This window comes from Vigna angularis, chromosome 9 (genome assembly GCF_016808095.1).
Source record: "Vigna angularis cultivar LongXiaoDou No.4 chromosome 9, ASM1680809v1, whole genome shotgun sequence".
In the NCBI taxonomy this organism is placed as follows: domain Eukaryota; kingdom Viridiplantae; phylum Streptophyta; class Magnoliopsida; order Fabales; family Fabaceae; genus Vigna; species Vigna angularis.
In genome coordinates, this window is record NC_068978.1 from 26,951,281 (window position 1) to 27,095,459 (window position 144,179).

The window sequence follows — 144,179 nt, forward strand, 5'->3', positions numbered from 1 at the left end:
AGTCCGTGTGCTTCCGTGGTGTTCCAAGCCAAGACACCCATTTCTACCTAAGCCATCATCATCCAGCTGCTGCCCCATCTCCTACACTTCCATCTACTCTACTTCTCCTTTCATAAAAAAGTAATATTTCCAAGTGGAAGAAAGGAAGAAAATGAATCTCATGCTGAACCAATTGCCTTGGATAGGTGTTGCTACTGCTGGACAAACATCTCCCCTAGCTGGATGTGCAGGACGTGAGACCTCCCAAGCTCCAACCAAGGTGACGCTGCAGGTGACGGCCTCCATGTGGTGTCCGTGAGCTTCCTCTAAGCTGCTTGCTTCTACTGGACCATGGAAATGCAGGTTGTGATTGAAAGCTAGAACGTGAAGCTTTTCAAGGGTGCTGCGGTGTGCTTCTTCTCCAAGCTCTGGACATGGCAACTGCTGGGTGATGCTACTTTTGGAAGTGCATGATTTGCTGGATGTAACACCTTTCATTTCATGTTATTCTCTCTTCTTCACGTGACATTGTTGGACATTAAAATGAAACACCTCTCCCTAATTTAAAGAAAACTAACTCCAACCGTGTGCCAACTTCCAGCAAACTAAAATACATTTTGCCTAAAGGAATTTAAATGAGCTGCTCTATATCAGGACATGACAACACTTGTGCATGAATGTGGTCCACGTGAATTCTTCACTCTTAGGTGGTGGCCCCCACTTTGATTCCTAAAATGTGGTTTGCTAGATGCTTTGACAAAATGAATTCTCCATGGGTCGAAAGCTTCTGTGTTGGATACTTGTATCTCTCATTCAATTTCCAATTACAAATTCAAGCTTCTTACGTGTGCAAAGTGAAAATAAATTTTCACTTTTCTTTCTCATTTTAGTTTAAAATGTAATTTATGAGAAATTTTTCTTTCAGTCCCAAAATATTATCCAATAATTTCCCTGCACTCAATAATGTAAATAATTAGTCTCAGATAATTCAAATTAATTAAAATAAGAATTTCTGGTCAAATTAAGCACAGTTAGCGAAAACGGAAAAATACCGGATATTTAAGCACAATTCCCTGATTAATTCTAGCACAATAAACTAGGTGAAGTGAAGAAAATATTGACTCATCAGACGCCGTTGAAAACGTCCTTCTCTATATCCACGCCAAGAGCAAGAGGATCCTGGACGCCCGCCAAAAGTGTCACTTGCCGAAGGGCTTTGTTGAAGCCCTCCTCATGTTCAAAGAGGATGGTGGACTCCAACTCAGCAATCTGCTTCTTGGCCTTAGTCACTTCAAGAGTGAGCTCCTCGTTGGCCTTTGCACGGCACGATTCGGCCTCCTTTATGCGGGTTACCTCCGCGTCCAACAGCTCGATCTTCTGGCGACTCTCATCCGCCAAGCGTTCCTGCTCGATCCGGGCGGCGGCCAACCGTTCGGCGGACTCCCTTTTGGCTTTCTCTAGGTCGGCCTCCAGCTGTTCGATCCTCTTGTCATATTCGTCTTGGTTTAGGACCATCTCTTCTAAAGTCACCTGAAGGGAGGCTGCGTTTTTCTTCTCCCTGTCAAGCTCCGCCCGGACCTCCGCCACACCAGGGCGGTCAGCAAAGTTCCTCAGATACCACGCTAGAGCGGACGTCCGGGTAGACATCTCTAGCATGGCGTTTGTTAACTCCAGCTCGGAGAGGGGTTCGATGAGCGCCCGTTGAGAGGAGCTCATGTGGAATCTCGCCCGGTCGCTCATGCTGAAATCCGGGCTGAAAACGCCACCGGGAAGGGGAATGGCCAACACCCTCTCCTGATCCTTCTCTTTGCCCTTGTCCTTCCGGGCCTTCTTTGAAGCGGACCGAGACGAAGAACCCTCTTTGTCTTTGCGTCCTTCAGCAGTAGAATCTTTTCTCTTTCGAGTAGGATCCGCGGAAGTCATGCCCGCCCCAGAGGTTGGATCTACCTGAACGGTCGCCCGTTCGGGGGGGAGGTTAGAACCCGAAACTATCGCGCCTGAACCCCCGGCCTTATCAATAGGAGGGACCCGTCCAGACGAAGCGCCGGCAGGAGGCGGGCGCGACACTTTTGGAATACTGGTTGGCCGGGCGGTCGACGAGCTTGCACCGGACTTCTTTTTGATTGTGAGGAAGTTGGATTTACGGGGGCCCGGAATCGTCATCAGCTCTGCAAAAAACAAAGAAATTCAGAAAAATTAAAGTCAATATGCGAAAAACGAGCACACCTAATGTGACAAGACCATACCGAACGCCTTTGGTCCACAATCCTCAAGACTAAGGCATTCAACTAGGTGACGGGCGGAGATCCGGCGGGGGAGGGTGTTAATGGTACGCACGGCCTTTAGGTCGCATGCTGTCAAGTCCCCGATAGAATTCGGCCCTATGCGCCGAGGGTCCCTCGTCCAATAGAAGGGGAACAACGGCCTCCCTTCACCGTCGAAAAATTCGCGGAGGCCGGCTTTGTCAACGATTATCTTAAAATAATGTTGCTTGAAATTTTTGAAGGAGTCGGAGAAGGGGCGAAAGAGGGTCCTGTCCCGCACCGACCTAAACGATACCCAACCGCCAGAAGAAGAAGGGCGGACCGCGAAATAATAAAAGAAGACCGGGATGGTGGGAGTGACACCTACTGCCGAACACATCGCAATGAACGCTTGCACAGCCGCCCATGAGTTGGGATGCAGCTGCGTGGGAGCCACATTAACTTCTCGAAGAATGGCCGTTTGAAATTCAGTAAAGGGCACCCGGATAAAAAGATGGGTGAAGAAGGTCACGTACATGAAGAAGAAATCATATGGACTAGACCGCCCATCATGAAAGACCCTTTCGTTTAATAAAGTCACCCCGGCACGAATTAACTTCGAATCCTCCACATCCTGGACGATATGGGTATGGCGGACTCTCCATTCTAACTCCTTTCGATAAGCGTAGCAGGAAGCATACCGGCTGGGAACGACAGGTGCCAACTCAGATACCACTGTCCCTTGACCATCCGGCTCGAAGGGCGACCCGACTACGCGAATACCGCCCTTAAGTAAGAACAGTGCCACGCCGTGGAAGATACGGTCGTTGGTTAGGACCGGTGACTCAGGACCCCCCCCGGAAGACCCAACCGCCTCCTCCAAAAAATAAGAAGAAACCGAGCTAGGAGAATCGCCACTGTCTCCTCGCGCAGACCCCTCCCGGACTCCGCCCGACGACCCAGAACCTGACTCGATGGACACAAATGCCATTTATTACCTGAGGGAAAAAGAATCTTGAGCTCTTGAGTAATGAAGAAAAGTGAAAATGACATCGTCTGATCCGCTATTTATAGGAGATAATTAGTAACCGTTGGGTTCATCCTGGCCGTCTAGATTTAGCACGACCAACGCTCCAGATTCGGTGACTCTTGACCTCCCACCAATGGGAACGCGCCACGCGTGTTCCCGCCTAAGATTCAAATTCAAAAAGCCCACTGGATAAAGCCCAATTGCGGGTTCCTGACCCAAAACGCGCCGTATCCAAAATCCTACGTTCACTACATGCACTAGGACTTGGGGGGCTTGTGTACCAGCGAGGACCGGGCGCTGTACGAAGGACGCCCATGAGGAGACGGGCGCCGCCCAAAGGACGCCCATGTCACACCCGCCACAGACGGTACCAGCGAGGACCGGGCGCCGTACGAAGGACGCCCATGAGGAGACGGGCGCCGCCCAAAGGACGCCCATGTCACACCCGCCACAGACGAACGTTCGGTATCAACGAAGTGCCGAGCGACCGCATAGAAGATCGTCCGCCCAACCAAGGGCCGGGCGACCGCATAGAAGTTCGTCCGCCCAACGAAGGGCCGGGCGACCGCATAGAAGTTCGTCCGGCCAACGAAATGTCTGGGGACCGCGTAGAGGATCGTCCGCCCAATGTAGTGACCGAGTCGTCCATAGGAAGGACGAACGCCCGTTTCATTTGGGCGGACGCCCGTATCACACTGATCGGCCAAATCGCTAATCACTGTAGTTCAAGTAAATTAACCTGGTTTAGAGGTAAGTGGAAATTAGGGGCTATTGGGCTGATTGGGCCGTGATTAACTTTTCACTAATCCCAAGCCCATAGCGAAAACTATAAATACAGGTTCACGGTGAGTGGTGAGGGAGGTTACATTGCATGCACATTTATTGCTATCCCTTGATGAAAGCCATTGCTCTGAAACTGACTTTGGCATCAGAGAATCTTTTGTAGGTCTCCACCCCTCCGGAACAAGAGGAAAGTCAAAGCTTAAAGACGAAGATCCACCGCTGAGACAAGATCGAAGGAGAGCTGGAGAGTTGAGAACCGCACAGCCCTACACATCCGAAACACTTTACTTTCATTAACAAAAATATATGTGTAGCCACAGTAGCATGCGATCAAAGGATGAGATAACAAATGATTATAAAGTCAAATCCAGAATGACTAAAATAGAAAAAACCTACAACAGCAGAATAAGTTGAAAGGGTCAATAAGTTTATATATATATATATATATATATATATATATATATATATATATATATATATATATATATATATATATATATAAAAGAATAAACATATAAGATAAAAATTATATTATAAAATTACTCAACGTGACTTATTTTAGCAAAACTATTGAAGAAAAAATCTTCTATCCATTTGCACTTTTCTTAAGCAAGCATTTCACCTACCTTTTCTTTGATGTTTGAGTCTCTGATTATTTGAGCTCTAAAATGCTTATGACTCGGGTTTTGATGCCAAGTGAAATGCCTTGAATTTGGCCACCTCATAATTTAGTGCCTGTTGAGTGAAGGGGCATCAAAATCTGAGAATTGAGAAGTAATTAGAAAATGGTGGAATATTTTATTTTGCACTTTGTTTCTATGCAAAGTTAATGATATAAATAACTTACCTTAATGCAGACTTCAGTCTTGAGAAGCTCATCATCCTTCCCTACAAGCAGTTCCCTAAGCCCCCCATCTTTGTCTTGCAAGCCACCAGCCCTGACTCAGTACAGAAAGTGTGAAAAAATTGGAAAGTAAAAAAAGAGAAATTGAAAGATAAAAATTCAGTATGTAATATATAAATTTTAGACTTAAAGACTAAAAGAATTATCACATTTTGATACTTGCGTGTAAGCCTGACTTAACTATCATGAGAGGGATTTTATCTCCAGTCATACCCTGCAAGAAGATTTTCCTTGCTTCCAATTCATTTGGAATTTTAAATTCGTTTGTTTGGTGTTTATGCTTTAGGTCCTGTGTTCACACCTAAGTTATTTTTTTGATTATTAATCCGTTTTAATGTTATTTAATTAAATTTCAAAATATGAGAGTTTTTAAGTATATAAACGATTATTTTAGTGACCATTTTAAAACCTATTTTGTGATAATCGAATAACTTTCTGACTAATCGATTATTAATCTTGCTAATCAATTGTTCCAAATCTTTATGAATCCAAAGAGAAATTTAAAATATAAGATACATGGAATAAAAATTACTTCTAGTCTAAGTCTTATACAACATCCTACACTTATTACAAAAGCTTTTCAAAACAATACAAGTCATTATATGATCTTCTTGCATTTGTGAGTTCTTTGTGATTTGATTTTGGATATCATCAAAACTTTATTACTTCATGATTTTGCTTACACAAGATGTTGCACAACATATGAACAATTTGGGGATACAAGTCATATACGAGTTGATTGAAAAAAAATAGTAATAACCTATACAACTATTAATTACAAATGTTGTTGTGCTGGTTTTTGTAGGAACAAGTTAGAGTGGCACATTCAGAACACAAAAGAAAGATTCAAAAAATTAATGGAAGGTCTTGATAATTTTTCCATTAACACATAACAACAACGTTGGCCTCAATTTTAAAACCCTATGAAATCAGATTTCACAACCAAATGCTAATGCCTATCATTGCAAAGATTTAATGGCTTAATTTGTATAGTTCATTCTTAAAACATAGAACTTACCTCGATTGTAGGGCCTTTCAACAACCTCTCTCGACGCGACATCCTCCATAGACAACAATAACAACAAAAAATGCAACAAGGACCCTCAACCAATATTCCTCAACCAACATCCCTCAAACGCAACACAACCCTCGACAAAGAGCCCTCAATGCAGTAACAGTCTCATGTCATGACAGCGACTTCCGCATAGTATCATCAACGCAATAGGCAGTGTAAGACCTAGGGAAAATGAGGAATATTTTTATTATAGTTTGGTCATGTGAGCATAATGCATTTAATAATCCATATATATGTATGTTTTCTTGTATATTTGTTTTGGAGCCAAAGGGTTTAAACAAGGTTTATATAGTTGCTTTTGTGCCTTTGCGCCATATACTAGTTTGGAATGTGCTGGCTAAGTGTTGGAGGAGTTGGTCTAGTTGTCTTACACGTGGAGACCCCTCTTCAAACCTTGGTAGTGAGACTTTGGGGAATTTATTTTCCAACTGCACGTTGTTGGGCCTTGTGTGGTGCATGACTTGGGATGGGAAACTAGTTTCAACCCTAAACCCTTCCCATACTTCCAATAATCCTTTGAATATCCAAGCCTATAATCCTTAAATGAGCCGCAAAACGTAGTAAAATAAAAACGAAACCTAAAAGGAACACTGCCTCTGGACGGATGACATCCTTCAACGGATGTCAACATCCGTTTAAGGAGAAACGGATGTCGACATCCGTTTTGCCTTAAACGATGTCGACATCCGTTTTGCCTTAAACGGATGTTGACATCCGTTGAAGGATGTCATCCGTCCAGAGGCAGTGTTCCTTTTACGTTTCGTTTTTATTTTATTTGTTTATTTTATTTACAGTAATTTATATTTAAATTTATAATTTTAAATGTTATATATGGTAAGAAGAAAGAAATGGAGAAATAGAAGTGAAAGGTTGATGAGGCTTGAAGAGAAAATGATAAACGGAAATGGAGAAATGGAGAAGAAGCTTGACGGAAGAGAGAAAGGTAAACGGAAATGGAAGAGAGGAAGAGGTGCAGAGGGAAGTAAATTAGAAGTTTTAAATAAATTAAAATATTAAAATAATAAAAATAAAAAATTTTAACTTTTGAGGATATAATTGTCATTTTAGAAGGATATAATTGGCATTTTAGAAAATTGGGGAGGTGGAGGAAGAGACGTGTGGGGGTGGAGGGAGCAACTCCCAAGAAGTTTTTCTCTCTCTTTTTGCTTTTCCTTAATTTTATTAAAAGCCCAAAATGGTGAGTAAGTGCAGTTATTTTTTTACACAAAGGCAGAGGGGCTATAGCCTATTAGAGGTTATAAATATTAAGTTTAGGGGGGTGGGAAAAAAACCCTAACTACTGAACAGGAATTTGAGAAAAATAGATTCAAGGTGCCAAAGCCAAGGTTTTGAGTGGAAGTAGAGTATAATAAGAGTTATTTTGCCTGGTTGTGAGGTAAGGGTTTTATATGTATGATTGTCTTGGTTGCATGAAATCACTTGTTCCCCTCCCTCCTTAATGTTCATGTGTGAATGCATGGTTAGGTATATACATGTGCAACATGGGTTTCTTGGTTGGTGCAATGGACTTTTTGATGTTCACTTATGAATGCATGGTTGGGTTATGCATGTGTAACATGATTGTCTTGGTTTGGTGTAATGGGTTTCTTGATGTTCATATGTAAATTCATGAGGTCGATTATGTTTTGGATTTTGGTAGATTCTTGGCATGAGGTTTTTTACATTTCCAAATGTCTTGCATGGTGCATGGGTTCTAAGGGTTACTTAAACAATAAGGGGTTTGGATTTCTTGTTATGGTGTAGGGGCATATGGTTGGGTTGAGTTTATGTTAAAGGGATTATGCATGTGTAGGTTTAGTTCATGGGTTTAATTTTTAGATAGTTTTGTAATTTGAACATGCAGAGTTGAGTTGCATAATGGTATATATAGTTACGGGTATCATATAAATGAAAGGGTGCTTGGGAGTTTCTTTGTTTTTCACGGTTATGGTGCAGGTACGGGTACAAGGTAATGGGTTTTGGTGGTTTAATGAGTTTTTATGGTTTAAGGTGTTTTTGTGTTCCAATATGGTGGTAATTACGTGAACTTCCGTAGAGTATGTGAGTGGTTGTGCTGGTTTTAAGTTTAATTTTGGTTTGGTTTTGGGCATATGCTATGTGGTGGCCATGGAAATAAGTTAAGGGGCTTAGTTTTACATCTTGCATGTTTCATTCAAGGTTTGCATCTTCCTTTACATGAATGGACAATGACATCTGGGTTTTAAACCTTGATGCATGTGAAATTTACATTAGGTGGGCCATGCATGTAGTGTAAATGGAAATGTATTGTATGACAAAGTTGTGGATTTGAATGGATTGTGGTGTTTCTGTGATGAAACAAAGTTGTGGATTTGAATGGATTAGTGAACATGCCCTGTTTTGCTAAACAAAATAAACTTTTTAAGTCTCATTATTTAATTGTGTTTTCACCAGACTTAATAAATATATACGATGACACTTTTGTAAATAAAAATCTATATTTTAAGTCTTTTAATTTGGTAACAAACTCAAATTTTGATGAAATCTTTTAAAATAAAAATAGACTTAATTTTTGTATTTGATAAGTGTTTTTACTAGACTTTAATTAATTTTTTAAGTCTTTTCAAATAAAACAAGACTTTAATTTTATGAGTTAAAACTAAATCCATGTTTAATCTAATTTTTCATCATAGTGCACATAACACTTCTTTCTCCACTTTCTTTTTCTCCATTTTCTCTCCTCTCGCACTTCCTCTCGCACCTCCTCTCGCACCTCCTCCACACCTACTCACATCCAGTACCTTCATCTTCGTGCCAAATCTATTTGCATGTGCATCCTAGGGCACACATGTTATAGTCGTCGCCTCGTAAATCTTGTCTTCCCTCCCGTGTTGTTGTCGCTATCATCGTTCCCATTGCATCTGTCGCCTCTCGCGTAACTTTTGCTTTCCGCTACTCGCTTCTCGCATCGATGTTGGTTGCATCGCACTATCGTTTGCATCGCGTCGGGTCGTCGCTCATGTTACATCACCGCTCGCGCCGCTGCTTTTGTTGTTGCTACCTCTCGCTTTGTTGTTGCCTCTCGCGTTGCCGCTGCCTCTCGCATTGTCACTGCCTCTCTTGCCTTGCCGCAGATGCATTATGTTGTGTTGTCGCTGTACAAATGAAAAAAAAATTGTTCTTGGTTTGTAAGGATTAAGAATTATGATCTTTTTTTTATTTTAGGGTTTTAGATTTTCATCTTGATGTTATAGTTATTTTTAGGATTAAGAATTTTTAGGGTTTTTTTTGGGAGTGATTACTAACCACTCTAATTTCTTTTCCCGGTTTCTGATTTGTATTATGTTATGTAAATAATGTGATTGGATTAATGAATTCTTGAAGTATTTCTTTGGTTGTGAAGAAAAATTAAATTGAAGGAATGATTGCTTGTATTATGTTCCAATTACATCTTTATTATGTATGAGAACTTATATAAGAAAGATGAAATTTGTAGTGATTGACTGAGGTGGTGCCAATGAAATATATGATTGGATTTTCAATTTTGGGTAAAAATTTGAAGTTACTAATAGAGTTAAATTTTAGTCTGCCGATCAATAACAAACTTAAAATTTTTAAGTGAGCTGAATTTAATTATGTCGTAAAACAGAGTTAGAAAACCCAAAGCAAACTTAAAAAACATATTTTGTATTAGTGATTTTAACTTAACTAATAACATAACTCATTAACTTGTTCGTTGTAAACTAACAAAAAAAGACTATAAATACATTTACAATAATTTTATATCCACTTTTACTCACACATTCACTCAAAATATCTCGTATTGATATAAGCATAATAATCTTTACGATGGACTTTTCTCTTTGTAACGATTCAAAACTCAATTATTCACTATCACTAGTAGAAAAATAGCTTTAGAACGCGTCTAATATGCCTCGGTTTTGGCATACCCGGTGCCTATACGTGATACTACCTCGGTTATGAAAGAACCCGAGGCATAAAACTCTCTGCAACTCACCTGCTCTCGCTGCTGCTCTTTGCTGCTCTCTGACCAAGGGATACTACCTCGGTCCTTTGCAGAACCGGTGTCTAAAGGGTATACGACTTCGGTCTACAAGGAAACCGAGGCATAAAAGTCTTTGATACGACCTCGGTTAGTTTAGAGCTGGTGCGGAAATACGATACGACCTCGGGTTTGTGTAGAACCGCTTTAGTAGCTCGCATACGCCTTCGGTTTTCTATGAAACCGAGGTAATATCCTTTGCTTTATTTTTACCAAAGCCATTTACAGTTCTTTGTCTTCCACCCTCGTTTCTAAGAGTTTCTCTTCCACCAGCCCTTCTTTCTCTTCGATCCCGCTGCCATCCAACCTCTACTCGCGCTTCCCCGCTACTGCTCCCTCACCGCCGCGGCCTCCCCGTTGATGCCTCGACGTCGCGTGGTCAACCACTGCCTCGTCGTCGATCCACTACAGATTCGCTCCAGATCTGCTTCGTCCAGATCCACCGCCAGCTTCGTCCAACCCTCACCGCCAGCTTCGTCCAGATCTGCTCCAGATCCACTACAGATCCGCTCCAGATCCGCTCCAGATCCGCTCTCAGATGCAACGGCTGAGTTCGCCACGCCGATATTTTTGTTTTTCCGGCAGCCGCCGCCGATGGGAACGTTGCAAAGAGCGCCACCTTTGGTCCAGTAGCGGCGGCACGTCTTGCAAAAGTGGAGGGGCTGAGTGAGGTTGTAGTTGTTGCAGTAGCAGAACTTGGTGTTGGATGAATCGCATCGCGGGCACCTGAGGTTTTCATTTTCCGATGTGGGAGTAGTGGTGGTGGTGGTAAGAGTAGTTGTTGTGGTGGTGGATGTGAGGGTAACATTATTAGTTGAGGAAGAAGGAAGAGAAGAGGGAGATAGTGGTGTTTGGCGGCGGGTGGTCTGTGAGAAAGACGGTGATGTTTGGCGGCATGTGGTGTTGGCGATCGTATGGTGTTTGACAGCTTGAGAAAGACGAGACGACGGCGACTTGATGGGGAAACCAGGAAGAGGATACTGCCTTGGTTCAAAGGAACCGAGTTCTAATCGTATATTGTTTTGCCTCGGTTCACAGCAACCGAGGCATAAAAGTGCAGATCTTTAACCTCGTTCGGATATGCTTCGAGTCAATAACCGGTGTCTATAAGCTAAAAGAACCGGTGCCATAACGTCTGACTGCACTAGTGCATCAACATATGTGTCCACCTCGACAACAACTTTACCAATTTGGTAAGAACACATATGATAAACTTTTCACTGTTTTGTAGTAAACTTATACAATAATAATTTTTTAAATTGTCAACAAAATTATTAAATACCTTTAATATATTAACAATTTTTTTTATCGATGATCATAAAACTATCATTCATAAAATTTAATCATATTTCTTTTTATTGGTAAGAAGTATTTATTAACTCTATCACTTAATATGTATATATAATATATTGTGGGGAACACTTTCTGTGTAACATCCCAGATTATATAGAAGCATATAACATAGTAAGTCTACATTTAAATAAAAGAGAACAGTTAGAGTAGACTGTAAATAAAGTATTAAAGTTACAGTCATCCCAAAATGAGTCATAATTAAAACCTAAACATACTAGAGTATTTTAAAATAATAAGGACAACCATGTGTCCTAACCAAACTAAACAGCAACATTGTCTTCCTCCAAAGCTTGCTCCAGAGGCACCTCATACGTCTCTGCTCACATCCAAGTAGATGATCATTGCAAAAGAAAAGCATACCCAAGCAAAACACAAACACAAAAGCAAGGGTGAGCTAGATATAAAAATCATGTTATAACATCCACACAATATGCAAATAAAGACAAATACACTACACTTCACACACACGACTTGTTGCACTTAAACTTGACTTGTCCGGACTTAGAATGATTGCCAAGCTATGGCGGGTCGTGCACTCGTGGTAGCCTCTACTGCTTTGCAAAGTCATTGCCAATGGGTTTCACCCTACCACACTCACGAGGTTAGTCCATTATCACTCACCTTGGGCCATACTGGAAGCACCCAAGACTAGGACCTCCTACTACTACTCACGACATGGTTCAATCCTCTCTACTTGATAATGATCGACCATTGTAGTTCCAAGATAACCCCCAAGACTAAACATCTTGCAAATCATTCTAAACACTAAGGGCACCACCATGAATCTTCTCCTTGAAGATCATGGAATTACGTCCAACACTATAGGCACCACCATGTAACCTCCTTAGAGATCCATGGAATTACGTCCATCAACCATACTTGTTATATTCAACCACCAAACATGTTTCATACTATCACATACTATTAGTTCAATAACATTACTACCATCATGCTATGCATTTCAATCATTCCACACACTTGGTTCACCCAAAGCAAGAGCAAAAGAGAACTCTGAACTCAGAGGATTTGCACAGCGCACCCCAATTCGCCATGCGAATTAACTCGCAGCAGGCACCAATATTCACACCTCTCGCATAGCACACCCAAGTCGATATGCGAGAGCCTAGACAGAGACCAACCCCCCTAAAACTCTCGTTATGCGTCCCATTCGCCTTTCGAATTAAAAGGGCAATGGTCCCAGACCACCACGAGTCGCATAGCGACAGGTTTCGCTAGACGAATCCACAAACAAAGAGCAACACCCTTTGGTCATTCGCACAACGCACCAGCTTGCACAGCGAATGACTCAGACAATGAGCACTCTCTACAGGGTCTCGTTATGCGAGACAGCTTGCATAGCGAGTCTGCATAATCTGCAAAACACAAATTCTGCAGAATTGTGCAACTCACACACCCATTACCATTTCTAATTATTTTCCCCAACTTCTAACACTCCTAATTCCTATATTACACCTAATTAAACTTGTCTAGATGATTATAAACGTTCCTATTACAACTCTAAAGTGATTTAGACTCAATTTCTACTCTAGATCACCAAAATCAATAACTTAGGGACCCAAATCCAATTCTAATACTTGTAACTCGTTTTAGTCCAGTTTTATGATCCTAACAAGTCACAATTGACTTGCCTAAGATGTCCCAACAATCCAAATGTGCCCAGAACCCCTACTTCCCAAAATCACTACCTCACTTCCTCTCAAGTGACCCCAAAACACTACCAGTTTACTCAAAATAGTGCATACTTTCCTTACCTTCCACTTGATCACCCCTCCAACAGAATACAAACATCAAACATATCAATCTCAAATATCACCTCAGCCCAACCAAATCCACAGTCACAAATTTCCAGCATACAATTCATACATTCCAACTCAAATGCACCCAAATATTTCCAAATCAAAACACAATTCCAATCAGTACATCAATACAAAACTCAGTATACATACATCACATGCAATCAATATAAAAAGGTATCCTAGCTCCCCTTACCTTGGAGTAAAACCGCACAGCTCACTGGAATGCGCTAACGATACCTCTCACAACAAGGACCCAAACAATGCCCTACAATCATCGAAATGGTGAGGGAAACAACTCTTAGAGCTTGGACTGAGTAGAAATGGAAGAAACAAAAACAAAAAGGCACATGCAACCAACAAGAACAAACGTCCCCATTCAAGATCAATAAAGAGGAGGTTGCATGGAGGGACTTACCAGCATAGAATCCGAAACTAATCGGATGGTTCCGAAGCTCTCTATGCTACGAAAATTTTGGCACCACCTACACAGAAATCCAGTGGCTCAAAGGGAAGAAATGGAAGAGAGAAGTAGGAGATGTTGTAGAGAGAAGGCAGAGGAAAATCTGAAGTTAGTGAGAGAGAGTAGTGTGCTTGAGCAAATGGACCAGAGTGTTTTTAAAAGTTCAATTAAGGTCCGGTCCTACTAACTTAAGCACCCTTTGCCCTATCTTCAGGTTCTCACATTCTATACTTCAGTCATCCATAATAAAGATTTTATATGGCAGTTCAATTCATATTCAATATAAATATAAATTTTTCCATACTTATAAAATTGTTTCAAATATTTATTATGATAATTAAAATTTCATAATATATATCTATACGTATATATAAAAAAATTTCCTCTTTTTGTGTTGATATTTTTTTTCAAGTTATCGTTTCATTTAAAATTGATTTTCTAAATTTAACTGTTTATTAAATTTAACTATTTTTTAAAATTAAATAAATAAAAATCATCTATAGAATAAATAAAAACTATATGTAATTAAATTGTAAAAATTATTTATTATTTATTTTTATAATTATAATTTTATCTTTTTTGTTATAAAAAATGAATACATATGTGCACATATATTTTGACTAATAGTTATAAAATGTATTTTTTTTCTATTAATTTTCAATATTGTTTTATGTCCCAAATCCTTTTTCTTAAAATGAGATTTATTTTCAAGAGACTAAGTTAAATAGCACTCATTTTAACATGTTGATGTTTTATTAATTCTTTTAATTTCGATAAACTAATTTTGGAATAGGATATTACAAATATTAAAACAAAAAATAAAACTGATGACACTCGTTTTCAAAATATATTATACTTATTTAAGAAAAAAATATTTTAATACAGAATTACATTTTGATATGTATACATGCTATTTCTTCACTACTTCATTATTTATATATTATTGTAGTGATGTACTATAAACTTAATGAAATATTGTACTGATGTACTATAAACTTAATTAAAAAATCACACTGTGTTAAAATGTACTAAAAAAAAGTCTATGTGAACGTATCATTTTCAGTATTATTACTTATTTAATGACACCCGAAACACAGTCTCATCATATAGGACTGTAATATCATAGCATACTATTTTTAGGTTTTCACACACATCACTCAAAGGCTTTCATAAAGCCCCAATGGAAGACGAGGTTGGAGAATAAGTCGAAGTTCTTGTTCCTTAGGCAAAGCCACTCCTAACCCTTCAGTCATATCAACGTCAGCACCATCCTTTGTGAAAATATGAAACCCTTGAAGCAAGCGAGCCAAGGTCAAGTGCGTCACCTGCAGCCCAAAGGTCATGCCAGGGCACGACCTTCTTCCAATGCTAAATGGAATCAACTCAAAGTCCTGACTCATAAAATCAATGTCTCTGTGAGTGGTGAGGAACCTCTCTGGCTGAAACTCATCAGGGTTAGGCCATACTTCTGGATCCCTTTGCAAGTTCCACAGATTAATAAGCAATCGTGTTCCCTTTGGGACATGGTACCCTACCAAAGAGCAATCTTCCGTCGCCTCCCTGATTCCTGTTAAGGGTGCTGGCGGGTACAGACGAAGGGTCTCTTTGATAATGGCATGGAGATAATTGAGGTTTTTGATGTCAGATTCTTCGACCCATCTTTCTTTTCCTACGTGGGTGTCCAACTCTTGTAGGGCTGCCTTTAGAACCTTGGGGTGGTTGAGGAGTAAGGAGAGTGCCCATGTTAGGGTTATGGCCGTGCTTCCAGAGCCAGTAAGGACAAGGATCTGTACGAAAAATTTATGAACATTCATTATCTCTTTTACTGTTTGAATGCCAAAGGAGGGAAACACAAAATTATTATTTTTTCGTTTTTTTTTATTGAAAAGTGCAATGAAAAATATTAAAAAAAAAGTTAGATATTTTCAATACTTTACGTAAATGGATAAAAAAATTCATCAAATCTTATTTTTATTTTCTCTTCTTAATTTGAGGAATCCACAAAAACCCTTATATTAACCAAACATTTGTCATTATATTTTCTTTTGCATCATAAGTTACAAGAATATACATGAGTATGGAGAAAGATTATTTTTGGAAGTCCCACGTCCACTAGAGATAAGGTCAATTCTTAGTTTATAAGTGGATGTAAACCTCACTCTACAAGCCGGTTTTATAGGGTTGAGTTAGGTTTAAAGTCCACTACTAACATGGTCTCAGAGTCATGGTTAGAACCTATCCTAGCGAGTAGTCCTGCTCGGCGTGAAGGGGGTGTGTAATTCAATTCTTAGTTTATAAGGGGATGCAAACCTTGTATTTTGTAGAAGAAAAATATTTCTTTTTTTTTATAATTTTTTAACAATAACCTATGTGATAGTTTATGGATCCGTTTTAAATATATGAATCAATAAAATAGTGATTTGTTATAAAAAATTATTAAAAAAAATTGTTAAAATATGACGTTCTATTTACGTATTACAAACTAAAGTTTGTGACAATAAAACTTTGACATATTTTTGTGGAATATATAACTCGGGATTGTGCCTTAAAATTAATAGAAGGGAAGAAATTAAAATTGAATTTTAGATAAATGTATCTATAAATTAATCAACTACAAAAGTTGACGTGTGACCTAGTTGTATTGTTGGAATTTATTGGTTGTGGGGCAAAATCACGTGGGAGTCTGGTTGATTTATCATTTTCAGGGAATTTGTATTAAAGCCAAAAATAGTTCAATTTTTCAGCTAAAGAATATGGATAAATCAGGTCCTGGTTAGATAAGTATTGCACCGATTATTGACCATGGAAAGAAACGTACCAATGATGTTGCTTTGATAACGATGTCCCGCTTATAGCCACAAATATTTTCTTCTTCAAAAGATGATAACATCACATCCATGAAGTCCCTTTCACATCCACCATTCTTCATCTCTCCTCTCGTTTTCACGTGTTCTTGCAGCCATCTCTCAAGAATACTGTCTAGTTTCATAGCTGTTCTTTTCATGAAACTTAAATGTCCTTGGAAATCAAACCAACTGAGCGATGGAATTGCATCAGCCACCACAAAAACACCAGACAGATATGTGGCATCTTTTATGGCCTTTCTCAGCTTCCATGCTTCATTATCTTCATCGTTGGAAGTGTCCCCTCCAAATCTCTTCCCAGCAATCATCCTCACAATTATGTTGAAGGTCATGTGCTCTAACAGATTGCTTATAGCCACTTCAGTTGAGCCCTTCACGTTCTTTGCAGAGGACACTGTCATTGATGAGTACAAGTTCTTCACAAGAGACAGTGTTTCACTGTCTCTCACATGCTTCAGCTTCTCAAGCCTGTGGCTTGACAAAATCTCGAGAACAGCCATTTTTCTGATCTCACGCCAGTAATTTCCATAAGGGGCAAGGGCAAAGACTGCATTGTTGTAACCCATGAGTCTGCCCGCAGAAGTGTTTGGCCTTGAGGCAAAAATTCTGTCATTTGTTGTGAGGCACTCTTTGGCAATTTCCCTGTTGTTCACCACTATGGTGGGGTGGCAACCCAGTTTGACACAGAAAACTGGACCATATTTCTCAGCCATGGCTGAGAATGTCCTGAAATAGGGTATTCTACCATTGAGAAGGTAGAGGTGCCCTATCAAAGGTAAAGCACCGTGAGGTTCGGGTACTTTGGTTCCTTTTCTTTGTTTAGGAGATCTGATGAACCTAACCACTTTGTATGCAATTAGCAAAGCTAAGATTCCTGCGAAAGTTGGAAAGTAGGAAGCAGAATCCATGGGAATTGTATAGTCACTATATCTGCACATCTACCTATATATAGGATCCAAAATCTGGAACAGTTGAATAGGAAAATTGGAAGCATTAAAGTTAGGTTAACATTAATTAAATTTTTTAAAATATAATATAAATCCAAATGATTGAATTTGAATATATTTTCAACTTAAGTTTTTTTATCTTCTTATTACTAGTTGATTTGATAATATCAATTACTATACTTTCAAATTATATCGATAGTTTTATTTTTAAAATATTCTAAAAATAAGTTGAAAAAAAATTACTATAAAACTCGAGAAAATAATATTTCAGAAGTGATTATAGTTAAAAATAGTGAGACTTGGTTATTTTAATATTAAATGGTTCAGTTACAAATAGTTTTGTTATAAACGAGTTTCATTATTTTAAAACGTATCGTTTCTATAAAAAAATATTTTTTCCGAGTTTTCTATATTCTCTCTAAGAGTTTTAACTCCTAAGTTAACTCTTTGACAATCAGGAGGTGCTTAATCGACCACGGCGACAAGGTCTACATTCTTATCCGATTAGTTTCAAGAATAGAGCAAGTAGGTTTCAACTCCTTTTTCCCTTCCGTTCCAAATCTGTTTTGAAAGAATATGGTACTGTTGCATGTGTAATCATTCTCTCCTACTCGTTCTTGGTTCATCTATTGTTCTAAAAACTTTATCCATTTTCAATTTGGTGTTCCGCAGGTTCGTTTAGGTATTCCTTGCGGTTCATTGGTCACGCGTTCAATGCCCAACCACTGAATAGCCAACATTAAAAATGACCGGTGACATTTTTGTAAATAAATGCAATTATTAGACTTCGTTTACAATTGTCATTCGACGTCAATTTGTTATATTGGATAAATTTTGCGAAAATGCTTGGTGCGAAGGTGAAAAACGTATGACGTCGAATTCCCTAGAATTTGACGTCAAAAGGATATAAACGTCGAATGCCCCAGCGTTAAACGTTAAAAGGTTAGTGAATTCAATAAAAATTTGAGCGGGAGATTGAAATTCATTCACTTTATCTTAGCTCACAATACCCTCTTCTCTGCTCAAACTTTTTTGGAACGAAGTTTGACGATCATCACATGTAATCTTTCTTTCATTTGTTACAAATGCATGTTAATTAACTACTTTAGGAATGATTTTTGTTTGTTTTGACCAATTATTTTTGTGTTCTTGTCATTCATAGGCGTATTATGCTTTCTCTCTCACTAGTGGCAACACTTTATTTCGACAAATCCGCATTTTGAAGGTTAGTTTTCGTTTTCGTTTTGAAGAATTTATTTGTTGAACTTGTTCGTTGTTTTTTTTAACTTGTTTGTTGTTGTTGTTTTGTTGAACTTGTTTGTTGTTGTTGTTTGATTGAACTTGTTTGTTGTTTGTTATTGTTGTTTGTTGTTAATACTACACTATACGTTCATAGTTCATGCTTTATAAAATATAAAAAACTGAAATTTGTTGTTTTTCTGCTTTTCAGGTCTCGTAGAGTTGTAAAAAAGGATTACAATTAATTAAAAAAAACAAAAAAAAAATTGATTAACGTCAAATATTGACAAAAAAATTCGTCGTTAATTTGCTTTACTGTGAATGTTGAATTGTTCTATGTTCGATGTCAATTTAACGTCTCCTGATATGAGGTCGACGTCGAATTCGACGTGAAAGGCCGAAAAACACAAACGTTATACGGTGTTTTTATACTAGTGGTTAGCTGGTTGAAAATTGATATGGAGCAAAGATTGAGGTTCATTATTGAAGTTTTGAAGTCTTTTAGTGGGAAAATGAAGGGTTTTGAGTAGTGAGATTTAGAAGTAAGAGGTGTTGACTGTTTCTGATAGTTGGGAGTGTAGATTTGAGTTTGGGTAGCTTATAGGAGTGAATTTGGGTTTTCGTAGGTCAATTTGGGTTTGAAGTGATCAATTCAAGTTAGAGATCTCTTTTTAGATGTTTCTCAATGGTTAAGAGTGTTTAGGAATCATTTAAACTTGTGTGGAGGGTCACCAAATTAAAACTAAGTGATTTTTAGAACCTGTTGCAGCACTGGGCGCCCTCCAAGGAGATTGTGGGCATCTTTTTTTCTAGAAGAACTCGCCTGAGCGCCCCTTAAGTACCTTCCAGGGGTCTAGCGCCCGGGTGCCCCTTTTGGAGTGCTGAGCGCCACTCAACAACGTTTGTTTTCTTTTTTCAATTTTCGGGATCTCAAATTTGGGGTTCTGATTATCTGTTTTGGACGTTTTTTAGGTCACTTTGGGGGTTTTGGACCCTTCCGGAGCTGTTGGTGAGGGTCTCAAAGTTTTTTTTTCTTACCTAAATGTGAGTATCAAGATGCCATAAAGAAAATTGTGTTATTATGTGACTTATGATGACTTGTAAGGGTTTTTCTAGTTATTTAATGTATAATCAAAGGTTTCATGTGATAGTATGCAATGTTTGTGTGAAGTATATGTATATGTATATATGATTATGAAAGGAACATGATGATGATGAATATGTGGTTGATTAAGTAAATGGTTGATGGATGTAATTCCATGATTCTCGTGGAGAGAATACATGGTAATGCCTTGTGTTGTTGTATGAATGTATGGAGCATTGTATTGGTGGTTTATCTTGACATCCCAAAACGTCTATTCGAAGAGCACCTGTGCACAAAATCAATCAGTCAAAATGAAATAAAATCATTCATAAGCACTTAATCAATGAAAAATGAAAGAAAAATTGGAAGAAATGTTGAAGATGGTGGTCACAAAATCAAAGACGAGAGAAAGCAACGGTGCAGAAGATGACTCTGTCTAAAAATGCCTATGTTCGTGAAATTTAAACATAAACGCATGTTATTACCTTAGTTATTTTTTAACCGAGGCAATAAGCCTCTATCGCCTCGGTCCTATAAAGAACCGCGGCCTATAGTCTATAAAAAAAATTCAGTTATTTTATGCCTTGGTTCTCTAAACAACCGAGTTCGTAGAAATCTTTAGGCATCAGTTCTTTTTGAACCGAGGCATATACGTTTGCGATAATTACAAAAATGTCACCGCGTCATTTTATGTTTCGGTTGCGACAAAACCAATGTCAAATAGGCGAGTTAAAATCCTTATTTTTTTACTAGTGATCTCTCTATATATTAGTAGTAGATATATTAATAAATTTGTACGTGAATATTTATTTTATGTGATTTAACTTTTAAGATAATTATGTTTATAATAGTTTTTTATGACTAGTATTTTAATGACTTAAGGTTATATTTTTAGCAATGTTTAATTAATTTAGCCTATATTTTTGAGCAATTTGTAATGCCTCAAACTAACAACGCATCAAATTATATATTATATAATTTATCTAATAAAAGATTTTTATGACTAAAGTTTTTAAAACTAACATAAATGTGAAATATATATTGCACACTTTTTATATTCATCAAAAATTAGTCTTTAAACATGTAGACAAACCTTTGTATGCCTAAAAAAGTTTTTTATGTAGACAGTATAAAATTTACCAATTATTCTAAAATTGTTATAACTTCCTTAACTTAGGGAAAAGATTTATTCTTCTCCATTACAAACTCCTTTCTTGTTGTCTTCGCCAAATGTGATCGGAGCAACAACTTAATCTGACATCATCGTCATTCGTCACACCATCGGAGGAGGACTCTTTGTCGATGTCAAAACGTTTCTTCATCTGCGACGACCACTCTTCCACATTGTAACCACGCTCACCTCCACCACTGGCATCGTTGTTGCACGATCAATAGGGGCGTTAACTGGTTACGAGCTACTATCGCTCAACCTCGCCAGAATTGGTGACTCATTGGAGTCACTAGGGTCGAGTTTCTCCCTCCTCACATAATGGTTTACTTCTTCTTATTCTCCAAACACCCCAAATCTCCACCACCGCCAGTGACCATTGCGCACCAACACCGCCATTCATCACTCCTACAGCCAGAGCACCATCGCACACTCGCCTTCGCCCAAGGTCATCTCTAATGACACATATCCCCCTTGCTCAAATTTTTGCAACTTGCGACAAAGAGAACCCTAACCACAACTCAGACAAAGAGTTTGGAGAAGATTAAGAAGAAGAGAGTTTAGAAAACATAATAGTGAGAAAAACAATAGTAGGAAAAGGGTTGTGGGTATACTATGTCGGTTACATTGATGAACTAACATAGAAAGTCTTCTAATATATTACAAATATGTCACCTTTCCACTTTCAACTTTTTTATGTTCGGGTTTAGGTATAACCAAGGTAGAAAGTCTTCTAATTTATTAGGAAAATGCCCTCAACATCCACTTTTATACTAGGTCTAGTGATAACCAACATAGAAAGTCTTACCATAAATACAACTTTGTCACCCCATGACTTATTATGTTCCTGTTTTTGCACTAATGAAACTTGTAATGTCATCTTTAAAAAATGGTTATAAAGTAATGTTTAAGCACATTTTGAAAGATTTATATGGAGTATATCCCATCAAAAGCTAACATTTCACTTAATGTTAGTTGTCTATGTCTATAAACCTTGACTCTATTAGGAACAAGACAATAAAATAAGAAAGAGAAGAATAAACGACATAAGAATTTAACGTGGTTCAGCTTACAAATGTCTACGTATATAGCTATATTAGGAAGTATATTTATTTTGGTGTATCTTTCAAGCTTACAAATGGTTACGTATATAGCTAAACAGATAACAACATCTCACAGTATAAAGTAAGGTGAGACTAAATTAAGCTCCACAATACTAATAATTATGTTACTTAGAGCTTGATTTACATTATCACCTAGTATAGTTGTCTTCATCATGAATTATTCTTGAAGGCCAATTGCGACAATACAAAGCCTCAAATTATTTGTTGTGATAATCTTGGACAACATATCAGCTGGATTCTCTACACATGGAATCTTCGATAAAGACAAGTCTTCATCATTTATCAATTTTTTTATAAAATGATACTTCACTTTAATGTGGTTGCATCTAGAGTAAAGAATTGTATTTTTAGCAATGAAGGATTGTACTTTTAGCAAGATATATAGAACTATGATAATCACTGAACAATGAAGGGTCATCTTGCTCTTTCCCTAATTCTTTTAGAAGGTTCTTCAATCATATCATCTCCTTTGTTGCTTTTGAGATACCGACATACTCAACTTCAGTGGTTGAGAGAGAGACTTTTTCTTGAATTTTAGACTTCCAACTGATAGTTGTACCACCCAACATAAAAATGTAACCTATTGTGCTCTTTGTACCATCCAAATCTCCTCCCAAGTCTCCATCAAAAAATCCTTGTAAAGTTAGATTACTTCTTCTAAAAGACAAATGCATTTTGAAAGTGCCCTTCAAATATGTTAATATCCACTTCACACCTTCCCAATTCTTCTTTTCGAAATTTGATAGAAACCTACTCACAACTCCCCTACATGTGTTATGTCAAGTTTAATGTAACTCATAGCATATATCAAGCTCCCTACTGTAGATGCATATGAAACTTTTATCATGTAACTTTCTTCTTCATGTGTCTTAGAAGATTGCCCTTTTGAAAACTGTAAAGGAGTTTCCAAAGTTGTATTCCTAGTTTTAGCATTTCCAACATTGAATCTACTAATAAATTTTTCTATATATTTCTCTTGATATAAGTTCAAAATACTTTCAGGTTTATCCCTGAAGATTCTTAAACCAAGAATTAATTTGGCTTGACTAAGATCCTTCATTTAAAAAAATTTTGACAATTTTTTTTGGACCTGTTAATTTCTACCATATTAGCTCCAACAATCAACATGTCAATAACATATAAAGCAAGAATGATATAACTACATGAGAAATTGTTTGTATCATCACCATTACTTTACTTGGTTGCCCATGGGAAATTGCAAAATTTTAAGAGCAATACATTACATGGTAGACGTCTACCTAATAGACATGTAAAAGTTAGTGTAATATTGCTCTAGAGCCAAATGTATTCTTGTCTATACCTAATGTTGATGATGACATGATGACAGTAGGACAAGAAATAGGTACCTTTGTGGCATGGCTAATCAATCTCATGCAGGTTGTTGATGAGGTATGTTTATACAACTATATTCATTCATATTTTGAACATGTTTGATCTATTAGCTATCTTATTTAATTAATGAAGTTTTAGGATTCCAATCTATCTAAAAGGAAAAAGATGAATAATACAAATGAATTTGTCGCACCTAAAAAGAAATGTCAAGGGAAAATTGTCATTCAATATACTCCTCCAAAATTGTTTCATCCCAATCTTCATGAATGGTGCAACTACCTCTCTTCATACCTAAAACTAAAGTCATCAGAGTCATTTTTCCCAATAGAAATGAAGAAAGACATATTTAGACTAAATGATATAGAGAAATTGTTAATGCATAATTTATTGGAGAAGTTATTCACTATGCATGGCTAGGTGCAACTACAATTTCTATATATATTAGGTACACCATACTACTTTTTTTATGAACTTCATTCTTTGACACCTCTTATCATATTACTAATATATTCTTATTTTTTTTATAAGATACCTATATCAAAATTTTATTAAGCTAAATCATATGGCGTTCTTTCTTTTATCACCCTAAAGCACAACATATGAACTACCAATTAAAGACAAAATACAAAAAATAGTTTCCCTTTTTGGTCTCTCAAAATTTGGCTATAGGAGTTGCCAATTTTCACTCTTTTGCTTGTTGGACAATCACTTCTTTGTTCCAAATTCAGGTTCCTCTCCACTTTCTTAGATGCTACCTTAGTAGGAGGAGGTTTCTGCCACTTGAATACTTCAAAAGGACTTCATACCTCCATTGAAATCATCCAACAAATCACCAAACATATTAGTTAGCTGCACCAGATTTTGCACCAAAAATTGGTTCTAAAATTAACACTTAAGAAGCCAAAGATCTTAAAAGCAATGAAAAAGGAAATACTCCAATTATATTGTCTTAACTTGTAAGAAAAATAGCTTTGAATGAATCCCAAGGTTATTCCCCATCCTCTCTCGAGTTAATCATGCCTCTGAAACATCTGTAACATTATCTACTCACGTATAACGCATTATACGATCATCGCCGATAATTTCATACCCAAACACACAAACACAAACATGTATGGGGTAAGCTACCGATAAAACAATCATAACACCAAGAAACATACACATTGATTATATTAACCATAATCAAACACAGAACAAGATCCATACCTTCTAATTATACCAACCATAATCAAACAATCAACAAGATACATACCTTCTGATTATATCAACCATAATCAAACACCTCATACATAGTAGTAACAATAATAGGATTCCTAATCCTCTAACATAAATAATTCAATTATACTGAATTACTCGATCCTCGATCTCTGATCCTTGAACTTCAATAATTGATCCTTGATCTTTAATCCTTGATGTCATCACTAACATCTCACGCATAGACCCTTAGTCTATCCACTCATTACAACTCATGCTAACTACTTACTATAACCATTATAGTAACACCACTATCAACATAACATAACTTGGAGCATCTCAAGTATCATGATCATTATAGTAGATACACCATCATCATGACTATCCCAGTCATGAACAACACCATGAGTATCACCGTACCACAATACCATAGTGCAAAGAGTTCATCTCACACATGTACCCTACCTCACCAATTGTAGTCGCTCCTACAACCCACATATAGCCTCCCCTACAGGATATTTGTAGCCTCCCGTATATAGATCATCTTCTTCCAATGCACACAAGGCAAAAGGAAGCACCTATGTTGAGATTGTTGATAGGGGAGCACTTGTTTAACTGAACCTACAATCTCAAAGCTTCTGGTTTTTGATGATGACAACATAATTAATAACACATGTGTTGTTTATGTGTTACATGTTCTATTGCTTACATGTTATATGTTTTAATCAATGTGTAAATTTGTTTAAAGCATTGAGAACATGATTGTGTTGATACATTGCATTTCATTGTGCTATATAAAATTGATTTTATTAGTGAATGCATGTCTGATGTTTTATAGAAGGAAAACCACAAGCACTTATGTTTAACTTTTAATTGTGTGGCAAAACAACAATTTTAAGTCGACTTCATTATGGGGTGAGTCGATTAAAACTCGTGGCTTTGCACAAACCATTTTCAAAGTGTGTTGTGAGGATTTTCAAAGTGAAAGTTTTTCAAAACTTTGTTTAACTGTGTTATATAGTCGATTACATGCAACATGTATTCGACTAAGTCTGTTACAGTTTTGAAATTCTATTAATGTTTGAGTTAAATGTTACAACGACTATTTTTTAAATATGTTGACCAAGCATTTATTGTGATTCGACTGCATTAATTGTTCATTCAATTAACTGCATTGATTGATGCTAACTACTATAACAGAATTGCTATATTCGACTGCATTAGTAGCTAAGTCGATTAAAATGCGTCTGAATTGTGAAAATCTATAAATTGACGCAAATTTGATTTCTGTAAGAACTTTTGTGAATCTAACAGTTTGTGATATCTTTTGCAGAAAGTGAATTCTTACAGAAAGAAAGAAAGAGCTCCAAGAAACAAGAAGTGACAGTGGTGATCATCTACTTGTGGATTCTTGAAGATCAAGTTAACTGCACATACAAAAGCTGATCAAATCTGCACGTTGGGTGTAACTGAGAGATCAGAGGCTACAATCTTGTAAAGATTGGATTGAGGTTCCCTGTTGTGATTACAGGAAGAAGAGCGTGTTGCGTTATTGACTTTGAGGGTGGCTCAAAGGGTTTTGACTGCAGGAGAGGGGATTCTTGCTGCTAGTCTGTTTGTATATGCCTATATTTTGATTAGAGGGTTAGAGAGGTGTTTTATATTTTTGACGTGAGATCGCTATAAAAACCTTGTTGTAAAAACCTTGATCATTATAGTGCATTGGCTTCCTGTGGTTGGAAGGACACTGGATGTAGGCTTGGCCGAACCAATATAAAAACTCAGTGTTTGATCTTTCTATCCCTACACTCTTTTATTCAGTCGACTTCTTACTGTATTCAATCGATTTAATTTCCGTTGCATAAACAAATCTTCTTCCTTGCGTTTCAAGAAAGCTTTTAAAGGCATCCACTTTGCAAAATTTTTTTAAAGAAAACATTGTTTTGTATTTCACCAATTCACCCCCCCTCTCTTGGTGTGAGAAATTAAGCCATTCTATTTTCAACAACATATCTGCCAATTTAAGGCAGCTCGTGCCTATTCAACCATCATTATAAATGTTTGTCAAATTCCATACTTCACCGTATCATTCATGTTTATCAAAACAATATGATTCTAGTGGTCATCCACCATAGCTTTGGACCTGTCTTCCCTGTTCCCAATTGTTCACCCTAGCACTAAACTCAACACGAGTTGAAACCCTTCGCAAGAGAAAAGAGCAGCACTCGAATCCCAGTCCCTTCCACTACCCCTCCCGGACAAAGAGACTCATATCTTCCACTGTCACTTAAAGACGAAGAAATTCACCTTTCTACCCTCCCGCAAGAGGCAAGGTGACTACCTTTCTACCCTCTCAAAAGAGGAAAGAGCAACACTTGAATCCTAGTACCTTCAACCGCCTATCATGGACGAAGAGACCCATCTCTTCCATCGCCTTTTAAAGACAAAGAGATCCATCATTTTACCCTCCTGCAAGAGCAAATGTGACTACCTTTCTACTCCCTCGAAAGAGGAAAGAGCAGCACTTGAATCCTAGTCCCTTTCACTGCCCATCATGAACGAAGAGACCCATCTCTTCCACTACTCTCATGGACAAAGAGACTCATCTCTTCCACCGGCTTTTAAAGACGAAGAGATACACTTTTCTACCCCCTCGAAAGAGGAAAGGTCACTACCTTTCTACCCCCTCAAAAGGGGAAAGGGGACTACCTTATACCTCCTCGAAAGAGGAAGGTTACAACCCCGGATTAACTAAGTATAGCAAGAAAACCATACTTAAAACATACCCACCATCACACCACATAGTTGGTTCAACACTGTGACTCTCTCACTAAGCTAACCAATGATCATAGAAAACCATTACTGCTCTTCTCGTAACCCATCCTCTTTCCCTGCCACACACTGGTGAAAGAGAGACCCTAACTTTAAGGGTATCACCGCCACCACATTGGATTACTTCCTACTCTTGAACAACATCACGCAGGAAGGGACAATCGATTATCATCCCAGATAATCGATTATTCTTGAAACTACACTCAAAACCAATGTATAGATAATCAATTATAACTAATGATAATAGATTATTGTTGTATCGAAACACATCCTAGACATGATTCAAGCATTCAAAAATACATACATCAACCTTAGATCACGTGAAAACATAGTTAACACATCATATATGCATTCAAGCATCACATACCCATGTAAACATACTGAAACATATAATACATCACTTGAATCATCCAGATCCAATCATTGACATGTTATACCCCCAATAATAGGGTGAAAAAGAGTCTCCACCAAAATAAGGTTTTCGATCAGCCAAACTAACTAAGCATAATGCTTACAAATGAGAACCAAGAAGATGAAAATTCTCCAAAATATAACTGCTAATGTGAGACTGTTTCCTCCTAAACTAGACCTCTATTTGACGATCAGAGTGGTCAGAATGAAGAACCGTATGTCTGGAACTCACTGTCCAATATTCAGTCCGATCCAATAGTGAATGACAACACAACGACGAAAACACCAATGCACATTTTAGGAAATTCTCCAAAGCAGAGTTGTTGACGCGAGGTTGTTTTCTACCAAACTAGACCTCTAATTGACGATCCGAATGGTCAGAATGAAGAACCATACGTCTGGAACCCACTGTCCAAAAATCAACTCGATCAAGCGGTGAACAACTTCTCAACAACGAAAACACTAGTGCAGGTTACATGTTATGCAGAAATTACTTCTTCTCTTCCTTTCTTTCTCACTTAACTTTTTCCTCTCTTCAAACGACTTTAATATGCCCTACTAATTTAACCCAAATCCACTAAAACGAAGTGAAACATAATAGTCCACATTATTTGGCCTATTCTCCACATAGGAAGGGATCTCAATAACCCAACACTTAAAACATATATTTGCATGGAAACAAACATCATAACTTTGTTCTCCCTTAGCATCAAACCCTCTATTGGGATAACCCAACAAGTCATACATAGATTCATAGGAAAAACCCAACACAAATATTACGTAAACCATATGCCTATGCATACAGAAACTCTTTCCCAACAATATCAACATATAATCATAATCATAATCATATAAACATGCATCAACAAGTATTATCAATCCAAAATAACCAAAAACACATATAACATACAACCATAAACAAACAAAGGTAAGTTTCCCCATACCTTGGTCAATCATAAGGCTTTATCTACAACCTTAAAACACCACAAATCTTTCTTTACACTAAGAGTTTTTCGTTGCTCTTTCTCTTCTTCTCCCAAAACGCCCATCTCCTTTCTTCCTTTGTTTTCTTTCTTTGATTTAGAGTTTCTAGGGTTTTTCAACACCAAACTACCCCTTTCTCTATATCTTAATATTTATGAATCCACCCAACTCTATCTCTAATATTTTCTCACTTATAATAATACAGTTTATTCTAATTTATTATGAGTCTATCAATAATATATATTATTATTATCTAGCCATAATATCTAATTATATATAAAATCTATATATATAATTTAAAATATCTAGAATAACTAATAATAATAATATCTAATTCCACCAAAATTATATCTCCTATTTTCTTTCAACTACTTTATTTTTAAAACCCTTATTTTTGCGGATCTTACATTCAAAAATGTTTGATAAAAATAGAAGGTGTTTGATGAAATGCCTCAAAGAAAACCAGTTTTGGTGTTTTTGGTTTTTGACTAGGCTGCACGGTTCAAAATTCTTTTTATCATTTTGCTTTACTTCCTTTTATTATTTAGTTCCATTTTAAATCACTGAACCAAGTGTTGTTGCAAGCCAAATTGAAATTTCAAAGCCAATTCATCAAAACAGCACCTAATGTTCAACTCTACACTAAGAAAATGACTCAAAATTGGTGGTTTTGAAAGTGATTTCATGCACAAGTGATTCTGACACTTTGGTAACACTTTGAACAATTTGAATTCATCAATTTAAACTTGTTTGAACTCTAATTAGGTTCAAAACCAAACTATACAATAGATTCACCTTTCTATTGTAGAATGAGGATGTTGTGTCCGAAGATATCGATACATGGCTTCCAATACTACTACTGCTATCAGACCCCGACATACCTTTTAAAGATGAGACAATTATCTGCACTTCAACAACACACTTTTCTGGAAGGCACAAACCATGACAAACAACTCGAGTAACTTGGTGATGAGGTATGTCCTACCCATTTCTATTTATAACATGGTGATGATGGTTGAATTTCCAAACCTAATGGGCCAGACCCATCCCAATCAATCCCTTGAACCCTTCGTTCCTCCATAATGTAACCACTTTTTCTCGAACCCTCGCAACCATTGCCAAATCGTCGCTTGAACTTTTGTGCCACACTTGCGGGGCAACTATACCCGTAAGGTTATGACCAGAGATAACAAATTTTCTTTGTAAAATTGTTTTTGCAAATTCAAGTATTCTGACTACCGAACACCGACACCAACACCACACTTCGAATACAGGTAGAGTAATTGCACTCTTTGCATACCTTCAAGGCCTAAAAAGACTGTGAGACTGGTGTAATGTATATGGCAGAATACCCCTTGACTCTGCTAACCAAGGCCTACAACTCAAATATACATGATGTCAGTTATCAATGAGTCCATAATTGTGGCCCATTCGAATGGGGTCTATGGTTAACGAGATACACCTATAAATATTATTTTAATGATAGTTTGACTTTACTTTTGCATTTAGTTCACATTTTGATTGGAATTTCTTACCAAGTACTTACTTGAGTGTGGATAAATCTTTTATAAACATCTCCCCTTCCATCATAGAATAAGGAAACTGAGCGGACGGATACCAAATAATGAAGAAGTTGTGAAGAGAAAATAATTTTTATAGGGTTTGTTTGTTCCGTAAGAACATAACCATGGAAGAATTTGTTGCAACAACCAAGAATTTGGCTTCACTCGGTTTATGGCCTGACACTAAAATCTTTGGTTTCTTACGTTCATAACATCGCGTCAAAGTCTATTTCTTTATGTTGACATTTTGAAATATAAAACGGTTTCAGTTTCCTGATTTAATTTTTGGACAAATTTTTAGAATAGACCTTTTGTCTTAATCATAACAGTTAATACAAAAAAGAAATGACAAACGATATTTATTTTTGACAAATTAAATAGGTTTAGAAGTATAGGGTATCTATTTTATTAGTTAAATCGTTTTAATTAAATAAAAATTTAGAAGCATAAACTTAACTAAAAGTATAATAAATCTCTTACATTATTTTTCAATTAAAATATAACTTCATAAATAAATCATTAAAATTTTCTCTTCTAACTTTTTTTATCTTCTTTCCATTTTCTAGGGACAGAGTATAATGAATGAAATTCTATATTGTCATACCTAACTTCTTGAACACCAAACTACTTAGAATAATTTCCAACCTAACCTTTTGACTCGTCTAAAATGAATAACACAACCTAACCTTTTGTCCGGAAAGAATATAAGCTCATAAACAGGCATATTAGTTTTTTTATATAATTCTTTTATTATATATATATATATATAGTTTGTTAACTTTTCTAATATCTTAAAGTATATCAAATTTTAATTGATAAAAATATTTTATTCATAAAAAAAAATACTTTAAATATAGAGTATTTTAATAATTTTTATTTTTAATTTAAATAAAAAAAATTATTCAAATATTTTAAGTGTACACTAGTAAAAAAAGGGATTAGAAATCGCAATATACGCTTCGGTTTAAGCGAAACCGAAGCGTATAAAAGCGCGGTGGCAGTTTCGTAAATATTTATAAAAAATATGCTTCGGTTGCCATAAGTCCGGTGCCTAAAGCCAGATACTAACTCGGTTCTTATTCAAACTGAGGCATAAAACGTTTACGACACCGGTTAATGAAAGACCGAGACATAAGGATCTGATACTACTTCGGTTGATGCAGGACCGAGGCACAAAATCCTACACGTTTTCTAGTAAAGCAGGGTAGAAAGAGCTACGGCCTCAGTTAATAACAGAACCGAGGCGTAATGTGTTGCACCTTTTTAGTGAGCCACTTCTACTCTAAATGTTTCATTTCACATTTCACGTTTCACTTTCCCTCATCCCCTCCCTCCTCTCCTGCAACCCCTCCCATTCTACAGTTCCCTCTCCCTCAACTCCATCATTCTCTCACCAGATGACTTCTCCCTCTGCATCCCTAGGACGGTGCGGTGAGGCGAGACGAGACGAGATCTGACTAGACGAGGCGGTGACGGTGACGAGACGAGACGGTGCGGCGACGGTGCGGCGAGGCGAGACGAGACGAGATCTGACGAGACGAGGCGTTGACGGTGACGAGACGAGACGCTGCGACGAGGACAGATCTCGCGACGGTGCAGCGAGGCGAGACGGGGGCCAAGCGAGACGGCTCGCGACGGTGCGGCGAGGCGAGAGAGCTCCGACAGCGCGGCGAGGCGAGAGAGATCTCGACGGCGCGGCGAGGGAGCTCGCGACGGTGCGGCGAGAGCCCGCGTGGTGCGGCGGGAGCCCGCGACGGGTGGCGAGACAGCCCGCGACGGCGGCTGCAATGGCGGAAACCCTTTTCTGCGTTTTTTGGTTTTTGATTTTTGGTTTTTGGTTCTGTTTCTTTGCAGGTGGATGTCAAAATGGATCTCTGATTTTTTATTTTTGGTTTGAATCTCTGATTTTGGTTTGGATCTCCCGTCTGCTCTCTCTGCTTCCTGTTCTCCCTTCTTAGACATCTGAGTTGAGTTTGTTTGTGAAAGTAATTTTGTCCAAAGACATGGATGAAGAAAATTGCAGAAAAGAGAAAGAAGTTTAACCACAAAGAGAATAAACAAACATAACAACACTGATCTCGGTTGAAAATAAAAAAAATTAAAAAACTTTACTACCTCGGTTGTGTGTGAACCGAATTAGAATCTGAATCCTTTTGATTCGGTTTAGAACAGAGTCAAAAAATTCATTCTTTTTACTTCGTTTGAATATGCACCGGTCGTAGAATCGGTGTCTATAAGTGAAAATGACCGAGGCAGTATACCTTTATTGTACTAGTGGTAGATTAGTGGTTGCATTTTTTTGTTTTTGAATTTTCATACATTCAAATGCTCTATCCGAAATGTCCTTACTATCTTTCTTGATTAACGCAAATATCACTCATTAAATATTCTTATTATCTTTCTTAATTTAGAAAATGTCACCCATTAAATATTTCTACTATCTTTCATATTCAATGTATAATTTTTTTTTTTAAAAAAAAACACTCAACCCATGCGTACGTATCACATACATCTCTTATCCCTCCATGAATGGAAGAGTCACATGAAAAATGTATAATTTCAAAATCTTGAAAACTAAGAACAATTTGTGATTTATAACCGTCCTTGTAAGTTATTGTCTATAGATTTAAGTATTTTAAGAATCCATCCATTTATAAATATGACTATAAAATTTTACAACTTTAGAAATATAAAAAAATAATAATAATTAAAAATTATTGTCTTAATATATTGATTAATAAGTTTATAGATTATTTTAAAAATATTTCCAATTATCACCCAAAACAAAATAAAGAGGTCGGTACAGGCAGGTCTCCTACTAGTTTTGAAGAAAATAATTTGTGGGCTACTCTTACAAATTTGCTTTGACTCCAATAATAAAAAGGATACAGTGTTTAAAAGACAGATTTTAGTATCAGAGAAGTAATATTTAACTAACATTTAAAGTAAATAATTGTTATATTTTATATTTTTCATTAAATTTACCTGTTTAAATTAATATATAAAATAAATAATTTGTTTTCCATTTTGATGGCGACTAATCATCAATCGAGTTCACCCCTTATTGAGAGATCAATATTTATAGGGTGTTTCATCTTGCACTTCCAAGCACTTCATCCTACACTTCCAAATATTTTCAAAATGACAATTTTACCTATACTTGGTTAACATTTAATAAATTAAATGGTTAAACATTCTTTAGGATGTCAGTTATTATTCAGAAGATATTTTCCTTCACCCGTATCTCTGCACATTTCGAAATATCTCGCATCTCACTTTCTCTCTTCTTCTTTTTGTCCTTCCCGCTCCTTGGTTGCACTAAGCACACTCCACCCACACACAGAAGGGATCTTTGAGGGTTTAGGAACTCCCGAAGCAGCCTGTGCAAGAAAAGGAAGATCGTGCACTCTCTACAATCACCATTCAGAATCAATTTCACAAAATAGTACAATAAAATGAAAGAAAACAATAAGAAAGAAGATGGACACCTAAAAAAAAGAGGAGGGTTGGCCACCAAAGACACAATTATAAGTATGAATTTTGGAGAGAATCTGAGCAACTTCAGGATCACGACACTGGCTGAGAGAGTGTTCGGTGGGGATTAAGAGAGTGATGGGTCGGCGACAGAGAGGGCATTTGCAAGAACTTGTTCCTGATGTGTGCTGTCACATGAGCATGATGCAATTTGCTGCAAATGAAAAGGTTGCAAATTGATGGATGAAAGATTGAAGTGTGAAAAGAGAAAGCGAATGAGAGAGTTTTGATACACAAAAACCAGTGAGAGCAATTGGCTTGACAAGGAATGTGAAAGTTGGCATGGAATATTGAACATAGATCGTTGGGAAGAGGACCAAACTCCATTTCCACTCCCTCATTCGCTGTGTTTCTCACTCTCCACCTCTTCTTATGTTCTTACTTTGTTTTCCAGATACCTCTATCACAATAAATATATACTTAGCACACAACATAAACGTGTCGGATCTCCATATCCGATCCCTCCTCTATCGAATCTCCATATCTGATCCCTCCTTTATCGGATCCCTCCTTTATCAGATATTAATATTCGATACCTCCCTTCTCGGATATGTATATCCGACTCTTCGTTTTAGAATTTTTTTTTCTAAAATATTTATTAAATCTAATAATTTATACAAATTATTTTTTAACATTTAAAAATTTTGGAACTAAATTATAAATACATAAATTTAAAAATAATTATAAATAAATAAAATAATTAAATAACTAATATAATTAAATTTTATATAACATATCATGACTCGAATGTGGACACCCAAAAATTAAAACATCGAATGTCCAATGTCCACATATAGGTAGAATCAGATTTTCATATCCGATAAATACAGGTTAAGTTTTTTTTATTCTAAAATAGTTTTATTAATTTTAATAAATTTATTCAAATTAATTTATAACAATTAAAAGTTATATAACTACATAAACTCATACAAATTTATACATAAATTTAAAAATATTAAGGAAGATAAGAGATTATCACAACTGCAATTTAAATGGAGTGCAATGGAGTGTAGGGTTTCATTTTAATACATGAGTGAATGGCAGGACTACATGTTTCATAGGGAGAAAATGGGGTGTAGTTAATGCTTGGAACAGAAATTGTCAACAAACATAAAATTAATAAATAAACAATTTATTAATTAAAGGTATTTTAAGAAATTAGAGGTGTAGGATGAAGTGCTTGGAGGTGCAGGATGAAACATCTATTTTAAAAGGTGTTTTCTTCCTGCAGCTCATTATTGCTAACTGCACCCTCTTACAAAACATCCTTACTACACCAACGCCACTGTTGCTGCACCATTACCACTGCTGGGAAGAAGAGAATGCTGGGCAAAAGAAAAACAAAACAAACTTGTTCCACAAAATTCATTTTGAAATGCATTTTATGCGTTCTTGAAATCCTGTTTTGGAAGATTTTAAATTTTATTCAAGAAAGCTCAAGTGTTTAGAAAAACTTGTTTCAGAAATTTCGTTTCTATTTCAAAATTTGTTTTGAAAAATCTGTTCTGAAAATCATGTTCCAAAATATCTAGAAAGTTTATTCCAGAAAATCTCCGGTACATATAAACCAGAATAAAATATTATTTAAAAAATTATGGGGGTGGAACTAAAAATTATAGGGGTGCGGGAATAAAAAGCATTTCAAATAGCAGTCGATGTCTATCTATTATTGACGGACCAATGATACACCCAGATACCTCATACCAACTCGTTTTATCATTCTTTTATCTTGAAAAAAAACACACCCTACTATATTAATGGCAATATACCATTTTAGTTTCCTTATAAAAAACTAACAAAAATAAAAGTAAAAATTTGACATTACATCAGTTCGGCCTACAAATTTCAAGTCGAAAAACATAATTCAGCATTTCTAGTTTTAGAGAATGTTGAAATGATTTATATAAACACACAATTACTTGGGAAATTCGAACAAATTCTTTACATGTCGGACATTAGTTGATGAAATTTAGAAAGTGACACCATCTTACAAAGCAAGAACTGAACTACAAATATAAGAGCACTGCATAAGCAAAATTCCTTCTCTACATCAACTCCACAACCACTTGACCACCACCAAACAGTATTGTTAGCAAACATTTCTCTCCATATTTACTTCTTTCCCTTCTTGCTCTGCTTCTTTTTCTCTGCATGACATGCATAAAAAAAAATCTTAGAAACTATTTCCATTACTGAATTTATTAATAATTGCTAAGCATGATGATAGGGCCTTCGGTATTAAGTCTCATTTTAGTAATATGATATATTCGGAATATTTAATTGTCATAAATACTAATGAGATATAAGTTCAACCATATAAGGAATTGACAACACTCTCTACCCAAAACCTTAAGACAATGAGTTAATGAGTCTTTTATTTTTATATAGTGCTCTACATTTTCATTTTTATCCAATGTAGGACTTAAACTCACACTTGGATTCCCAACAAGTACTTGGGTGCCTTATCAATTCAGTCTCTCTTAGTGAGAGTTACCTATGGAAGATTTTGACCAGTAGTAGGTTCCGACCAACAAAAATATTCAGTGAAGTGTCATCAAACAAAGTGTTGTGGGGTTGAAATAGTTAAGATGTCAACTCTTAAGAAGGTTACCATGATAGAAACTTGGATATTATGGATGCCTAAATCCTATAATGTGTGGTACATTTCTTTATATATTGGCTCTATGATGTGTGGTCATATCCCAACATCAAGGTTCTGATAAGTTATTTTGTTCTAATCGTCTTATCGGGCTTAATTATACTGGGTTTTATCACACTAATTATGTAGACCCGACTTGATCTTCGAGTTTGAGGGAAATTTTAATTGGAAAAAATAAAATTGAATCCAAAGAATCAAACGAATTTGACACGCTCAACTCTCGGGGTCAGTTTGGTGAAAGAGAGAGGGAGAGGAAGCAAAAGAGTGGAAAATGGTTATTTGAGAGAGTAAAAGGTAAAGAAAGATTTAAAAAAAATGGTGGGATCTAAAAGGCTTTTCCTTTCCTGCACAATATATCAAAGAAAAACATGAAAAGTTATCATCCACCAGAATATAAAGAATTATGCTGCTTAAAATACAAACCACAACATTTTTTTATACTGTCATAATCTTTATGGACACCCATAATTGATTATAGAAGTTTGTAAATATACCTTTGGCTTTTCTAATCATAGTAACAATAAATAAATGAATAAAACAATACTAATAATTAATTAAACAATCTCAAACTATTAATCTTCATATTATTTACCTTCTGTCTGTTCCATCAAACAACCTTTATTTTCATTATATTTTTCACCTATATCTCTTCCCTCCTTTTCTTCTTCACTTACTTTCTTTTCCTCCATTTCTTTCCTCTCACCCAACGATACCATTAAATAGCAAGTTCAGTTGAGAAAAGAACAGACACTTAGACACATTAGCCGACATAAACTACATTTCAAATGCATATACATTTAGGAGAAAGAGCAAGGATAGATTAGCTACCCAATTTTCTCCTAGCTTCAGATTTTGCAAAGAACTCCCTCCATTCATCGGTTAGAACAAAAACTGGATCATCATCCTCTTCCTCACCATCATGATCTATATGCTCCAGCTCTTGTGGAATCCTGATACAATCAAAAGTATCAAATCGATTACCCGACCTTGATAAAAAAAAAGGATAAATAGAATACTTGAAGTAGTCATACTCAAAACCTAGGATTCAATGTGTTCATTGTTTCCTATCTATAAAAAGTCTATAACAAGAAAACAGATGCAACGACAAATCAAACAGTGCAGAAACAAAAATGTACAGTTATATTTCTCAGGTTAATCATGACTGCATAACAACTACAATCTAATAAAAATTAACAAGAGACAGTGTCAGTTATTGTTATTGTGCTCTTTCAGGGCAAGAAAGAATAATGGAATATGCAAACTAATCATGGTAGTTATATATCAAGAATAAACTGGTACATTTAACAGAATGGTGATATATAGTTCATTTGAGATCTCAAGGGAAAATTCTCATTGGAGAGACATAGCTCAATTACGGAATTGATTTACATAACCGTTCACAGATTTGTCAGTAATTCAACGCAGAGGAGTTTCTTCCATAATAATTCAAACTATTGTTGTTCCTTTATTTTATTCTGGAAATCTATTAGAATCTAGATGCAAGGTATGAGACTTGATTCTCACGTTGGAAATATGTGATTCTGGTGTCAGTTTTATATGACCCATAGACTCTCCAACTACAAAAACTACCTTTTGTGGCATGGTTCTTCCGAAGATTTTATCAAATTGTAGGAAGCATAATTTTCATCTCGCCTCAGTACAAACAAATAGATTGGGCACCAGGGCTAGTCAAAAGACTTATGCACAACCAGTCATTGTCCATTCCATAGTATTACTAATTAATCCTGTAAATTTTCTGCATTTCTAGAACTTCAACCCTCTACTTTTTGATCAATAAGCTCTACTGAAACAATATTTTTTTCACTCAAAACATAATTGACTGCGGACTGCACATCTTAACTCGGCATGTTATCCGATTTGTGCTGTCCACAAAAACACAAACCATGATGAAGCACTCCTTCAACCTCGCTTTCAATCTTAAAAACTTTGTTCACCAATTATAGCTTCATCATCTCAAGGCTTTCATAACCATGATTTTCAAAAACAATCCACAACCACAACAATGTGTTTCCAAGCTCTCTGCAACCACATTAAGGCCGCAATTGCAGTCCCTATATACCCCAAATTTCAGTAATTTCCATGCAACTACAACCACATCACAACCCTTCCTGTACCCTCATAAAAATTGAACAAGTCATTGACCTAATCTAAAATATTAAAAGAAAATTACATTCTTCAATTTCAAAACTCATCAAGCTCCTCCAATTTTCACAATCTCCAAAGGATGTTCCGCGGCGGTTTTATTTTCTGTTTTCACCTTTTGATTATAAAGATGCCAGTACTTTCACTCCATTTCTTGTTTTCAAAGATTTACACAGGAAACACTGAACATAACTATTTTGTTGTTTGTTTTCATTATTTCCCGTACAAATATTTAAAACAAATACATTTTCTAATTTAAAGAAAGATTAAAACAAGAAATAAATGAACGCAAAAGTTCCAAACTTCTTCTCCAATTTACTTAAGAACAACCCCTTCCGCTCCCCCGAACTTCCATCAAAGAGTGGCCAAGTATACGGAGAAAGCTAAGAATAGAAGAACTTACGGAGAATCAGAAGAAATGGGCTGTTGTTGTTGTTGATGATGATGATGATTATGCAGAGGCTCAAAATTGGGATGCGTTTTCTGAAAGGGAGCGAAACATGGTTGAAATTGAGGTTTGAGTAAGTTGAAAGCGTGAAAGTGGGGATTGTGGAGAGGGCAGTGGTGGCAGTGACGGCGGAGGGGGCAGTGGAGGCAGTGCTGCTGCGGCTGAAGATGGGTAGTGTGCTGAGGGCATCGCTTGCATCCTTGTGAAGCCATCGCAACTGCGATAACACTGCAATGTTACGGGTGGGCAAAATGCAGAATTCTTGGTAAAACATGAGGATTAAGAAGAAAATAGTGTTGGAAATTTATACTTTTTAACATTTAGTTGTATTTTATTTTGGTTTTCAAAATATGTTGGTGTGATTTTGGATTCTATTAAAAAATAAATGGTTTTGTTTTTTTCTATTTTACTTTAATTCGTATAAAATATTTGTTGTTTATTTGTTTTGTATCATGCAAAACATTTGTTCTTTTTTTATTTCTTTGAAATATTTTTCAAAGGTTGTAATTCAAAATGAAAGTAAGAAAAAATAATACACATTAAAAACATTCTAAGAAAATAATATATGAATTAAAAAAATTATAGTGATCTAAAATTAAGAAAAGTAACTTACCAACTGAAAATTAACTATATTTTAAGAATAATAATATATTTAAGCTTTATAATTTTTATACTAATATATAGAGTTCAATAATTAATTTTGAAATATACAATTTTGTTATAATTTATAATATTTTCTATTATAATAATAATTTTTTAAAATGGCATCATTTATTTATCATGTTCTCATATCTCACGTAAAAAAATGTTTCTCTTTACCTTTCTTTTAATTTCTTTTTCCCGATTTTCATATTTTTTATAACCTAATCACATCTTATACTAATTAGGGACTTAGGGATTATTTTAAATTGATCAAACTCTTAAACAAAATAAGTTTTCGTTTATCTTGACTTTTCTTTATCTTCTAGTTTTTCTTTTGGATTTATCATTAATAGTTGTAGGATTAGTTGAAAAAAAGTTATTCTCTCAAATTGGTTAAGCTTATACTAATTTTTTTTTTGTTTAAATATATTGCTCTATGTCATTAATTTTTTTTTTATTAATTTTCTTGTTTGAATTGAAGATAGTTTGAAATAATGAATTAAAGGTAAGAGAAGTTACTTTTTTTATACAGTATTAGAATAAATTAAATGATTGTGATAGTAACTCGGGCACAAGATTTTGGTTTCTATACATGAATTATGTTTTATTTGAAAACATATTAGATGTATAAAATTGAGTATTATTTGAATTTTGGTTAATAGATGATTGTTTCAAAAAAAAATTAAATTGGATACTCTAATTGAGAAGATTATATAATGACTAAATTATGCATAAGGTATATAGTATCTTAAAAGTGAGTTTTGAATAAGGTTTAAATTACTAGAGTTAGTTCCTATGGCTTTTCAATGTTTTTTTTTATGTGGATGTGTGTGTATTGAGTTGAACGATTAGTGTAAAATTGAAAAGGAACAAATGATGATATCTGAACAAATTGTGATTGTACTAATTATTTTCAAAGTTGTATTTGTTAAATGAATTTTGGGTAAACTTTGAAAACAAATTTAGATCTGTTGCATGAAGTTAATTTTCTGTAATTTTTGCTTAATTGAAGCATTTTCAATCAAAGGTAGGATGCTCAATTAAAAACCAACATTCTTTTCAATCCTACTTTCATTCAAGGAATCTTTCTAAAGAAAACATGTAGTTTCTCTCAACCTTTACTCTCAACAAGATTTTTGCTTAAGTAAATAATCTTTTACTCACACAAGACATTTTTCGCTGAAGCTATTTTTCTTTTTCTTTTTATTTTTTTTAGTCTCTTTAGTAGATTGTATGTGAAACTTTATTATAAATATAAAATGAATATTAATTTGTATATTTTATCTATTTGTGATTTTGGTACACAGGGTGGTCAAGTCACAATATTAAACTTCAAAAGAAAACGAGGTATGTAGTTTCTTGGACTTTTAGGAGATGGACTTCTTGGAGATGAATTTCTTGGAGATAAGAGAAGATCCAAGAAAGATGCAATATCTAGGGTATAATGCGAACTATTAGGACATGAGGTCGGATTTGAATACACTAGTGCAGAATTGATTTTTAACGTCACCCCATAGACGTCCGTTCACGAAAACTCCAACGTAAATAATTGACCGGTGGCATAAACGTAAATAATTGAGTAAGAAGACGTCCGTCCTAGAGGGAGTCGGACGTCTATAATATAGTAGACGACAGACCCCTCTAACGGACGTTCAAAAGCCTGATATGAGAGTTGAAGATTCAGCCTCTTGAACGTCTGTCCTGGAGGGGGACGGACGTCTACTATATATGGACGTCCGTCCCCCTCCAGGACGGACGTTCAAGAGGCTGATGGGTTCACTACCCTGTCAGCCTCTTGAACGTCCGTCCTGGAGGGGGACGGTCGTCTATTATATATGGACGTCCGTCCCCCTCCAGGACGGACGTTCAAGAGGCTAACAGGGTAGTTGAACCCATCAGCCTCTTGAACGTCCGTCCTGGAGGGGGATGGTCGTCTATTATATATGGACGTCCGTCCCCCTCCAGGACGGACGTTCAAGAGACTGACGGGTTGTACTACGCTGTCAGTCTCTTGAACGTCCGTCCTGGAGGGGGACGGACGTCCATATATAATAGACGACCGTCCCCCTCCAGGACGGACGTTCAAGAGGCTGATGGGTTCAACTACCCTGTCAGCCTCTTGAACGTCCGTCCTGGAGGGGGACGGTCGTCTATTATATATGGACGTCCGTCCCCCTCCAGGACGGACGTTCAAGAGACTGACAGCGTAGTACAACCCGTCAGTCTCTTGAACGTCCGTCTTGGAGGGGGACGGACGTCCATATATAATAGACGACCGTCCCCCTCCAGGACGGACGTTCAAGAGGCTGATGGGTTCAACTACCCTGTCAGCCTCTTGAACGTCCGTCCTGAAGGGGGACGGTCGTTTATTATATATGGACGTCCGTCCCCCTTCAGGACGGACGTTCAGGAGGCTGACAGGGTAGTTGGCTGTCAGCCCTTGAACGTCCGTTCTAGAGGGGGCCGGACGTCTACTATATTATAGACGTCCGGCCCCCGCCACAACTGACGTTCAAAAGACGTTTAAAATAAAGATACACACTCCAAAACGCGAACCCGCGAGGAGTTATGCGAACCTTTCCCTCTGCGCCTTGCATTTCCAGGTTGGTTTTTATGTGTTTTGGGTCATTTAATCTTACTTTTGTTCCGATTAAATTGTTCAGTGATGACATATCTTTCATTTGGACCGATTAAAAATTGTTTTCGGTGCATTTTGGTGCAGTTTGTTGCGTGTTCTTGGGCGGCGTTTTTTGGCCTACATTTTTAGGTCGTTTACTCCTCCATCTTCTTCCATTTTCGTTCTGAATCTGTTCTTCAGACGTGTTGCAGTGCACAAACAAACGTTCAAACCCGTAATCCTAAATAACCCTAACCCGTAATCCTAAATAACCCTAAATAAGCCGTCTAATAAAGCCCTTTCTGCAGTAGTATATAGACGTCCGAGAGGTCACAGCGGACGTCTATATAGACATCCGGCCTGACACAGCAGACGTCCATATAGACGTCCGGCCGGACACAGCGGACGTCCATATAGACGTCCGGCCTGACACAGCGGACGTCTATATAGACGTCCGGGCTGACACAACGGACGTCTACATAGACGTCACCCGCATAGACGTCCGTTGGAGGTCGGACGTTAAAAGGCCTAAAGAACGGACGTCTATGCCCCTTTCTGCACTAGTGATAGTTAAACTTTTCAATTTGAATAGTGAAATTAAATGGGAAGAATAATCCTTGTTCAGGAGTAGATTTGATTTATCTAAGAATTTGTTGAGCAACTTTGTGGTAATGAATGGTGAGATTCTACAAAAATTGATTCACGAATTTTACAACAAAGAAAATATTAAGACATTTGTTAGTGAGATAAAGCTCCAATCAGTCTTTTATAACAATCAACAAGGGCAGAAGCATTATGAAAAATAAAAAGTTTTATGTTTCTTTTCCTAAGTGTTGTGAAAAGACTTAATATGGGTATTAACAGTAAGTAATGACGATACCCAATAATGTTATCGAAAAAGTTTAAAAATGGATATTAACCGTCAGTAATGACGAGATCCAATATGGGACATTACTAACGAATATTCTATAGTAAAGTTTGTCGATAAATTGGTTGATAAATTTAAGTGTAATGGATAATTTTTATTTCTCCACCACAATGAATCAATGAATCTGAACATAAAACCACGCAAATAAACTAGAAAATCTAGACAATTAATTGACAATCAAATCTATAACATTAAAACCATGTTTATAGTGTCATTAATACAAACATAAAAGTTTTAAAGTAAATGTTTATATACTAACAAAAGTTCTAATAATCAACATAATCATTTGAATCATTTTCTTGTTCTTCATATTTTGTTGTTGTTTTTGTTGTTGAGGTGATTGGACTGAGCATCATTGTTGGGACGATGTTGGGGTGAAGTGAGGCTATTGCACCATAGTTTATGCTTTTGGAGGCAAAGACCAGATTTTGGAGATTCACAAATTGTTGTTCTAGATCATCATAAGCCTAGTCACTAGCTTGTAATTGCTAGGTAAGCTGAACAACAACCTCGTTATCACTACTAGATATAGATGGTTGGTGCTTCAATGTACCTCTTCTAGCAGTGTATTGCCTATAATTTGATTAGAAGGTTAGAGAAGTGTTTTACATTTTTGACATGAGGTCTTCTGTAGAAATCTTGTTGTAAAAACATTGATCATTACCGTGCATTTGCTTCCCGTGATTGGAAGGACACTAGATGTAGGCAGGTTGACCGAACCAGTATAAAAACGCATTGTTTGAATTTTATGATTCCTACTCTCTTTTATTCAATCGATTACTTTTTGTACTTATTCGATTAAGTTTCTGCTGCATTGAAAATCTTTTACCTTGCGATTCAAGAAAAGTATAAAGACATCATTTTTTGTGGAAAAGATTTTAAAAGCTTTTGTTTTTTTACACTTCACCAATTCACCCCCCCCCCCCACCCCCCTCTTGGTGTGAGAAATTGAGTCATTCTATTTTAGCAATTGGCACCAGAGCTGGTTTTCATAAAATATTTGAAAAACTAATCGATTACTATTTCTGATTAATCGATTGATCCTGAAAAATGGCTTTCAATTCTCAAACCTTTGGTGAAGGTGCATCCACAAATAAACCATCATTTATTTGCTGGAGAAAACTATGCCATTTGGAAAATAAGGATTCAAATCTTTCTTGAATCTATGGATAAAGGAGTTTGGGATGCAACTCTAAACGGTCCATATGAGCCCACTTATGTTATAAATGGAAAATATGTTTTGAAAATTTTCTCAGAGTGGACTCAGGATGAAAACCGTAAAGCGCAGTATGATGTAAAGGCAAGACATGTTATTGCGTCTGCACTAACCATGGATGAATTTTTCAGGATTTCCCAACGTAGAACGACCAAAGAAATGTGGGAGGTTCTTGAAGTGACGCATGAAGGAACAGAAGAGGTGAAAAGGGCCAAAAAGAACTCTCTTGTACAAGAATATGAACTATTCAGGACGAAAGCTAGTGAGACGATTTATGAAGTGCAAAAAAGATTTACACATATAGTAAATCATCTAATGGCTCTCGACAAGGTTTTTGACAAAGAGGAGATCAACATCAAGATCCTGAAAAGTCTCAACAGAAGTTGGCAGCCATATCAGAATCAAGAGACTTAACCAACATGAATATGGCAACTCTGTTTGGAAAGCTCAGGGAGCATGAATTGGAACTTGGAAGGCTAAAAGAGGAAGAAGTGTAAGACCCGTATTTTTTTGGACATGGTGGGGACATGGTGGTCACCCACCTCTTTGACTATCAAGATGCAATTATTGGGGGTGCATTTTACGGGAAGCTTTGCAAGGTGTGGGATTCATTTTTGGCAGGAGAGGGAGAGAGAGATGGAGAGCAACCAAAGGGAGGGAACCCTTTCTCCCATTTTCACCCGTCCAAAGAGCACCCATGGGAAGCTGTTCCAACCTTGGAAGGGGCTTAGAGGAGGACCTGAGTTGGGCATCTGGTGATGATGGAGTTCTTGCATCAAGAGTTGGAAAAGGAAGTGAAGAGCTGCTGAAGTTCCTGGAAGATCTTGATCTGCACGTCTGGGAGGAGATTGATCCCAAAACTTACATGGAAGTCTTCAAGAGGTAAGGGGAGCTTGAATTATTTCCTTGATTTTTGAGTTATTAGTGTTTGATGAAAAACTGGGTAAAATCTGGGAAGAAGGAATGAAAATGGAGGTTTTCTGGGCTTTCTGGATTCTGGTGCGATTCTGCAGAATTTCTGCAGAATGCGCGTTCGTCCAATTTTGGGAAGTCAAAATTGGACGTTCGTCCTAACAGTGCTCGACCAAATAGTGGTCGGTCAACTTCTGAACGTTCGTCCAATTCTGGTGAAATTGGACGTTCGTCCAAATTGTTGAGCGTTCGGTTCTGAACGAACGTCCGCGTTCGTTCGTCATAATATATGGGACGCTCGTCCAAGTGGTATTTAAACAGTGAATTATGAGCGTTCGTCCGTAACTTAGTATCTTCGTGGAGTAATCTTGAACGTTCGGCCTTGGTCTCAAGACGAACGTCCGTAGGTTATGTAGAGCGTTCGGTCTTTGAGGATGTTTGATCTTATGCGCTCGTCCAAAGCGTCCAATGATTTAGCGTTCGGCCTAAATGATGGATCCTAGCGTTCGGCTCAGTAATTGAGCGTTCGGCCTTGTGATAATTATGAGCGTTCGGCTTTTGGGGTATAACGAGCGTTCGGTTTTTGAGTATAAGTGAACGTTCGGTTTTTGGATATAAGGGAGCGTTCGGTTTTAAGTGTTCGGTGTGGATCTTGGACGTTCGTCCTTGGTTTCAGTGAGCGTTCGTCCTTGTTTTCTAGGAGCGTTCGTCCTTGTTTTCTGGGAGCGTTCGTCCTTTGTTTTGGGAGCGTTCGTCCTTGGTTTTATGAGCGTTCGTCCTTGGAGCTCGGCAGCGTTCGGTTTTGATGAGGATTGATTTCAGGACGTTCGTTCAGACAGCATCAGAGTTGGAAATAGCGTTCGGTAATAATGCATGAATCCGTGGGAGTATTTTGAAGCAATTATTGAGAATTGTTGGTTATTTTCCTTGATCCAATATTGGTTTAGTTATACATATTATTGAGAATATGTATGACTTCGTGATTGAGCACGTATATTCTAGTTATACATATTATTGAGAATATGTATGACTTCGTGATTGAGCACGTTTATTCTAGTTATACATATTATTGAGAATATGTATGACTTCGTGATTGAGCACGTTTATTCGGTTGGAGGTGGTACATACACTATGTTATTTACTTGTAACTTCGTCGGTCTTTTTAGCATTTTTGCTAGTCTCACGCGTGAGACGGAGATTCGAGTGTCACCTTCTTCTGCACGAGGAGGTGAATGTCTCGCCCACTGACTTCGGCTCGTGTTGAGTATAGTGCATCGTTACGCGTAGTATCGATGTTTTTACTCGTTAGTCCTTGAGGAGTCGGGGAGATAGGTCTGAAGTCGCGATGGATGACGGCTCGGGTCGCCTGTTATTGAGAGCAGGTTATGACGACGAATTACAAGTAAACGACATCAGTTTATGAAAGACTAGTATGCAGTGTCATGTGAGTCGATTTATCATGGGAATTATTATAGTATATGTAGTGGGTTTATAATGTGATAATTCTGGTTATTCATTCTTGCATGTTGTGGCTGTGGTTTCTAACCGTGATGGTCGTACGGATACAGGAGAGATGGTAGTGCAGATAAAGTTGGATTTGGAATACTTCGAGAGAGAGACGGGAAGTAAACTTGTTGGATCTATAGGTAGTAACGAGCGTTCTTACTAGTGACGTTCGGTCTTGGTGTTATTTATTTCCAGGTAGCGAGTGTTATTAGGTAACAGTTGATCTTGATGTTAGTGGATCTGAGGTAGCTAGCGTCCGATCTTAATTTGGTAACCTGAGGTTTAGTTTGATTACGTTCGGTCAGTACTGAGGTGTTCAGTAGAGTACTCTAGGCGTTTAACCCAGACTCAAGCGTTCTTTATTATAGTGTTCTGTCTCGTAGCGATGGTTCATAGGGAATGATCTTTATTGGTGATGTTGCTCTGAGGTTGTAATCATTTATAGGGAGTGACCAGCCTTGATAGTCGTTGAGGTAACGATTGATTAATAAATAGTGATTAGTTGTGATGATGCATGATTCAGGAAGTGATCATTCATAGGTAATGCTCGGGTCGGATGATGATTGTCTCAGGTAGGGATCATTAATAGTTAGTGGTTGTACGTAGGGAACATCCGGTCTCGATGAGGTTACCCTCAGATAGAATTACATCCAGTAAAGTGATCAATAAAGTGTTCGTCTGAATGGTACTTAATCTGTGGTGTGCGAGATTTAATCTTTGAGCAATCGTTCGAATAGTGTTTGAAATAATAGTAATTGTTCTAGCAGAGTACACTGTTTTAACGTGAAGTCTAAGTACTTGATCTTAATCAGCGTTTGATCTTTTGGTATTCGACCTAATGGTAATCGGTATAATAGCGGTTGATGTTTAGTTTCGAGCTTAAGTGATCAATCTTAATGTTCGTGTAAACAGTATCCGATGTAATATAAGTTCGTTGTTTTATCGTTTGATTCAGTAATGATATGATATCTGGGTATGTATTGAGGTTGAGGGTACTGTAGTAGGATGTCTTGATTTGTGGTTGATTGTGGACATATTGAGGGGACTAAGAATGAAATTACAAGTGGGGCACTTTCCGTTGATTTGTTCATCAACGTATCGTCCGGATGAGAGTTTATTGTGTACTGGGTTGATTATTAGGTACTATGGAATGAGTGTCCAACAGGAATTGTGGTACGTTGGCTTGAGGATGTCTGATTTAATTATTATATGATATTTGTATTGAAATAACTATGCACGTTTTATAAATGATGTGTTTCAGGTTAGCTCACCCTTACTTTGCTTGTTTGTGCATGTGAATGCGATGATCGTATAATGTGTGATGTTATACGGGAGCAGTTGAAGGATTGTCACGTGATCCTGTGCAAATGGAGGAAGAGATGGAAGATCGATTTAGAAGGATTCAAGGTTATCTTTGCAGTTGCGTCTGAGCTTAAAACTGATGTATAGATTTTAGTTTATGTTCGGGATGTTATGTATTATTACAACATTTAAGTTTTGAATATAAATTTTAATTTTTAGGGTGAATTTTTGGGATGTTACAGTAATGGTATCAGAGCAGTTCATCCTTAGGATGACCTCTGTGTTGTGGGTTTACCGTGTCTTCGCTGTGAAGAATTTAGTGTAAATGGTTTGATTTACCACTTCCTCCGTGTCTATATAGTAAGATGTGTATCTAGCTAGATGTTTTGAGAACAGAAAACGTCTTGATAAGAGTAATGAGGGTGCACACTCATGACTTTTACCATAGACGATTTTCCTTTCTTGATTCTGAAGGTTAGAGTTAAGAAAAGGTTAGAGTTTTAGTGGTGTTTCCTGTAGTAATTCGTGTCTTGTTCTTGCTTTTGTGGTAGTCTTTTGTGCTCGATAGTAGTAGAGGAATGCATATTCAAGGACAACTTGAGTTGTATACCTTTATTAGAATTGGTTTAAGCCTTTGAGACAAGATCTTGCCGCGAAGATAGGAGTTAGAAGACTAAAAGTTAAGCTTCGGAGGGCGAGTGAAGATATTGGAGTTTAGGAGTAAGGTTATGAGTGATGAAAATTTCCAGAAATCAAGTCATAAGGTCATATGTTGTACGTTCGCAAGAAGTTCAGAGGCTAGATTAAGAGAAGCTTTGGATAAATATGGTTGTAACAAGGTTGGAGAAATGAGTTGGGTTTAGAATATCAGTAACGTTAACAGTCAGAAGAAAAGGACGTGTTGGCGAGAAACGGGGTGACGCTGTGAGAGTTTGGTAACATGAACCTATGTATTAGTGATGGTTGGAATCTGAATAAGAAAATGGTGGATGACCTAAAATTTAGGTTAAGAAAGGAATAGGAAATTCTATAGCAGACTAGGGGAAATAAGTATCAAGAAAGGAAGTAGAAGGAGAAAATTTCGAGAGGTAGTCAGATAAGGCAGGACATGAGGTATTTGAAAGAGAATGAAGTATTGTTAGGATCTTAAGTTAAGTGGGAAAATTTGAAGGAGATGATCAAGTTGTATCAGCAAGTGGATGATTCAGAGTCAAGTTTAGTTGGATGTTTCAAGATTAGTAGTTCACACAGAAGAAAGGTTTGATCATAGGCTAAGATGAAAGGTTTCAAACGATGAAGACAAAGGTATGTTTTTGTCGATCAGTGTTTTAAGGCAAGACCTCCTAGAAAATGATAGTTGCTTCTTAGTGTTATCACCCATGGAAGCGACTCAAGCTGCAGATCTTGCGGTGCAGGAGAACTCGAAGTGTAAACTTTGCGGTCGTGAATGACTTCTTAGATGTTTTCCTGAAGAAGTTTCTGGTTTCCTCCTTCACGAAAGCATGAAGATCATTTTAGGTAAGTGTTTAAGGTTGAGAGTATGCAAGCCAGAAAGGATTTGTCATTTGAAGTGCAACCAGTAGGGATCGAGGACGAACTGTTAAACGATTTAAGGTCATCTGGAATGGTATCACAGGCAACCCTACCTGGAGGTTAGGGGATGAGATGAGAGAAACTTACCTCGACTAGTTCCGATAAGCTTAATTTTCGAGGACGAAAATTTTTGTTGTTGGGGAGAATGTAAGACCCGTATTTTTTTGGACATGGTGGGGACATGGTGGTCACCCACCTCTTTGACTATCAAGATGCAATTATTGGGGGTGCATTTTACGGGAAGCTTTGCAAGGTGTGGGATTCATTTTTGGCAGGAGAGGGAGAGAGAGATGGAGAGCAACCAAAGGGAGGGAACCCTTTCTCCCATTTTCACCCGTCCAAAGAGCACCCATGGGAAGCTGTTCCAACCTTGGAAGGGGCTTAGAGGAGGACCTGAGTTGGGCATCTGGTGATGATGGAGTTCTTGCATCAAGAGCTGGAAAAGGAAGTGAAGAGCTGCTGAAGTTCCTGGAAGATCTTGATCTGCACGTCTGGGAGGAGATTGATCCCAAAACTTACATGGAAGTCTTCAAGAGGTAAGGGGAGCTTGAATTATTTCCTTGATTTTTGAGTTATTAGTGTTTGATGAAAAACTGGGTAAAATCTGGGAAGAAGGAATGAAAATGGAGGTTTTCTGGGCTTTCTGGATTCTGGTGCGATTCTGCAGAATTTCTGCAGAATGCGCGTTCGTCCAATTTTGGGAAGTCAAAATTGGACGTTCGTCCTAACAGTGCTCGACCAAATAGTGGTCGGTCAACTTCTGAACGTTCGTCCAATTCTGGTGAAATTGGACGTTCGTCCAAATTGTTGAGCGTTCGGTTCTGAACGAACGTCCGCGTTCGTTCGTCATAATATATGGGACGCTCGTCCAAGTGGTATTTAAACAGTGAATTATGAGCGTTCGTCCGTAACTTAGTATCTTCGTGGAGTAATCTTGAACGTTCGGCCTTGGTCTCAAGACGAACGTCCGTAGGTTATGTAGAGCGTTCGGTCTTTGAGGATGTTTGATCTTATGCGCTCGTCCAAAGCGTCCAATGATTTAGCGTTCGGCCTAAATGATGGATCCTAGCGTTCGGCTCAGTAATTGAGCGTTCGGCCTTGTGATAATTATGAGCGTTCGGCTTTTGGGGTATAACGAGCGTTCGGTTTTTGAGTATAAGTGAACGTTCGGTTTTTGGATATAAGGGAGCGTTCGGTTTTAAGTGTTCGGTGTGGATCTTGGACGTTCGTCCTTGTTTTCTGGGAGCGTTCGTCCTTGTTTTCTGGGAGCGTTCGTCCTTTGTTTTGGGAGCGTTCGTCCTTGATTTTGAGAGCGTTCGTCCTTGGTTTTATGAGCGTTCGTCCTTGGAGCTCGGCAGCGTTCGGTTTTGATGAGGATTGATTTCAGGACGTTCGTTCAGACAGCATCAGAGTTGGAAATAGCGTTCGGTAATAATGCATGAATCCGTGGGAGTATTTTGAAGCAATTATTGAGAATTGTTGGTTATTTTCCTTGATCCAATATTGGTTTAGTTATACATATTATTGAGAATATGTATGACTTCGTGATTGAGCACGTATATTCTAGTTATACATATTATTGAGAATATGTATGACTTCGTGATTGAGCACGTTTATTCTAGTTATACATGTTATTGAGAATATGTATGACTTCGTGATTGAGCACGTTTATTCGGTTGGAGGTGGTACATACACTATGTTATTTACTTGTAACTTCGTCGGTCTTTTTAGCATTTTTGCTAGTCTCACGCGTGAGACGGAGATTCGAGTGTCACCTTCTTCTGCACGAGGAGGTGAATGTCTCGCCCACTAACTTCGGCTCGTGTTGAGTATAGTGCATCGTTACGCGTAGTATCGATGTTTTTACTCGTTAGTCCTTGAGGAGTCGGGGAGATAGGTCTGAAGTCGCGATGGATGACGGCTCGGGTCGCCTGTTATTGAGAGCAGGTTATGACGACGAATTACAAGTAAACGACATCAGTTTATGAAAGACTAGTATGCAGTGTCATGTGAGTCGATTTATCATGGGAATTATTATAGTATATGTAGTGGGTTTATAATGTGATAATTCTGGTTATTCATTCTTGCATGTTGTGGCTGTGGTTTCTAACCGTGATGGTCGTACGGATACAGGAGAGATGGTAGTGCAGATAAAGTTGGATTTGGAATACTTCGAGAGAGAGACGGGAAGTAAACTTGTTGGATCTATAGGTAGTAACGAGCGTTCTTACTAGTGACGTTCGGTCTTGGTGTTATTTATTTCCAGGTAGCGAGTGTTATTAGGTAACAGTTGATCTTGATGTTAGTGGATCTGAGGTAGCTAGCGTCCGATCTTAATTTGGTAACCTGAGGTTTAGTTTGATTACGTTCGGTTAGTACTGAGGTGTTCAGTAGAGTACTCTAGGCGTTTAACCCAGACTCAAGCATTCTTTATTATAGTGTTCTGTCTCGTAGCGATGGTTCATAGGGAATGATCTTTATTGGTGATGTTGCTCTGAGGTTGTAATCATTTATAGGGAGTGACCAGCCTTGATAGTCGTTGAGGTAACGATTGATTAATAAATAGTGATTAGTTGTGATGATGCATGATTCAGGAAGTGATCATTCATAGGTAATGCTCGGGTCGGATGATGATTGTCTCAGGTAGGGATCATTAATAGTTAGTGGTTGTACGTAGGGAACATCCGGTCTCGATGAGGTTACCCTCAGATAGAATTACATCCAGTAAAGTGATCAATAAAGTGTTCGTCTGAATGGTACTTAATCTGTGGTGTGCGAGATTTAATCTTTGAGCAATCGTTCGAATAGTGTTTGAAATAATAGTAATTGTTCTAGCAGAGTACACTGTTTTAACGTGAAGTCTAAGTACTTGATCTTAATCAGCGTTTGATCTTTTGGTATTCGACCTAATGGTAATCGGTATAATAGCGGTTGATGTTTAGTTTCGAGCTTAAGTGATCAATCTTAATGTTCGTGTAAACAGTATCCGATGTAATATAAGTTCGTTGTTTTATCGTTTGATTCAGTAATGATATGATATCTGGGTATGTATTGAGGTTGAGGGTACTGTAGTAGGATGTCTTGATTTGTGGTTGATTGTGGACATATTGAGGGGACTAAGAATGAAATTACAAGTGGGGCACTTTCCGTTGATTTGTTCATCAACGTATCGTCCGGATGAGAGTTTATTGTGTACTGGGTTGATTATTAGGTACTATGGAATGAGTGTCCAACAAGAATTGTGGTACGTTGGCTTGAGGATGTCTGATTTAATTATTATATGATATTTGTATTGAAATAACTATGCACGTTTTATAAATGATGTGTTTCAGGTTAGCTCACCCTTACTTTGCTTGTTTGTGCATGTGAATGCGATGATCGTATAATGTGTGATGTTATACGGGAGCAGTTGAAGGATTGTCACGTGATCCTGTGCAAATGGAGGAAGAGATGGAAGATCGATTTAGAAGGATTCAAGGTTATCTTTGCAGTTGCGTCTGAGCTTAAAACTGATGTATAGATTTTAGTTTATGTTCGGGATGTTATGTATTATTACAACATTTAAGTTTTGAATATAAATTTTAATTTTTAGGGTGAATTTTTGGGATGTTACAAGAAGAAATTGAGGAAAAGAAGTCAATTGCCCTCAAGGCCACAAGCAAGAAAGCCTCAAAGAAACTTGAGCTGGAAACTGATTCAGAAGCATAACTACAGGACAAAGAAATCATGAACATGGTGGTAAGAAAATTTAATCGATTTATGAAAAATAGAAGTTCTATCACTGAAAATGCAGGTCCTTCAAGAGGAAGAAAGAATTCAAAAAAATGTTGTACAGTGCTATGAGTATGGAAAAGAAGGTCATATCAAGCCTGAATGTCCAGAATTGAAGAATAAGCAGAAAGCAATCACAAAGTATCCTCAGGACAAGAGTAGAAAGCAAAGGAAAACATACATATCCTAGGAGAACAGTGATACTGAATCTTCAAGTGGTGATGAATGCAGCGTTGAAGAGGAGTTAAAATTGTGTTTTATGGAAGGCTCTGCACATTCATACTATGATAGTGATGAAGAGTTCGAAAATGAGCCAATAGAGGTCAAGTACCACATGTTGTTGGATGATTTCAGGAGATTCATGCAGAAGTCATGCGACTCCAGTATAAGGTAAATCGATTATCCTTTGAGAGAAGAGACTATGAATATAAAATTGATAATCTAGTAAAGGATAATGAAAAGCTAGAAAAAGAACTTGAAATTGCTTTAAAATCTGCAAAGACAGTTAAAATTGAAATACAATTTGTTGATAAAAACTGTGATAACTGTCCAGTACATATTGAGAAAATTGATTACTTAACTAGCACACTAGCAAAATTTATACAAGGTAAAAAAAATTTAGATGTTGTGCTAAGAGCTTCTGGAAGAGCAACAATAGACAGGGTATTGGTTATAAGGCTAAAAGTAATAGGATAAACTGAAAGAAATTTATTGATCTGAGTAAACCTACTACTAATGCCTGTTTTTACTACAACAACATTGGTCACAATGTTAGAAACTACTATTACAGAAAGGTTGGAGTTCCCAGAGGAAAATACAAATGGATTCCTAAGGAACTGCCTCCTACAATTGACAAGACAGGACCCAAGTTCAAATGGGTACCAGCGTCAAAATCGTTTGATTGTTTTGCAAGAAAGTAGTTGCAACTGAAGTAGTATGGAACTCAAGGATGAACTACAATGTAGTATTCATAAGTTCTTGAAATTCAAAAAGTGGTAACTATTGTAATTCTCTTAATGCATTATGCATCAAAATTGTTTGTATGATTGATTGTTAAATGAATGTTTGTTGTATTCCTGTTTGAGTGAATGTTTTCTGTGAAAATTAAGTTGCTTGATTTTTAATTGATTCTATTAAGTGTTAAGTCGAATATGTTCTGGGTATGTGTTTCTCTATTTTTGAGATCACGCTGTTAAACATGAAGTCGACTTTGGATTTAATGAAATCGATTAATAGTCTTTGTTATGGGCCTTATGTGTTTTTGAAAATTTAAATTGGGCTTTATACTGAATATGATATTGCACGCCCTTATAATCATCTGATGTGATAGACTTGTATACACCGTGATAGTCTCAAAACTATGAAACACAAAACCCTTATTTGAACCAAGAAGTCTCTGCAAATTCTTCAATATCTGTCATGGTCACTTCATCTTCTCGTCCTGAAAAGCGCCATGCCTTTTTGGTTAGAGAAGCAAATCCATTTGGTTGGTTTAGTGATGACGAACAACGAACCAACTTCATCTGTTAGTGGGGATTCAAAGAAGTGATCAGACACAAATACTTAAGCATTTTGTTCTTTCGCACAAAGGGTTTCCTGTTTCAAGAATGACTAGTTAACTCTGGTTTAACAAAATTTTTTGAACTCCAAGGAGACTGTTATCCTAGTCTTGTGAAAGTATTTTATGCCAACTTAAAGAGAGAGATGAACTATCTCATTTCCAGAGTAAAGGGTGTGACTATCCGCATTGATGATTCCATATGGAAATATGTTGCTAGATTTAAGCCTGGAGGACTGAAAGCACATCATGGCATACTGGGGTTCAACAAAGTTGATATCTATAACCACTTTTTGAAGGATCAGGATATGATAGTGAAATATGACTCCTTGAGTATTGATCATCTAAGCAAAGAAGAAAGAATATGCGCATATGTGATCACATGGATTTTACTTCCAAGAGGTGAAGATCAGTCATTGCTGAATGCAGAAGATGTGTACCTGTTGTATGCATTGCAAACAAGAACACAAACAGACTAGGAATCTGTAATCGGTGATTATATGATGAAGGTTGCAAAGTAGAATGAATATCATTTACCATATGTTGTCTTCATTAGTAGAATTATGAGATTACAAAATGTGGACACCACAAATGATATTATCATTAGCTGTAAAGAAGGATGGATTTTCAAGGATGAGTATTGTCCTAGTACTGATGAAGTTAATCCTATAAATATTTACACATCAAGATATAAGTTTAGACCTCAAACAAGATTTGAAGAGTTTGTAGATGAAAGATTTAAAAGACTTGATGAGAAAATGTCAATGCTTCAAAGATCCTTTACTGAGCTGCATAGGAAAATAGACTATGCATTGAGGATAAATGCATTTGGTGACACCTCTGTAGATGATTCTGAAAGCGAGAAGAATAGTGCAGATGAGAAGATTGTAGAGTCATCTGAAACAGGATAAGGGTCTTGTGGTTACAGTTTAGAGTTTTTGGTTGATGTGTTTTGATTGTAGTGTTCTCTTTGTTTTGTTATTGCTAGCTTTATATGCCACTTTTGTTTTGTTTTTATCTGATTGTAATTCATGGTTAAATTTCAATGAAATAAGAGTTTATGGTTAACTCAATCTGTGAATGAAAAATTATATATGCGATTGAGTAAAACTAATAGCATTAAATCGATTTCACCATGCTTGTATGCAAATGAGTTATTTCTTACTGTTACATTCATATCTTTGCATACTCACACATTATTTGTGATAATTCCTGTATTATATTAATTCTAAAATGCTTGATCTAGAAAGACCATGAAAGGTTTTGCAGGAACATTACTTGCTGGCTGGATGAAACTGAAAAATCAACAATATGCTACAACAAGAAATCGATTCTGACTGGATTCAAATTGATTGAGTATCAATAGGGATTTAAAGATTCCAAACTTGGAATATCTGATATCTTTTAATCTTGCTTTATATACTATTGAATGTTTATTCTTCTTATATCTCTTTACTCAACTGATATACATATTTTGAGATGATAAGAGATTAAATTGTTTTTGCTGATTGAAAATGTATCAACTTTTGATATGATACTACTGTTACATATATGCTCTGATACATTACTTGGAATATGCTTTTACATGCTTTGATATATACTCTGATTACTGCATTGTACATCTGTGTTTTGAGATTGAAACATGCATGACAAGGGGGAGCATTGCATATTATTGATTTGTTTTACATGTCTTCATTTAAGGGGGAGAATATCCTCAATCATGTGAATAATACTGTCAGGGGGAGCATCATAATATGTTTATATCTGATGCATCTCTATTGTGCTTGATTATTAGTATATCAATTATAATGTGCTTACCTTTTTTCCTAATGCCCAAAGGGGGAGAATTATGATGTTTCTGTAATTGGTTGATAATCTGTATTGATTTGTGCAACATGGTTGATTATTAATCATGGTTGTGCATCATCAAAAAAGAGGGAGATCGTTGAGATTGTTGATAGGAGGAGCATAGGTTTAGGTTAACCCACAATCTCAGTGATATCTGATTTTTTGATGATGACAACACATAATTAATAACACATGTGTATTTTGTGTTACATGTTCTATGTTTACATGTTATATGTTTTTCTTTAATGTGTTAAATCTGTTAAAGCATATCTGAGAACATGTTTGTGTTGTTCATTGCATATCACTCTGTTAAATATGTGATTTTATATGTGTATGCATGACATATGTTTTTGGAAAAGGAAAATCACAAGCACTATGGTTGAACTTTAAAATGTGTGACAAAACAACAATTTTAAGTCGATTACATTATGGGGTGAATCGATTAAAACTCATGTGTTTGCACAAACTCTTTTGAAGTATGTTGTGAGATATTTCAAAGAGAAAAGTTTTCAAAACTGTGCAAAAAGATTTCACTTAATTGAATGCATGCTCTCTGTATTCGAATAAGTTAGTTGATGTTTTGAAAATCTGTTAAATGCTTGTAACAACTAACATAACGGTCATATTTTAAATATGTTGATCAAGCATTAAATGATAGTCAATTACATTAATTGAACACTCAATTATTTGTTTGACTGTTGCTAAATTTGTTATAACTGATTGTTATATTCGATTACGTTAGTAGCTCAATCGATTAAAATGCGTCTAATATGTGTTATACTATAAATTGACGCAGATTTGAATTCTGTAAGAACTTTTGTGATTCTAACAATTTCATATCCTTTACAGAAAGTTGTGATCTTACAGAAAGCTGTGATCTTACAGAAAGAGAGGAAAAATTCCAAGAAATAAGATTGACTGTGGTGATCAACAACTTGTGATTTCTTGAAGAGTTGAAGAGCAAGATTGTTGTGTTTCAAAGACTGATCAATATGCACATTTGGGTGTTACTGCGTGATCAAATTCTGCAATCTCTTGAAGATTGGTTTGAGTTTCCTGTTGTGACTACAGAAAAACATGTGTATTCTTGACTTTGAGGGTGCCTCAAAGGGGTTAGAGGGCAAGAGAGGGGATTCTTGCTGCTGGTCTTGTTGTATATTGCCTATATTTTGATTAGATGGTTAGAGAGGTATTTTAAATTTTTGATGTGAGGTCTTCTGTAGAAACTTTATTGTAAAAACCTTGATCATTATAATGCATTTGCTTCCCGTGGTTGGAAGGAAATATAATTAAATTGAAAAAAAAAGATCAAAATTATATTGAATTCTTTTAAGTATATAAAAAGCAAAAATACACATACTTTAAAATTAAAGGTAATTCATGAGTTCGCAGGTACTCATTCTGCCAGAGGCATCTCAAAAAATGTAATATCACTCACCCAAACTTTTAGTTTGTGTAATTTTTAAATTTTTGTTATTTTAATTTTAATTTTTTTAATTTTTATTAATTTATTTTAAAAAAAATTGTTCACGTGTCAGGTCAATGTTTGTCATACAACTATGTTAATGTCATATGTCAAGGTCAATGTTTGTCATACAACTATGTTAATGTCATATGTCAAGTCAACGTCAGTATCTTATATTCAATTCAATTTAATTCTACTTTTATATTTTAGAAGGTTAAATTCTTTATCATTTTTAAAATTAGGTGATTTTTTTTCATTCTTTTTAGAATTAAAAGAATTTGTTTCATTAATTTTAAAATTAAAAAGATAATTCTTCATTATTTTTAAAAATAGAAGTATAATTCTTCATTATTTTTTAAATTAAAAGAAAAATTCATTATTATTTTTAAAATTATTAAGAAAATTCTTCATTGTTTTTAATGTTGGAAGAAAAATTTTTAATTTATTTCTAAAATTGGAAGAATTTTTTAAATTTTTTAAAATTAAAAGAAACATTTTTCATTATTTTTAAACCAACTCTAACCCTATTTTTTACATATAAAAAATTAAACATAAATATAATAATTATATTTCAATAATGTAGTTAGAATTAGTTTACAAATAACTAAATGAAATATTTAATAAAAATTAAATTTAGTCCTAGAGAAAAAAATTGATAATTTAACAAAATTAACAAAAATTAAAATTAAATTGAATAAATTTTATATTGAATTAAATATCCTACACATGACACTAATATTAATACATGATATTGATTTTGATTTGATATCTAACTTTGACAATTACTTTCCATATAACATTAACATTATATTATCATATCACATAATATCAATACAACATGTGATTTTTTTTTTAAATTAAAAGAAATTAAAAATGTAAAAGGTATTAAAAATTAAAATAAAAATCACAAGACACGTAATACATATTATTCATTTTCATCAACAATTTAAATAACACTGTAAAAAAGACTTAAACAAAATTTATTAAAATAAAAACTACATTAAACAATAAAATAAATAAATATAACATTAAACAAAATAAACAAAAATAAAAATAAAGTTATTTAAGTCAATAAATTACCATTATCATTCCCATTTACATAATCATGAAAAAACATAACTTTTATCATTTTTCTTTGCACCCCATCCTTTGATATATATATATATATATATATATATATATATATATATATATATATATATATATTAATCATCCATATCCATAGCAATATATATCCCACCACACCACATATATATCCCACCACAAAGCCACGTTTCTGAAAACAAACAGCAATCCTCTTTCATTTTTCATTACCTTGGTTGGTTGGTGGGTCCTCCTTTGCTTTCTTATAAGATTACACTGCCTTACTCCCAACCCAGGATCCACACATTCTAACATGCAACGTTAACCCCACGAACAAATTATCATTTTCTTTATGCTTTCTTTCTATTTTCCTTGCCAACTTTTTCTCTTTTACCTCTCTGCTTTCATCGCTTTTTGCGAGATCTTAATACCCTTTTGAATCCAGTTTTTGATTGGCGTGTTTTCTCTTGGTCTGGTCTTGTTCTGAAGCTTCTTGGTTCATTTGGGGTGGTTATTCTCTTCGACCCTTTGAGTTTCTAATTGGGTTGGTATTGAAAAGTTGGGAACTTCTGCATTTCTTGTTGAATCCTAGTTTTGCAAGTTGTGTTTTTTTTTTCTTGATACCTTGTATCATTTGCTGGGTTTTGGCCTATTGGGGTGGTGATCGTTTGTTGTGGGATTTGTGATTTCTCAATGGGCTGTTTGGATGAAGGAAATGGGGACATTGAAAATGGAGTGAATATAGGGTGTGGTGAAGTTGGTTTTGAGGAAGAAGCAAAGCCAGATATTGCTGCCATTGAGGAGGCTGTAAAGGTGCTGTTGCTAGGTCTTGGGGAAGATATCAACAGGGAAGGGCTTAGGAAGACACCACTTCGGGTTGCCAAAGCCTTTCGTGAGGGAACCAGAGGTGACCATGTCTATGAATGTTTTGGACTTATGATTTTCATTCTAGACATGTTTAGACAAACTGAAGAACTTACTAAAAAAGAAAATAAGGAAGGGAAAATGGATTGAACTTCTTCTTAAAATTCATTGTACAGTCTGGAAAATCTAGATGATAAAATTTTAGCTTATCAGATAAATTCAATTAATCTTGCGTTTTTTGTTTTCTTTTCCTTTAAGTGTTTGGTGGAGTCTTACTTTAGCCTGATGAAGGATGATGATTTGATTAATGTCACTCATGGTTGTTTCGTTGGTGTTCCTTTTATTGTTTCACGAGTCATGTTCTTGAAAGATATTTTTGTCCCTTCTTTAGATTAAGATTGAATCTGGTGTTGAGAGTTATAATTTTTTTTTTCATCTATGATGTTTGATCTTTGTTGAGGAATAAAATTCTGTCGGGCTCAGTAATACTTTTCTGTTTTTTAGCGGTTTTGGGGAAGTTGGGTATTTTACTTTAGAGGAAATTTAATTGGTTACACCCATGGTAATTGATCTGTTTTCTATGGGATAAAATCTATGTATATGATTGTTGCTAAGTAGCTTCTTTATACAGTCCAAAAATTAGGTGAACTGCGTCATGGAGTAGAAGTTATGGAGCTAAATGTAATTCATAGAGAAAATCTTGACACATACACAAGCAAAAAAAAGAGAGACAGAGGACTTCTATTATGATGAAAATAGCCATCTGTTTTTCTGTTTTGAGCAAAACAGGTCAAAATGGCAGTTCAATCTTGTAAAGGCAATTGTCTTAGAATTTCGGCTCGGAGTCTAATTTATTTCTACAAAACGGATTTGTGATGTGAGGAATGTTAACCTTTGAGATAACATATATGCTATGGTTAAAATAAGTATAGATATAGCAATTACTTTGTTCTTCTCTCTGTACCTGCTTAATTTCTTCAGCATTACATTAAACACTGTTTGTCTTCCTCCTTTTTTGGTTTCTTTTCTTGTACTTCAGTGTACACATATCCACTTTCCTGACATAGAATCAATCTTTCTTGAATCGAGTCAGCAAGCATGGTTGAAGACCCTTGTTTTGTCAGGTTTTGGAATTTTTGATGACAGAAAGGCAGATGTGTGGTCTGATTTCTTTTGCCTTCTTAAATTTAGAGGTATTGAAATAGAAAAAGTACATCTAAGAGGATCATCTGACCAATGGTGGTGTCCATCTCTGTCTGCTCTTTCTGCTAAAGTTTCATCCAAAACTGTACCAGTCAATCCTGCCATGGTCACCGCAGTATCTTCAATCCTTAAATCTTTGGGAGAAGATTCATTGAGGAAGGAACTCACAGGGACACCTGGTCGATTTGTGAAATGGCTAATGAACTTCCAAAGCATTGACATGGATTTGAAGCTAAATGGTTCCCTTTCTGGTGGTGTCGATACTTTTGACCCTGATAGGGAGGTAAACTTCAAGGACCGACAAATACACTGTGAGTTGAACTTGCCATTTTGGTCGCAATGTGAGCATCATATACTTCCATTTCATGGTGTAGTTCACATAGGATACTTCATTTCAGAAGGTTTTGATCCCATTGCAAAATCCCTTGTACAGTCTATAGTACATTTTTATGGTTTCAAACTACAGGTTCAGGAAAGGCTTACAAGACAAATAGCAGAAACCATTGCACCACTTTTATTAGGTGGGCATGTAATAGTAGTTGTGGAGGCAAGCCACACATGTATGATTTCTAGGGGAATTGAGAAGTTTGGAAGTAGTACAGCTACCATTGCTGTATTAGGTCACTTTTCAACTGACCTTGCTGCAAAGGCCATGTTCTTTCAGAGTGTTGCTAGTGCTACAACTTCTCGGGGGCAATAGTTCCTGTTGGTGCTGACTTGAATTCATTCTCTTCACTTTTCAAGGTTTTGCTACTAGCATTTGATAAATGCAGAAGACCTCCTTTCATGAATAGTTTCACTACATTTCAAAATCACACAAATTTTGTTCCGGTGGCAAAGGCTTACTACCATCATAAGAAGATAGATAGTAGATCTTAATATTTTTTCTTCCCCCCTTTATGTGATTACATTCTACACACGTATGTATGTATATGCATAAATGTATGTATGTATATATATATATATATATATATATATATATATATATATATATATATATGTACCTTAATAATAATTCAAGGTATTAGGAATCAAGTTTGATTCCTTACTGTCAAAAGAAGACAGTAACCTTGTATTTAATGTTTTCTGTTATGTTAGTTTTTAGCTTTTAATGGTTTGTTAACAGAGCTCTTCATCTCTGATCAGTGTAAGAAACAATATACAGCTTTACAGATTCAATATACCAGAAAAACACCAAATAAGAAAAGAGAACGTTTTTCTTACCTGTCGTATTGTGCTCTTCATTTTTCCCTTCTCCGTCGTCGTCAACCACCGTCTCCTCCGCCGTCGATCTGCACTGGAAGTCCCGGAGCTTCATCGCCTGGAGTATTCTCTCTTTTCGCTCTGTTCTCTCTCATCACACACCTTTCAGACTTTGCTTGCGTGGCTGAAGGACTATCCATACGTTTACAACGTATGAGACATAATGGGCTGGGCCGTGTACGTGTTTACACAGTGCTGGGCCAATCCTAAAATGGTATCAGAGCAGGTCTAGTGCCTGCTCTGTTTCCGTTGCCTCTGATTCATTTCTTGGTATCTTCTTGGCCAGTCTCTTCCCTCTGATTCATCTCTTGGTATCTTCTTGGCCAGTTTCTTGCAAATATTCCTTATGGAACGAATTACTGATCAGTCTTGTAACCCGTCCAGCCCATACTACCTACATCCAGGTGAGAACCCGGGTCTCAATCTCATTACACAAACTCTAAATGAGAACAATTACTCCTCATGGAGCAGAAGCATGAGAAGAGCCTTACTCTCCAAGAATAAGACTAAATTCATTGATGGGTCCATAAAGAAACCCCTAAAAACAGATGCATTGTTTGATGCATGAGAAAGATGTAATGTGATGATACTTTCCTGGATAACCAAGACTCTCTCTCCACAGATTGCTGAGAGCGTCATATACATTGAAGATGCCAAAGAATTGTGGGATGAACTAAAAGAACGGTTCTCCAAAGGAGACTATTTCAAGATCTCTGACTTACTACAAGACATACATTCTATTAAACAGGGAGAGAGAGGGGTAAGTCAGTTTTTCACTGACCTTAAAATTCTATGGGAAGAGCTGGAGTTTCTAAGACCCATACCCACTTGCACATGTAAGGTTCAGTGCAGCTGTGAACTCTCTAAAATCTTCTTAAAGTACAGGGAAATGGAGCATGTGATATGCTTCTTGAAAGGGCTAAATGATTCCTACAACACTGTAAGGACACAAATTCTTTTAATGGATCCTCTACCCAATGTCAATCGTGTCTTTTCTCTCATTATGCAACAAGAGAGACAAGAGAAAAATAGCTCTCCCGAAGTCAAGGTTCTAGCCAATGCTAGTGATAAAAACAACCAATGGAAGGGACAGGGAAGAGGCTCTGGTTCTCGTGCCCAAGGGAGAGGAAGGGGTAGAAATCCTAACTATGGAAAGCAATGCTCCTTTTGCAACAAGATGAACCATACCGTGGATGAGTGTTACTCTAAACACGGATACCCTCCTTGGTATAAGAAAGGGGACAACAATCAGGACAAGAGGACTGACTGGGGCACTGCAAATGCCTGCCAGAACAGCACCGAGACAGAAGGGACTCAAAGCACACAACAGACCAATAATGGAAATGTTTTCAGCTCATTCACAGCTGAGCAGATGCAAAAGCTCCTCAGGATGATGGACAAGATTGATGAACCTTCTCACAAAGTCAATCAAGTTCAAAGGGGAGACACTGAACAAAAACAAGGTAATTTTTCATGGATAATAGACACTGGTGCCACAGTTCATGTCACACATGATAGGGCAAATTTTGTAACCTTTTATAAAATTAAACCTATCTCTGTGAAACTACCAAATAATACAGTTCTAACTGCTGAGCATGTTGGAACCGTATGTTTTTCAAAAGATTTTGTTATTTTTAATGTTCTTTACATCCCTGAATTCTGTTTTAATCTGATATCTGTTCAAAGCCTCACTAAGGACTTGGACTGCAGTCTAATTTTTTCCTCTAAGACTTGTCAGATAAAGGAGAACCATACATTGAAGATGATTGGATGTGCTAATTCTTGGAAAGGTCTCTACTATCTACAAGCTCTTCCTAAATTTGATCAAAGATACACTGCTAAAACTGTTTTTTCTTTTAAGAACCTTAATGTAAACCTGTGGCACTGTAGACTGGGTCATCCAGGTGACAAGGTTATGAAACATATATGTGACATTTTTCCTTATGTTAAAGATGATGCTAATACTGTTTGTGAGACTTGCCACTATGCTAAGCAGCGAAAATTACCCTTCTCTAAAAGTGTTTCTGCTACTAATGATTGCTTTGAAATTGTACATTGTGATATATGGGGTCCTCTTAGTACTATTTCTGTCCATGGTCATAAGTACTTTCTAACCATAGTTGATGATTACAGTAGACACACTTGGGTTTTTCTCATGAATAATAAGGGCCAAACTAGAGAACTGTTGCAGAATTTTGTTATTAAAATCAAAAATCAATTTAACAAACTAATTAAAACTATAAGATCTGATAATGGCCCTGAATTTAATTGTGTGGATTTTTATAATGTGCATGGGATTAACCACCAAAGAAGTTGTGTTGAAACCCCAGAACAGAATTCTGTTGTTGAAAGGAAGCACCAACATATTCTGAATGTAACCCGTGGCCTTCTCTTCCAATCCAATATTCCTAATGCTTACTGGTCCTATGCCGTTGGCCATGCTGTTTATCTGATAAACAGATTGCCTACTATCACTCTCAATCACAAAACACCTCACGAAATTCTCCACAAACTACCTCCCACCTTTTTAGATCTCAAAACCTTTGGTTGTCTATGTTTTGCCTCCACTCTAGAGAATAACAGAAGCAAGCTTGACCCCAGAGCTAGAAAAGGAATTTTTCTAGGATACAAATATGGTGTGAAAGGATATATTGTACTTGATCTACACAGTAAGGAATTGTTTATCAGCAGAAATGTCCTCTTTCATGAGGACATCTTCCCATACAAAGAGCCACATGACAACAATCATGACAGCAGAACCCACTGTGATGTTGGGAAGGACAGAGTTGAAACCTTGACTGATCTCCTACAAGATCAGTACTCTACCAGCAATGGTAACCATGGTGAAGTTACTGACCAGGCAGCAGCAGGGGAACAGAAGAATAGCCCTCAGATAATGAAGAAAACAAAGCTGGCACCAACAGTAGTCCCAACAGCCAGGAAAATAGAAGGTCTAACAGACCGAGAAGGACTCCCACATACTTGAAGGACTATATCCACCAGGTGCATCAATCCTCAACTACTAAAAATAACCTGAAAACTCCCTATCCCATCTCTGATTTACTGTGCTGTGATAACCTTTCAGAGAAACACTTCAAGTACACTATGACTGTCACTGGGAACAAGGAACCCAGATCTTACAGTGAAGCAAAAGAAATGACTGAATGGGTGGAGGCCATGCAGAGAGAAATCCAAGCTTTACAGGCCAATAACACATGGGTTATGACACCATTGCCTCCAGGGAAGTCCGCAATAGGATGTAAATGGGTATACAAAACCAAATATAGGGCTGATGGTACCATTGAAAGATACAAAGCCCGTTTAGTGGCAAAGGGTTATACACAGCAGGAGGGCATAGACTATCTAGACACCTTCTCCCCTGTAGCTAAACTTACTACAGTCAGATTACTTATTGCACTTGCTGCCTCCAACAGCTGGTTCCTACACCAATTGGATGTTGACAACGCTTTCCTACATGGAGACCTCAATGAAGAGGTCTACATGGAACCACCTCCAGGTCTGGATGGGTGTAATAAAGAACAGGTTTGCAAGTTAACAAAATCATTGTATGGCCTAAAACAAGCCAGTAGACAGTGGTTTGAAAAGCTCTCCTCTTTTCTAATTACTGCTAATTTTACCCAGTCTAAATCTGATCACTCTTTGTTTATTAAGAAAACATCTACAAGCTTTACTGCTTTACTTGTGTATGTAGATGATATTGTGTTGACAGGAGACTCTATGATGGAGATTAACTACATAAAGGAACTACTCCACAATAGGTTCCGAATAAAGAACCTAGGAGAACTTAAATACTTCCTAGGGCTGGAAGTGGCCAGATCCAGAAAGGGCATCCACCTCTGCCAGAGAAAATATGCCTTAGACATACTAGAAGAAACGGGAATGTTGGGGCTCTTAGAGGTGGCACCGGAGGTGGTGTTGGAGGTGACGCCGGAGGTGGCATTAGAGGTGGATGTGATAGAGTCAGAGGGAGAGGAAGAGAGAGGGACGGAGAGGAGTTGGGAAAGATTGAACAGTGTCAGAAAAAAAAATGACGTGACATACCATTCTTAGCTATCTCAACATATTTTTACCATCCTTAGTTTTAGAGTACGAAAAATTATGGTTTCCGAATAATCAAAATGTAGCTTAATTTGAAAGAAGGACTAAAAACAAATTCCCTTAATAATTTAGATACTAAATATACATTTAACAGAGAGACTAAAAATAAATTCCCTTTAGAGACTAAAGATACATTTAACGCTAATATCATCATTAGGTGCAACTGAAACATCATTCAACTGAAACATCATTTAAAATTCTGATTCGGTAAAAGTAGGTGTTTAAGTTATCTATACAACTTATCATTGGTTAATAAAATGCTTTTTCTAATTATAACTTTTATGCTTTTTATCTGTTGCTTAATATTTTCATGTAAAAATAAAGAATATAATATTTTTTCATTTTGAAATATAAGGCATTGCTAACTACCTTTAACTATAATACTTTTTTTTTTCTAAATTTATCCTTAAATCATTAATGTACATGAAAAATTTAATGAAGTTTTAGATTTTAAAACTAAACTCTTTCATTCTTCAACTTTATAAAGGAAAAAGGTGACCATGTATAGTATTTATTGTATATCAACTAGAATAATTAAAATTATTTTGATAAAAATTAATTAATATAATAAACATTTAAAAAGAGTATTATGAAAAGAAAAATAAGTGTTTTAGAACAATCCTTATAATTAGAGTCAAAAGAGTACCTTTTATTGTAACAAAATAATTATAAAATTATATTTTAGTTTTAATGTTTGCATTATAATTAATATACATAAATTAATTTTAAACTATGCAAAAAAAAGTAAGATATAATTTTAAAAAGAGTAAATAATAGATAAAGCTACTCAGTCAAGTTTTCTAAAAATAAATTTGTTACCGGTTAAGTACGTGAATGACACTACTAATGACAAATAAAAACATTTTTTAATAAACTAACTGCAGAAAAACAATTGAGAGGGTAGCTGTTAATTTTTTATATTTTAAATTTATTATGAAATTTATTAAAGTGATAAATGTTTTTGTAAATTATTCATTTATTTGTTAACAATGTACATCACATTCATAAATGAAAATAAAAACAAGATTACGTTTAATAATGCAATTAAATATGAAAATAGAAATAATTCAATCCTGTAAGAATGATTAGAAATCAAAATTAAATTTGTGATATTATTCATTAAAATTAATAAACTTAAATATTTCTATATTTAAATAAATTAACTATTTTTTTACTTAAAAGACGCAGAAAGCATAATTTAGCTAAGTCATAAAATAAATTTCATTATGCAACCTATGAGTCATCTGGTGGTTGATTTCTTTTATTAAGGTTAATGAGATTTAGCCAAATAAATAGATATTTATTAACTCTTTTTGAGAGCCAATTTTTTTTTTATCAAGTTAAAAATTAACTTCACAAAGTGTTAAAACATATAGCATACGAACGCTTGTGCATTGACAAAAGTTTTTGATCAAGTTAAAAATTAACTTCACTTTCTATTTTGAAAAGATAGCACTGTAAAAAAAGAGAAAAGTCAGTTGCGATGCAGAAGAACAGAGGAGGGAGAAAACAAAATTAACATACGTATTTAATGGAAAGGATGACATTGACGCAAAGTTTACTAAGTGATAACCAATTTGATACACTTTTAAATAGAGGGATCTAATTGACAAAATTCAATAAAACTGAAGACAAAATAAGCTATTAAACTTAAAAATAACTTCTCATGCAATCTAAAAATTAGTTAAGTGTGATTTATATATATTTTGTTTAAAAAATTAGTACAATAGTTTAGTTATAGAAAAAATAATAATTTATATCCAATTAGTTATTTAAATAGTTTTTAATGTGTAAATTTTATGATATTATATTAACAAATAATATTTAATATTCTTTTAAAAGAAAAAGTAATTACAAACATTTTTTTGTAGATTTATTTGTATTATCTGTATGTAATTACAAATTTGTATGTAATTACAAATCTGTATGTAATTACACACGGATTTATCCATATGCAATTATATATAGATTTTACACATGAATTTTTTTTATGTAATTACATACGAAAAAATTTGTATGTAACATTATCTACGACCATTTTATATATAAATTTTTGTCCGTATGTAATTCGTATGTAACACTATTTTACATACAAATTTTTAAGTTTACATATGGATTTGATACTATGTAACTGCATTTTTTCTTGTAATGTATACATGTACACAAATTACCCTGTGATAATCGATTATAACTTAAGATAATCGACTATCTCAATGGTTCTACACAATAAATCATCATAATTCATCACATATGAAGGGATAATTGATTATCATCCCAAATAATCGATTATTCTTGAGAATAATCACGTTCTTGGATCAAAAACTAAGGTCCAACCCCTATGTATCAATCCCAAATCACATAAAAACATGCTTAAGACATCATACATACACTCCATCATCACATACTATTGTAAACACATTCAAACACATACTTTACATTCTTTGATTCATCCAGTCCCATCACTACACATATTATATCTCCAACAAAACCCAAAAATACTGCACATGTTTATCATGCTTACATCATGGGTTTGCATGGTAAAACCCCAATACTAACCCAATTAAACCATGCATACATTTATAGGAAAAACCATTCACAATATGACATAAATCCTTTCTCTATGCATACACAAATTCATTTCCAACAACAACCATAGATAATCATATCCTTAATTATGCAGACATGCAACAAAACTAAAATTAACCAATCAAAATGACATGACATACAACAAACAAACACAGGTAAGTTTCCTCAAATCTTGGACAATATTAGGACTTTATCTACAATTCTAAAACACCATTAATCTTCTCTTTGCTCTAAGGGTTAATGTTGTTGATATTATGTGTTAAGTAAATTTAAAAAGAGAGAAAAAAAATTATTTTAAAGCATAAGAAATCAATTCACCTTGTCATTTTTATTTTTTTAAAACATTTCGTTAACGCTCTTACAAAAGTTGATAGGAAATCTTAATGGTGATGTACAAATAAAAGATACATTTATTTAATTATTATCAAATTTCTATATTAATTGTTTTCATTAATACATGGGTATATGTAATGTAATTAATACAAGTACAAAAGTTAATTTTATATTATGAATATAATAAATATAAACAATTATCTCTAAATAAGGTGATATTAGACATTTACATTAACTTTGACATTTTAATTATAATGACTATTTAAAGTCCATCAATAATTTTTCATCATATAAAATTTATTAGAAAAATAAAATAAAAATACAAAGTATGAAAAATCTTACCAAATCCATGAAAATTACATTTCACCAAACATAGACAAATTATGTCTATTATAAAAAAAGAACTAAATAAATATACGGAGATAAAATATTAAGTAAATAGCTATTTCAGTATAATAAATATTTATATATTTTACTTTTAGAATAATAAGAAAAAATTTATAGTCTTAATATAAAAATTTTGATTCTGTAAATTGTGTATAAACTCCAATAATAATTAATATAACACTGAATACATGTTTAGTTTTTATTAATTATAAAACGTATTTGTAAAGAAAAAACAAATATTAATATATAATTATCATGGGAGTAACCAAAATCTTAAACTAACGAAAACAGGAAAGATGTTTTGTTCAATTACCTTAATCATTAAAGAAATTAAAAATATAAAAAAATTGAAGTTTTTGTATAAAAAATGTAATTCATTCACGTATTAAAATGAAATATATTAGTACTTTTTGTTTTGAATATTATTTACCCTAAATAATTCGCTTAAAGCATTTCCTTTGTTGGTTTATTGTGTAAGAATATTTTCATTTGCAAGGATCATACTCAAGTAAGTTTAATATCTTGAATTTTGTAAGACCTTTCCATTAAAACATGTTAAAAACATACATTTATGCCAAAAACTAAATAAAAATTATAAGAAAAGAAATGTCTTATATCTCAAAGGTAAGAAGGAATGAATTGGATTAACCCTTTTAAAATGATCTTTTGAAAATCTTAATAAGTTCTTTAACTTTCTTGAAATCAATAAACAAAAGTGATGAATCAACAAGATAGAAGAGATAGAGAAAGATAAACACAAACAATCTATACCGGGTCAACTAATCCCAAGTCTACATCTATCCTTCTTCAACAACCTAAGTTGAAAGAATTCCACTATAAATGATTGAGTTTACAAGAATACAGAAATACCCCTCTCAATACACTTCTCTTCACACACAAAATAAATATAGCTACCAAAGAGATGAACAATCTTCAATTTCTTAATTTAAGAGCACTCATAATCCTTTAAACCCTAGCAAACTTGCACAGGAACACAATACAAAGATTGTCAATGAAGAACCTGATCTCTAAGATACACTCCTCGTGTGTAGATCAAATCAGAACAACTTTAGCACACTTTCTTGAATGAATCTTGATGTCTAAGCAACCAATGTAGTCTTGATTCTCCAATATCACTTCTTGAATGCTCTTGTAATCAAAACTTAGTGAAAACGTTAGTATTTGAAAATGTTATGTATTCTTGTTTTGAAACTGGTCTCAAGACGCGCATATATATAGGATTTTTCAAATTCTGACGCATTATAGTTGATTAAGGTTTTTATGTAATCTGTTAAGCTTTTGCTTCTTTTTTAACAAATTAATCTTTCAACGCGTCATTGATATTCTTCGGTTCTGTTTGGGATACAAAGGCCACATTCATGCAGAATTGAAAGAAAGATTACATTGATATTCTTCGGTTCTGTTTTTATGTGATGAATTTGTATCAAATGAAAGAAAGATTACATATGATGCTCGTCAAACTTCGTTTGAGAAAAATTTGAGAAGAGAAGAAGGTATCGCGTGCTAAGATAAAGTGAATGAATTTTCAATCTCCCGCTCAAATTTTTATTTAATTCACTAACCTTTTGACGTTGAATTTAAAGGGCATTCGGTGTTTTATATCATTTTACGTCGAATTACAATTCTAAATGACATTTAATAATTACATTTATTTACAAAAATGTCATCGCTTATTTTTAACATTGGCTATTCAGTGGTTGGACGTTGAAAATGTGACTTTATACGCTATTTTTGTACTAGTGATAAAGTTTATTCAAGTTAGGCATGTGAATGTGTGCAAGTCTTTTGTGCCACAACCAAGGCTCATCTTTCTTAGACAACAAACATATAACAGATTTGGAAGATGTCATTTTGAAATCAATCATATATACATATATATATATATATATATATATATATATATATATATATATATATATATATATATATATATATATATATATATATATATATATATATATATATATATATATTGTCATATCTCTTGCCTAATAGCACAAGTTCAATTGACGAAGCATGACAAATTAAGCAATGATTTGATTCAAATGAAACCTTTAATCCCTTATCACATAATTGGTTAATGCTAAGCAAGTTATGTTTCGGCCATCAACAAGTAAGACATTTTCAATAATGTATGAGGAGGGAGTTTAGATTTTACTGATACCAACAATTTTACCCTTATTATTATCCTCATATATGACGTGTCCACTTGTTTTTTGAGACAAGCTACTGAACCTTGATGGATCTTCAGTCATGTGTCTAGACCCCTTTTTAATATTTCTCTTCATTGTTTTCAACTTGGGCAAATCTGACCATCATGCTTAAATCTGTTTGTTGTTTAGGGTGCTTGCTGAATTAACTTCTGCCTTCATTTTCTTCTTGTAGATCTTGCTTTCTAGAGTGCTCTTTATTCCCTGCACCATTCAAGTTAGTTCTTCTTTTGCATATACAAAATTTAGAAAACCTTTCTGCCATCAGATTTGTCTCTTCATTCCTTGAACTTTCAGCAGATTCCGTAGTAGTTTCAGTAGTAGACTTCAAGGTGTTGATATATCCTTTCTCCTCTTGATTTAGCCTTCTTGATCTAGAGAAATATTTGACCTTGACCTTCTCAATTATTGTCTTGATTGGTTCCTGAGGATGGTTGATCACAACATCTTATACACCTTTGCCTATTGAATTCAAAAATATATTATTTTTCATCATCAATTACACCTTCTCCAAAGGTCTCAAATATATTGGCCATCAGGATCGATTTAATCGATTAAGCAATGAAGGTAATCAATTAGAATTCGTGTAAGAAAAGAAATACTTTATATCTCAAGTCAAGAGGGGCAGAATTAAATTAGCCCTTTTAAAATGATCTTTTGAAAATCTTGATGAGTTCTTTAACATTCTTGAAATTTATAAACAAAAGTGATGAATCAACAAAGAAATAAGAGATAGAGAAAGATGAACACAAACAATCTATACTGATTCAGCTAATCCCAAGCCTACATCTAGTCCTCCTTCAACCCTAAGTTGAAGAGATTCCATTATAAATGATTGAGTTTACAGAAATACAGAGATACCTCTCTCAATGCACTTCTCTTAACACTCAAAATAAATATAGCTACCAAAGAGATGAACAATCCTCAATCTCTTAATACAAGAGCACTCACAACCCTTTAACCCCTGGCAAACCCGCACAGGAACACAATACAAAGATTGTCAATGAAGAACCTGATCTCTAAGATACACTCCTCTAGTGTAGATTAAATAAGAAAAACTTTAGCATATTCTCCAAGATCACTTCTTGAATGCTCTTGTAATCAAAACTCAGTGAAAACGTTAGTATTTGAAAATGATATCTATTCTTGTTTTGAAACAGATCTCAAGACACACATATATATAGGATTTTTCAAATCCTAATGCATTATAATCAATTAAGGTTTTGTGTAATTTGTTAAGTTTTTGCTTCTGTTTTAACAAATTATCTTGAGCATCTAATCAATTATATAAGCACATAAGCCAATTATTGATTTAATTGACATTTATAACAGATCACACTTATTAAATGATTTGGATGAAACAAGATAAATTGATTTAATCGATTAGACAACTTATGTAATCAAATAATCTTATTAAGCAAATTTTTCGATCCAATTTCAATTTTAAACAGATAAACTCATTTATGAAATAGATTATGGCATAACATTATGTTTTAATCGATTAAATAACTTATGTAATCGATTATTATAGAGCAGTTTGTCCTAATTAAGCATATTAAGTGATTTGGTGAAATCTAACAGATTATATAAAATGTTAAATCGATTAATTCATCCATAAATGAGATATTCAATCTGTTTTAAGCATGATTCATTTACCAATAATGAATTCTTATATCAAACACAAATAATATACAAATAAAACAATTATTATGTCATTTATTGTGCAAAAAATATAAACCATTCTCTTATTCATCATAAAAACCAAGATATACAAGGAGGTTAAAGCTCCCTATCAACGAAAAAATATCTAACTATGAATTTAAAAAAAAAAATTGTATTGGATTTAAAATGGTTAGGGAACACACTGGAATTCACAAAATGAAAAGTAAAATTTTGTGTGACAACTATAAAAAAGAACTGGTCTTAGAAACAATTGCTTCATAAAAAAACACGAATTGTCAAGCAACACCAAGCAAATACATATGTAAAATATATTTAAAACATAATTAAATAAAAATAAATCTATATGTAATGTTATCTATGATATTTTACCTATAATTTTTTGTTTGTATGTAATTCACAGGTAATATTGTTTTACCAACAAATTTTAAACCTTACATACAGATTTTAGTCTCAAGTTTAAAACTTTAATCTTATAAGATATTCACATATAAGTATCATCACTAGTAAAAAAACTGTTTTTTAACTCGCGTTATAGGCCTCGGTTTAGGTGCAACCGAAGTCTATCAAACTTATACGCCTCGGTTCAAAATCAACCGAAGCATATAAGTCATATTACCTCGGTTAAAGTAATGACCGAAGCCTAAAAGCTCACCTACCCCCTGACAGTCTCTGAAATTTCTGAAATTTGAAATAAGTGCAGAGCCTATGGCTTCGGTTCGTTCAGAACCAGTGTAGAATAGTGTTTATGCCTCGGTTTAAACGCAAACCGAGGTATATAATCATTTCATTTTTTTTTTCTAAGAACTATAGGCCTCGGTCAGGTGTAGAACCGAGACCTATACGTATGTATGGCTTCGGGCTAGCAGAGAACCGAGACCTATTCATTTTCCAGATCTCCCTCGCTCTCGCTACCTCAGTCTCCCTCCCTCTCACTCGTTCTCCCTCACTCTCCCTCCCTCTCACTCTTTCTGCCTCACTCTCCCTCCCTCTCCCTCCTCGGTTGCTCTCTCCCTCCATCAATCTCTCACTCCCCTGGCTCTCGCCTCGCCATCCCTCCCCTGGCTCTCGCCTCCCTCCCCAGGCGCTTCTTCCTTACCCCCACGAACCTCCCACAACTAAACCACACCACACCGCCCAGATCTGCCACCGTTTCCGTAAAGAGCACCCGATGAAGAGGAAGGAGAGGCATCGCGCAATCGGCGGCGGCGGAGGAAGAATATCGGAGAAGAACGGTGCGAGGATGGGGGCCTTGTGGCGGAGGCAGATGTGGAGGCTGCGGGGGTGAATGCGGAGGGCGCGGAGGGCGCGGAGGCCACGGAGGGCGCGGAGGCGAATGCAGAGGATGTGGCGGAGGAGGAGGAGAAGCGACAGAGGCAGCGGTGATGGCAGAGGCGGAGGCGGATGCGGCGATTGAGGTTGCGGAGGCGAATCCAGAAGCGTTTTTCTCCAGATTTCTTTTATTTTTGTTTTGAATTGAATCTGAGATTGAATTTGACTTTACTTGTTAAATTGATTGCTTGAATTGAATCTGAGATTGAGATTGATTTGTTGAATTGAATCTGAGATTGATTTGTTGAATTGAATCTGAGAAGCTTGAGGCACCAAAATGATTTTTGTCAAGAAGCTTGAGCAATACAGAAGCTTGAGGCGTGATACGAGTGGCTAAAGAAGAAAAAAAAAATAAAAAATGGACCATACTGCCTCGGTTCAGGCTCCAACCGAGGCAGTAAAGGGAGTGAAACGATTTCGGTTGTTAGAACCGAGGCCTAATCGTATCATTATATGTCCCGTTTCAAAAACCGAGGCATAAAGTCCACCGCTTTTTACCTCGCCCGAATATGCCTCGGTTCAGGAACCGAGGCCTATTAGCGAAAATAACCGTTGTCGTATCCCTTAACTGTACTAGTGCATAAATCTTAAATAAGAATTGTCTATGAAAGTTATAGAAGTGAAATTTATGACACTTGCATTAAAGTAAAAGTTGATAGGAAATCTTAATGGTGATGTACAAACAAAAGGTAAATTATTTAATTATTATCAAATTGATTAATTAAGTGTTTTCATTAATACATGTGTATATATGTAATGTAATTAATACAAGTACAAAAGTTAATTTTATATTATGTCTGATGAATATAATAAATAGTATAAATAGTTATCTCTAAATAAGATGATATTAGACTTTTTTATTTATGAATTTTGACATTTTAATTATTCAAAGTGTATCAATAATTTGTCATTATATAAAAATTTATTTAAAAAATAAAATAAAAATACAAAGTGTGAGAAACCATACAAAATCTATGATAAAAATCTCACTTTATGAAACATTAGACAAATTATTTCTATTATAAAGAAAGAACTAAACAAATAAAATAGTAAGTAAATAATTATTTCAGTATAATAAATATTTCTTTATTTTTAATAATAAGTAAAAATTTATAGTCTTAATATAAAAATTTTAATTCTGTCAATTTTGTATAAACTCCAATAATAATTAATATAACTGAATACATGTTTAGTTTTTATTTATTATAATATTTCTTTGTTAAGAAAAAACAAATATTAATATATAATTATCATTAGAGTAACTAAGATCTTAAACTAACAAAAACAAAAGAATAAAGGGTAAAATGTTTTGTTCAATTACCTAAATCAATAAAGGAGTGATGATCCCTCTATCACCCCATCTTCTCCCTACACCTTTACAATTTTTTTTAAAATTCTAAATGTGCCCTTTTTACTTTTTATCTTTTAAAACCTTAATTTCAATTCTCTCTCACTTTCATTTTTCTTTTCACTCTACAAGTCCCCACCCTCTACTGTCACTTTCTCTTTTTCTTTTAATTTCTACTTCTGGTAACACAAAATTTGATAGAAAAAACAAAATTTGCATGGTATTAGACAGAAAAAATTTGATAGATATTTTTTCTTTTATTTACTTTTTGTTTTGTACTCAACAAACATATTTTTATTTCATTGCACCATTGTAAGCACAAATGTAATTTTAAGCATATATTTTCAAGTTTGGTTATTTAAAGATAAGGAAGTGGGGAAGAAATTTTTAACAGATTATATTATGGAATCATGATACTTCAAAACTCATCAAAGTTATAAATTTTTTAAATTATACCATGCAAAATTTGTTTTCTCTATCAAATTTTGTATTAAGGGAAGTGAAAATTAAGGAAAAGAGAGAAAGTGACAATAGAAGATGTGGACTTGCTACTGAGAGTAAAAGGAAGAGTGAAAGCCAGAGAGGATTGGAATTAGGATTTTAAAAAATAAAAAGTAAAAAGTAAAAAGATTAAATTTAGAATTTAAAAAAAAATTTGGGAAGGTATAGAGAGAAGATGGAAGTGGTGGAAGGAGCATCACTCTCATTAAAGAAATTAAAGATATATCAAAATTAAAGTTTTTTGTATAAAAAAGGCATTTCTTTCACGTACTAAAACGAAATATGTTAGTACTTTTTGTTTTGAATATTATTTACCGTAAATGATTGGCTTAAAGCATTGCCTTTGTTGGTTTATAGTGTAAGAATATTTTGATTTGGAAGGATCATACTCAAGTACGTTTAATATCTTGAATTTTGTAAGATCTTTCCATCAAAAACATACATTTATTCCAGAAACTAAAAAATATCTAACTATGAATTTAAAAAAAAACTTTTTTATTGGATTTAAAATGGTTAGCAAGTCTTAAAAAAGATGTAACACCTTGAATTCACAAAATATAAAGTAGAATTTTGAGTGATAACTCTTAAAAACAACTGGTCTTAGAAACAATTTCTTCATAATTAAGAAACACAAATTGTGAAGCAAAATAAATACTTACGTAAAATATATTTAAGACATAATTAAATAAAAGTAAAAAATATAATGGTAAGAGAGGAAACAATTGAATAAAACATGTATATTTATAACCTATGCTTATATTAAATATTAATGATACAAATAATTAATGTATTAATGATAAAATTAATTACCTTGAAATTTACGTTATATTTGATAATTAATGTATTAATGAAAAAATTAATTACTTTAATATATGCCAACACATCATGCATTTATAAATAGGGAGCATAGCACAAAAGAAAGATGAGCAAGAGAAAGTGTGTTTCAATGGGGCATTTGGATGAAGATAGTTTAATTTGTGATGTTGGAAATGGAGTGAGCATGAGTGATGATGAAGAGTGTTTGGAGAAAAGGGCCAATACATCTTCCATTCAAGATGCTGTCAAAGTTCTCTTGACTGCTCTAGGGGAAGATATCAACAGGGAAGGCATTATAAAGACGCCACTTCGTGTTGCCAAGGCCCTTTCCGAAGGAACAAGAGGTCATTATATTCCTTTCTTATTACTGAGATATAAAAAAAAATCATTTTCTAGAATTGCTTTATGAAATAAAAATTGTAGTATGTTACCAAAATTATTGATTAGAAGGGTCTTATGATCTAACAGGTTATGTTAAAAGTGTTGAGGAAATTGTGGAAGGTGCATTATTCCCTGAAGGCGGAGTAGAAGACAACAAAGTTGGTGATGCAGGAGGAGTAGGTGGACTTGTGATTGTGAGAGACCTTGACTTTTACTCCTACTGTGAGTCTTGCATGCTACCATTCTATTTCAAGTGTCATGTGGGCTATGTCCCTTCTGCTCAAAGAGTTCTCGGTTTAAGCAAACTCTCTCGTGTCACCAATGTCTTTGCAAAACGTCTCCAAGAGCCTCAGCGTCTTGCAAATCAGGTCTGTTTCGCTTTGCATGAAGGAATACAACCCACAGGCGTTGCTGTTCTGCTTCAATGCAAACACATTCCCTTTCCAGACATGGAATCAAATTCTCTTCACTCAAACCACAAAGGGGTCCTGGGAATACTCGTTTCTTCAGGCTCTGGTGTTTTTCAAAACAAAGATGCAAACTTGTGGACTGACTTTTTCGGTCTCCTTAACTTTAGGGGCATTGACAAGGACAAAATTATTGATAAGGGGTCATTGGACCAGTGTTGGTGTCCTTCTTTGTCTTCTAAAGTTTCACCAAAGAATGAAGAAATGAACCCTGCTATGGTCACTGCAGTAGCTTCAATTCTCAAGTCTTTAGGTGAGGATCCAACTAGGAAGGAATTACAAGGGACTCCTGCTAGATATACCAAGTGGCTGATGAACTTCCAATGTAGTAGCATTGAGAGCGCGCTGAATGGTTCGCTTGGGAATGGTGCTTTGAACACTAATGGGGTTGTAGGTTTTGATGAAAACATACACTCAGAGCTGAACTTGCCTTTCTTGTCACAGTGTGAGCATCATTTGCTTCCATTTTATGGTGTTGTTCACATAGGATACTACATTTCCAAAGGGTTTCATCCCATTGAGAAAAGGCTCTTGCAGTCAATAGTTCACTTTTATGGTATTAAGCTGCAGGTTCAAGAAAGGGTGACCAAGCAGATCGCAGAAATGGTTTCTGCACTGATAGGTGAAAATGTGATAGTAGTGGTGGAAGCAAGTCACACCTGCATGATCTCTCGAGGAATTGAAAAGTTCGGTAGTAATACTGCTACCATTGCTGCATTGGGACGCTTTTCGACTGACCTTGCTGCAAGGGCTGTGTTCCTCAACAGTATTCCGAAGGCCATATATCTTTCAGAACATTGATGATTTTCAAAGGATTATGTTCGAAGAATAGGAATTTCAACAGTTCAGATTGCTGTCAAAAATAAAATGCCTTCTCTTAATAAGCATTGTTGTTTTAATGATCCAATACAACCGAGCTGAGCCAGAGCAGCGAGGATTCAATGACAAAAATAATTTTCTTGGTTTCTCAAACTTCACTTTAAAGTTATTTTTTAATTAATTAAGTTATACTGCAAGTTAATTATATTTATTTCATAAGGAGTTCATATCCTATATTTTAGTCCTTCGGCATCACTCTTCCGAAAATAAGATCCATTAGTCATGAATTAGAATTTTTAAATCTAAAAATATTAAAATAAAGCCTTAAAATGCCTAGTTTTATCTTCGATATAATTTCTTGTTGACTGGGATATATATACCTGTAAGAAAATAATATTCTTAACATGTAAGAATTAATTTCTTCTTTTGTACAAAATTACTTGCATTTTATAAGTTTTTTTTGTATGTCAATGCAAAAAAGCAGAAGTGCGAGACACTTAAGATCTGCTAAGAAAAAAAAGGATTAATGAGCACTGAATCAGAAAGATAAAAAAACATTAATCCACTTAGCAAAATAGTAAAATAGTAAAATAGTCTATTTCTTTAACGTATGTTAAGAGGATACTACTAGCAAGGGATCATATAAAAAAAAAACATGTTGAGATAAACTTAATTTTTTCTTATTTTATTAATTTTGAGTGTGATTATAAGATCAGCAAATCTTTTATTTGAGTGATATATTTAGAGACATGCTTGACTTAATAACTTACGTAAATTCTTAACTTTTTTTGTTAGACAATTTTGGCATGGCATATATGTTCTTTATAATTTCCATTCTTGTAATCATGTTTATTGTCTTCTGCATTGTTACATTTATTGCATGTCATTTGCTAGTGTCTATTGGTTTGAGTGCTTATACCCTTTGTTTTTCAATTTTATTTGGTCAATCTAGTTGTGACTCTATTGTTCTCATTGTTCATAAACTGTGGAGGAGCTGAGAAGGAATTGTTCTTATGCACCTTTCACCATTTAAAATATTAATTAAATTATTTTTTTATAAAAAATAAAACTTAGTTATCGATTCTTCTTGAAAGAAACCATTGATTGAAACTCAACTGCCATTGATTGATGAAAAACTATATTTTAGTTAAGTTAGTGTATTGCATCATGTTTCATGTTAATCTTTATTTGTTGTTGCAGGTACAAGATGCTCCCATATCTATTTTGCATATTCAGTATCATGAATGGCCTATATATCTATTAAGCTTGATTTTGATTATAGTCTACATGATGGACATTATTGTCATGTTTTTATAAACATACAAGTTGTAAAGGAAACAATTGATTCCACTAATAGAATGCAAGTCAAACACTATTGATGTTTATTCTTTTACATTTTTTAAGTAGTTTATGATTGATTCATGTAATGCATCAACCGTAAAAGATAATCGGTTCGTATTATTTGATAAATTAATACTATTTTTTTTGGCAATTTGGTAGTTGTGTTTGAAAGTTCTAGTCATTAGATGCAGACGACGTGGGATCATTTAATTTTTTTTTATAAAACCATAAAATTACATATGGATTCTTCCGTATGTAATTATATATGGATTTATCCGTATCTAATTACATACCGATTTTTTTGTATGTAATTACATACAGATATATCCGTATATAACATACCTACAACCCTTTTACATACAAATTTTTATCCATATGTAATTTGTATGTAATACTATTTTATATACAGATTTTGAAGGTTACATGTGAATTTTGGTCGTATGTAACTGCGATTTTTCTTGTAGTGATTATTAATGAAGTGTAACACATGATTTGTATGTTGATAATTGAGTGATTGATGTGTGTGTGATATTATCAATATGGTGTGTTGGTTTGTTGGTAGCAGTATTGTTTAAGATGGAATGGATGTGAATTCAATTCTTAGGGAGAAGAGTTTCAGAGAAACTTAGATTTTAATTGTATTTTTGGCCCAAGGGCAAAATGATCTTTCACCTTTATTAATTGGTGTAGAAATTAATATAAGGGATATAGAAAATAAAAGAATAAAATTAAAATTTGAAAGTTAAGAGATTATGTGAATCTTTTTGGAAGAGCTAGTTGTTGATGTATTTTAAAAAGTAGTTGAGATAAAATATGAGAGAAAATTTTGGTGGTTTTATAGATTATGTAACGATGTGGATGAATGTTTTGTTGTTATGTTGAGTTTATTTGTCATTCATATAGTGTGTTATTATTGGTTGTTTTAGTAGTAGCTTATCCATACTTGTCTGTTTTTGTTTTTGAGTCTTGCGATGATCGGTATGACCTGTGGTTATATAGGAACAGAGGATATTGCAGATGTTCAGTATGCATGATAGAGACGAGAAAGTGTGGGAAAGACTCATACTTATTTAAAGTGTTTATGTTCTAAACTTTAGAAACAATATGTTACTGGGTTTATTTTACTATATTGTTTATTTCATTTCTTTCGGTACTATGCAATTGCATAATCTTTATGCAACATCTAGGACTTTGTTTTAATTCTACACGTTTTAAATAACAGTTTTTATGAATATTGTTTCCCATGCTATAAAAATTTTGGAATATCTTAATTTTAATTATTATTCATAACATCCCAAAATGTGGGATGTTACACTAAGCGTTGAACTTAAAGGTGGCACCCTACACTCCTCCTTCTAACCCAACTGTTGTTAGAACTCCGTTTCCAACAACAAATTTGGAACAACCTACCTCTCTACAAATTAATGGGTAGAACAGTTGTCACAATCGGGATCGTGACAGGACGATGAACCAAAAATAAACAGATTTAAGAAAAAGATTTTGAGAGTTGTCACCATAATTTATTCTAGTAAAACTATAGAAAACCGTAAAATAAAAGCGTGGTCTACAAAAACTAGATTTTAGGTTCGAGAATCGGTTACGCATAAGAAAGGTTTTAGCACTCTACTACGATTGCCCAAAAGCAGTACCATTAATTAAATGTATAAAATTGACGTGGTTTTCCAAAATATTTAATTTTCCCTAAAAATAATAATACAAATAAACTATTAAGAAAAAAAAATATTTTTGAAAAGTGAACCAAACAAAGATTGACCTTGCTTATTCATGATCACATAGTTATGTTAAAAAAGAGTGGTTTAACAATATTGACATTTTTTTGTTTTAAAGATTTTTATAGTTTTTATTTATTTTAAGAATGGTGGAAATAAAAAAGAAAGAAACTGGTCATAGGTCAACGCGTACTTATATCCTTTATTTTATGATTTGTTATTACTTTTTGAAAAGAAAATACGTGATAAGACAATACTTTATTTTTGAAATTTTTTATTTATTATGATTTTTTTTCATAAAATTTAAAATAAATGTCACGTGATGCGAGGATGTAACCAATACATAAAGAAACGAGGAAAGATATTCTTTTTATGATTTAAAAAGAAATGTTATTTGTGTGTAGTAAAAAAAATACCTTTAGAAAAAAACTTCAAAGTACAATCAGAAGAGAAAGAAAAAGGTGTAGTGGTGACATACCTTTTTAGCTTTTCACTAGTGCAATCAAGAGAAACGACAGTGGTTATTTTCGCTGATAGGCACCGATTTTTCAACCGAGACATATTCAGACGAGGTAAAAAGTAATAGATTTTATGCCTCGGTTCAGAACCAAAGCATAAAATGGTAGGATTATGCTTCGGTTCAAAATTAACTGAAGCAGTAACATTTTTTATTTTTTTAAATTTTATGCCACTGTTCCAGATGAACCGAGGTTGTTTCTCCCCCTCCCCTGTACCTCCATTTCATCTCTCCTACATCTCCCATGCCAACAATCAGTTCTCCGGCCCAATCCCCGCCTCCTTCTCCCCACTCTCCGGCCCAATCGGTCCCCTTCCCCTCGCCATCGCCGCCATGCCCATTCTCCGTCATCTCCACCTGGCGGCAACTTTTTCTCCAGCTAGATCCCTCCCGAGTATGGCACCTGGCAACACCTAACGAGCTCATGGGAAACATCCCCGGAGCTTGGAAACCTCACCGCGCTTGGAAACATCCTCCGTCAACTCCACCTCAGCGGCATCCTGTCGGAGATTGGAAACCTGTCCCAGCTTGTCCGTTTCGACGCTGCGTATTGCGGACTCTCCGGCGATATTCCGGCTGACCTCGGAAGGCTTCAGAATATGGACACGCTCTTTCTTCAGGTGAATGCGCTCTCCGGCTCGCTCACTCCTAAGCTGGGGAACCTGAAGAGTCTCACATCGATGGATCTGTCCAACAACGTTCTCTCCGGCGAGGTTCCGACGAGCTGTGTGGAGCTCAAGAATCTAACTCTGCTATACCTTAACCGTGTAAGAGTCAGCCGTCAGCTCCAACTCCTCCTTCTTAGTTTCTGAAACTGAAGTATATTAGTGAGATTATTATTAATGAGTGAAGCACGTGCTTGGTGAAGTAGCATTGTTATTTTTTAAGGTTAGGAGTGGAAGAAGGAAAAGTTGGAGGAAAGGAAGAAGGTGGGGATGTGACACGATGTGACAAGGAAAAATGGGATGGGATGGGATGTGACACAATTGCACAGATTCATGCCATTAATGGCCTCAGTTCTGTAAGGACCGAGGCATAAACTTATTTCGACACCAATTCTGTATAGAATCGAAGCACTAGATTACGTGTCAGGCCAAAACTCGGTTTTGTAGAGGCGCAAGTGACTTTTTCAGAAAGTATCAGACACCAGTTATGATTTGAACCGAGGTAAGATGTCCTATATGCTTCGGATATTCTTAAACCGGTGCATATAAGTTTGTGAAAATTACAAGATTGCCATCGTTTTCAGATAGGCTTCGGTTTTTCTTTGACCAAAGCCTATTAGGCGAATTCAAAAGCATATTTTTTACTAGTGTTTGGTACTCCCCTAATTCTTCCTTGGTAGTTTTTGTTGACAAAGCTCCTCTTGCGTGGGAACTTATTTTCCTCTATACTTATTTCTTCTCTTTCTACCTCTATTATTTCTAGGTATCTCTCTCTATTATTTTTTTTTTCGTCCCTCTTTTCTATGACAGGGTGCATATTTATATACACATATTGTGATATTATGGTAATCTTGCCTTAATTTTGAATTAATTGAAAATGAACAAAATAGGGAAAGAAAACGTCTTGGTTACAAAGAAACAAATCAAACAATAATATTCACGACATTGATTATAGTTATTCTTAGAAAATTTATCCACTTTTAAAATCATATTTTTCTCTTTAAAAAGAAACTGACGCAACAAATTATAATATAATATCAATATATTATTTCTAATTATCATTAGGAATATTGCTTATAATTATTGGCATAATATTGAATCAAATTATTATCATATTAAAACATTTCTTTATTTAGAAACAAATATTTCAAAAATATTTTCTAGTGATGTATCTTATATTAAATTCTTAGGCTCAATTAAAGTTTGAAAATTATGCATACATATCTTTTTTTAAGGAATTTTTTTTTCGTTTCTTTCTTTACCCACCACTAATTATTATTCTTTTATTTTTATTTATTTACTTACCTAGATGAAATTGGATGTTGACAATAGTGTTTTGACTCGAATGACGATTTCTTTGACCTCAACCAAGATGTCAGGCTCCTTGAGGACAATCAACCTTCATTTGATGAGAAAAAGACGATTTTCCCACTAGGGATCAAGCCAACCCAAGTCGCAAAGGTCGACAACTGCATAGGCAAATCAATCTTGGATCATATACTGTAGGTCCTGTAGTGAAATGCAAACCTGTTTATTGGACATCATGCTTAACATTGACTTTGGTTTCCTATACCACATCCTCCCACAAGTCAAGCCCATGGCATAAAAAAAGGAAGCTCGAGGTGGGCACCGAGCTATAATAATGAAGAAGGTAGTTGCAATTCCCAATCCTAAGTAGTCCTCGACGAAACACACTATTGGTGTTGTACCTTGTTATGTGTACACTCAGGAATCAACTCAAAAGGAAGACCTAGTCTAGAAGCAGAAAAAGCATTCATTATCAATATAAGTTCATTACAAATGCAAGTTAGAATTATAAATTCATTTACAGGTAGCAACTCTAGACCTAGACATCATCTACAAGGACATTATCAACCACGTCCTTATCCATGTCAAATCGTTCCATGTCCAAGCAAAAGTGAAGAAAGCCACATATTTCTTAGCTTACTCGCAGCCTTCAACATAAGCATCAAGCCTAGTAGCACCAAGCTTGGCCTTCTTAGCACCAAGCTTGGCCTTCTTAGCATTCAACTTCTTGAAGGTCAAATGAGTAACCCCTTCCTCAAGGGTGTTGGTACTCATTTCATCCTTCTTGGCCTAATCCACTTGGCCATTGTTTTGGTTGAAAGAGACCGAGGGTCGGTCATCCTTCCTTCTCTGCTCTATACCTCGATCATCCAACCCACTTCAATAATGTAATTCACATTGATCGGTCTTTGACCTGTAGAAGACAGTCTAACACTCAAGTCAGATATGTTTCTCAAAGAGGTCTCAATTTGATTTAGGATAAAAAGTGTCTTTACCTGGACATCAATCGTATATTTATAGGACTTATAACAATCAAACCCATTAATCAATCATTAATACCATATATTCATATTTAATATGGCAATCAAACCATTAATGTCGTATATTCATATTTGATATGACAATCAAACCATTAATGTCATATATTCATATTTCATATGGCAATCAAACCATTAATTAATAATTAATACCTGCTAACTGCCCACAAATGACCGTTGTAGTCTTAATTAGACTTTAATTATCTAAAACGGCTGCCTCGACCGATCAATTATGCCTATCGATAAGTTGATTCTCGTTGTATCGCGAAACTGGTATATTTCATATAATACACAAGTCTCCCAAGCCCAAGCAAGCTCTTTATTGGAAGAGGTACACATAGATTATTATGAGCTTAAGAGAGGCCGCTCAAGTTGTATTAGGGAGTCTATTTTTGATGTGTAAGTCTTCATTCCACTCTGCATCAAGCGGCAAACTCTAGGAGTTCACTTAGACCGTTTCCTACGTCGAAGAAGCTTTAGTGAGAGTTTACAAAGAACGTTCCTCACCGAGGGGCGGATGCTAGGAGTTCACTTGGAATCGTTCCCTAGGTCGAATAGGCTTCGATGAGAGTTCACAAAGAACATTCCTCACCAAGTAGAGGACACCAGGAGTTCACTTGGAATCATTCCCTTTGTTGAAGAGGCTTCGGTGAGAATTCACGAAGAAAGTTATTCACCAGAGTTCACTTTGAATCGTTCCCTAGGTCGAAGAGGTTTCAGTGAGAGTTCACGAAGAACGTTCCCCATCGAGGAACAGACGCTAGGAGTTCACTTGGAATCGTTCCCTAGGTCGAAGAGGCTTTGGTGAGAGTTCTCGAAGAACGTTCTTCACCAAGCGGCGGACGCTAGGAGTTAACTTGGAATCGGTTCCTAGGTCGAAGAGGGTTCGGTGAGAATTCACGTAGAATGTTCCTCACCGAGTGGCGGAGGCTAGGAGTTGGAATCGTTCCCTAGGTCGAAAAAGCTCAAGTGAGAGTTCACGAGGAATCGTTCCCTAGGTCAAAGAGGCTCGAGTGAGAGTTCACGAGGAATCATTCCGTAGCAAGGGGCGGACGCTAGAAGTTCACTTGGAATCGTTCCCTAGGTTGACGAGGCTCAGGTGAGAGTTCATGAGGAAACGTTCCTCATCGAGCAGCGGACGCAAGGAGTTCACTTGGAATCGTTCCTTATGTCGAAGAGGCTCAAGTGAGAGTTCACGAGGAATTGTTCGTCACCGAGTTGTAGACGCTAGGAGTTCACTTCGAATCGTTCCCTAGGTCGAAGAGGCTCAGGTAAGAGTTCACGAGGAATTGTTCCTCACCGAGGTTTGCACGCTAGGAGTTCACTTTGAATCGTTTCCTAGGTCGAAGAGGCTCACATGAGAGTGCACGAGGAATCGTTCCTTACCAAGCGATGGATGCAAGGAGTTCACTTGGAATCGTTCCCTAGGTCGAGGAGGCTCAAGTGAGAGTTCACGAGGAATTGTTCATCACCGAGTTGTGGACGCTAGGAGTTCACTTCGAATTGTTCCCTAGGTCGAAGAGACTTAGGTGAGAGTTCACGAGGAATCGTTCCTCACCGAGGTTTGCACACTAGCAGTTCACTTTGAATCGTTTCCTAGGTCGAAGAGGCTCACGTGAGAGTTCATGAGGAGTCGTTCCTTATTGAGCAATGGACGCTAGGAGTTCACTTAGAATCGTTCCCTAGATCGAAGAGGCTCAAGTGAGAGTTCATGAGGAATCGTTCCTCACCAAGCGACGGGCACTAGGAGTTCACTTGGAATCGTTCCCTAAGTCGAAGAGACTTCGATGAGAGTTCACGAAGAACGTTCTTGACCGAGCAGTAAGCTCTAGGTTGGCCAAGTGGTTTGTATGCAGGCCTTTGTCACTTGCTCTGCTCTATACCTCGATCGTTCAATCCACTTCAAGAACGTAATCCACACCGATCGGTTGTTGACCTGCAGAAGACACTTTGGCGCTCAAGTCTAATATGTTTCTCAAAGAGATCTCAATTTGATTTAGGATAAAAGGTGTGTTTAATTGGACATCAATTGCATATTTATAGGACTTATAACAATCAAGCCTATTAATCAATCATTAATACCATATATTCATATTTGATATGACAATCAAACCATTAATACTGTAAATTCATATTTGATACGACAATCAAACCATTAATGTCGTATATTCATAGACAATCAAACCATTAATTAACTATATTATAATACCTGCTAATATAATTGCTAACTGCCCATAAATGATCATTGTGCTTTTAATTAGGCTTTAATTACCTAAAACGATTGTCTCAATCGATCGACTATTCCTATCAATAAGTGGATTCTCATTGTAACACAACGACCGATATATTTCATATAGCCTCTCCTTTTTCAAGATTCCAAGCTTTGAAGTTAATAGTTTGATTTTGGCTTGAACTTTGCTCCAACTCCAAATCCTTGTCAGAGAGGTTCTTGCCGAGGTCCCGGTTTAGGTCGGCCACCTCGTCCTTTTCAGTCTTCAGCTTAGTCACATCAACCTTTAGGGCCTTAGGTTTATCCTCCTTTTCCTTCAATTTTTTTTCTCCCCTTCCTCCTTTTTGGAGTTCCAAAGTCGATGATCATTCCGAAGTCTGTAACTTTAGCTAGGAGATCAATCCTTTCTTTCTCAAGCTCAACCACCTTAAGCATTAGTTGACCCTTCTCAACAGCGTGGGCCTTGGTGAAAAGTTGTCATCACTAGGCCATCATCAACCCCACCGAGTTCATGCAGTTCTTAAGGCCCGCCATGTTCAGTACCTTGATGAACAAAATCACCTCGCATCTTCAAGGGCTAGAGTGAGGGGTGCTAGAAGTAGATGTTGTAGCATGCTCTCCCTAGAAGTTTTAAGCATTACTTGTTTTAAGAAATTGAATTATAGAAATTATTATTTTCACTAATTTAATTTAATAAAAGTAAAGACATTAAAATTCTTATGCGGATTGCCATCAGGAAACTTCGGGATTAAACATATTACGACACAAATTTCTTATACAAGAAGAGCTACCCTAACTTGTCTTTTGCATATCAAATGTGGAACAGACCAAAATAAAGCAAACTGATCCAGATTATCAACCTTACTTTATTGTAATTTTTATTTTCATTTTTAAAATTTTTAATTAATACAAAAAATAGTAAGAAAATATTTACGATTATACTCGTTACAGAATGAGTAATGATAAGGTAAAAGTTTTATATACATTAGATATAAGGACAAGATGAAGATACATTTTTACTTTGAAAATGAGAAAATGAAACTCCTTTTATCAACCTATATTGTCATCCTTAACTCACTTTTTAAAGAAAAACTAAATTAATATTTGTAACTTCTTTTAGAAGGAGTTTTACAATATTTATACAATTTTATAATTATTTTCGCGTTTTACATCTCTTAAATATTATAGTATTTGCATTGTTTTATTAATGAATAACAAGTAGATAATTGTAAAGCTTTTTACTAAAGGTTATTTGATTTTACAATTTTAAAGTTCATTAAATTAATTATTTTTATTTGTATGTTTAATTATTATTATTATATATATATATATATATATATATTATCTTTTTGTGTTCATAATTATTATTTTTATTTTATCCTTTACAATATAATTATTATTTTTTAAATTGTCGTAGCAGTTATTTTCTCCCTTTTTTTCATTCATCAGCAAGTTTTGTTTTTCTTCTCCCGTTCATTTCACCAATTTGCTAACGGATGTGCCTGTTTTCTTTTATGTAAATTCACAGTTTTTTTTTTTTTCATTTATGTTAACGGATGTGCCTATTTTATAAATAATTATATTTTTTTACAAGTTAAAATTGATTTATACATTACATAATTTGCAAAAAATAACTGCTGAAAACTCTTTTACAACAGTCAATATACATTTTTTTTTATATTTTTCTGTTAGAACTATTTCATATGTAAAACTAAATGTTAATTATATATTATACTTCTAACATATTATATAAAATATGATTGGGTGATTATTTTATAAATACTTATAATTTTTTACGAGTTAAATTTGATTTATACACAGCTTGAAAAATTAGAAAGATATTTGTTTTTATTCTTTATTATGATGCAGACAATTTAGAAAGCATAATTTTTTATAGACTGTATTTTATTTCAATGAAATGAATATATGTATTGTTGTTCCAAACTTTAATCAACTACTTGACTATTTGGTAGGATCCAAATAACTATGATGTTGTTGGAAGATTGATTATATGTGTGCCTCCTAGATAAATTTAAAACTTAAAACTTATTTATAAATGTAATACCTTAAAATTGAATATTTAATAGTAATCTATGATATATATTTTTATATTTTTATAAGATTCAAACTCATTAGTTTGGTAGAGATTGTTGAAATATTGTATGATCTATTTTTTTTGTGTGTGGAAATGTGAGTGTTACTCTCTAATACTAAATTTGTTTCAAGTTTTAATGTTTTTCCTTTTAAAAAATAACATAACAAAATGTAAAATACAAGTTATCAAAATTCAACAACATAACAATAAGATAAAAATAAATATAAAGCCTAATGTTATATAGAAGAATGACCAAAGGAACAAAGACAATAAAAGCTATATAGAAGAAGAACTTAGAAAAAAAAAAGAGGAAATCAACAATATTTAAATAACAAATATTGTTTTAAGGATGAGATTCACATCTACGTAACATTTGGTTTCGTCAATAAATAACAATGCAAATAACATATAAATACCATATAACTTAAAAACATTGTTCAACACTACTCGAAACTTACACACATGTAAGTATATGTATACCAATACATATCATCACCTATTTATAAATAAATAAATAAATAAATATATATATATATATATATATATATATATATATATATATATATATATATATATATATATATATATATATATATATATATATATATATGGGGTTTGTTAATTTGTGTATGTTTTTTTTTCAGTTCTACATTTTAGCGATGTATATCGGGTTTTAGTAGATAAAAATATCCTTATATATTATAGATTTTAAGTTTTAAAGTTAAGAAAATTTGAATAATTTTCATTATCAAAACTAAAAAAACAAGAAATCCCCTAAATCCTTACTCACTTTCCTCATTCCTCTTAACTCTTTCTCTTTCATCTTTCTCATTCCAACTATTTCTCTGTCATTCCTACGGTAGTCCGAACTAAAAAAAATAAAAAACACTCGTTGTTAAACAATTTGCCTTTATAAACCGTTTTCGTATAAAAATAATATAATTTATTAAAACAATTCATAAATATTATTTCAAATCTTTCTAATATCGTTAATTGAAACTCGTAACAACTATTTAAAAGTAATTAAAACATTAATCCATTCAACAAATTCACAAACGTAGTCTGTGTTAAAAATTCCCAAAGAAATAAAATTTCCAAATTTTTATTTTCCTCGTCGCATTAAACAATTACAAGACTACTTGTAACATCGTTTGCTCCCGTATAATAACCTAAATCATACGATCATCGTAGGTGGAACATGATCACAAGAAAAATGCAAGGGTAAACTAACAGAATAATTCATCAAATCACTAATATAAAGTTTATATCATAGTTGTTAATTCAATTACATCCAATAACCATCAATACACTATAAAATTACAACAATCATCTTCAATGTCCCACAACCATTCCTTTAACAAGCACATATACCATTGAGCTCTTCAGCACAGACAACACGTACGAACCATTATTATAACATTATGTCAACTTCTATACTTCACAATACATTCGAGTTTATCGAAACAAGACGATTCGAGTGGTCTTCTACCACAACTTCAGACCTATCTCTCCTGTTCCAAGTTGTTCACCTCAACCCTAAACTCAACATGAGTTGGAACTCTACAAGCGAGAAATTCATCCCTTTCTACCCTTCTACTATCCTTCAAGGAAGAAAAGACTCATATCTTCCACCGTCTCTCAAAGACGAAGAGATTTACCTTTCTACTCTCAACAAAAGGAAAGGTACAACCCAAAATAAAGAAGTAAAATTGAAAATACACCCAAAAATTAACCATCACAACCTTTATCACAAAAAACATATAAAAGTCAACTCAACAAAAAAATATAAAATTAACACAACTCACTTTCTTTCTCTTTTTCTATGCAACCCCATCCCCTACTCTCCTTTTCTTTCTTTCTCTCCCTTTCGCTATTTCTCTGTAGCCCCACCCCCACTCTCCCTTTCTCTTATTCTTGTTTGGTCTCCAAGAGGTTGGTACTTCTTTGCTTTTCTATTGTAATTGATTATATGATATGTGTTGTCCGTGTTCTACATTGTATGATCTATGCTTTGTGATCTTTGCTATGCGAAGGCCTCAACGGATATGGGAGATCCGTTGGACCTTCAACGGATGTCGATACCCGTTAAGAGATGTCAACATCCATTGAAGGTCCAACATATCTCCCATATTTGTTGAGGTCTTCGCTTTTCATTTTTTTATTTTTTTAAGTTATTAATTTAATTATATTTAGGTTGTTAACTTTTGTACATTTATTATTATTTATTTATAATACAGAAAAGTTGCAGGTGATGGAGTTGGGGCAACGTTCAAGGGGTTGAAATGTGCGTCAAGGATGAAAGCAAAGGACCCAAGGGTTATTAAAATTTTATATAAGAATGCATTAATTGAATTGCTGAGGATTTAAACACTAACGAGGTCAGTTGTGTTGTACGTGTGTTTGTAGTAAACAATATGGGGATGGAGATGTTTTTCGTGTGTTCCTTGTGTAGTGGCTATGGAGATGTTTTTCCTGTGGAAGTGGGGATATACTCATATAGGAGATGTTGGTGAAAATTAACCCAATAATTAAATATTATTAAAGGGCAAAAAAAGAAATGAGAAAATGCAATGAGTAGTCCGTAATGGTGTAGGGAGCAACTCTCTAACATTATTGTTATATATATTTTTTTTCTTTGATGAAACCCGCGACCCCACCAACCTAAATGCTTAATAAAAAATTGGATGTTGCTCCCTCCACCACCACCTTATACTTCCTCTACCTCCCCACATTATTTTAAATACAATTATATCCTTAAGTTAAAAGATTTTTACTTTTACCCTATTTTAAATAATTTGAAACCCTAATTTTACTTTCCCAGCACCCACCCACGGAATTCTCTTCCCCTTTCCCCATTTCTATTTCACTTCCCCACCTCCCACGCTTACATTCCTTTTTCTTCCCAGTTTTTTTTTGTTTGAAAGCTTCCATTGCCGCTGTAGTGTGAAAGAGTGTCGCCGCCGTGGTGTGGAGGAGCGTCGACCAACGTGAGGAAGTATACATCAACGGAGGTGACATCCTTCAACGGATGTCGCCTAATAAAACAAACCCTAAAATAAAAAACGTAACCTTTAAAGGAGGTGACATCCTTCAACGGATGTCAACATCCGTTTAAGGAAAAACGAATGTCGACATCCGTTTTACCTTAAACGGATGTTAACATCCGTTGAAGGATGTGACCTCCATTTAAAGGTTACATTTTTTATTTTAGGGTTTGTTTTCAAGGTTTATTCGAATACGCACCTGGAGGAAGCACGACACGCACTGCACCACGAGAGCGAATGCACCATGAGAGGGAGACTGCTTGATAATTCTTTCCACCACCACCAACCTTTGCAACTTATAGTATCTCACAACGACGAAAGAAAGAGAGAAAGAAGTATAATGTTAAAATGAAAGAAAAATATTTTACTCATGTACGGGACTAGAATAAGTTATTAGTGAAATAAGTTGTGAATGAGTAAAATTAAAAAATAATAACTCTAAAAATAAAATTTTACTGAGAAACAAAATAATAAAGGGGGTGGAGGGAGAAAGTTGCGGTGTAGGAAACAACACCCTAAAAAATTACATTAGGTGGGCCCACCCATCTATATTAAAAAAGAAACAAAAATGAAATAAATCGGAAAAATCTTCGCCCAGAAGGAAACGAGTGACAGACACGTAACAAAAAACACAATAACACCATTTACCCACTATACCATCCAATTTCATTTATACTTATGCACACAAACAAATATATAAACCATGTACAACGCCCTTTAGGCAACCAAGCAATAAATAAATAAAAAATCATTTTAATTAATTTATTCTTCCAACAATATCAATACACACAACCCGACACTAACTTATTTCTGGAAATTAATAAATTATTATATTTATTTTTATCTTTTCAAAATCATTGTATTAATTTTCAGATCTTTTATATATATAAACATTAAGTACTAATCTCAATGCATTTTTTCAATGTAATTAATAATGAATTTCAATCTATTATATTAAATATAATGTTTATCACATTTAATTAATGTAATTTTGTTTTGGTAATCCCTTTTATTATTTATTGCATTAATAAATTCACTAAACGATATGATTTAATATTTATGAAAAACACTGCATCTATCATCAAATTCAGTATTCTTTTCCCACAAAATCTTAAAAGATAACAAATAAAAAGGTAAAACATGCTCTTACTATATGCACGTAGAGACTGAGCCACATTCTTTCTTTCCTTGTCAACCCTACACCATTTACTTTTTTTTCTCTATAAATACGAAGCATGTCACCAATAGAGAGATGCCCAGAACAAGGTCTTTTGCATAAATCATGTTTGAGAGTTGATATTTGTGCAGTGTTTGAATGGAGCATTTGTGTGAGGTTGGTTTAAAGCGTGAGAATGGAGACAGAATGTGTGGTAGTGAAAACTTCTTTGAGAAAGAGACCAACACAACTTCCATTGAAGATGCTGTCAAAGTCTTGTTGATGGGTTTAGGAGAAGATATCAATAGAGAAGGAATTCAAAAGACACCACTTCGTGTTGCCAAAGCCCTTCGTGAAGGAACCATAGGTGACTATTCATTTATTTTTCTATTTTTCTATTTTTCTTAGTTATAATGAATGTTTAATTTGTAGCAGATTTTTCTTTTTTTGGAGATATTCTGTAAGATGAGTCTGAAAGTATATCAAATTCTCATTTTTTTTTTCATGTTTTGAAAAAGTAACTTATAGGGTTTTCTTTTAATAAAACGAAAATAAACATATTTTCCTTTGTGTTATTCCAACGGTGGAATGAACATTTTTAAATGAATTTTCTTTCTATAATATTTATTATTTACTACTTTGCCAAGAAATTTTTAATCATAACTCTGTTAGGATATGCATTACACATTGTAAGCTGTTTTTAATCATAACTCTTCCTTGGATGTGCATTTGACACGTTGCAAGTTGTCGAATGTTTCTCTCTCAACCAATCAAAACTATCCTTTATTTTAACTTTTATATTTTATATTCTAAACCCTAATATTTTTCTCTCCCAACACAAACCAAAACTATCATTTATTTTATTTTTTATTTTTTATATTCTAAACCCTAAAACTCATATTTTATGATATCCATTTTTAGTATAATAAAAACATATTTTTATTAAAAAATTCAAATTTATTAATCTTGTTTAGCCTCGTGTTTAAGATAATTGAATAGATATTTAACCTTTAGTAATTGACATGTTTATATGTAATTAAAGTCTTTTATCTTTTATATTGTTAAAAATTTCTTTAAAAATAATGACATATTAACATTGATTTTTCTTTAATAAAAACATATAACAATCATTAAAGATCAAACATATGCTCTCAATCATATGAATTATTAAATAAAACTAAAAAGAAAAATTATAAATAAAATATATTAATTCTTGTCTTGTACCGAGACAAATATTTATCCTTCTCTTCATTATTAAATCTTCTTCTGTTTCTACTACTACATTGAATGATACTCTCAAGTTATAATAAAATAGAACTTGAGATACTTTTTTGGACTTTATGTTACCAGAATTATTGATTAGAAGGGTCTTATGATCTAACAGGTTATGTTAAAAGTGTTAAGGAAATTGTGGAAGGTGCATTATTCCCTGAAGGCGGAGTAGAAAAGAACAAAGTTGGTGATGCAGGAGGAGTAGGTGGACTTGTGATTGTGAGAGACCTTGACTTTTACTCCTACTGTGAGTCTTGCATGCTACCATTCTATTTCAAGTGTCATGTGGGCTATGTCCCTTCTGCTCAAAGAGTTCTCGGTTTAAGCAAACTCTCTCGTGTCACCAATGTCTTTGCAAAACGTCTCCAAGAGCCTCAGCGTCTTGCAAATCAGGTCTGTTCCGCTTTGCATGAAGGAATACAACCCACAGGCGTTGCTGTTCTGCTTCAATGCAAACACATTCCCTTTCCAGACATGGAATCAAATTCTCTTCACTCAAACCACAAAGGGGTCCTGGGAATACTCGTTTCTTCAGGCTCTGGTGTTTTTCAAAACAAAGATGCAAACTTGTGGACTGACTTTTTCGGTCTCCTTAACTTTAGGGGCATTGACAAGGACAAAATTATTGATAAGGGGTCATTGGACCAGTGTTGGTGTCCTTCTTTGTCTTCTAAAGTTTCACCAAAGAATGAAGAAATGAACCCTGCTATGGTCACTGCAGTAGCTTCAATTCTCAAGTCTTTAGGTGAGGATCCAACTAGGAAGGAATTACAAGGGACTCCTGCTAGATATACCAAGTGGCTGATGAACTTCCAATGTAGTAGCATTGAGAGCGCGCTGAATGGTTCGCTTGGGAATGGTGCTTTGAACACTAATGGGGTTGTAGGTTTTGATGAAAACATACACTCAGAGCTGAACTTGCCTTTCTTGTCACAGTGTGAGCATCATTTGCTTCCATTTTATGGTGTTGTTCACATAGGATACTACATTTCCAAAGGGTTTCATCCCATTGAGAAAAGGCTCTTGCAGTCAATAGTTCACTTTTATGGTATTAAGCTGCAGGTTCAAGAAAGGGTGACCAAGCAGATCGCAGAAATGGTTTCTGCACTGATAGGTGAAAATGTGATAGTAGTGGTGGAAGCAAGTCACACCTGCATGATCTCTCGAGGAATTGAGAAGTTCGGTAGTAATACTGCTACCGTTGCTGCATTGGGACGCTTTTCGACTGACCTTGCTGCAAGGGCTGTGTTCCTCAACAGTATTCCGAAGGCCATATATCTTTCAGAACATTGATGATTTTCAAATGGTTATGTTCGCAGAATAGGAATTTCAACAGTTCAGTGTCAAATTGCTGTCAAAAATAAAATGCCTTCTCTTAATAAGCATTGTTGTTTCAATGATCCAATACAATTAGAGGTGTCAATTTAACCCATGACCACGGGCTAGTCCTAATCCACTCTTGAAAAAGCCCCCTCTTAAGAAGTCCCTCAAATGGGAGCTAAAAAAAAGCCCCAACCCCCAAAGCCCCCTCTCAAGGGGATTAGGGTCAGGGTTAAGGTGGGTGTTTAGTCCACTAAAAATTTTTTGGAAACTAAACTTCAACATTCTTAATAGTAACTATTAAAAGTACTAAATTTTATATTCATGTAATTGATTTCTTATTTCAAATTATTAAATAAAACTAATTAATTATAGTATAATAGAATATTTAATATTCAAAATAACCACTTTTTTTAAATAATTAAAAACAATTGCAAACCACACACTTAATTTTATACAACTAAATAGTATTACAAATTTATTTTACTGAAATATTATAAAAATGATATCAAAATAACCCCAAAGAAAGATAATAACATATTAATTTGATTTAATATTTGCACTGCTTTTACCGTTCTTAAAAGGAATCACTGTTTTGTTTCCTCGACTTCTAAAATATCACTCAATCTGCTTTTAATTATTTAAAATTAAAAATAATTCAAAAATTTATTATCTAAATTTTTTTGATCAAAAATAGTATTAATATTTTATGTGTAAATTAAACTTATGTTTTATTTTGTTTTTTTCTCTCTCATAATCTTTTCTCAAAATCACCATAAGATATATTATAAAAAGAAAGTTAATTTCTTAAAAATTTATAAAAAAATGAAAATTTTAAATAGACCTAAAGTACTAAAGAATGACAAATGTTATAGTGTTTCAATTCTTTAACTAACACATTAAATAATTTATTTTTAACTTTCAATTAGAACACATAACATAAATGTATGTTTATGTTTATATTTATGTTTATGACATTTAAAATGTAAACATTTTGAGTGAGTAGTACGACGAGATTGAATTCTATGGGCGAATACAACTTCAGTCTGCACAAGGTTTATAAGTTTTTTCTTTTTATTTATTATTTTTGTTATGAACATGATTTGTTGAGTATAAAATGAAAAAGGAAATTATTTATATTTAATTTCTTTTTCAATAAATTTCTAAGAAAATAAAGAAGCCTATTTTTTTTAAATTAAGAGCTTCAATTAGAGAAAATCTTCTCTTAAATTTCAATTAGGATAATTTTAGATAAAAAGTTAATTTCTTACTTATAACTTAAAAAAAAAGTGAAATTAAATATTTAAATTTCAAATTTATAAAATAATCCTTTAATTATATACTTAGAGAATCTAACTCAATAAATATTGTCATTTTGTTTTTGCTTCTTGAGTTTAGAACTCTCCTCTTATAAAAATTTTAATTTATTTTCTATAGTAACTATTTTTGTAACAAATTAGGAGTTAATTATATTTTTTCTTGTATTCAAAATGAACATTTTTTGTAAAAAAAAGGCCCATGGGTTGGCCCTGGCCCACAGGGCTTTTGAAGATATTTTGGCTTTGTGGGCTTTTTTACGAGGGGCTTTTTGGCCCTGTGGATTTTTTTGGCCCCAACCCACATGGGTTAGGCCAAACCATGTAAGGAGGGCCAAATTGACAGGTCTAAATACAACCGAGCTGAGCCAGAGCAGCGAGGATTCAATGACAAAAATAAATTTCTCGGTTTCTCAAACTTCACTTTAAAGTTATTTTATAAATAATTAAGTTATACTGCAAGTTAATTCTATTTATTTCATAAGGAGTTCATATCCTATATTTTAGTCTTTCCGCATCACTCTTCCGAAAATAACATCCATTAGTCATGAATGAATTAGAATTTTTAAATCTAAAAATATTAAAACACTACTGGAAAAGTGGGAATTACAGACGGACTTTTACCGAAGGCTTTGAAGCCCTCGGTATTGAGACGATTACCGAAGGCTATGAAGCCGTCGGTAAGGACCTGACCAACTTAAGTCCCAAATTGGGTTCTTCGATCCCCAAGTTCACTTTCTTCAGCCTCGTCGTTTTTGTGCGTCTCCTTCCTTTCTTCACATAGTTCCCTCTGTTGCAATACGCTCCGTGAGTTTGTCCATTAGTCACCGGTGGTGGTCCGTGACGGTGGTCAGTGGTGCGTTGATCGGTCTTAGTTCACGGTGCGTGGTGTTTTCAGGGAGTTGGGGGCTAGGGTTCGTATTGCGTTGGTTGGTTCGTTGAGGGCTGGTGGTGTGGAGGTTGAGGGACTCTGTCGAAGGGGCCGTTCTGGGCTTCTATTGTTGTCGTGGTCGTCAAGCGGCATCTTGGTAGAGGTAAGTTCCACAGAACTTGATTCACACTGTCATTTTCATTTTGCTGAAGCATAAACACTGCTTGCTGCCTTCATCTACTTTTCATTCACTTGTTGCTATATGATTGAAGGAACTTGGTTAAGGGACTTCGTTGGAGTGGCTGACTTGTGGGGCGTGGCCGTCGTGGTGTAGAAAGGTTGCCATCGTCAAGGGCTATCTCGATTGAGGTAAGTTGTGCGTCTAAAAATTCATTATGAGTGACAATGTTATTGAATTTGTTTGATGTTGTTGTGGCATGAGTGTATGTTGTTGTTTGATTGAGAAAAATTGGTTTTTAATTGGAATGAGGGGCAAGGTATTGGCATGGCAGTGAGAAGGTTTAAATAACCTTAATCGTAGTTTAGGGAAAATCAAAGAAAACGAGGTGGTGAAGATTGAGCAATAGTGGGAATTATTTAACCTGTTGTGTTTGCTTGTAATGCTTGCAAGTGTGTGCTCTATGTACGCAAAACTTGAACTATAAACCTTTCAACCTCTAACCTCCCCTTGATTTGCTTCCAATGAACGTACACATAATGTTATATTGATTGAATTAAATTGTTGTCCAGTAGCATTGGAAATATTGATTCCAGTAGCAAAATCTGCATAAAACAACATTTCTGGATTAATTTGATATCATGTGGTTTTCATCAAGATTTCATGGTTTTCAAGCTTTGTCCAAGTTTGCCTAGTGATTTCAACTGTGTCTAAAGTAATTCCAACTCAAATTCATCACAGAATAGTATAATTAGTGGTTGACTTTATCACAATCCAGTTTGAAATTCTGCAGTAAAATATAATTCTTGGTTCATATTATGCAAATTGTTTCTGACCAGATTCTGTGTCTCTAAATCTTGGTGCAAGTTTGTTTGAAGTTTCTAAACATGTTTCAAGTTGTACAAACTGAGATTAACCACTGATTTGTCAAAAGCATAATTGAGTTGATTCAAAATGCTGTAAAGCAGTGCTGTCACAGCTTTTCGCATGCTTTTTGCACCATGCTTATAGTCTTTGTTTGGTATTAGGTGCTTCAATTCTGCTAGCTGTTTATCTGTAGTTAGATGTAGTGTTTTTAGGCATTGTTTGAGTCTTTAATTGAGCTATCCAGCTTTGAATGCACTGCTTTCTCAAATCTACAATAGTTTTAGTTCATTTTTTTGCACTTTTACCAACTGCAACCGTGTTTTGGTGACTCTGCCTATTTCAGACCAGTTTAAACATTTGTGCAAGTGTTTTAGACCATTTGAAACTTGTTTCAACTGTTTCCTTGGTCCATTTTCATTAAATCTGCCAAATCATAGTTTGACTTCCCATTTTTGCTTGAAATTTGGAACTCAACAAGTGATAGTGTGATTCAGTAGATTTTGGCACAATTTGGTTGTTTCTATACATATATTTGGTGCATCAAAGTTCATCTTAACTGTTCCTTTGGTCAATTTTGCACCATTTCACCAAATTACATCTTACTGCACAAAATGGAATAAATCTAGTGCAATCTCATAAATCTGTTTCAGTGGAACTTTTTTGTTTCTTAAGCAAATGTGCAAGTTTGTTTAATGATATGAAACATGTTCCAAGTAATAGCAACCTGTATTAATCACTAAAGTGAAAAAAGCATAGTTGAGTTGCTAATAAATCCTGAATCAAGGTGTTGTTATTGCTTTTTTGATCAATCTTTTCACCGTGATTGATATCTTTGCTTGTGTCTTAGGTGTTTAAATTCTTCTAGCTGATTCTCTGCAGTTATATCAAGTGTTTTAGGATGTCTTAGAGTCATTGCAACTGTTGTCTTCATTTCATTTCGCTGAATTCTAAATTCTGGTGTAGTTTTGGTAACATTTTCATGCATATTTGGCTATAGCAAGTATGATTTGTTGAATCTTGTTGTGTTTGTGCATATACAAAGTTTGAGCAAGTTTATTTTTCCATTTTAAAGTTGTGTGCACTGTTCAAATGGTCATTTTTATGCCTATTATGCATAATCATCTCTTAAACCATCAAAATTGGCTTTAAAATGGAAGTGAACCAGTGAATTCACATATAAATCTGTTTTCAAACTGTTTGTGTTTAAACATCTTTAAAATGATGATACAAAGTTGTTTGATGCAACAATTGAGCTGCTGAATGACTTCCAATCAATATTGGGTTTAAAACCACCAAATTATAAGCATTTTCCTAGTGCAGTGTTCAAATCAAGTAGTCTTTGAAAATTTGTTTGCTCCAATTTTCGATTTTGGGTTGGCATGTGCAGGTTTATGTTTCCAAATGTAAGGATATGACTAAAACATTGTAAAAAATCCATAAAAAGCAAAACAATAACCTAAAACTCAAAGTTTGAGTATTTAGTACCTAAAAAGTGTACTTATAAGGTGTGATACAGCTGTCGCGGCCGATCAAATTTGATGTGCAATTAAAAATGCAGTACAATATTAGGAGATGACTCCCAAGTCGTCTCTCAGGGACCAAATATGGTTCAGTCTCTTGTCAACACGTAGTGGGGGGATTTTTTTTTTGTAGTGTTTTTGGTTGCGATAAAATTAAAATTGCGTTTGAATAAAATTCACAAAGTAAAACTAAATTAAAATAGTAAAAATGAAATTGGTACTTTAAAATGAAATCACAGCAATTTGAAATAGTAAAAAAAAATTTACGGATGCACAAAAAATATACAACAAGTCATTCCAATGAATTATAGAAAATATTTTAAGACAAAAGAGGGAAAATAAAATAAAACTTATCTACCATGACCCATTCATCTACCAAAAGAAATTAAAATTGCAAATGCTTCTAAAAAAAAACTCCTTGGCTGTGACACATCCATGTATTCAATTTAAAGAAAATTAAAACAAGTAAAATGCTTCTCCTCTTCTTTGGCCGTGACACTTCATGTGTTGCATGCAAAGGAATTTAAAATAATTCAAGTGCTCTTTCTTCCATCACGGTGCATTTCCAAAATCTATCATATTTTAATCCATATGCTTCACCCATTTCCAAAAGCAATTGAAAACACTTTATCTATGACCGTGCAACTATTACTTCAATTTGTCCATTCATAAAAAAATAAAAGAAATGCTTCAAATGGCCGTGGGCCACTTCTTCATTTCCATTCACGTAAAATGAAAGATGTTCCAAAATAAAAACCAAACTTTTGAACGCTTTTGTCTTTTTATGAAACTAACACTTTACTTTTTCCCATAATAATATAAACAAACATATTCTTAAGAAATCAAGATTGGTGCTGCACTTCCACTTCACGGTTCTTTTCAATTTTAAAAAGTAAGCAAAGTAGAATTATATGAAAGAAAGATGATGTTGGACCATGAGCATTATCTAAAAGGAAAGTAAACAAACAAAACATATTCACATGGAAACACACATGTAGACCGTCCACTTTCTTAAGGCAAAATGAAATGTGTATTTGCTGAATCCAAAAGCATACCACACGAAAAACAAACCAAAGAGATTGAAAGCATTAAAAACTTCATAAACTATACTACTACATGGACCAATTTTGCCGAGAAAGTCATGTGCTGGTGGACCAAGGCTGCACTTCTTCAAGCTACTACTTCAAAGAAAGAATTCACACAAATTTTGCTATGGTAACCGAGAACTCCTCCTCCATATTCCACTTCTTCACTTATTTTCTCCAAGCTAAATGACTAATATACTTACCTTTGCTGCTGCAACAAATCAACGTCCAAATTCAAGATGCTAGCCGTCCACTTTTGCTTCCAACCATATACTTCTTTTCTCCTTGTTCCACAACGTTCTCTTCTCACCAAAATTCACTTCTCCTTTTCTCAAACAAAGACCTTCTCTTCCTCCCTACGTGAAAGAACAATTCAGCATGTGGTTCTCCTTCCATCTAGCAAAGAATAAATCAGCATCTCCCAAGTTGCATATGGTTTTCTTCTTCACTATACCGAGAGCTATCTTCTTCAAGTAAACAATTTTTTTTATATTTTCTTAGGTGATGGCAACCTACTTCTATTAAAGGTGAATCAACTCCTCACTTGCTATTCTACTTCCACAACAAAATGAGTGAACGTGTTCTGCAGTTCTTTACAAGACCATGCATCTCTTTCACAAAAGTTACAGAAGGCTAGAAGAGATTTTATAAATGTGCAGAAAACCAAATGGAAGATGCAATTAGAATTCAACAAAAGGAATAAATACAAGCTATTTATTCATCATGAAAACAAACGATGTTCAGTCTTCTCAAGAGAAACATTCAAAGTAAAAAGAAACAAACAAGTGTTGACTGGTTTGGCCGTGTGCCTCCTTCAGTATGTAACTCCAATGTATTCAACAATCAACACAGAAGCTTCCTTCCTTCTCAATCCATGTTGGGAGTCATGCTCTGTACGTTCTCTCTTGAAAAATTCTCTATGTATCGTCTCTATCTTGTTTTTGGGAAGAAAATGGGAGTGAATGATGATCTGCAATCCGAAGCCTCGTAAAGAAGGAATTGAAGAGTCTTTTTCACCTCCAGCTGTGTGTGTTGTCTGCTTCTGACCATAGACTCTAAGCTTGTCTCCTCTAGCTCTCTAGCTGCCTCATTTTTCTTCAATCAATCCCCTGTGCTTGGACGTAGCTATAACAATTGGTGTTTCATGTTGACAAAAATTATGCCTATAATCTCCACGTGCCATAAGCCAACTGGAATACTTTGCTCTCCACTTTATTCAAAGCAAAATAAATTTGTAGTTGCTGAATTAAGATTCACACCATGCAAACAACTATTTGGCCATTATCAAATGCCAACAAAACCGTGGGCCACTTGCACCTCTGCAAACTCTTCACACGGCTTTACTCCAAGCCTTTCTCCACTTAAATAAGTTAATTTGTTCCTAGCTAAATGAAGGATGCTCATGCTGCTGAATTTAACGCACACCCCATCCAATAAGCTGCTGAAAAATTCAAGAAAAATATTTCATTACACGTATTAATACACAGATTAATTCAATGCAGTACTGCTTCAACTAGATAACACAATGTGTAAGTAAATATTCTTCCAAATGTCCTAAAATGTTTACAGAATTTTCCCTGCACTCAATAATGTAAATAATTATTCTCAGATAATTCAAATTAAGTAAAATAAGAATCTCTGATCAAATTAAGCACAATCGGTACAAACGGGAAAATACTGGACAATTAAGCACAATTCCCTGATTAATTTTAGTACAGTAAACTAAGTGAAGTGAAGAAAATAATGACTCATCAAGGTGACAAATTGTCATTTCACCTAATGTAGACTCATTCTAAGGTATGTGAACATCCTAACATGTCTAAACTAGTGGAATGAAGCTAGGAAACTTGCCAAAACATCACTTTCCTCCACTAAAACACCAGGACCAGCCTAAGACAAGATCAAAAGTGCTTAAAACTCACTTCTTTTAACAATGGTGACCCCTGTTCACCTGACTGAGTACCTGGGTTGGACTTTCTGTACAAAATCCAATTTTCTCTCGGGTAATCGTTTACAGTGTCCTTGTAATCGATTACAGTGTCAAAGAAGGTGTAAATTTGATTTCTAAGGCATAATTTGAAAGGTCTTTGAGTATAGATTCCAACAAAACAAGAATCAACTCATTTGGAGTTCGGTGGAGAAAGTTATGAGCAAAAGAACAAGCAAAGGTCAGAGTTGGCAAAAATATATGAAACGCTAACTTGAAACAATAAACTGTACCAACTCAAATGTACAAAAATTACAAATTAGTAGTCATTGGAAAGATTTTTGAGTCTAGTTTCTAATAAAAAAAGAATCACATCATTTGGAGGTCGGTGGGAAAAGTTATCAGTAAAATAGCCAGCAAAGGTCAAAGTTGACAGCATGTTATCTCACTCAAGTTGCTCATCTCATAAACATTGTTTCTTTCCTCCATCATGGGGTGCCAAAACATCACTTTCCTCCATCATTAGGACATAATCACATCACTAACCTCCCTCTCCCACCACTGAAACACAAGGAACAGCCTAAGACAAGTGCAAAAGTGCCTAAAAGTCACTTTTTTTTCAATGGTGACCCCTGTTCACCTGACTGAGTACCTGTGTTGGACTTTCTGTACAAATTTCAATTTTCTCTCGGGTAATCGTTTACAGGGTTGGTGTAAACGATTACCAGACCCTTGACTGAGTACCCTCCATTATACTTTTTTTTTCAGCTATTCGGTAATTACCGAAGGCTTTTGGCCCTCGGTAATTACCGAAGGCCAAAAGCCCTCGGTAAATGTTAGCGACAAGCGATTTACCGAGGGCTCTTTGGCCGTCGATAAGCCTTCGGTAATTACCTTTTACCGACGGTTTTGGGCTGTTTCCGAGGGCTTATGGCCTTCGGTAATGCCCTTCTTTTTTGTAGTGAAATAAAGCCTTAAAATGCCTATTTTTATCTTCGATATGATTTCTTGTTGACTGGGATATATATATATATATATACCTGTTGAAAATATTATTTTTAATATGGAAGGAATGAATTTCTTCTTTTGTACAAAATTACTTGCATTTTATAAGTTTTTTTTATGTCAATGCAAAAAAGCAGGAGCGAGACACTTAAGATCTGCTAAGAAAAAAAAATCAAGGAGCACTGAATCAAAAAGATAAAAAACCATTAATCCACTTAGCAAAATAGGAGAATATAGTCTATTTCTTTAACGTATGTTAAGAGGATACTACTAGCAAGGGATCAAATAAACAAAAAAAAAACATGTTGAGATAAACTTAAATTTTTCTTATTTTATTAATTTTGAGTGTGATTATAAGATCAGCAATTCTTGTATTTGAGTGATATATTTAGAGACATGCTTGACTTTTTAACTTACGTAAATTCTTAACTTTTTTTGTTAGACAATTTTGGCATGGCATATATGTTCTTTATAATTTCCATTCTTTATAATTTCCATTCTTGTTATCATGTTTATTGTCTTCTGCATTCTTACATTTATTGCATGTCATTTGCTAGTGTCTATTGGTTTGAGTGCTTATACCCTTTGTTTTTCGATTTTATTTGGTCAATCTAGTTGTGACTCTATTGTTCTCATTGTTCATAAACTGTGGAGGAGCTGAGAAGGAATTGTTCTTATGCACCTTTCACCATTTAAAATATTAATTAAATTATTTTTTTATAAAAAATAAAACTTAGTTATCTTTTCTTCTTGAAAGAAACCATTGATTGAAACTCAACTCCCATTGATTCATGAAAAACTATATTTTAGTTAAGTTAGTGTATTGCATCATGTTTCATGTTAATCTTTATTTGTTGTTGCAGGTACAAGATGCTCCCATATGTTAGCAAAATGATGAAGATGAAGTTTTGATGATGTCCAAATCAAGTCAAGAACAAACAAGACTCATGAAGAATGATCTTTGAAGACTTGTAACCTTTTGTAATAATTGTTTGAACATAGGAAAATTAGTAGTTTTATGTATGCATTCAAAAGTGATGTAAAAATAAACCAAAAGGCCAAAACTATGCAGTGCTAATCGATTAACAGAGGGTGTTAATCGATTGTTCCAGAGAGCCATGGAGAAGCCCAGCATTGCAGTGTTAATCGATTAACAGAGGGTGTTAATCGATTAACGTTAATCGATTAACGTTAATCGATTAACAAGGGCTGTTAATCGATTAACACAGGGACCGTTTGAAAAACTAGCCGTTTTTAGAGCCGTTGAACTATCCGTTGGGTTGTTAATCGATTAACCACTGTAGCTAATCGATTAACACAGTGTGAAAGGCTGAAAACGAAAAATGGAAGAGTCTTTGGATGAGTCTATAAATAGACTCTCATTTCCTCTCAACCAGAGACACAGAAACTCTTCCCTTGTGCTCAAAATACTCAGAAATTCTTGAGACTTGTGTGTTCTTGTTCGGCTTGTGAAACTCTTGTCTGTGGAGCTAGTGAAGTGCTGCTATGGTGACAGAGGAAATAGCTGGTTCATCCTTGGTGTGTCTAAGGAGGTGTTCGGAAGAGAATCATCCTTCGTGAAGTATTCGGAGGAGGTGTTCATCCTTTGTGAAGACTCAAAGGAGGTGTAGTTTCATCTCTTGTGGTATCAAGAGAGGTGGTTTCTAAACTCTTACAAATTGTATCTTTGTGATTGTAGTTTGTAATTGTTTTGTGTTAGTGAAACTGTTTATCTTGTTTTGAGATAAGCGACTGGACGTAGGATTGGTAAGATCCGAACCAGGATAAAATCATCTGTGCAAATTTCTCTCAACCTTACTCTCTTTATTTGTGTTTATTAATTGCTTGGTAAGTTTAATTGAGTAGAAATTAAAAGGCACACGTTTGTATTAAAAACCCTCTTGGTTTGTTATTCCACGCTAACCATTCCGCTACAGCTGCTCTGACACCATATATATTTTGCATATTTAGTATCTCATGAATGGCCTATATATCCATTCAAGCTTGATTTTGATTATAGTCTACCTGATGGACATTATTGTCATGTTTTTATAAACATACAAGTTGTAAAGGAAACAATTGATTCCAGTACTAATAGAATGCAAGTCATGAACACTATTGATGTTTATTCTTTTGAATTTTTTAAGTAGTTTATGATTGATTCATGTAATGCATCAATCGTAAAAGATAATCAGATCGTATTATTTGATAAATTAATACTATTTTTTTGGCAATTTGGTAGTTGTGTTTGAAACTTCTAGTCATAAGATGCAGATGTGGGATCATTTAATTTTTTTTTATAAAATCATAAAATTACATATGGATTCTTCCGTATGTAATTATATATGGATTTATCTCTATGTAATATACAAATTTTTTCGTATGTAATTACATACCGATTTTTTCGTATGTAATTATATACAGATATATTCGTATATAACATACCTACAACCCTTTTACATATAAATTTTTATCCATATGTAATTTGTATGTAATACCATTTTATATATAGATTTTGAAGGTTACATGTGAATTTTGGTCGTATGTAACTACAATTTTTCTTATAGTGATTATTAATGAAGTGCAACACATGATTTGTATGTTTATAATTGAGTGATTGATGTGTGTGTGTGATATTATCAGTATGGTGTGTTGGTTTGTTGGTAGAAGTATTGTTTAGGATGAAATGGATGTGAATTCAATTCTTAGGGAGAAGAGTTTCAGAGAAACTTAGATTTTAATTTTATTTTTGGCCCAAGGGCAAAATGATCTTTCACCTTTATTAATTGGTGTAGAAATTAATATAAGGGGTATTAGAAAATAAAAGAATAAAATTAAAATTTGAATGTTAAGAGATAATGTGAATCTTTTTGGAAGAGCTGGTTGTTGATGTATTTTAAAAAGTAGATGAGATAAAATGAGAGAAAATTTTGGTGGTTTTATAGATTATGTAACGATGTGGATGAATGTTTTGTTGTTATGTTGAGTTTATTTGTCATTCATATAGTGTGTTATTATTGGTTGTTTTAATAGTAGCTTACCCATACTTGTCTGTTTTTGTTTTTGAGTCTTGCGATGATCGTATGACTTGTGGTTATATAGGAATAGAGGATATTGCAGATGTTCAGTATGCATGATAGAGACGAGAGAGCGTGAGAAAGACTCAGACTTATTTAAAGTGTTTATGTTCTAAACTTTAGAAATAATGTTACTGGGTTTATTTTACTATGTTGTTTATTTCATTTATTTCGGTACTATGTAATTGCATAATCTTTATGCAACATCTAGGACTTTGTTTTAATTCTACACGTTTTAAATAACAAAGTTTCTATGAATATTGTTTCCCATGCTATAAAATTTTTGGAATATCTTAATTTTAATTATTATTCATAACATCCCAAAATGGGGGATGTTACACTAAGCGTTGAACTTAAAGGTGGCACCCTACACTCCTCCTTCTAGCCCAATTGTTGTTAGAATTCCGTTTCCAACAACAAATTTGGAACAACCTACCTCTCTACAAATTAATGGGTAGAACAGTTGTCACAACCGGGATCGTGATGGGACGATGAACCGAAAATAAACAGATTTAAGAAAAAGATTTTGAGAGTTGTCACCATAATTTATTCTGGTAAAACTATAGAAAACCGTAAAATAAAAGTGTGGTCTACAAAAACTAGATTTTAGGTTCGAGAATCGATTACGTGGAAGAAAGATATTAGCACCCCACTACTCTTGCTTAAAAGCAGTACCTTTAATTAAATGTATAAAATTGACGTGGTTTTTCAAAATATTTAATTTTCCCTAAAAATAATAATACAAATAAACTATTAAATTTTTTTTTGAAAAGTGAACCAAACAAGGATTGACCTTGCTTATTCATGATCACATAGTTATGTTAAAAAAGAGTGGTTTAACAATATTGACATTTTTTTGTTTAAAAAGATTTTTATACTTTTTATTTATTTTAAGAATGGTGGAAAAAAAAGGAAAGAAACTGGTCATAGGCCAACGCGTACTTGTACAATTTATATTATGATTTGTTATTACTTTTTTAAAAGAAAATACGTGATGAGACAATACTTTATTTTTGAAATTTTTTATTTATTATGATTTTTTATCATAAAATTTAAAACAAATGTCACGTGATGTGAGGATGTAACCAATACATAAAACAACGAGGAAATATATTCTTTTTATGATTTAAAAAAAACGTTATTTGTGTGTAATAAAAAAAATTCCTTTAGAAAAAAACTTCAAAGTACAATCAAAAGAGAAAGAGAAAGGTGTAGTGGTGACATACCGTTTTAGCTTTTGGTACTCTGCTAGTTCTTCCTTGGTAGTTTTTGTTGACAAAGCTCCTCTTGCGTGGGAACTTATTTTCCTCTATACTTATTTCTTCTCTTTCTACCTCTATTATTTCTAGGTGTCTCTCTCTATTAATTTTTTTTCATCTCTCTTTTCAATGACAGGGTGCATATTTATATACACATATTGTGATATTATGGTAATCTTGCCTTAATTTTGAATTAATTGAAAATGAACAAAATAGGGACACAAAATGTCTTGGTTGCAAATAAACAAATCAAATAATAATATTCACGACATTCATTATAGTTATTGTTAGAAAGTTTGTTCATTTTTAAAATCATATTTTTCTCTTTAAAAAGAAACTAAGGCAACAAATTATAATATAATATCAATATATTATTTCTAATTATCATTAGGAATATTGCTTATAATTATTGGCATAATATTGAATCAAATTATTACCATATTAAAACATTTCTTTATTTAGAAACAAATATTTCAAAACTATTTTCTAGTGATGTGTCTTATATTAAACTCTTGGGCTCAATTAAAGTTTGAAAATTATGCATACATATCTTTTTTTAAGGAATTTTTTTTTCGTTTCTTTATTTACCCATCACTAATTATTATTCTTTTATTTTTATTTATTTACTTATCTAGATGGAATTGGGTGTTGACAATAGTGTTTTGACTCAAATGACGATTTCTTTGATAACCAAGATGTCAGGCTCCTTGAGGACAATCAACCTTCATTTGATGAGAAAAAGACGATTTTCCCATTAGGAATCAAGCCAACCCAAGTCACAAAGGTCGACAACCGCATAGGCAAATCAATCTTGGATCATATATTATAGGTCCTGCATGAAATGCAAACCTGTTTATTGGACATCATGCTTAACATTGACTTTGGATTCCTATACCACATCCTCCCACAAGTCAAGCCCATGGCATAAGAAAAGGAAGCTCGAGGTGGGCACCGAGCTATAATAATGAAGAAGGTAGTTGCAATTCCCAATCCTAAGTAGTCCTCGACGAAACACACTATTGGTGTTGTACCTTGTTATGTGTACACTTAGGAATCAACTCAAAAGGAAGACCTAGTCTAGAAGCAGAAAAAGCATTCATTATCAATATAAGTTCATTACAAATGCAAGTTAGAATTATAAATTCATTTACAGGTAGCAACTCTAGACCTAGACATCATCTACAAGGACATTATCAACCACGTCCTTATCCATGTCAAATCGTTCCATGTCCAAGCAAAAAGTGAAGAAAGCCACATATTTCTTAGCTTACTCGCAGCCTTCAACATAAGCATCAAGCCTAGTAGCACCAAGCTTGGCCTTCTTAGCATTCATCTTCTTGGCGGTCAAATGAGTAACCCCTTCCTCAAGGGTGTTGGAACTCATTTCATTCTTCTTGGCCTAACCCACTTGGCCATTGTTTTGGTTGAAAGAGACAAAGGGTCGATCATCCTTCCTTCTCTGCTCTATACCTCGATCGTCCAACCCACTTCAACGTAATTCACACTGATCGGTTTTTGACATGTAGAAAACACTCTAACACTAAAGTCAGATATGTTTCTCAAAGCGGTCTCAATTTGATTTAGGATAAAAAGTGTCTTTACCTGGACATCAATAGTATATTTATAGGACTTATAGCAATCAAACCCATTAATCAATCATTAATGCCATATATTCATATTTGATATGGCAATCAAACCATTAATGTCGTATATTCATATTTGATACGAATATCAAACCATTAATGTCGTATATTCATATTTCATATGGCAATCAAACCATTAATTAACAATTAATATCTGCTAACTGCCCACAAGTGATCGTTGTAATCTTAATTAGACTTTAATTATCTAAAACGGCTGCCTCGACTGATCAATTATGCCTATCGATAAGTTGATTCTCGTTGTATCGCGAAACTAGTATATTTCATATAATACACAAGTCTCCCAAGTCCAAGCAAGCTCTTTATTGGAAGAGGTACACATAGATTATTATGAGCTTAAGAGAGGCCGCTCACGTTGTATTAGGGAGTCTATTTTGAATGTGTTATAAGTCTTCATTCCACTCTGCATCAAGCGGCGAACTCTAGGAGTTCACTTAGATCGTTTCCTAGGTCGAAGAGACTCGAGTGAGAGTTCACGGAGAACATTCCTCACTGAGGGACGAATACTAGGAGTTCACTTGGAATCGTTTCCTAGGTCGAAGAGGCTTTAGTGAGAGTTTACAAACAACGTTCCTCACTGAGGGGCAGATGCTAGGAGTTCACTTGAAATCGTTCCCTAGGTCGAATAGGCTTCGGTGAGAGTTCACGAAGAACATTACTCACCAAGTAGAGGACACTAGGAGTTCACTTGGAATCATTCCCTTTGTCGAAGAGGCTTCAATGACAAAACTAAATTTCTTGGTTTCTCAAACATCACTTTAAAGTTATTTTATAATTAATTAAGTTATACTCCAAGTTAATTATATTTATTTCATAAGGAGTTCATATCCTATATTTTAGTGTTTCGGCATCACTCTTCCGAAAATAACATCCATTAGTCATGAATTAGAATTTTTAAATCTAAAAATATTAAAATAAAGCCTTAAAATGCCTAGTTTTATCTTCGATATAATTTCTTGTTGACTAGGATATATATACCTGTAAGAAAATAATATTCTTAACATGTAAGAATTAATTTCTTCTTTTGTACAAAATTACTTGCATTTTATTAGTTTTTTTTGTATGTCGATGCAAAAAAGCAGAAGTGCGAGACACTTAAGATCTGCTAAGAAAAAAATCAAGGAGCACTGAATCAGAAAGATAAAAAAACATTAATCCACTTAGCAAAATAGGAGAATATAGTCTATTTCTTTAACGTATGTTAAGAGGATACGATTAGCAGGGATCATATAGACAAAGAAACTTCAATATGTTGAGCATATGAGGTTTGGGTGGGAAGATTTTGAGAGAAGGAAAGACTTGTTGTATTGAATGCATCTAATCTTTTTGGCTTCATTATAAATGATATAACCATCTCTTATTTATACTAGTGGTACCTCCTCAACCAATGGTTAGGATCTTGTCACCACAACATTAGTTTAAGGGTTGTTGTTTATTCTCTAGAGATTTCCAAAACATTCCTAAAATTCTAAATTTATCTAAAGACATCTTATGGATAAGCATCACTATATATTTTTGTACATCATTCTACAATCCTTGTAGATAGAATTTTCTAAAATTCTATTTGGACTTTTTATAATCTTGGGCTTTTATTTTATAGGCCCCACATACAAAATCAATTTACATTTCAACCATTTTCATTGAGCGGATTTGACGCTAAGAACATCATAAAATCACTCATGCGCAAAAATCCCCTTTCTTTTTAGTGAAGATGTTATTTATTTGTAGCTATTTTCTTGTAGCAGTTTCACTGCAATTTTGGAGTCGTTTTACGCCGGACGTGGAGATTCTCTAACTCCACATATCTTTGAGACCATTAGTAATTCTCAAGCTCTATTATAGAAGTTGATAGACGGGGATCAAGAACCATAACACAACAAGGATCCATCATTGGGGGAATGACTAAGAATCTTCAACAAGATCTTGAAGATTCCCCTACAGAAGGAGAGTGCTCTTTGCATGCTTTGAGTAGGAGTCCAACCAGATGATCCAGAATGGTCTAAACCAGCACAAGGAGAAGGGTAGAAGAAATCCAAGTAGTGAAGAATAAGGATCAGAGCCAGCGAACTTGCCATCTTTTTTTTAAAGAACGTGTATAAGTGTTGCTTCTAGAATTTCATCACATTTCCCATGCCTTGCAACGTGGCTTGTGATCCATCTTTAGTGGCAAACATTTGCATCGCACAAAGCTAGGTGAATCTATTATAAATTCACTTTTGCTTTCTTTGTAAAACACTTTTGGAATATTTGAGAATTTTGATAACTTTTTGGCAAGTATACCAAATCGTTCCAAGTAATACAGTGAATAAGTAAAAGAGTATTGTTCTCCCAAGGAAATTTGAGTTACGTTAATCAATTAAAATTATTTATCAAGATCAATTACTCATGATATTTGTGATTTCAATTTGGATTTAAACATGAAATTAACAACGTAACAAAAATAAGATTTGAAAAATGTGATAAAAGATCACTGGAATTGGTCTTTGACTAACATTACAGTAAGATCCTGGACAACATATATTCTCTGTTCAAGCATTCACATGTGAGTATCTTGTTTCAATTCCTTAAAAACAAGTTCTAAACTTATCTATTGAATTATTAATTCCTTAATTAATTCATCAGATAATTTTGCATTAAGTTCAGATGTTAGAATGACCAAAAGCACAGAAGCTATTCCTAGCATAATTTACTTTTAGTTTCTTTTCTTACGTTTCTGGTTGTAAAAATACTTTCTAGTACAAAAGAACTTTTAAAGAGATTAATACTTTCGTATAATCAAAAGCAAGTCAAGAAAAGAACATGAACAAAAACATATATTGCACAGGAATTTTACATCAATGTTTCGTCATACAACCAATTCCAATGAACAGAAAATTTAGCCTATCCTAGACATCTCAAACGTACTCTTTACAACAATTCCTTGCATAAAGTGAAGTCTTGATGTCTTGACAGGTCTCTTGATCGTCTCCTGAATTCTCCAGTCTTTCTTTGACTATTTTTCGTGTGTCAGAAGATCATTTCTGCCTTTCTATCATGTCTTTTAAAACCAATAACTTCGTTAATTCGCATAGCGCACAGGTGTGTGTGCGCTATGCCAATTTTGTGTAACTGCTGCCTCTCAACTGATGTTATTCGCACAACGCACAAGTAATGGTGCGCTATTGATGAATCAATATTTTGTTCACTTCACTTAGTCCATTGTACCGGATTTAATCAAGGAATTGTGCTTAAATGTTCATAATTTTCCTGTTTTTCATAATTGTGTTTAATTTAACAAATAATTTTATTTTAAGTAATTTGAATTATTTGAAGTTAATTATTTGTATTAGGAAATTGTAGGGAAATTATTGGGGATTAAATTTTGTTTGGAAGCAATTTAATTAAGAGGTGCACACGGTCACGGTTTAGAGGAAGCTGCTGTTATGTTTATTTTCATTTTGATTTTATTTTCATTTTGATTCACTTCAAGCACTGATTTTATTATATTTGATGCTATTTTAATATTAAGAGGTGCTGAATTGTTGAAAGGTCATGTGAACCCAGCTGGAAAATATAATCACTGGACTCATAAAAAGGGACTTCCTTTCGGTGCTTTCTTTTGGATTTAGCATTCTTTTTGCAGTAGAAATATGTAGGTGTACGTGCACGGGAATGAGTTGGAGGCTGGGAGAAGCACACCCGATTCTTTTATTGAAGCTGCACGTTGACAAAGGTAGCTCCAAAGCACACGTCCAGAGAACTACACGCACGCTGGAAGGCTACAGAATCGTGTGATGCTGGAATGAGATACACGGTGATTAATGGAAAGAATCCAGGTCCCACATCCAAATGAAAAATCCAGCAACCTTCACAGCTCCACCAAGGTGACAAACGAAGGGAGTCCTCGGTCCAGTACTACACATGGTCCAGCAGCTCTAGTTTCGACCACAGTCCAGCCAGTAGCAGCTCACGGACAGCAGCACCACCCCTCACGGAAGCAGCTCATCCGCGACCACCGTCCAGCCTCTTCATCACGGTCCAACTCCAGCAAAGGCAGTAACAAGAGCTTCACGGTCCAGCAGGTGCAGAATGGGCTGCACCTTTGCCTTGTTCAGAGGAGACACTCACGGACTTGAGAGAGAGGAGAGCTGCTGCACCTTGGAGAGGAAAAATGGAGCAGCTGGTTAGGAGAAGGTGCTGGAATGAAGTTTGTATTGAGAGGCCGTGAAGCATGGTGATTGGAGAAGCCGTAAAGCAGTAGCACGTTGTGGAGGAGAATGGTGTGATGAATAAAGAATGAAGAAATGAGAGTATGTGAAAGAAGAAGGGGGGCCGTCTGGAATTCATGGTAAGCAAAGCACATGAAGAAGAAGGGAGAATGGTACTGCACGTTAAAGAGGGAAGCAAGTCATTCTATTTCTTTTATTGGTAGAAGATTGACTTGAAAGCTGACACACCACACGGCCTTGAATGAATACTTGCTTTAAAAAATGAATAAATGGACCATTATGGAAAGCACTTGGACGACAAAGTCTGCAAGATTCCAAGAAGTCTTCAATTATTCAAAGGCTACACACCATACGGCCTCTTCTAGGAAAAGTGGGAGCCACCACTGGTGCATGGTGAACGTGCATTTATGGAGAAGAAATCAAATTACTTTAAGCAAAGAGTTGCACGGTTTGGAGGAATAATTGCTGCACTAAAGTGGCCCACCAACACATGGTGCTTCACGGAAATAAGAAGTGGCTAGTGTTTTCAATTCAAAGTGGAAGTGCAGACACATTGCATGGAAAAAGGAAGTAGTGCTATGAAGAAGAATATGCCACGGTCAGGGAGGAATACATTTTAATTTGGAAAACCACACATAGCATTCACGTGGCATAAGATGCTGCACTTGGACAAAAGCAATCAGCAGCCACCACATGGGAATTTACTTTTAAATGGATAAAATGGAGGAGCCACTTTTGAAGAACAGCACCACGTGAAACAGCAGTAAAAGCACCAAGAAAAATGACAAAGGTATGGGCAGCACTAGAGTATGGAGAACAGCTTACACGTCCAGCTTGCATCCACTCATCTCTTTCATTCAACATTGATCACATTTAGATGGGAAGCGTCCTAGTGCACGGCTGCAGCAAAAGAGGAGTACATTGTTACGTTCCAGTTTTAGTGCAGATTCAATTTAGAAGAAAATAGATGCACAAGGATGAAGTAGTATCATGACTGGAAGCATTAGTACATGGAAGCTCACGGCCTTGGACCAGAAAAGAGGTGAAGAGCACACGGCAATGAAGAAGTAGTTAGACATGATTTAGTGGAGATTCACGTTTGTAATAGGAATATGACGGTCCACCATGTTGAGCTCTTGGACAACAACCCCTTGATGGGAAGTGGGAACCACAACACATGGATATCACGGTTTCTTTGGAGCAGCCCACGGACATCCATTCTTCACGAGCTCCACACCATCCAGAAACATCCAAGATACAGCAAGAATTTCCATCACTTGTTGAGCTGGAAAGAAGAAACAACCAAGGTAAAGCAAGGAAAATGGAGGACCCTTCTTGTTCTTGTTTGGATTGAAGAAGGGTGGAAGAAGTTGGGCACACCAGACAATCATCTTTTGAATTGAAGAATGAATATAGCAAGGAGGGGACGATCCAGGGAGGAGAATACGTATAGAGACAAATTTATGGAGGACCCCTCATTGAAATTTAAGTGATATGCACACATCATCAGCACACGGTTCTTCTTTCCTTTAAAAGGGATTCCAGTAGATAGTAGAAAGAAAGGCAGTAGAGTAGGAGTAGAGTAGGAAGCACTGTTTCTGTTCTGGAGTTCATTTTTCCCCCTCCTCCTTGGGGAGGTTTTGGGTTTGATTTTATTTTACAGTTCATGTATTGAATCCTAATTTTTCAGTCTGCGTTTGTCATCAGTTAATATTGTTGTTTGTTTCCAGTGTTGAATGTAATTTACAGTTTCCGATTTTCGTTGTTGAATTTTATTTTCATTTGCATTACTTCTCATCTTCAATCCAGTTTCACGTTTAATTTCTGAAAGCAATTACTGTCATCTTCTTTTCTGCTGTGAACATCATCTCTGCTTAATTTCTCTGTTTAATTCAAATACTCCAGTTTCTAATTGTTGCAAATTTGAAGTCTGTCAAAATCTCATTTTCAATTTACGTTTTCAAATTGTGGTTGATGATTCTCTGTTTATTTTTACTGCCTGGTGATTTTAGTTTTCCTGTCATGTTTACAAAAGTCAAATTTCGTTTTTACCATTTTCAGAATTTATTGCTTTTAGTTTTTACTGTATTTTGTATTTTTCAAGATTTACTATATTTATGTTTTCTGCACACTGTTTTAAATTTCGTTTTTACTTTTACAATATGTTGATTTTATTTCCTTCAGCTTTTTAATTCGGTCAAAGGTTTTACATTTGAATCTATATTTAATTAAATTTTCTGCAAATTAAAACAATCAAAACCCCCCACTTCGTGTTAAGATCTAAAACTAAACTATAATAAAATTGATCCTTGCGAGACGATCTAGGAGTCACTTCCTAGTAACTATATTGTATTATTTCGTGTAAACAATTTTTGTGGGAGGTGCGACTCTCTCGTTAGCTATGCGAATTTCCGTTTCCTGGCATTGCGAGCTTTGGCTTGCGCTATGCGAAAATTGGCTGACAGACTCCAAACTATACATCCTTCCCTGTACAATAATTTACAAAACAATCTACTTCCTATTACAACATATCACTGAGTAATAACATGAATAATTAGAAGATTGAGATCATTTATAAGTGTAAAAACAACTCTTTTTCACACTTATCAAATTTCTGCTGATGCAATTTCCAACCATGTTCTCTGCAACCAAGAGTCATTCCCCGTGCTTCCCCTTTCACCCCTATAGCTTCCTTCCTTGATGGATGGTTGTCTGAGCTATAGCCACTTCACTTAAATCACTTCACCCACTCCAAACAGCTACCGATCAACACCTTCTCTGCTTCTTGTTTCCAACTACTTCCGCTGATCCAGATTTCACGAAGGACTTGATGAATTCTACACCTGGACGACGCTATGAGAAGTGTTTCTCAATTGTTTTATTTTCTTGATTTCACGGATATTTAAAGTTTGATATCGTTTCTTGTTGTTATAATCTGTTACTATTAACTTAACGAAAACGAAAACATTTTGAAGTTTAGTGTGAGTTTATATAGTTGAATTTAGACGAAAACAAAAACATTTTGAAATTTAGCGTGAGTTTATATATAGTTGAATTAAATATGATTACATTGCACTACAAAAAAAATATGATTTACCAATAAATTACTATATAGATTCAGATGAGTAGGTAAATGACCGGTCACATTCATATTTTACATACGAATATTGAAAATGAAGTTATATACGACCTTTCTCGTAGATAATGAAAAAGAAATTTATCTATGAATTTTTCGTATGTAATGGTTGCGCGTTTGAGCGAGAACTTTTCAAAGGAAAGATATGCATGTAAGTGAAAAACAATTTACCTACTGATTTTACATATGAATTTTGAAATAATTAATAATTAAAAATTAAAAGTAAAATTTTACTAAGCTTAGAGTTACTCGCACCTTTCTTCAACTCTCATACTCATTCCCAAAATACTCATCCTATGACTCCTACACTTACTCTTGCATTATTGCAATAGGCTTTCGCTTCTCTCAGGTCATTGTCGTCATCATTCATTGTCTGTGACTCTCCCGTGAGTCCCTAATCTTCTTCCTTTAAGCCCTAACCTTCTTCGTTGACTCGTTAATAGTTTAATGTCGTAGTGATTAAAAAAAAGAAAGAATTTGTTCTTTTGGCGATTAATCGTTGTTCGTTCATGTGGAGTTGGTTAATTTGTCATTCATGTGGTAAGTAATGCTTGTTCATTCCTAAAGAACTAAAATTGTAAAATCCAAAAACCATAATCTCTGTTGTTTTCTTATGATTGACACAAAATGATGTGTGATGTAGTTCGCGTGTTATTTGTGGAAGACTTTGGTGCATTATTAAGAGATTTTTATTGACCCGTCAGTATTTCCTTTACTCTAGATTCAGAGGGGTATTCTAGATTCAAAGGGGTATTCATGTATGTTTCATTGTTTGTGTTTTGTGTTTGAAAATATAATTTTAATTCTTATAATCCTTACTCTACTTAATTATTGTTTGTTTAATAAATAATGGAAAATGATGTGTTAGAACGAATGGCATGGTTGTTTTTGTATATATAATGGAAAATGATGATATGATGAGGCAACATGAGAAGCGAGAATAAATGATTATTAGGACATAAAGAAGAAGTAAATGACAATGTAGAAAATATGTAATACCCCCTTGTAGGGTTTATGATACGATAATGTAACTAAATCACTAGTACAAAATATGCTTTTAAACTCGCACAATAGACCTCTTTTTACATCAAACCGCTGTCTATTCAGACACGGTGGCAGTTTCGTAATTAACGAGACCTTATAGGCGTCGGTTCAGACTAGACCGGTGCCAAAAAGAGCTATCACTTCGGTTTTGAAGGCAACCGATGCCTAATTATCAGTGTTTGACGCAGTTTCTGACGTGGTTAAGAGAAACCCGAGGTCAAAAAGTTATACAGCATCAGTTAGTAGGAAGGACCGAGGCAAATAAGCCTCTCCTACCGCACGCACAATAAGGACCCAAAATTTTCCAAGCTGAAGGAAAACCTAGCTCCTTCCTCGCTCTCGCCTCCGCTTGCTCTCCCTCCCTCCCTCACCTGGCTCTCGCCTCCCTCCCCTCGCTCTCGCCTCCCCTGGCTCTCGCCTCCCGCCCCTCGCTCTCGCCTCCCGCCCCTCGCTCTCGCCTCCCGCCCCTCGCTCTCGTTGCCGCCTCCCCTCGCTCTCGCTGTCGCCTCCCCTCGCTCTTGCTCTCGCGTCCCGCCCCTCGCTCTCGCTCTCGCGTCCCTCCCCTCACTCTCGCCTCCAAAATCTCTTGCGAGTGCGTCGCCTCTGGACGAGCAACCGGTGGTCTCACGTCAATGGTGGCGGCGATGCTAGGTGGTGATGAACGGAGTGTTTTCTGTGCTGGTGTGTCAATGGAGTTTTTTGGTGAAAAAGGTGAGTGCGATTGGGGTTTGATGTTGATGGTGGTGGTCGCTGGTGGATAGGGCACTAGATGGTGCGATTAGGGTTTGATGACGCGGAGGAGGAGGAGAAGCGGCGGAGGAGGAGAAGCGGCTGTGTTCGGTGGTCGGTGGTGTCTCTGTGGCGGAGAATGTCTCGGTTTGAGAAGGTGAGATTTGGGTCTGTTCGCTGCGTATGGGTTTCTTTGAGAGCTTAAAGCTCGTTGCATCTCTGCTTCAGTAGACTCTTGGACTGGGGGCATTAGATTGAGGGCACTGGATGACCGTGAGGTAGATTGAGAGCTTAGAGCTCGTTGCATATCAGCTTCAGTGCTTTCTGCAACTTTTGGAACATTTCCTGGAAAATCAAAAACCACTATACGCCTTCGTTCAGGTCCAAGCGGGACAGTAAAATCCAAGATATTGACTCGGTTCAGCAGAAACCTGTCAGAGCGGCTGCAGCGGAATGGTTAGCGTGGGATAACAAACCAAGAGGGGGGGGTGAATTGGTTCTTACTAAAATCGTGTGCCTTAAAAATTTCTACTCAATTTAAACTTACTTAGCAAATAATAAAGACAATAAAATAGAGTAAGGTTGAGAGAAATTTGCACAGTTGATTTTATCCTGGTTCGGATCTTACCAATCCTACGTCCAGTCGCTTATCTCAAAAACAAGATAAACACTTCACTAATCACAAAACTATTACAAACTACAATCACACAGATACAATTTGTAAAAGTTTAGAAAACACCTCTCTTGAAGCCACAAGAGATGAAACAACACCTCCTTTGAATCTTCACAAAGGATGAAACACTTCCTCCGAATACTTCACGAAGGATGAATTCCTCTTCCAAACACTTCCTTAGATGCACCAAGGATGAACCAGCTATTCCTCTATCACCGTAGCAGTATTTCACTAACTCTACAGACAGAGTTTCCTTAGCTGAGCAAGAGTACACAATTCTCAAGAGTTTCAGAGTATTTGAGCACAAGGGAAGAGTCTCTCAAGTCCTTGTTGAGAGGAAATGAGAGTCTATTTATAGACTCATCCAAAGACTCTTCCATTTTTCGTTTTCAGCCTTTCTCACTGTGTTAATCGATTAGCTACAGTGGTTAATCGATTAGCACCCCAACGGATAGTCCAACGGCTCTAAAAACGGCTAGTTTTTCAAACGGTCACTGTGTTAATCGATTAGTCTGCTCTGTTAATCGATTAACGTTAATCGATTAACAGCCCCTGCTAATCGATTAGCGTTAATCGATTAGTCTGCTCTGCTAATCGATTAGTCTGCATTGCTGTGCTTCTCCATGGCGCACTGGAACAATCAATTAACACCCTCTATTGATCGATTAACACTGTACAGATTTTGCTGTTTGGCTTATTTTTACATCTCTTTTGAATGCAAACATAAAACCACTCATAATCTAAGTCCTAGATGCTAAACTATAATTATTACAAAAGCTTTCCATAGCAATACAAGTCTTCATAACATTTTGAATCTTGATTTCTCTTGACTTGATTTGGACATCATCAAAACTTCATCTTCATCATTTTGCTAACAAAACCGAGGCAAAATGCTATTGTTTTTCGACTCGGTTCCCAACCCAGGCAAAAAGAGGTATATTTTTTACCTCGTCTGTATATGCCTCGGTTACAAAACCGGTGCCTATAACTGAAAATAACCGAGGCCATATCCCTTGAATGCACTAGTGAATCTTTGGAAGCAAAGCTCATGGGTATGTATAGTTTGACCAAGAAAAACCAAGTTCCTTCATGTAAACCCCTTAAACCTTGGTTTTATTTAGAAGAAAATGATTTTGGTTTCCTTTCAAGGAGTACGTACGAATGGTTTCTTTTGTTATCCATCTTAAGCTAGATATTAATGGAATTGTAGTGTAACACACCATAAACTCTTTAGGGTTGATTTAATGTTAGTTATTCTTGTTAAATAAAAGACCTTTGTTTCACCGGTATTAAGTGTCGAACAATAGAACATGGTTTTAGATAGATATGGGAATACACTTTACTCTAAAGGGATTAAACGATTAAAGATTGTTGTGCAGAATTTAGAGAAGTCTGTTATATTGATACATACATATTGCAAACAATTAAATGGAACAAAACAAAAGGATACCATTAAGTCATTGTTATCAAAGAATTGAAACATGAGAAGATAAATGCCTTGAAAGGAGGACATCATGATGAATGCATGTTTATGTCCTCATTTAGTCTTTAATATTGGATTCTTAATTGATCTTTAGAATTTAATAGAATATTTTAATTAGGATTTGTTATAATTGAGTTTATTTAGCCTGAGATACAAAAACATGTTAAAAATTATATTAAATGCCCAACATTCAAAAATAATAAACACTAGTAGAAAAAGACCTTTCTATAACGAACCTATTATAACGGATAAAAATTATCCATTATAATAGGATATATTATAACGTAGTTTTGTAAATCAGTTATAATATGAAACGTGATGGCAAACTTGTAAATAAGTTTAAGACATATTATAACGTAGTTTTGAAAATCAGTTATAATATAAAATGCGGTGGCAAACTTATAAATAAGTTTAAGACATATTATAACGTAGTTTTAAAAATCAGTTATAATATAAAATATTGTGGCAAACTTGTAAATAAATGTAAAACCTGTAAATAAATGCAAAACCTATTATTAACTTATTATAACGGAGTTTTAAAATACAGATATAATATCTCTTCTTCTTCGCTTATTTTTCACATTTCCCTCCCTATATTTCATTTTACTTTGCCTCTCACTCTCATTCTTCTCTTCCGTTCATCTCATCCCTCTCACTCGCATTTCTCCGTCTTTAAAATTAGAGCAGGAAGGGGGCATTATTGTGGTTGGTTTTCACTCACATTGAAGCAGTACGAAGGTATGATTGTGCACTATTTTGCATTTTTTCGTTGATTGATTTCCCTTTTTGGGTTTGTCTTTGGTCCTACTGGGTTTTGGTTTAACAGGTATCGTCGTTGTTGTTGTAGGATTGCGATTTTGGCATCCGTGTGTAGGTCAAAACCTTAGTACCGGTTCCATCTTGGTGATTATCGCGATTTCTATTTTTTTTGTGAGGTGCGTTTTGGAGTACTGCAAGTAACGTGGTCCCTTCAATTTTTGGTTTCGATTGCTGTGTGTGGCGTTCTCATTTGAGAAAGTTTGATTATTTTTCAGTGGGCATTGAAATTTGGGGTTTTAGGGTTGATGTTGGGAGAAATTGTGGGGTTTCGGGTTTGCTGTTCTGTGTTGGGACGCTTTTCAATTTTTTTGATTTTGTTGAGGAACTGAACATGTTAGCCTGTCACTAGTACAGCGAGAGGCTTTTACCGCGGTTATTTTTCACTATACGTCGCGGTTTACGAACCGCGGCATATTCAGCCGCGGTAGTAAGTCAGAGACTTTAGGCCGCGGTTATGACCGCGGTATATAGGTTGCGGAATATGCCGCAGATGTCTAAGGAACCACTGCCTAAATTCAATTTTTTTTTCTTAAAAAAAAAATTATCCACTATATGCCGCGGTTGAACCGCGGCAATATACTCTCGTATATCCCGCGGTTAGTGCTAAAACCGCGGCCATATGTCTCATTTTTAAAAAAAAAACGAAACACTATATGCCGCGGTTGTGGTTAGAACCGCGGCATATTCCCCTGCAGTTTTTCAAAATTGCAGGTCTGTTTTTGTGATATCCATTACCACAAAAGCAGACCTACATATAAAAACATGTACACAGATTCAATTTGAACATAACAAACACATGTTCAAATGTATTTCAACATCAAATAAAGTACAAGTCTAAGAAAATTCAATCTAATCAAATGCAATGTTTAAATCTAAGAGCTATTGTATAATCTAATTATATACTTCGCAGCAGCGTTCCTAATGAATAATAGTGACTTCTCAGGAACTGGTGTAGTAGTCTTGAATCTCTGCAAAAGACAATTCATATTAATTAGTGTATATGAATTCAACATTTGGGAAAAAATCAAAATTTGTTAAAGTTAAATATTACCGTTTCCCAGCGACTTGTGATGTGAGAACGAACAATATGGGTCATCTAATACATTACATAGTATCTGCACTCATATGACCCATTTTGTCTGTTACACTACAATATATCATCACAGTTGATAATAGTTAGTGAATAACATTAAAATAAAACAATTATAACAAAGTATGACTTTAGCATATGTCAAACCTTGAGAGAAATCCAAGCAATCTTTCTACTATTAACAATTGATCTCCCACCCATCATCATACTTGCTGGAATAGAACTGTATATAAAAAAAGGTTTTAGCATTCATTTATATAACAAAGAAATTCCTCTGACATTGAGGTTCTTACCAATCAATTGCTTGTTTGAGTTGTGTGGAAGAAGGCCTGTGCAATGAGCAGAACCACAAAGCATAGTTGTCTTGCATAGACATAACAAGAAGTTGCCAATGGCGCCTGAAATTCATAATAACGTAACTATTAAATATTAAAATCACATATGGAACATTATTATGTTAACAAAGTTCACTTACCCAGATATATAAGGCAAAAAGTATATTTTCTTGCCCCTTCCAAAACTTCTTATCAGACTCATGTTGATCTGCTCAAAATCATTTGATTCATGAATTGATTGGGGATCAATGAATCCATAATCATCAGAACGCCCCAACTTATTACTGACCCCAGACATATACCTGAAATCAAAAATTAACTTTGATATAAGGATACTTGATATATAAATCAATTTTATATATAAATAATTGGTCATAGACTTACATCGTCCATAGTTGAATAATTGAAATATTCAACTCTTGTGTTCCCGATGCAAGCTCACGGACATCTTGGCTATTAAGGTATATTGGGACCTCAGAGCCTGCCCCAAATACATTAGCATCATACTCAACCTCCAAAGGCTTATCATCAAGGATGTCAGCAAGTAGATGCAATGAAGAAAGAGGGTCATCCTCAGATAGAGGAATCTTCTCTTGTGCCTGCGTCTGTTGTTACATGAAAAGATAAGATAAGTTTTGACATCAAAAACCTTTAAAATTGAGAAGTGTAAAGAAGAATTTCATACCAAGGGGTCAGAAACTGGTTTAACCAAAAATTTAGGCCAAGTGATAAACGACTTATATGCTTGTTCCACAGTGAAAATCTCTTCCGTGGACAGAGGAACCGAGACATCTGGTATGATCATTTCATCCACTGAGACCTTCACCTCATCCTCTAATAGTTGCATACCATGACATACAGTCGCTTACCTAAACTCTGTTCCACGAGCTACCAGCACCATCTCAGTATCCTCTAAAATGTATAGCAGACATGGACTACCATCGTCCATGTCATCCTCTGGGATGGCTGATGCGGAACAACTTCCTTTGCCGCTTCTCCCTGTCAGAGTAAATGTTAGATTATACAAGAGATAGAAATAATTGCACATAAATGTTTATTAAGTTTACCTGTGGGAGGGGGAGGGATAACATGTTCCTGATCAATAGGAGATGGCACCGGGCGCATGCTCTGAAACTGCTGCTGGTATAACATCTGGAATTCAGCCCTCACCTTGGCCCTGATCTCCTCTCTAAGGTCTTGTCGGACCTTTTTTGTGATCTCTTCTGTCATCCTTTGTGTATTGCTGTATGAATATGAAGGCTGACGAGAAGAGCTCCCAAAATAATCTGTAATTCCTACTCCAGGACCTGCAGCACGTACACGTCCAGGGTGCTCAGGTCGTCCAATCGCAGCAGCAAGAATATCCTGGCGACCCTCTAGAGTGAATTGGCCTTGGGAGCTCTGCTCAACCAAGGCGTCTTGTAACATTACAAAACACCATTATTCTTTAAATAGTTTAATGTAGTATGTATAATGACAATATTTATTATTTTAGGAAAATTGATAACTTACAATTCTTTCAGAAATCTCTCGTGCAGTGTCGGAAGAGTAGGTACCCGATGGTCGCATACGGGCCAACTTCAATTTCTCATGTCTAGACAGTGGAGAAGGAGGCTGAGGAGGGCTACCACCCTGAGATGGTGGTATAACATCTGCCTTTTGCTTGAGGATTTTCTCCTCAAGCTTCCTATACCCACCACGAGATAATAGGTGGGGTTTTTGTTGTGAGCACTTGTTCCTTGTGCTTTGCTTCTAATTGTCTGTCACATACACATTAATTAATTAGTTCATATGATATATATTTGTTAATGAGGAATTGAATAATATGAACTACACTAACCTGCCATCCCTCTAACATCCGACTCTCTTTAAAAAGCCGCCAAGTCTCCTCATCAATGGACTTATATGAACTACATGGACTTTTATGTTTAAGGTGTCCAAAGATGTATCTTGATGTCAACTTGCTTTTAAAGTTTCTGAAATTTTCTGCAACAGTTGACAAACACTTATTTCTAAGTGATGTGACATTTGGAATGTCAATTGTTATCTGAAAAAAACATAATAAAGTTGTATTAGTACAAAATTATCAATATAATAACAAATTTTAATTCAAATGCTATTAACTAACTTACCAATATATCTTTCCAAATAATGTTCCGATCAACCTCGGACACATGATCAAAAGATGGAATGAGAATGTTAATCTTATCAGGTGCCACTACTCCAAGGTATGATCGGAAGTCATCTGCATGGGGGCCAGTTGCCACACCCGTGGTGACATTCACATTCACCGGAGTTCTTTCACCACTATTTTTCCTGATCAATAGTTGTTTCATCCTAGTGGGTCCTCTAGTGGATCTGGTTGGGGGAGCCTCATCCCCTGAAGAATGTGGATGATCAGCCATATATCTGTCAAAATAAATAACAACATTAAATTTTCTTTCAAGACTTATGTAATATCATATAAATTAACAAAACATGTAATAGTAATCATAGGAAATGTATAAAAGGAAAACTTATGTTATATTAATAAAATACTTATACAGAAATTGAAAATTCATACATAAAGATATGGATTCATCATATGTATATTCCCTCATCATGATCTGACCGAATTGCATGTACATCATCGTCAACTACAGATTGGTCATCCAAATTTGTTGTAGTTTGAAATGAATGGTTGTCAGCAATATAAATATTAATCAGATTGTCTTCGTTAACTTCAATTTGTTTTTTGCCTTGAAGAGCAACATACCAATGGTCAGACGCATGATCTTTGACATAAAAAACTTGAGATGCTTGATGTACCATGATAAACGGTTCATCTCGGTAACCCACCTTGCGAAAATCAACTAGTGTCATACCCGAGTCATCTATTTTCACACCACTCTTATTGTCAAACCACTTACACTTGAACAATGGAACAAAAAACTTGGTGTAATCAACCTCCCATATCTCTTCTATTATACCATAATATCTCATTGATCCAAGTACAGGAGATTGATCTTTTGATGTGGAAAATTGAAGTGACTCAACTTCTAAACTGACTCCACTATTTTGTACTGTTCTTTTATCATCCAAAGTCTTCGTATAGAATGTGCAATTATTGACTTCATAACCTGTACAACACACGACATCAAACTTCAAAGCATTTGCAAGCCACAATAAAGTTTCAGAAGAATGTGGTTCTTTGTCAATTTCGGATTTGAACCAAGACATAAATGTTTTGTTATGCTCCATCAATTGCCATTTCTCTGATTCTCTTGGATTTTTATTCTTAACAATGGCTTTGTGTGCTTCCAAAAAAGGGATCACCTCATCTGTGTTGTTCAATATATAAAGATGCGCTTGCAACAATTCTTCGCGATCTTTTGTCACCACATTGACACCTCGGATGCTTTTACTTGTAGAAAATTTATTCAACCATGCTGTGCGAGGAACTCCTATTGGATTCAGTCGACATCGTCTCATACACATGAGCTTTGGCAAAATTTTCTGCTCCAACATCGCGGATCATGTCCTCAAATTTGTCTTCATCCGGTCGATCTTCTTCGATGGTGGAATCAGTAAGATTTACACTTTGAGAGTCAGTGGGAAAATGCATTTCTTCGCCGTGCCATATCCATGTTGTATAGCATCTTAGAAAACCATCACATATAAGATGTTCTCTAATTTGAGTTGCGTTCAACTGTCTCCCATTCAAACAGTTCACACAAGGACATCTAAACTTCACTTCATCATCACTTCTCCCCTCATTACGTTGTGCAAATTGTATAAATTCCTCTACACCTCTCTCGTACTCAGCACTAATACGTGGTAAATTAATCCAATTTCGATCCATATTCCTAAATATTACATAAAAAGATAAGCTACTAAAAATCAAACTTGCAATTTCATACATATCATTGAAACTTAGTGAATAATATTTTAAGGTTTATAAATAATACAAGAACTACAACACACATTACCAAAACTATAGCAAAAACCATACCATACATTACCAAAACTATAGCAATTTTATGCATTACCAAAATTTTAGCAAAAACTATACCATACATTACCAAAACTATAGTAATTTCATACATTACCAAAACTATAGCAATTGTTATTATGCAAAAACTAATGAAGAAATCATGTTAAGAATGCAAAAGGGCATAAATACCTGGAACAGGAGCGGCGAAAAAGCTTGGTGCAAGAAAAACGAAATGGCAGCGGAGAGGGAATGACGCGTTTCAAACGATTTTGATCGGCTAAAACTGTTTTTTATCGTCAAAAATGAGAAATGACCGAACAATTTTAAGTTTAAACGGTGCAAAATGAGGTATCGGAGATGATGGGTGTCGGAGGGAGAAGAAAAACGCGAAACAGAGAGTGCATGCGAAGAAGACGACACTGTTCCAAGTTTTAATTTTTAACTCTGAACTGGGGAATCTATCGCGGTTCACTACTTAACCGCGGTATAATATGGGTATATGCCGCGGTTTCACGCCCAACCGTGGCATATACTGATTAAAAAAATTATCCTAAATGGCATTTTTGAAATTATTTTCAAACTATATACCTCGAAATATTTCAAATTCATTTTAAATTAATTTAAGGTAGGAGAATAGGTCGCGGTTGCTCGTAGAACCGCGGCATATATCCCTGTAACGTGCTGAACACAACTGTCTCCCCACTACCTTTTGGGGAATTTCAGTAGATGACAGGGTATATGCCGTGGTTGCTCTGCGAAACCGCGGCATATACCCCTGTAACTTCTGAAATTCTCTGACTGGCAGAGAAGTTGAGAAGTTACTGCGGTATATGCCGCGGTTTCGCAGAGAAACCGCGGCATATACCCTGTAACTTTTTAAATTCTCTGACTCAGTCACCCCTTGGAATAAATTGGCAGGGGTATATGCCGCGGTTCTCTGGACAACCGCGACATATACCCTGTTATTTAATTTTTTATTCACACGTGGTGTCAAAGGGGATGATTGACTGGTGTATATGCCGCGGTTCCGCTCTGAACCGCGACATATGTGTTCGATTTATTTACAAAATTGCCACCGCGCACCATTATGCTGCGGTTTCCGGTGAACCGTGGCATAATGTGCGCTGTAAAAACCCAATTTTTTACTAGTGTGTATTGATATTTTGCCTCTGATGATCTTTCGAAGAAACAAAAAACTTAAAGACCGCCGATATTTTAGTTGTGTGGAGTAGAACCTTGGTAAGTAGTAGGTTAGGAAGACATATATCGTGTTCTTTGTTTATTGTACAAAATCATGAGTGGAGGTAACCACTTCTTTGGATACATGAATCTGTTGCCTAATTTTGGTGCCTAATTTTGAGTCTGTGGATTATTCTTGGCCATCAGTTTATTTCTCTTGTTTCATTCCTAAGTCTCTTGCTTACTGATCAAACCATGGCTTCCCTAGGCCTGCTTTCTTTTTCCAGGGATACAGTGTATCTTAATTGTGTCTGCTTACTTTAACTTTTTCTTATTCTTTATCATATTCAGATATGCATGAACTACGCCTAATCCACACTGATCTGAAGCCAGAAAATATTCTTCTGGTTTCTTCTGAATATGTAAAGCTACCTAGCTATAAGGTATTTGACATTTTTGGATGGAAACTTAATAATGTTTGTAGACTCAGTTATAATATATTTAAGGAAAATAATTGGATTGGTACATAGAGTTTCCTCAGATGAAACGCAGTTCAGGTGCTTGCCCAAGTCTAGTGCTATTAAGCTGATTGATTTTGGTAGTACTGCATATGATAATCAGAATCATAGCTCCATTGTTTCTACAAGGCATTATAGAGCCCCTGAGATTATTCTAGGTAACTAAGTATGGTTTTGAATGCTCAGAATGTTTACTTGTTTTTCTATTGCCCTGTCAAGGTGTGTAACATAGAAAATATGTGGTGTTTGAACCAAAATTATGGATGATGGCTAAAGTGTTTTAACATGTTGAAATGTTGTCAATTTGTACAGAACTTCTGTTTTCAAACTTCCAGGGGAAACATGCTTGTTTGTAACTTTATATTATCCTAAACTTTTTGTTTACTGTATTGGCTGGCAAATCCTCTACACTATAGTAAAATACATTATTTTGCATGCTTTATGATCTATTGTCTTGCACTGCCTTTTGGTGCCCCTTGTTTCACGTGTACATTGGATAATTTTCTACCTTGTCCTTAAGTGGACTGCTTGTTTGGATCTTTTCTTAGGTAGATGGTGTGAGGTATGATAAAAAAATCTGGAGTGCCAAATCTAGTCGTGATCTGATGTAATGAGGTCATGGTCATCAGAGACTGCTATATGGGTTATTCACATGATTGAGTACTTTTGCAAGGCTTTTCAAAATGGACTTGTGAAGCACACAGTTGCTATTCAACAGCAGTTTGATTCTACTTATTCTCCTCTGGCCTTGACGTTTAGGGTATGTATAGAATGGTTATTTTGAAAATAGCTATGATGAATTTTACCTTTAATGGGTTTTTCCTCCTATATACATTTTTTTTCCTTTTCTGTTACTTGGGATTCTATTTTTTATCTCCATTTGCAAAGATATTGTTACACTTTTGTTTTAATTAGTTTTTATGATATATGGTTGAATAATCTGTTTTTATGATATATGGTTTAATTAGTTTTAATTAGTTTTTATGATATATTGGTTCCTTTTCTGTTTTTATGATATTTCAGAAGCTAATTAATTATGAAATTCTATCGTTCAGTGGCTGGTTGTTTCCTTTTTTATATCAATTAATACTATTTATATCAATTAATTTTATTTTATTTTACATTTGTTTTGCAGGTGGCTTTTTTATATCAATTAATACTATTTATATCAATTAATTTTATTTTATTTTACATTTGTTTCACAGGTGCCTTTTTTATATCAATTAATACTATTTATATCAATTAATTTTATTTTATTTTACATTTGTTTTGCAGGTGGCTGGTTGTGACCTTTTTTTGTTGTGTTCCTATTTCAAATTTCAAGTAAGAGACTCTTTATATTACAAGATGTTGTATAAGTTGCTGGTTTATATGTAATTTCATAATGTGTTTCGTTGCAATTTTAATTCTATTATTTTATTTGTAGATTTTTAATGATTCATCTCCCATGGGAGCTGCAGACATGGAAGACGAAATGGGCTTCTTTTATTTTAAGTGTTAGTAGAAATTTGGCTAGAATTCAATAGTGTATATACATTAATGTAATATTTAGATTTAATATATAGTTTTATGTATAAATGGTATTAAATTATTAGATGATTTAATGTTTGAAATGAATTCTATTTTGTTATCATTAAATTTGTTTATTTGAAGCTATATTGATTATAAATTGATTGAATGAGATGTACATGAATATTATTATAATTTTCTTGGATGTCAAATGTAATAATCAATCAATTTTTTTTTAAAAAAAACATATTATAACGTATAAAAATATATACGTAATAATAGATCATATATTATAACGTACAAAATTTTTTACGTCATTATACCTCCCTGCGCATATTATGACGGACTTCAGAAACTACGATGTAATATGTTCACATATTATAACGTAAATTTTTGCTACGTTATAAAATGCGCAGACTTACTATATCACCCAGAACTATGTCCCCAGTAACTACGTTATAAAAGATCATTTTTGTACGTTATAAAATGTCATTTTTCCACTAGTGAAAAGTAATAAGAAAAGTCATATATGCTTCATATACAATTTACTCTAATTTTGCAAATAAGTCATTCTACACGAATCCACAAGGTTATAGATCAAATATCAAATGTGGACGTTAGGAACAAAAGAGATAATCATGGAATGTTCTTCTCTTGTAGCAAAGTCTAAAAAGATCGTTCAACCTACTTTAAGCAAAGAATTTTAAAAGCATGTCTGCTCTGACAAAGTTGACTTACATAACAGCTGTTGTGAAAAGAAGAAAGAGAAAACACAAGATCAAGACTACAAACTACATACGCAGTCTAAAAGACAAATATTCATAAAACCTATAAATAGAAAATCTCTGAAGAAGAAAATGAAAAGGATAGAATAGCCAAAGTATGCAAAGCTTACAACGATATATCCATCCTAAAGAGAAAAAGAGACAAAAAAGCTTAAAGAAAAGAATACATCTAAACTGAAGAAAAGAGAAAAGAAGACAAAAGAGAAAGAGATACTCTAAAGCTTAAGCATCAAATCTTTTACTGTTGTAAGATTTTAGAGATAAACACTTGCAAGTGTTTAAACTGTATTGTATTTCAATCAAATGCTCTCGTGGAGAAATTTACTCTAAATTGCTTGTAAGAAATCATTGGTTGCAATTCTGAAGAAAATTAAAACACTTACAACTAAACGCTTTTGAGTTAAGGAATCTAGTCGCGATAGTCTAGTACCAAGAGTGGTTTGAATACTTAAGGAAATCTTGGTAGGGTGCTGAGTACCAAAAGTAGTTCAAATACTCAAGGAAATATCGACAGGATGCTGAGTATCAGGAGTGGTGCAAATACTCAAGGAAATCATGGCAGGATGCTAAGTACTAGGAGTAATGCAAATACTCAAAGGAAATCTCAGAAGGGTAACTAATACTAGGAGTGATGCTAATACTCATTTGTAATCGGTGAAGATTATATATTGGAACTCTCTGTGAAGGAGACTAGACATAGCTTAGTTGGAGCAAACCAGTATAAAATATCTTGTGTTATTCTCTCTTCTATTTACTATAAGATCATCTTAGAAAACCTCCAGTTGAGTTTTATACTAAATAGCACGATGATGTTTTCAACGCTTATATTTCAAGTTGAGCATTCGAGCCTTTGAAAGAATATTTTACATGCTCGACAACGTGCTATATTAGAAGGATTGTGAAAAACATTTTCCATAAACACTCACTAGTACAAAAATCGCGTATTCAACGTCCCATAGCAGAACAATCAACATTAACAATGATCGGTGACATTGTTGTAAATAAATTCATTCGCACCCCGACAAATTGAAATTATATATTCTAAGGTTGGAATTTGTTGATCTTCTTTAACTATTAATTTTTGTAGTCAAATTTAAATCATTATATTTGACTAAGTTCATTCACATGTTTAGTGTAACAAGAAGAATGATTCTTGACCATGTGGCTACTACATCATGTCATGGATGAAGACAATCATCCGAGCAGGAATCAGAACAGATTTGACTGAGGTAGAAATTTACATTTGAAAATCTTACAAATATCAATAAACTTTTCACATTATAATGAATTTAGTAGTAAAGTTTCCTTGATTTTGCAGTGGTTCAACACTACCTCTACATTGCCAGATGTCTTAATAAAGAAGATAAGAGAGGAATGGGCAGAATATTTGAATAAACATTTTAACTAGCTATAGCTTTAGGTTTTTCTTTAAAGTTTTGCAGCATTTTTTATCATAGCATTTGCTTAGCTTTTAGTTCTACTTGTGCAGTTTTTTGAGTGGATGAATTGATGATAGCATCATCTAAACTGTGAATATATGAATTGGAAAACTGGGTGTAACTGTTAGCAAAATGATGAAGATGAAGTTTTGATGATGTCCAAATCAAGTCAAGAAGAAATCAAGATTCAAGATGTTATGAAGACTTGTATTGCTATGGAAAGCTTTTGTAATAATTGTAGTTTAGTGTCTAGGACTTAGGAAATTAGTGGTTTTACATATGCATTCAAAAGTGATGTAAAAATAAGCCATAAGCAAAATTCTGTGCAGTGTTAATCGATTAACAGAGGGTGTTAATCGATTAACGTTAATCGATTAACAAGGCCTGTTAATCGATTAACATAGTGAACGTTTGAAAAACTAGCCGTTTTTAGAGCCGTTGAACTATCCGTTGGATTGTTAATCGATTAACCACTGTAGCTAATCAATTAACACAGTGTGAAAGGCTGAAAACAAAAAATGGAAGAGCTTTTGGATGAGTCTATAAATAGACTCTCATTTCCTCTCAAGAAGAACAACTAGAGAATACAGAAACTCTTCCCTTGTGCTCAAATACTCATAAATTCTTGAGACTTGTGTGTTCTTGTTCGGCTTGTGAAACTCGTGTCTGTGGAGCTAGTGAAGTGCTGCTTCGGTGACAGAGGAAATAGCCGGTTCATCCTTGGTGTGTCTAAGGAGGTGTTCGGAAGAGAATCATCCTTCGTGAAGTATTCGGAGGAGGTGTTCATCCTTTGTGAAGACTCAAAGGAGGTGTAAGTTCATCTCTTGTGGTATCAAGAGAGGTGGTTTCTAAACTTTTACAAATTGTTTCTTTGTGATTGTAATTTGTAATTGTTTTGTGATTAGTGAATTGTTTATCTTGTTTTGAGATAAACGACTGGACGTAGGATTGGTAAGATCCGAACCAGGATAAAATCATCTGTGCAAATTTCTCTCAACCTTACTCTTGCTTTATTTGTCTTTATTAATTGCTAAGTAAGTTTAATTGAGTAGAAATTAAAAGGCACACGTTAGTATTAAAAACCCTATTGGTTTGTTATTCCACGCTAATCATTCCGATGCAGCCGCTTCTGACAGTAACACCCCAATTTTTTGGATGTCACAATTACGAGAAATTTATTTTAAAAAAACAAAATTAAAACATAATATCATTGCGAAAATCCAGATTAAATAAATCTTCACATTAACCAAAAATAAACCATAATTCCAATTACAAAATATAATTCCTAATAAAATACTTTATATAAAATAATCCGTAAATTCCCCAACTCTTTATCAATTTTCTCGTCGTGACGTAACACAACTAAATTATCTGCATAATCATCTGCTCTCATAATAAACGATCATAGAAGGTGAAACCACAACCACAGACATAAAGGTGAGCTAACTAAGAATCAATCATAAGATAAGCACATAACACACATACTTTAAACATTAATCAAACTAATAAAAAAACAACAAAACATAGAATTTCAACACGGTCACTCATCATCATAAATCAGTGGTCGATCCCCAATCCCTACCATACTTCCCGTTCATCAAAAACCAACCAGTTTGAGTCATTCCCTCATTCGTCACCAGACCTATCCTCTTCCCGTATCCACAACCAAAGAGAATCTCTTTCTCATATCCGCGACCGGAAGAGTTATCAAAACTCAATCTCATATTTTTCACGCATCCACGGCCGAAGAGAACCTCCTTATCGCATCCACGACCGAAAGAGTCATCACCACTCGAACTCATCCTTTTCCCACATCCAAGATTGAAGAGAATCTTTTTCCCGCATCCACGATCAAAAGATTCATCCTAAATTTACAAGGTACGGTGAGGAAACCCCATAACACCTTGTGTTATTTTCACCCGCATACCACCACATGACAACTCTCCCGTCCTCAACTTTATACCTGAAAATATGTTGTCTCACAATCCCTCGAAAAATTATCCATCACATACTGGTATTCACAAGCCAATAATCAACCAAAAATATGAAATATATTTGCTACATGCAAATATCACATCAAGATAAGTTAATCGAAACATTTAATCAAATCTTTACTGAACACACACCTCTCATTTAATTAATCACATTCCTAGTTAACTAGCCGATGGGTCCCACGCTATTTTGTTAAAGACATATTATTTGCTGCATGTCAAAAGGGTAAACAAATTAAAGGTTCAATCATTTCGGAGGTTCCTATTTGTCCAGATTCGTGTCAATTAGGACCTTGTATTTTTATTTGCCCCAATTAGGTCCCTTTTTATGTAAAATTGAGTCAATTATGACATTGTTGTTAATTGTTGTGGACGGCGTTAAATTTGTTGTCTGGTGGCATGCTTAGCTAGCAATTAAGAAAAACGTGGCATAGTGAGATCTCATAGATTTATTTTAAGTAGGAATGAAAAACAATTTAAACGTGGTTGGGCTGGTGCTCGGCCACTCGGCCTGGTGATCGGCCTAGTAGTCAGTACGGTGGTCGGTCGGCCTAGTGGTGCCAAGAGACCGACAACAACGATTATTTTGCCTATACGCAATTATTCATGAACTGAGGTATATACAAGTGAGGATAAAATGGGTAGGTCTTTTGCCTCGGTTCACAACCGATGCAATATGTGGGGCTTTTTTGCCTCAGTTCAAATGCAACTGAGGCATATAGGGTATTTCATTTAATTTTTTTTTGTGAGGTCTATTGTCTCGGTTGGTCTCAAATCAAGGTGCTAGAGGTCATTATTTATTTATTTATTTATTTCAAAAATCAAGGTTGTGGCCAGAACTGATGTCATAGACCCCATACTGCCTCGGTAATAGTCACAACCGATGTCTATTGTAGATTTTTTTTTAAAAGACAAGTCTCTTTTTGTAACAATCATTACTACATAAACATACCTGTAGATACAAAAATTGTCCACAACACACAAATACCATCCAAAAGCTTATTTTCAATGAAAATTATAATAAATCGTAAATCGATTCAATGCACATATAATATCAACCATAATGGTACATATAGTTAACCTAATGATAAATATGCTAATGTACAACTTATTGTATCCTAATATCTACATACTATTATAGAGTTAAATTACATATTTTGCAAGTGTTTTCCTTATGTATTTATGAGACTTCGCAGGAATTAAAAGAGTAGAATTGAATCTCGACACAAGACAATGATTTCAACTAGCGTGTATGAATTCTAAACTATAAAGCAAAAAAAAGTTCAATAAAACCAAATATTATCATTTCTCATTCACTTGTAATATGAGCATAAATAGTGATCATTATCCAATACATTATGTAGTAACCACACTCATATGACTCGTTTTGTCTATTACACTACAATATATCATCATAATTATAAAATGTTAAGGAACACTTTTGGATAAAACTATTATAAGAAAGTATGGACTAAAATAAAAAACCTTAAGGGCAAACCATGGAAGCTTTTTAGTTGTAAGGAAAATATTAAAAAAAGGTTAAACCACTTCCATAGTCCTTATTTATGTGGCCATTTCCAGTTAGATCCTTGTATTATTGGTTTCCTCAATTTAGTCCTCAAAACTGAAAATTAACTCAATTGGGTATTGATGAGTCAATATTTTATTCACTTCACTTAGTTTATTGTGCTAGAATTAATGAGGGAATTGTGCTTAATTGTCCAGTATTTTTCCGTTTTTGCTAATTGTGCTTAATTTGATCAGAAATTCTTATTTTGATTAATTTGAATTATCTAAGCTAATTATTTGCATTAGTAATTGCAAGGAAAATTTTGGAAATACAATTTGGAACATTTTGAAGGTTAAATGACAAATGGCAATTGAGCCTAATGCATCTCAGCCATTTCAATTTTCGCATAGTGTTGCGTGAATGTTGTGTCAACTTGTGTTTCTTCGTTCGAGTTCAATTCTTATCCGTTTTCCATGCAATTTTTTTTCATAGTTTTTTCTAGATGTCTATTTTCACGTACATTTTTTATTTTGTTCAAATTCATTATGTGTTGTTCCAAATATTTTGTTTACTCCCCTATGTCAGTCTAGTACTTACTGTTTGAGTGACTTCTAATTTGTTTGCATTGTTTGCTTGTTGTTTGATACTTGTGGTGGTTGGAATTGATCATTGGACGGTGCTAAGACCTCCCAACACTCAAGGATTCAACACTCATATTGGCACATTTTATAGCTCATTTCAAGAAGCAATATTGGTTGGTTTGGAAACCATGTTGCAACTCACGGCTTTTGAAGAAAGTGGCTGCCATAAGTCTTAAGCATTCATGGCCATTCATTTTGTCAAGCCAATACATTGGAATTTCATGATGAAGTGCACACGGCAATATACACAAAAGGAAAGGCCATTTGTAAAATTAGCTTCTTCTTTGGCAAGCATTTAAAATGGAAAGTTGGGGCCACCACTTTGAAAGCCTACGTCGACGGGGGAGGAACTCCAAAATGCAAGTGAATTTGTTGAAGTGTAAGAAAACACATGGCCCCTCTTTTGTCTTATTTTGGGCATAGAAGAAGCAAATTCATGACACATGAAATTTTCTTTCTCTTTGCAAAAGAATGTGAATGAGAGACAACATATTATGGAAGGGACCACCATGTTGAAAGCAAACGGTTTTGCTTGAAAGAGACATGCCAACACTTATACGTAAAAAGGAAGAGGAAAGTGGAGTTGATGACTTGGCATGCAAAGTGCTGAATTTGTGAAGTGACATTGCTATCACATAGCCTCTTCAATTCACGTCCAAAGAGCAATTTATAGTGGCAGCCACCACTCATGGTTGGCAAAGCTCACGGCCACATGGAGGAGTGCCAAATGAAGTGATGAACAATTTTGTGAATAATGGAGTCGAGAAGAGGATTGAATTAGAGGTCTGGGTAAGATTTGATTATATTTACACTTGTTCTCTAGTGCACCTCTATTTCTTCTGAGCTATAGCTACTTACCTATATTTTATCCTCCCCTGTCCTTGGCCCCATTACAACCCAGTAAAGACCTTTGGATCCAAACATGCATATGTTTTAAGTGTTGATATTAGAAGCTTGCCAAGTCTACTTGTGTTTGTTTTCTTGAGTGCATTAAGTTGAAATGTTTACCCTAGACACTTGAGAGAAACACTGACAGTGCATCCGTAAGGTTATGTTATTTTTAAATCACCTCTTGAGCTGATTAATTATTTTTGTCATACTTTGAATTGCTTGGAAGATTTCTATAAGTATATGCTTTTCTTGATTATGTGTTGGACATTTTCTACTTCTTTTATCTGTCCAGACTTCTTGAGAACTCTGTAAATTCTTTTTATTTTCTCGTGAGTTTTTATTTTTTCTGTCTGCTGAGTTTTGTGTCACCATTCCTAAAAGTCCTTTGAATTATTCCCTGATTTGCGTCTTAATTTTGCTCAGGAGTGCAAAAGACTAAGTGTGGTCTATTTTGATGAATCAAAATTTTCTTCACTTCACTTAGTTTACTGTACTAGAATTAATCGGGGAATTATGCTTAAATGTCTAGTATTTTGCCATTTTTCTTAATTGTGCTTAATTCGATCGAAAATTCTTATTTTAACTAATTTGAATTATCTGAGCTGATTATTTGCATTATAAATTGCAGGGAAAATTTTGAAAATATTTTGGGACATTTGGAAAAACATTCACACACTGTGTTTAGAAGAAACTGCACTGCATTGATTTATTCTGTGTTGATTCGTGAGATGAAATATTTTTGTTTGGATTGTCTGAAAAATAGAAAGAAGTGCACGGTCTTGGAAACATCTCACTTCTTAAAATCTTAGAAGTGAAATTTACTTGCAACAAGCACACAACCTTCTTATGTAACAAAAGATGAATGAAGAAAATTATTCAAGGTGTTAATGGGCCACCACATCACGTTTTATTGAGAAGCATTTGTGTGATGGTTGGCAAATTCCACGTAGAAGAGTAGCACATTGAAGTGGAATCAAAAAATGGGGGACCACCATGTTTGAAGCTAACGTCCAAAAGAAGACTGATGAGGGAAGTGGCCTCATGGAAAAGAAGGTAATGGCCCACTTGGTAGCACATTCACGTAGAAACATAAATAATGAAGTGCTGTTACATTTATTAATTTGAAGAAGGGCTTCACGGTAACAAATCCAAGCCACCAAAATAGGGAATCTTCTTTATTTCAGAAGTAGAAGAAACAAAGGAGAAAGGGGGGCCACCATGTTGCAAGTGCAGCCACAGTTTTCTCAAATTTGGAAGACAATAGCATGGCCTTATGTGGACAATTCACGTTGGCAAACTTAAATGATGGAGGGGACCACGTTGGTTTCACACCTTGTCCATTCAACAATTAACAAATGAAACATGGAATAAAGAAGCCACTTTACGGTTTTCTCCATCTTTTGGCTGCAGCTCACGTAAAGAAGGGGGGGAAGTGGAGTTGATGGCTTGGCATGCAAAGTGTTGAATTTGTTGAAGTAAGAGAGCCACCAAGTTCACGGTTTTTATCTATTTGGAAAGATGCTTGTCACGGTTTGGTTGGAAGAAAGGAGGATTCATTCACTTCATGGAAGAGTAGAGCTGGACAAAGGCAGCCTCACGGTCCAGCAGCTTGGAGTTGGAACAGCCACCACCTAGGAGTGGAAGATCATGGTGTTGAGAAGCATAGCAGCAACACCTTGCAAGAAGCAGTTGGTCCAGCAAAGAGAATCATCCAGTAGTTCACGCCCACCATATAAAGAGGAAGAAGATTGTCCAGAGCTGCAACGGTTGAAGGGGAGGCTATGGATGTGTGAAGAGAGAAGAAGTGATTCAAAGGCTGGAATGGTGTGAAACGTAACTGAAGAAGAAGACAAGCTGAGGTGGAAATTTGAGGGGCCCAAAACCTTATTTTCTTTGGCATATCTAGTAGCATTTGACGGAAGAAGATGCATAAAAAAAGGGTTGCCAATTGTCAACAGAAGACAAGAACAAGAACCTAAATGCTGGCTGAATTGAAGGAGGAGGATACGGGAGTTTGTCCTGAAGATTGGCTATAAAAGACCACCGCAACAGAGAAGAGAATTATTAGATTAGAATTTAGGGAGTAGTTTTAGGACAGCAGCCACGATTTATTTCATGGAGTTCATTTTTCCACCTCCCCTTTGGGGAGGTTTGAGTTTTGTCTGTTTCAATTTTCTAGTTTCAATGTATTGAATTTTAATTGATGTTAATGGTAATTTCCAGTTTCTGTTCTGAGTTTCTATTCTGCTAAAAATTTCAGTTGTGCATTTTAGTTCTGTCAAATTTCGTTTCCAATTTACATTTTCAAAACTTTATTCAGTTGTTTCTCAGCTTTATTTTTACCGCACGGCTTGATTTATTTGTATCAGTTTTATTTTCACTGTAGTCTCTATTTCTGGTTTTCTTTACGTGTATATTTAAAAAGTTAAATTTTGTTTTCACCATTCTCTGAATTTATTGCGTTTCGTATTTTACTATTTTCTATATTTTTGGTATTTACTGCAATTTTGTTTTCTACATTGCTATTTTAGTTTTCCGCACCAAAACACTATCAAACCCCCCCCCCCTTCGTGTTAAATCTAAGACTGAACCCACAATATTGGTCCTTGAGAGACGACCTAGGAGTCACTTCCTAGAATATACTGCATTATTTCTTGCAATAAAATTTGACGGGCCGCGACAGCCTGCATCAGGTCCCTACCGTTAAATTGGTTTAACGAGTTAAGTTTTTATGACCTGACACCTTGACATGGTAAGCTTTTAGTATGTGACATTCACATAGATTTATACGTGAAATATATAATTAAAACAAAATTCTGAGAATTGAAACCCAAATTAGGGTTCATCATCTTCAACCTTACTTTCATCATCTTCTCTATCACGGTTTCGGCATGGCAGTAGCGGCGGCCGACAATTAGGTGTTTGATGATGAGGTAGGTTTGGCTAGTATGCTTGAAGTTGCACTGCTGCGTGGTCCAATGGAATATATCGAGTGCTAGGTCTGGGTTTGATTGGGCCTGCAGGGTCTCGACAACATCAAAGGGTGAAGCCCGGTTTTCAAGGCCTACACTCACATCTCAAATTGTTTCTCCGACGGGGTTCTCGATGGTTAGGTAGAGGACGAATGCGCATAGAGTAAGAGGCACGTAATAGGGAGAGAAGTTTGTGGCCGCATGAATGGAATTAGGGAATAAACGGTGCAGAGGGTGAAGAGGCATTTAGGGATGATGATTGCCATTTCGTTAGAGAAAAGGAAGAAACATTGGGAGTGATTGAGGAGAGCATTCTTTTGCTACCATCTTCATAATTCAAAGAAACCCTAACCATTTTAGGGGTTTTACAATTTAAATGTAACAAATTAATTTGAGTTATCATATGTCGGGTAACCCAGGTTTCAAGCACACTTCGACGGAAGACCCTCTACCACCCACTTCAATGAAGATTATTGAAGAAGATATAGAGTACAGGATTGGAAGAAGAGGCGGCAGAGTATGGCTTGCGTCTAGGTTTCGCGTCAAGGATTCTTTAAGTTGTGAAATTTGGGATTTCTCTACAGGTTTGTTGTGAGGCATGATTCAAATGTAATTTCTTCTCACAGACTTGATGCATCGGGAAGATCTTTGGTCGATAGATAAGGAAGTGGATTTTTGGGTGGTGCTTCATTGTAAATTGGGGAAACTAATAATACAAGGATCTAACTGGAAAAAACCAACATAAATAGG

General features: G+C 35.1%; 7 protein-coding genes across 8 annotated transcripts; 5 read left to right on the top strand and 2 right to left on the bottom strand.

Annotated features, from left to right (window-relative positions):
- Nucleotides 1-14,731: 14,731 nt before the first annotated feature.
- Nucleotides 14,732-17,505, bottom strand: LOC108347157 (cytochrome P450 CYP82D47). Its single transcript, XM_017586307.2, has 2 exons — nt 16,505-17,505; nt 14,732-15,473 (listed from the first exon to the last, which is right to left on the bottom strand). The coding sequence occupies exons 1-2, from the start codon at nt 17,486-17,488 to the stop codon at nt 14,844-14,846; spliced, it is 1,614 nt and encodes a 537-aa protein (XP_017441796.1). The 5' UTR covers nt 17,489-17,505; the 3' UTR covers nt 14,732-14,843.
- Nucleotides 17,506-35,897: 18,392 nt separating this feature from the next.
- On the bottom strand, nt 35,898-39,535 carry LOC108347088 (uncharacterized). The gene is made up of 3 exons (XM_017586205.2): nt 39,208-39,535; nt 37,470-37,591; nt 35,898-36,129 (listed from the first exon to the last, which is right to left on the bottom strand). Exons 1-3 carry the CDS (start codon nt 39,462-39,464, stop codon nt 36,095-36,097), a joined length of 414 nt encoding a protein of 137 aa, XP_017441694.1. The 5' UTR covers nt 39,465-39,535; the 3' UTR covers nt 35,898-36,094.
- Nucleotides 39,536-60,386: 20,851 nt separating this feature from the next.
- On the top strand, nt 60,387-60,988 carry LOC128193980 (GTP cyclohydrolase 1-like). The gene has a single exon (XM_052868232.1). It carries the CDS (start codon nt 60,387-60,389, stop codon nt 60,705-60,707), a length of 321 nt encoding a protein of 106 aa, XP_052724192.1. The 3' UTR covers nt 60,708-60,988.
- On the top strand, nt 60,468-62,684 carry LOC108346366 (GTP cyclohydrolase 1). Of its 2 annotated transcripts, XM_017585446.2 has the most exons (2): nt 60,468-60,600; nt 61,651-62,681. In XM_017585446.2, the coding sequence occupies exon 2, from the start codon at nt 61,864-61,866 to the stop codon at nt 62,458-62,460; it is 597 nt and encodes a 198-aa protein (XP_017440935.1). In that variant the 5' UTR covers nt 60,468-60,600; nt 61,651-61,863; the 3' UTR covers nt 62,461-62,681. The 2 variants fall into 2 exon arrangements, with proteins under 2 accessions (XP_017440935.1, XP_052724190.1); XM_052868230.1 differs by lacking the exon at nt 60,468-60,600 and having other exon boundaries at nt 61,124-62,684.
- Nucleotides 62,685-62,882: 198 nt separating this feature from the next.
- On the top strand, nt 62,883-65,045 carry LOC128193979 (uncharacterized). The gene is made up of 2 exons (XM_052868231.1): nt 62,883-64,486; nt 64,762-65,045. Exons 1-2 carry the CDS (start codon nt 63,607-63,609, stop codon nt 64,800-64,802), a joined length of 921 nt encoding a protein of 306 aa, XP_052724191.1. The 5' UTR covers nt 62,883-63,606; the 3' UTR covers nt 64,803-65,045.
- Nucleotides 65,046-78,482: 13,437 nt separating this feature from the next.
- On the top strand, nt 78,483-80,169 carry LOC108347220 (GTP cyclohydrolase 1). The gene is made up of 2 exons (XM_017586382.1): nt 78,483-78,700; nt 78,825-80,169. Exons 1-2 carry the CDS (start codon nt 78,487-78,489, stop codon nt 80,003-80,005), a joined length of 1,395 nt encoding a protein of 464 aa, XP_017441871.1. The 5' UTR covers nt 78,483-78,486; the 3' UTR covers nt 80,006-80,169.
- Nucleotides 80,170-95,305: 15,136 nt separating this feature from the next.
- On the top strand, nt 95,306-97,711 carry LOC108346717 (GTP cyclohydrolase 1). The gene is made up of 2 exons (XM_017585772.2): nt 95,306-95,513; nt 96,531-97,711. The coding sequence occupies exons 1-2, from the start codon at nt 95,306-95,308 to the stop codon at nt 97,709-97,711; spliced, it is 1,389 nt and encodes a 462-aa protein (XP_017441261.2).
- The last annotated feature ends 46,468 nt before the right edge of the window (nt 97,712-144,179 follow it).

Excerpts from the sequence above, each read along its gene's own strand:
- LOC108347157 (XM_017586307.2), bottom strand. The coding sequence starts at position 17,488 with ATGTGCAGATATAGTGACTATACAATTCCCATGGATTCTGCTTCCTAC. Across the intron at positions 15,474-16,504 it reads TTATCAAAGCAACATCATTG|ATCCTTGTCCTTACTGGCTC; the intron begins GTACGTTTCTTT and ends TTTTTCGTACAG.
- LOC108347088 (XM_017586205.2), bottom strand. The coding sequence starts at position 39,464 with ATGGCTTCACAAGGATGCAAGCGATGCCCTCAGCACACTACCCATCTT. Across the intron at positions 37,592-39,207 it reads CCCATTTCTTCTGATTCTCC|GATTCCACAAGAGCTGGAGC; the intron begins GTAAGTTCTTCT and ends TGATTGTATCAG. Across the intron at positions 36,130-37,469 it reads TGAAGCTAGGAGAAAATTGG|AGAAAAAGAAGCAGAGCAAG; the intron begins GTAGCTAATCTA and ends CATGTCATGCAG.
- LOC128193980 (XM_052868232.1), top strand. The coding sequence starts at position 60,387 with ATGGGCTGTTTGGATGAAGGAAATGGGGACATTGAAAATGGAGTGAAT.
- LOC108346366 (XM_052868230.1), top strand. The coding sequence starts at position 61,471 with ATGGTTAAAATAAGTATAGATATAGCAATTACTTTGTTCTTCTCTCTG.
- LOC128193979 (XM_052868231.1), top strand. The coding sequence starts at position 63,607 with ATGATACTTTCCTGGATAACCAAGACTCTCTCTCCACAGATTGCTGAG. Across the intron at positions 64,487-64,761 it reads AGACACTGAACAAAAACAAG|ATAAAGGAGAACCATACATT; the intron begins GTAATTTTTCAT and ends AAGACTTGTCAG.
- LOC108347220 (XM_017586382.1), top strand. The coding sequence starts at position 78,487 with ATGGGGCATTTGGATGAAGATAGTTTAATTTGTGATGTTGGAAATGGA. Across the intron at positions 78,701-78,824 it reads CCTTTCCGAAGGAACAAGAG|GTTATGTTAAAAGTGTTGAG; the intron begins GTCATTATATTC and ends ATGATCTAACAG.
- LOC108346717 (XM_017585772.2), top strand. The coding sequence starts at position 95,306 with ATGGAGCATTTGTGTGAGGTTGGTTTAAAGCGTGAGAATGGAGACAGA. Across the intron at positions 95,514-96,530 it reads CCTTCGTGAAGGAACCATAG|GTTATGTTAAAAGTGTTAAG; the intron begins GTGACTATTCAT and ends ATGATCTAACAG.